The 112,754-nt window shown below is 46.5% G+C and overlaps 1 long non-coding RNA gene across 1 annotated transcript; it reads right to left on the bottom strand.

Moving 5' to 3' along the window:
- Positions 1-3,203: 3,203 nt before the first annotated feature.
- Positions 3,204-67,340, bottom strand: LOC146177252 (uncharacterized). The gene is made up of 4 exons (XR_014701014.1): positions 67,089-67,340; positions 31,286-31,383; positions 24,941-25,064; positions 3,204-3,325 (listed from the first exon to the last, which is right to left on the bottom strand). It is a non-coding gene; the product is annotated as an uncharacterized LOC146177252 (long non-coding RNA).
- Positions 67,341-112,754: the final 45,414 nt, after the last annotated feature.

Raw genomic sequence — 112,754 nt, forward strand, 5'->3', positions numbered from 1 at the left:
TCTCTGTCAGTGAAGTGATATGCTTAAACGTCTAATATATCATTTCGTCAGCTTTATTCATAATATACTGCAATTACCGCCTGTAATGCAAATTTGGCTTATGGATATGTGTCATTCTAATGACGAAAACAACAAGAACTTGTGCTCAAGTATTTAGTAACCAAGTAACTGCTTTATCAATTGTGTTACCATTGGCTGCTCACGTAGCTGAAGCTAAAGAGAGGCGCTCCAATTTCACATTAGGGAATATCGTAATCACCTTGAGAATTTTTATGCCCTGTTGTTTTATGGCTTCCAAGTGTGAAAACATACTGAACATATTTTTACATTGAATTCTGCGCAACACACACACAGGAAAAGGGATATCTGTTGTGTGTGTTTGTTTGGCGCTGCATGCCCTGTAATTTTGCGTGACAAGCAACTAGCTCAGCAGTTAACTCCTTTAGGAACATATTTTGTTGTCTGAACAGAATTTTGCACGGTCTTCGACAGCGAGACTGTTTGTTAAAACGGAAATCTGTGTAGTAGCATTAGTATTTTGTATAGTCAAAAGAAAAAGCCCGCCACAACTAAACAAATTTAAACTCTATATGAGTACTACTAAATCTTTCCCGTCTTTTTTTGCAGAGTTCTCTACATTTTTTCTACAAGGTTGCAACATTTTTTTTATTCATCTTCGCCCCTGTAGAGTTTCTTATGGCTACATTTGAAAATGCGTCGCATCATGTGGACTTATCGTGCACTTGCGAATGTTCACCGAGCAGTTCTACTTCGGCTCAGCAGTGAAAGCAGGTGGGCACTGAGATATTCGCATTGTTTTCTCACATTCTCTTACTTCTCATGATTTTGTGCAGTTCGAACGTTTTGCTCAGTGTTTCAAAGATGTGTATGCAATCAGGTATGTTTTTTGTATTTATCATCTAAATTTAAGAGTGCTTGAAGTATGTGTTGAAGTTTGAATTTAACCAAAGCATCTTAGCTGGAGCTCGAACGCAATGAGGAAGCCTAAACCATGGCGCGAGAGGGCTTGGTGTCTGGGGAATAATAAAAATAGTGCTCCATATGTTTATTCTCTGATTGTTCGTTTCATACGGGGCAGGATGAAGACGAAAAAACTTTATTCAATGAAATTAGACACACACACACAGGAGGTCCCCTTAGTAGAGAAGCCCTCTGGCAGTTACCTCAAGTTTGGCCGCTTTCCCAGTCCTAGCTGATCGGCGGGTTGCATGACCAGAAGGGCTGCCTCTTAGGGGTGGGGTTTTGAATGGGAAGAGCGAGGATGGGATGTGCACATTCCTTAAGGTAATGGTATAGATTGAATGGGGTGGCATTGCAAGTGGTGCTGTACGGTGGGAAGACCGTGTGCTGAAATATATGGGCGAGTCGCGAAGACAATGCGTCTGGAGTTGTCGCCAATACGTGCTTTCGATGTGATTGGGCCTGTGACGTGACGCGGACAAATAGTGTACACGGCTTCAGGTTTATTGATGAGCAGAGTATTGGACGGTGCTGTTATGTGTGATAGATATGTTTCGGCAGGGGTCTTATTTTCAGTGTGTATGAATATGTACGCATGTTACTGCCTGCAAGGGGCACCTCATAATTTTCGCTACACCGACTATTCGAGGCTGCTTACTTTATTCTCCAGTTAAGGGAATAACGCTTATGTACTGAACTTAGTGTTTTAAATATGATTGCCCTACTGAACCGTAAACTGTGCAAGGAAAAGTTGAAGCGGAGAGTACGAGAAATAAAAGAAAATTCCGAAGGAATATCCTAGATGCGACCAATCGCTTCCGGAACAGTACCTTTAGGAAACGTGGGCCTTCAGATGCTTTCATTAGAGCATATATTCGCAGTGGGAATGTGATTCTCAAAAATATATGTAGAACATTTTTACCGCTTACCGGAATTAAGTGTTTGTTTAGGGATAAAGTGGGGTCGATCTGTAACCCCACTGTTAAGTGAAAATAGGAAAGCTAGTGCTTTTGTGTGGATAATTTAAATCCATTTTTGCTGATCCATTTAGCAAGTTCCTTTATTGTTATATGTATTTTACTCTTATGTTGGTTCTGGAGGATGTGCAGGTTACTGCCAAGTCATCGACATAATCTGAATACATAATGAAATTTAGGATAATTTAGGTAAGAATTTATGTTTATTAAAAGGAGGCTGCTGGTTAAAATACAGTCCTGCAATACTCTGCTTCATCACTGAATTTCCATAACGTGGCGGCACCTAGCGAACTAAAATGAGCTGTCAGACAAGAAACCGCCTCTTAGCATTCTGCCCAGCACACCCACGTCCGCAAAGTTTCGCGGAACCCCGAATCTGCGTGTACTGCGTAAGCCTGCTCTACATCGAAAAACACTGCCGGACTCTACTGTTTGTGAAGGAATGTTCTTGGCTGGCTGTTCTGAAGAGAGCGGTGGTCAACTGTAGCGAATGCTTAAAAAAAATGGTATCCATGCTCAACAAGGAGCTTATGGGATTCGAGTAAACATCAGTTGAATAGTCAGAAAATTTTATAAGAATTTGTCTAGACATCTTCTGAGTATTTTGGTGTGTAACTACAATGAGAATTTAGTGGCTTACTATAAGTGAGGAATGATGCATTCTAGCCTTTATACAAGTATCCGCTAATTTTGTTGTGGTTCGTGCTTTGTTTTAAAGATTTAGAAACACTGCTGCAGTAGAATCAAATTGATGTGTTAGCCTATGGTAATGCACTTTATCTCGCGACAGGTGTAGTCTGTTTACACGTGGACAGAGCTTAATTTAGATTTTTTAGAGCAGGTAAAATATTACAAGGCTCGTCGGCATACCATTTCTAGAAAGTCTTCAAGAGGTGTACTTGTTCGTTAAGTGAGCGTGTAGTGTAATAAACTAGAAACTTCCGAACATTGTGGCACTAATATTGTGTGCTTGTACTTCAATACTTGTTTGTGTACCAATGACTATTAGTAAAGAATTATGAATTCACAGAATCCACAAATTATGTTGCCAACTTGATTTCATATTCGATTAAATGGGGATTTAGCTGTTTACGGTCGTCATACAGGCTTTGCCAGGATGAATGTGTTTTAAGATGAATGTGCCGTGCTTGGCCGCTAGCCTTTATAACGTTTATGAGATTCGTTGGCGTAAGGTGCCTGCAAACAAATTCCACAGGCTGCATTTTGCTTTTTATTATACATTCTTGTGTGCACCAAATTTTTTATTTTCTTTTACCACTCCTCATTGAGGGCTACACGAGCAGCAATACTGATGTGGGTTGAAATTGTTCTATTTAGTTCACTGCCCAATAAGGAACCGGTGAATCCTGCGAGAAAAAAATAGCAGAAGTTTATCAACGTTAAACATGGTATTCAGCGAAAGCTTCACAGCAGGGTTATGCTTGGTAGAACTTTGGTAGCGCGATTGTGTTGGTATCGGTACAACGAGCTAATCGCAGCATCATTGCCACTAGCGGTCATGGCTCGGTTAGTGTAGCTGCGATTGTTCCTCGTATTATACCCATTGATCTATGTTATCACGGGCAAGATCGTTGCATTGTGGTGCGATACCAAGGGGGTCGAATAGAATAGGTTACACTTCAAAAATTTGGATGTTTAGGGGAAATCAAGGCACATCATAATTACAGCCACAGTTTGTCCTATGGCTCCTTGAAGGAAGGGCTGGATTAACAATGGCGAGGGCCCGGTTGTAAAATTATGAGGTGGGCCCTTACAATCTCTCTCCACCCAATCGATGATCATGTCTGGGACTTTACGGGTTTTAGATTTTTCTACGCAGAATAGAGCAAATATCTTGTCGAACAATCCCTTTGCGGTTTATGAACATCTCCTGGGTTACACTTTCCCGCAGATCACGCTGACAGACTGGAATTCATACTGATCAATTCTAGAAGATGACTAGATACACAACGTCCTCCCTGAAAACTGAGTACGCGCATTCGTGAACAATAAATTTCTCCAGCGTTTTTTCTTCTTTTTGTAAAATCGATAGCGCAGCACGACTCGCTGCATTTGAGTACACAAAATATGCAGATGACTCTTGTCCTTAAACTGTTCGCAAATTCTTATCATAAATACATTACCAGTCATCTAATAGTTTTGTGGATTCAGGCAGCAAGACTAGTTGAGGCTCGCATAAGACAGTGTTTCTGCAAAAACTCAGATATTATTATTACATGCTGATTTGAAATACAGCATGAAATGTTTATCACCAGAAGTTGTCATAATGCGCGGGAGATCAATCTTTTTGGAAACGTGGCGCCTGTAGAAAATGGCATTGCTACTGAAGTGGCCGAAAATGAAAGGTTTACCATGCTCAAATAATCAGTGACATATATATATATATATATATATATATATATATATATATATATATATATATATATATATATATATATATATATATATATATATATATATATATACCTTTTATACAGAATGGCCCCATTTACACGTACAATTTATTTTCAATCTTCACATAAGTTTCTCTTTTTAAACTTATAGAGGAAAGTTTGCATGTATCAGACACTTTTGCTGCTTTCAATTTACAGAACAAGATTAAATTTTACGAGATAACATATGCAGCGCTCGCGCCACCGAGAAGCTGTTGCCGCCGTACATGGTGGTCGGAAAAAAGACCATGGATGCTTAAGCTCCATAAATAAGTGTATTATAGGACCGCGCTAAGCGGTAACCGCATGAGGCGACAGCCCCGAACGAACCGTCGCACGACGCCGCCGCCAACGCCTGTCGTTGTCGCTGGTGCATACCGCACGGAGCGACGGGGCTCAGCGACACAGAGGCGCTTTCTCTGCGTTGCTCTGTTACCGCCGCCTGGTCATTCGGTCAAGGGGAGTGCGCTCACGCCATATCCATTTCTAACACTAAAAACGAAGTGCTTTAAAGCTCTGATAAAATTTCTTGTAACGCATCGCATTTTAACCAGTCACAGCGCAGCAGTGCGCTCCTACACTGCGATGCCGGCTTGCATTGCAAGAAGTGCCTTTCTCCTGCTCCTTTCCAAAGTTAGCAGCATCTACGTATGCTAGCTTTTTTTTCTTTTGCTACCCTTCCAAGCTTTTACTGATTTGTCTCCATGCACTAATGTATACACGGATCAGATGAAGTGAGCGCTTGCAGGCACCAGGTTCATCGCCCAAATCAGACTAGAAAAACAAACTTCACACGCAAAAACAAATAAAAAAAAAACAGAACGGAGGTTGAGCACCCCAAAGCCTTCTGTGATTGGCTCCCTCGCGAGCTGCTTCCGGGCGACATGCGAACTTTTTAAAAACCCCAGAAACTGAGCATCAGTGTCGAGCGGCAATGCTTTGGCGGCCCTCAGTCCGTCGCGCGACGGCATCACGCGGCATGTCGCCGCGAATTGCCGCCTCATGCGGTTAGAGCTTTATTGACTCCTATTTGCAGACTCCCCCTGCGAATCCTCCTTGACGAGCAAGAACTTTAGGGTGAACACTTATGTCGTACTATAGCGTCTTCAAGGCGAAGATTAAGCGCCCTGCTACTGTTTTACAGATTTTCTCTTCTTGGGCTCCAAGATTACTCCTGAAGGAGATTGCAGCCATGAAATTAGGATACGCCTGCTTCTGGGAAAGCGATCCATGGCTAGCCTTGACGGCCTAGTAAAGAGCAGAGACATTACACTGCCAACCAAGATCCGTATAACTCGTAATATGGTCTTTACAGTTGTGATGTATGCATGCGAGAGTTGGACTGTGAAAAAGGCTGACCGCCGAAGAATTGACGCGTTTGAATTGTGGTGCTGGCGAAGACTCTTGAGAGCTCCTTGGACTGCCAGAAGATCAAATCAGTCGACATTGTCGACCATAAACCCTGACTGCTCATTGGAGGGTCAAATTCTAAAGTTAAAGCTCAGTTACTTTGGTCATCTGATGAGAAGATTTGATGTTGGGAAAGGTTGAGGGCCGCCGGAGAAAGGGTAGGCAGCGAACGCGATGGTTAGATGGCATTTTCGAGGCACTGCAGATGAAGTTATGTGATGTTAGAAAGATAGTGAGAGACCGGAAAGCGTGGCGTGACATGGTCCATAGGGTCACGAAGAGTCGGACACGACAGAACAACTGAAATGAACTGTTTTGCAGAAGTATTATCGGTTTGCACAAAGAAGCAGTTATAAGTTTACATATTTCACAGCCATTCAATTTCTTAAAGGCGGCTGTATTTGTTAACATGTCTGCTTTTCCATTACATCTTTATTCAAGTGAAGAGGTATTTATATTTCTGTAACTGTTTTTGAGTATTTGCAACGTTAACGATACTGGGAATCTCGCGTCTCCGCCCTCAGCAGCGGCAAATTACTGTGATGTCTGTCAGCTATAGCAGTCGTAATCTATAACTGAAAATACATTGTTCTTTTTTTCACAGCTTCCAATGTTTACGATCAAATAAAGGAAACGCACAAGTGACATCAACAGCAGTAATGGTAAAGGTATGGTGGTGTATCAGATGGTACAAGCTGACTCCCATCTGAAAGCCAGCTAGAACCTATTGATTCCACTCGATCCTAACGGACCCGCTGACGTCTAACTGGTAGGATCCCAGAATCACCTAATGACAGTTGAGTGCCTGCTGGGATCAGCTGTTTTCAACGGAGGTCAGTTAGAAAGAGCTAAAACCCTTGCATTTTTTATCAATTTGGCGAGCACAATATTTTGTACTTTGTCTGGCGGGATTGAACGTACGATCCGACGAACAGCATTTAATTGAAGCATGCGACCCTGCCGTGCATAAGCTATAATTTTAACCGAAGGAAATTATGAAGTAGGTGATCAGACTATTTTCGGGTCAAACATAAACATCGCCCATTCTTTTCCGGCTCTCGAAGGTCCCCCAAAACATAGGGCCCAGTTCCTTTGAACATTGGAGAATCCGGCCCTGCTTGAAGGTCAATGGCTCGCCCACGCTGATATTGTGTGCTGGTTGTTAGAAAAAGCACAGTATCAGTCGCATTTTTCTGCGGACACCTGAACTTCATAGCAAACGTTTGTCCGACTGCTTTTTGAATGGCAAATAAAGATCAAATTCGAGCCCACGGGAAGGCCGGCTCCACCTATCATTATGAAGCTTTCGTTTTAAAAAGTGGTCCTCACTTGCTTTTCTAAAAAAAAAACCTGCCAGTTGGCTAGGTGCAGCGTCTAACGGTATTGTGTAGTGAGGGTATCTACTTTTGAGGATTATGAACTGATTACTATGGGTAAGTGGTCGCTGCGATAAGGGTTAATACATGCCGCCTAAAATCTGGAAAATAGAGTGTGAACTTGAAATAAACCTAAAGACTCATTTTTCTTGAGCATTTGGAGAATGAGGTAGGTGTAACTGTTTCAGCAAACAAGGATTCCTCCTTGATATATAATTATCAACGACTCGCCCTGAAGTATATTTTTCCGTAAAGTCTAAGAAGTATTGTGGGCATTGAACTTCCATAATCAAGTTTGGTTACAGGTAGTTGGTATAGACATCTCTTCGAAATAAAGGATAGTAATCAAAATTCCTTGTGCTAGATAGATACATTACAACGTAAATAATTTTAGTATATGTTTGATGGGTGCGGACGCTTTTAATTCAGATTTATACTTCAGTTTCTCTCCTGACGTTACGTTCTGACCTATGATGGCAACACTGCCTGAGAGCCCTCTATCCTGCCCTTGGGTGCGGTTAAAGAATTGAAATTTTTTTAGTTTAGAATGCTTGTGTGGTAGGGACCTAGGTTCTCATCTTGTAAGCATAGCACGACAGTTGTCTATGTTATTAATAGGTGAACCTAGGTTAGTGAGCAGTCCTTGCAACTTTCAGCGTATTAAACATGCCATCTTATTTAATGTGGGCAGTGTTTATTTAGGTGTTTCTGCATGGCTCCTTGATCGGGTGCTTCGCACCTTTGTCGATCTAAGCAATTCTGCGTTACATAGATGTAGGAGGCTAGAGTGATTTGTTGTTTCTATGGCATTCTCTAATGCGCCTTCCGTTCGTTCAGCATGCGCTAGAAAATTTGTACTAGGCCCGGATGAGAAAAGGCCTTATGTCAAGTGACCGGATGGGCTGGGCAGCTAACATTGCAGATAGTGAATAGCCCTATCTGCGTCCACTTCTTTGGTACAGCGCTATGCTGGGCCACAATGTAGGTTAGTTCCTGTGTTGAAAGACGTCTGCGTGCCTAAAAGTGTAATGCTTTCTTCAAAATTAAGTGTGAAATCTTTGTTAATTCGGTCAACAGAGGGCAGTCATCTGAGTAGGTGGGCTGACTGTCCTCACATTTTGTAAAAGGATACGGTTGGGCAACGCTTTTCTACTGTAATCTGATGAGATGAACACTTAGCATAAATGAGTTGCCTAGGGACTCTGTGGTCATAACCGTACTTCGGACGGCTGAAGCCGCGTCGTGGGTAAGGGCAATGGTAGGAGAGTTGTCCTCAATTCTTACTTCTGTTTTTCACTTTCGGGTGTTGGCTCGGAATGCATTTATGACACTTTGTGCTTTGAGATCGTCAATACTTTCTTCGCTTAAGTACTTTAGGTGCTCATCACAAATGACACCAAGAAACAGAGTTTAATGATCTGTTCAGGCTAATTGAAAAGAAAACATGTCGCAGTTCTGTGACTCGCGATAGGTTTTTGTTTTTGTGTTGGTAAAACACTTTCAAAGAAGGTGTTCATTAGCTGCTCTTTCGTCTTGTAACCTTGACGTATTGTGTCAGTTGAGGGCCTTGAGACATGATACGGTAAGACGTATCCTCTATTGTTCACTATCAGTCACAGAGAAGTTTGGAAAGGTGCATTACTATTCACAAAAAGTGCTCAGAGAATTCAGTGTACTCTGGTTTTGAAGTTGTCGATTAGTTGAAATTTGAGATAAAACCAAACGAGAGGTGTGCATTTTGGTCAGTGCTGCAGCCACTCACCAGAGAGACCAACTAAGGAACGGGACAGAAACTAGAAGCAGGTACTGCCAACGCTGCTGTGCGCCCTAACTATAACCCAATATTGAGCAGCGAAGAGCGGCTAACCAAACAAGGTGTTCCCTAGGTGCTCTTATATCTATAGCAGCCAGAAGAGAGAAGAGATAGAAGTAAGAAAGAGGATGTGAAAGCGAAATATGGGCAAGGAGGCTGGGAACAGGCGACTGCTCATTTTACTGGTGGGATCGTATGGGAGGTACGTTTATGTGGAGCTTCGGATAAAAACGTTTTTGCCTCCGCCGAAGAGCCTAAAGGTCCAAACACTCAGTGACGACTAACTACCATGAACTTCCCTCCTCCAAACACGGCGATGTAGAGTTTTGTCCCTCGGTGTCCTGGGTGTCACCCGGTGCACAAGACATCCTGCTTTAGCAGATACCGCCACCTGTGAAGGCTTCTTTAGAAACTATTGGACAATATCGTAATATATATTTAATTGCGGTATCGGCATTTGTCAACTGGAAATATTATGAATGGTTTAAAGCCTCGACAAATCAATGTAGAAAATTGCGGCATCATAGCAATTGCTTCTCCATCATGCGACAACAACCACTTGCGGAATCAAGTTTTTCGGCGCTCTACTTCCACAATCTGTAGAGAGCAGAAAAAAGCTGCTTGCCATATTCTCGCAATGAATCTTGAATTTATGCATCTAATTTCTTAAATGTAGTACCCAAGATTTATTTCTCTCTATCTCCACAACGTGGGGTCTTTATTGGCTGGCTTGTTTTGATGAATGTAAGTCAGCATTGCTTTGGTTCATGCCGTAGTGTTACTAAGCAACTCATTCGGCCCCATCAATTTGTAATTAAATACTTGCCTTGTGTCATTGCATTTTTTGTATTAGCAGGCCTTGTCTGTCAAAATTTACGATTACACCAGTACCACTCTTTAGCACACTTACTAGGAAAGCATGGAACTGTATTTGCACGCTTAAAATTGATTTTGTTACAAGCTATAAATGTAAATACAGAAGACGGCTTATGAAGCTTAAACGTGGAGACTAACGAAGGGCGTTCTACTTAAGTTGCGAACCAGACAGAGGGCTATGGAACAGCAAATATTAGGGGTACAGCTAAGAGATAGGAAGCGTGCAGAGTGGGTCAGAAAAATTACTCAATTTACCGACAGTCTAGTGAAAACGAAGACGTGGACATGCGCGGGACATGCATTGGGAAGAGAGGATAAACGATGGTTGCTTAGTATACTAAATTGGATTCCAAGGGAAGGAAAACGTATCACGGGGCGGCAGAAAGCTAGATTGGCGGATGAGGTTAAGAAGTTGGGAGGGGTTAGGTGGATACAGCTAGACAGGAACGGGTTAATTGAAGGTTAATAGGTGGCCTTTCGCCCTGCAGTGGGTGTAGTCAGGCTGAGGATGATGATGATCATGATGATGATGACAACAGAACCCTGCAACACACATTTAGTACTACAAAAATTGAAACGCACTACCAATATCGCTGGAGCTCACCATGTAGAGCGCCATTTCAACAATGCCGTTCTTTTATCTGTTTTAATAAACTATGACCCCAAGAGGAATACGACTCGCAACCTCTCTACTTGGAAAAGGTCACGTCTTGTGAGAGACTAGAGAGCTAAATTATACAGTCTAGGTACTGTGTCACAGTGCTCTTCTTTATCGAATATTCTGTAAATTTGAATTCAGTGTATTGAATTGCCGATTATAATTATGAACTAAGAAATTTACCTCGATTAAATAGTTTGCAATATTATGACTGCATGTATTTCGGAGTAAATGTCACGCCTAATCACGAACCATACATGCCAATAAAATAACGAAATATTCTATAACAGCTCAGTTATATTTAAGCGATCTAGAAATGAATTTTTTTTTTTCATGCTATAATATGTTATTTTTGAAGTAGCGCTGTTCTCGTGATTGCTTATTTTAGTTACACCCAGCCTGCAAATAAGTCGGGGCACATGACAGGCGGCAAAGATAAGATAAAACTGCATCACCACGTCTCCTGACATCACACTTCTGGTGCAGAGACATAGCAGTGTTCATGCGCTTTCTTTCAATTTGGCAGATTTGTAATTTTTTTAATTTGCCGAGCACGAGCTGATAACATGCGGCGCTATGCGCATGTTATGCGTGTCTGTGCGACTAAAAGTCTGCACACGTCCTTATTTTCCTTCATACAGGGTTTTCAGCGCTCTTTTAGATGTGAATATGTTGAGTCCAATAATGATCGAAGATGCTCGGACACAACTTTGACCGGAACAGCGCGCACTAAGACAAAGACAAGAAGAGAGACACGACACACACGAGCGCTGACTTTCAACTGGTGTTTATTGTTTGGAACGAGGCATATATACACAGTTCCAACAACACAAGGAAAACAACCATCCTTCATAGATTCATAGTCAATTCATGCATGTCACACTGAACAAGGACGATAACAACATTATCATTTTCCCTTCACTAAAAATGACAATTCTTTTGAACTGATCGATAAAGAGGGGCTACTGACGCATGCGTCTTTAGACCAGGCGATGTGCGCTGCTTCGATTATTTCGCGTGTTAATTGGTCACTGTGTTTACTTAAAATTTGTGTGCTAGTGAAGTCAGGGTGGCAAGTTTTGTTTTCACAGTCTCTACAATGAATCCCGAGATGCCCTTTTACTGTGTTATGCACGTTATTATTGTGCTCCTTCAGGCGTTCATTGAGGCATCTCCCCGTCTGACCCACATACAGCTTGCCGCATGACAAGGGAATGGCATACACTACACCTTCTTCACATGACACGAATCGATTTTCATGCTTGATGTCGCAATCTCTGGGAACGAAATGAGTATTAACCATTTTGCACATCTTCCCAAGCTTATTTGGAGCAGAAAATATAACCTTAACTCGTGCTCTATTCGCTATCTTTTTTAGTCTGTGGGAGAAATGATGAATGTAAGGCACAACAGTAATTATTTCTTTTTCCTTCCGCGTCTCGGACACAAGCTTTTCACATCTAAAAGAGCACTGCAAAGCCCGCAAGAAGCAAATAAGAAATTGTGCAGACGTTCAGTCATGCGCACAGGCATTTTATTTCGCCATAAAGATACGAAACCAAGGGCGTTCATTGAGGGATATCCTATTCGGAAAAGGCAGGGTGAATGCGTTAGCCAGCCTTCCTTATTGTTAGTAGATTAAGAGATCTCGTTTCGTGACAACACGTGATGTAATTTAGTGCGTATGGTTTTTGTTTTCGTCTGTCTGGTGTTTTTTCAGTTAGTCACGATGCTCTGAAGTCGAGTTGTAACGATGTTAGTATTGACACATGTTGCAGTTTTTAGACTGTTGTACTCTGGGCACGCGTGCGGGCGACGTCAGGTCGCGTGACGTTTTTAAATTATACACGTGCTTTTTCTGAATACAAAATAGTTTTGAGGTTTTGAGGTCCGTTTGGTTTCTTCTTGTCTTACGTCCCTTCGCGCTGTTTATTTACCAAAACGAGCAAAAAGATAGCTGCAAGAATGGAAGAACGCGCAAGCACATTGCTATGTCTCGGCACCAGAAGTGCAGCGTCAGACGGCGCGGCGATGCAGTTTTATCTGATCTGTGTTGCCTGTGCTGTACACAGAAAACAAACATTGCTATGGAGGCATGAAGAAGTTAAAGGTTGAACAACATTTCCCTTTACGCTCGGCCATTGGTGATGCCACGGCAAGCGTGTATGTGAGCAGTCCAGCATTGGATCGCTTCGACTCCTGCAATCTGCGGGCACAAATGCAATGAAAACGAACGAGTGATGACCTGTTTATTAGTTTCCAACATCAAAAGGCAGTACGCCGTATACGTCGACTGCGTGTACGTTCTATTCCTCTCCTTCAAGGCACAAGCCCTTAGATAGAGAACCTTGTCGCTCTGAACCGGTGAGCTGCAATAGGTAAATCATACTCGTTTATCTGTTATGTGTTTGAAAAACACTTCTATCGGAATAGTGTATACCTACACATAAACGTAACATGTCAGCAGGGTTACGTTAAGGATATCTATTTTGATGGAGTGAAATGCCAATAAATCAAGGGAAACAGCGGAAGAATAATCAATATATTGTAAGGTAACGCGAAGGTCGGACTTGGGGAATCAGGCTTTATTGCAGACCTGAAGCCTTGGTCGCACACTGCAGCCAAACACACTCCGCGATGACGATGGGTATCTACAAGAGGGAGCAGGATGAAGATGAAGCAGCACTACGGTGGCTGCAGCACGTTCAGCCGTGTGGAAGAAGAAGCGCCACACAGTGCTCACACTATTTCGCCCGCGCAGTTGAAGCGGCCAGCCTGGCCGCAGTTAGTCCGCAGGATTGCGCCGAATAAAAGGTTTCATACGTGAAACGTGGACAACTTCAGTGCCACGGTAACGACTGTCCGGAGGAGGGTGAAGAGGAGAGACGCGATAGTTGACCGGGGAGGTTTTTGCAAGAACTGTGTAAGGACCAATGTAACGGTGCTGTAACTTGTCAGAAAGACCAGGAGTGCGTAATGGGGTCCAAAGTAACACCTCGTCGCCGGGACGGAACGAAACTTGGCGATGGGTTGCATCATAGCGGCATTTGCGGTCTTCCTGGCTGGCTTCCGTGTTGACGCGAGCAAGCCGGCGAGATTTGGCCACTCGGGAAAGGAACTGGTCAGGAAGAGAGGGCGAGGAACTGGCATGTGTAGAAAGGAAAGAGGCGTCAAGAAAGGTAGCAGGAGAACGGCCGTAAACGAGGAAAAACGGGGTGTAACCTGTGGTCCGCTGTACAGCCGTATTGTAGGCGAACGTAACAAAAGGAAGTATTACGTCCCAGTTTCGGTGGTCCTGGTCGACGTACATAGACAACATGTCAGAAAGCGTGCGGTGGAACCGCTCAGTCAACCCATTGGTCTGCGGGTGATAGCTGGAGGTCAATTTGTGATGTGTGGTTGAGGCCTCAATAACTTCGGCTACAATCGTCGACAGAAATGTCCGACCACGATCGCTGAGAAGCACTTGAGGGGCCCCATGACGCAGTACGAGCGATTCCAAAAAGAAGGTCGCGACCTCATGTGCTGAGCCATTAGGCAGGGCAGCGGTCTCAGCGTAGCGTGTTAGGTGGTCGACGGCGGTGACGATCCAGCGATTACCTCGTGCGGACAATGGAAGTGGCCCGTATAAGTCTATGCCAACAACGGCAAAAGGAGTAGCTGGGCAAGGTAGCGGCTGTAGTAGGCCAGCAGGAGGAGAAGTTGGCCGTTTGCGGCTCTGACATGGCAGACAAGAGGCGACGTATTTTGCCACACTTGAGGCGAGGCCTGGTCAGAAGAAACGGGTTTTCACGCAGTGGTAAGTTTTATGAAAGCCTAAGTGACCGGCTGTAGCATCATCGTGGAAAGCCGCCAGGATACGGGTGCGAAGCGCTTTCGGAATAACGGGGACCCAACGGGTGCCTTCAGAGCAATAAATATAACGGGACAGCACGCCGTTGTCAAGTTTGAAATTTTGGAGTTGTCTGCGCATCCTAGCGGTAGGAGGGTGAGAAGCACCGGTGAGAAGGTTGATTAGGGAAAGACAGTAGGGATCGGCTTGCTGGTGTGAAATAATGGCGTACCGATCTGGAGCAGCGGCAGGAGTAGCACAGGGGATGTTTGGAGCTCTGGACGACATTGCGACGCCGAGGGTGCACGCAGGAAGGCGCGAAGAAGCACTAGGTGGTGATTCTGGGAGCGGGCAGCGGGAAAGAGCATCGGCATCTCGATGTTTGCGACCTGATTTGAATATGACATCGAAGTGGTATTCCTGCAAACGCAGAATCCAACGGCCAAGGCGTCCAGTCAAATTTTTGAGGGTTGATAACCAGCACAGAGCGTGGTGATCGGTAACGATCGTGAAATGGCGGCCGTAGAGGTAGGGGCGGAATTTCTGAACTGCCCAAACGACGGCGAGGCACTCTTGCTCTGTGATAGTGTAGTTGCGTTCCGCTGGTGTTAGAGTTCGACTGGCAAACGCAATTACTTTTTCCCGAGAAGCGGTGTCACGTTGCAGAAGTACGGCGCCGATACCGAGGCCGCTGGCATCGGTGTGGAGAATGGTAGCAGCAGTGTCGTCGAAGTGAGCGAGAACAGGGTCCGAAGTGAGGGCATTCTTTAGGGTTTGGAAAGCTTTTTCGCATTCTTCGGACCAATTGAAAGTAGTACTGTCGGTAAGGAGGCGGTGGAGCGGTGCAGCAATGGTAGCGAAATTGCGAATGAAACGGCGAAAGTACGAAGACAGGCCAAGGAAACTGCGTAGTTCCTTAGTCCGTTGAGGGCGTGCAAAGTTCAAAACTGCAGCAAGCTTGTCAGGGTCGGGTCGAATGCCATCGCGGCTGACGAGGTGGCCCAGGATCTTGATTTCTTTCTTGGCGAAATTACACTTTTTTGTGTTCAGCTGGAGACCGGCGGATGCTAGGCACGTTAATACTTGATCAAGGCGGCATAAATGATCAGAAAAAGTCGCAGAGAAGATAACTATGTCGTCCAGGTAGCACAAGCATGTTTTCCACTTAAGTCCTCTAAGAACAGTGTCAATCATGCGCTCAAACGTAGCGGGGGCATTACAAAGTCCAAAAGGCATGACATTGAATTCGTAAAGCCCATCGGGAGTAGCGAATGCGGTTTTTTCTTTGTCGGCTTCGTGCATCGGTATCTGCCAGTAACCGGAACGCAAATCCAAAGTGGAGAAATATTCGGCGCCCTGAAGACAGTCGAGGGAGTCGTCAATTCGTGGCATAGGGTAAACGTCTTTGCGAGTGACTTTGTTAAGTGCGCGGTAATCAACGCAAAAACGCACGGAGCCATCCTTTTTTTTCACCAAGACGACCGGAGATGACCAGGGGCTAGCTGATGGCCGAATAATGTCTCGTCGGAGCATATCATTCACATTATCTTCTATGATTTTACGTTCTGATAAGGAAACACGATAAGGGCGGCGGCTAACAATAGAAGTACCTTCTGTAATAATGCGGTGCTGTGCAGAAGACGTTCGGCCCAAGGTCGGAGAAGTGACATCAAAGGAGGCTTGGTGTTTTCGAAGTAATTCCTGCAAAGCTTGGCGGTGAGTCGCAGGAAGGTCGGGATTGATGGTGCCAAAGAGAACACAGAGAGAAGCATCAGAAGAAGCTGCTGGTGAGGAAGAGGGGGCGGTAAGGGTGGTGAGGGACACCGGGTGAATGTCCAGGGCACAAGGAAAACATGTCCCTTTAGTCAGCACAATGGGCTCTGGCGAAGTGTTCGAAGCAGCGACAAGCGCTGTGCCATGCTCAAACCGAACAAGACTTGGTGGTAGCGCGATTCCACGGGTCAGATGGCGATCAGAAGGCACGATTAGCACATCTCCGTTATCAATGTCAGTAGCAGTAAGCGCAACAAGTTGTTCGCATCCAGGGGGCAACACTGAGTCAGTAGCGGCAAGTAGGCGATAACGGGGCTCGGGAGGTTCAGAAGACGGATCGCTCTCGGTCATGTAAATGACCCTGTCGCGACACGAAATGCTGGCTGATGCGGCAGACAGAAAATCCCAGCCTAAAATAATTGGGTGAGCGCAGGGTGACATCACGGCAAATTGTACATGGTGGCGGACACCATCAACAAAAACTCGCACAGTACACTTAGCAGAAGGCCGAATTATTGCACCATTAGCTCCACGGAGTTCAGGTCCATCATAAGGCGTTTTCACTTTTCGCAAGCGGGAGCACAAGTCAGTGTGTATCACAGAAACAGCGGCGCCCGTGTCAACCAAAGCCTCAACAGACAAACCTTCAACCCGCACTAAAATAATATTCCAGGGACGTTCCGGAGGATTTTTGGGATGGTCGAAGAGTGCAGTTTTCCCTCCTAAAACTGCAGTGGTCAGTTTTCCGACAAGCGGGGGGTCGTCAGAGAAGCTTGACGGAGAGGCGAGGTTGAGCGGCGAAAAGGCGAAGTAGAACGGCGTCTTGAAGGCCTGTAACCAGCAGGCGGAGCGGGGCTTTCTGGCGGGGGTGATGAACGTCGGGGATAATCAGGGAATGAACGGTGGTTAGAGCCGGAAAAGCGAGGAGGGTAGTCTGCTTCAAATGATTCGTAGCCGCGGCGTTCATTCTGGAGCCTGCGACGACAGAAGCGGGAAATATGGCCTCGGTACCCGCAGTAATAACAAACAGGGCGGGCTGGGCGCCAGTTAGGGTAGTATGTCGGCGCCGCGGCAGGTGGTGCCAATGCAGCGACATGAGCAGTGGTAGGCGCCGGTGGCGTAGGCGCTCCAACTGCAGGCGGCAAGGATGTGACCTGGGCGTACGTTGGCGCCTGACAGATGGTAGGAGCGACCGATGTTGGCGGGCAATAGGTCATTGAGGCCAGCTCTTCTTTGACAATGCTACGCAGGCCGGCACTTGAAGGATGTGGCTCAGATGCAGGGCGGCACAAATTACCTTGAGCCGAGAGCTCTTCACGAATTAATCCGCGAATAAGAGCACGGAGGTCAGCTTCGGCAGTGAAACCAAATGAAGTGGGATCAGGCTGCAGGCGTATTGACTGTAGTTCGTCAAGGCGTTATATGCTTATATATGTTGCTTATATGTTGCTTATATGACGTTATATGTTGCTTATATGACGGACAAAAACTCTGGGCGTTGCAGCGCAGCCCCTGTAATCATCTTTGAGACCGCAAGCAAAATTTTCACCTCCAGGCACTCTATAGTGCGTTGGTGCTTCTAATCATCCGAACAATTGATATCAGTTGGCACTTAAGGCATGCCCTGAAGATATGTTCTGGAGAACACAGTGGGCAGGTTGTGAGGCTGCTCGTGCGAAATTTTGTCTCAATCGATAAAAAGACCTTTAAAGTGAGCCCTGTAATATGGATAGTTTCTGTGCTGATAGTACGATTAAGCTTTGGCTCCTTTTTTTCATAGTTTAGATTCTTCACATACAGCGCGCTCAACCTTTATGTTAATGCTTTGCAAGCTATTATAAATCTGCATGACAATTATTTCTTCATAAGTGTCGTCGTTGTATTAACGTGTTAATTTGTCTTCTATCTTTGATCAGATTTCCGGAACAACAATCACCCACCGCAGACTTGAGGTGTACGCAAAGGCTGTTGCTTTTCGTATCTCTTCAAAAGTACCGCTGTATAGACAGATATCTGTCGATCGCTGAGGAGATTATTTCACATATATTTTCAGGGCCCATCCTAACAGTTTCTGCCAATAAAAGCACGCCAGAAGCGTAGCTTTTATGTTTTCTCAGGATTGGGCAGACACCGCACAACTGTGAGATCGGTTTGAATCCTAACGTTTATTTGCGGGATTTTCGGCAGCCTCCGCGACATGAATAAACTTTAGACCACATTTTCTGCATAGTATTCTCATGCTACATTATTTCTGGCCTTGGGGCAACTCTCGATGCAGGCGTGAAGCAAAGCGGTAAAAATGCCAGTTGTGTCGAAACTTTCGGAGCCCTCCGCTGCGAATCTGTCGTACCGTAGAAATGCTTTGGGACGTTATACCGTTAACGACAAAAATTTTTATTCTTTATTATATATTCGGCTCTCTCATAAAACTCGTGAATGTCTCTAAGCAAATGTAACAAAAAAATAATATTGTTACATATATGACCTGCGCGTTGCTGGATTTTGAAGAAGAGGACGATTAACAGTAGTGCCGCTAAAGGAAGACGAAGCTGAAGAAACCGTTGAGACTTGCCTGAACACTTGCTCTACTGTGCTGTGGACGCTTGCCCTTCACCTGCTGTGGTTTCTGTGCTAGCCTTCTGCCCCGTATCATCTTGGTGGAGGTGACCAAAGATCCCCGTGCGCACAGATTACCCCTTGCGCTGGCAAAACCTGGATTTGCGCAGTGGCCGTCATCTACCTGGGCTTTCAACGACGTCAACAACTACCACTATGACATCCGAGGCAGCCCCTACCACCGCGGCAACTTCTGCTCAGCCAGTCGTGCTCACAAAAATACGCCACCCTCCCATATTTAATGGCGAAGACAAGACAGACGTGGAAGATTGGCTGGATGAGTACGAGCGTTGCAGCAAGAACAACCACTGGGAAGCGATCATTATGCTGGCCAGCATCATTTTCTATTTGGAGGGAACCGCTCGCACGTGGTTCCAAAATCACAAACAAGAGCTGGTGACGTGGGCAATCTGTAAGGAAAAGCTTCAGGACCTGTTCGGGAAGCCCATTGGTCGAGCTGCCGCAGCAAAAACAGAACTTTCATCTCGCATCCAATCCTCTACGGAGTCCTACCTTGCGTATATTCAAGACGTGCTTGCGTTGTGTCGCAAGGTCAACTGCTCAATGACAGAAAATGACAAGGTAGGCCATATCCTCAAGGGATTGCGGATGATGCGTTCAACATCCTGTTCTGCATGAATTGCTCCACCGCCGACTCAGTGCTTCAAGTCTGTCGAAAATTCGAGCAGGCTAAACAACGACGCCTCGTACATCGCTTTGAGCGCCTTCCAAACACCGCAGCTACATCATCCTGCGATGATCTGGTCCCTTTGCAACAACCTTCCTATCCCATGAACATAACTTGTATCGTCCGGAGAGAACTCGAGGCCTTAGCTCCTACACCACTCATGTCTCCGCTACCCGACACCGTGGCCATGATACAGGCTGTAGTTCGCCAAGAACTTGCAAACGTCGGCCTGTCCTCCAGCCCCGTGTCGCCCACGCCACCATCCCACTCTGTTCCTGTAGTGGCTGCTGCTACTGCCAGCCCACCTTCCCCACGTCGCTACCTTAGTCGCAATCCTGCAGAGTGGTGCACCTCAGACGACAGGCCAATTTGCTTCATTTGCTGTCGCGCCGGTCACAGAGCGCGTTATTGCCGTAGCCGTGCCTTCTCCGCTCCTCGCTCCTATTACAACGCCGACCGCCGATACTCTTCCCTGTCCAACCAAAGGAGCTCTTACCAGTCTACGATGGACCAGGACATTATCTTTCTCAACAAGATGAGACTCGAAACGAAACCGTTCCCCCTGCCCGTCGCACCAGCCGATCTCCATCCCCACTGGCTCGTCGATCCCGTTCACCGGTATCTCACCGCAGCTCCTCCCCATCACACGCCGGTACCTACTCGGGAAACTAGCGAGTGCAGCGCCCTGGAGTGACGCTGCATTCCCGACCCGGACTGTCAACTCGGAACTGACCCCCACACCTAGACAAAACCTCGTTGATATTCTTGTGGACGGAGTCTCCGTTTCTGCCCTTATTGATACTGGAGCCCACATTTCTGTTCTCAGCTCCTCGCTCCGTCGACGCCTCAATAAAGTCCTCACACCTGCTTCCTCGTCTACCGTTCGTGTTGCTGATGGCAACACAACTACTGTCATTGGTATGTGTACTGCGAGAGTTACCACTGCCGACCGCCACATCCCTGTGCTATTTACAGTCCTCACCAGTTGCCTTCATGAAGTTATATTAGGACTCGACTTTTTAACAGAACACTCCGCTCTCATTGACTGTTATTCTGGACTGATTCATCTAGACCTGCCCCTCTGCCCTGACAACAAAGCTCCTGAAACTTCAACGCTCCGTCTTCGCTCCGCTACATTTAGTCGCCTACCACCAGAAGCCGCAGTGTATGTGCTGATGTCGCCTTTTCCCTCCGTTCCGGATGGCGACTACGTTGTTTGCCCCATAACTGACGTGACACTTGAGCGTAGCATCGCTCTACCTCACAATATAGTGCATGTAGCGAATAACAGCACTTGTATTCCAGTCCTTAACTTCAGCTCTTTTGTGCAAGTTCTTCCTGAGGGCATTTCTCTCGCCGAACTGACCCAATTGTCGGAGTTTATTGTGGCTGCTCTTTTACGTGACCCTATTGCCGCAGTGCCGGCGCGACCTGCACCGTTCCCACCTCAGGAGGGCCGTATATCCGGCATGGTTGCTCCTGACTTGCGCCCTGATCGTGCTAAAGCACTTACGACCCTACTGACATCGTACAGAGATATTTTTGATTTTGGTGACCGACCCTTGGGTCAAACGTCCCTCGTTACACATCGAATCGATACCGGAGACGCCAGCCCAATTCACAGACGACCTTTCCGAGTCGCCATTTCTGAACGTCGCCTCATACAAGATGAAGTCGACAAGGTGTTGGCAAGGAACATTATAGAGCCTTCCAGCAGTCCCTGGGCATCACCTGTCGTGCTTGTTAAAAAGAAGGACAATACCTGGAGGTTCTGCGTTGATTACCGACATCTCAACAAAATACAAAGAAGGACGTTTACCCACTCCCCAGGATAGATGATGCCCTTGACTGCTTGCACGGTGCCAGCTATTTTTCTTCGATTGATCTCCGTTCTGGTTATTGGCAGATCGCTGTTGACGAACGGGATCGAGAGAAGACCGCTTTCGTCACACCTGATGGCCTGTACCAATTCAAGGTGATGCCATTTGGTCTGTGTAATGGGCCCGCAACATTCGAGCGCATGATGGATTCTCTTTTGCGCGGTTTCAAATGGACGACGTGTTTATGTTATCTCGATGACGTTATTGTCTTTTCCTCGACCTTCGAGAGCCATCTCCATCGCCTTGAGGCCATTCTTCGAGTCTTCCGAAGAGCTGGCCTTCAGCTTAACTCGAAGTGTAGCTTCGGCCGACGTGAACTCAAGGTGCTCGGTCACGTGGTCGACGCACGTGGCGTTCGACCCGACCGAGACAAAATACGTGCTGTAAGAGCATTTCCTACACCCCGCTGTACCAGTGACGTGCGTAGTTTTCTAGGCCTTTGCTCCTATTTTCGGCGGTTTGTCCCAACTTTGCGGAGACTGCTCGCCCACTCACCAATCTTATGAAGAACGACGCTCCATTTTACTGGGACCAAGAACAGTCTCAAGCATTTTCTGCGCTGATTGGGTCCCTCTCCAACCCACCCATCCTGGCGCACTTCAATCCCTCAGCACCAACGGAGGTACGCACCGACGCCAGTGGTCACGGTATTGGTGCCATTCTTGCCCAACAGCAGATGGGTCGCCCTCGCGTCATTGCTTATGCCAGTCGCCTCCTTTCTGCGGCTGAGAGGAATTACTCGTTCACAGAACGTGAGTGCTTAGCCCTCGTGTGGGCCATCACAAAGTTTCGCCCTTACTTGTTTGGCCGCCGGTTCTCCGTCATCACCGACCACCACTCCTTATGTTGGCTTTCTACGCTGAAGGACCCTACTGGTCGCCTGGGGCGTTGGGCCCTCCCTCTTCAGGAATACACTTTTTCTGTCGTCCACAAGTCCGGCCGATTGCACGCTGGCGCCGACTGCCTCTCCCGCAACCCGGTAGATCCACCACCCACCAGCTAGTGTGACGATGACACATGTGTATTGGCCATCTCTGACCTTTTAAACATTCGCCATGAACAGCGCTTAGACCCCAAGCTTTGCAGTATTATCAATCGCCTCAGCGCTAATCACCTTGATGCAACCCTTGCTTTGTTCGTGCTCCACAGCAGCACCTTATACCGGCGGAATATGCGACCAGATAGCGCCGAGCTTCTGCTTGTAGTCCCCGAACACCTGCGCACCACCGTTCTACAGCAACTGCACGACGTGCCCACTGCGGGTCATCTTGGTCTATCTCGCACGTACGAAAGCGTCCGCCGCCGTTCTTTTGGCCGGGCCTCTATCGCTCTGTTCGTCGTTACGTGGCTTCTTGTGACCGGTGTCAGCGACGGAAGAAGCCATCGGTGGTGCCTGCTGATTACCTGCAGCCGATCGACATTCCAGTAGACCCGTTTTCCCGAGTTGGCCTTGATCTCATCGGGCCTTTCCCACTCTCTTCATCGGGGAATAAATGGATTGCGGTGACCACGGATTATACTACGCGCTACGCTGTCACCCGAGCGATACCTACCAGCTGTACAACTGACGTGGCTGCGTTTCTTCTCCACGACGTCATCCTTCTCCATAGTGCTCCACGCCAGCTGCTCACTGACCGTGGCCGTTGCTTTCTTGCTCGGGTAGTCGACGAAATTCTCCGGTTCTGCTCCATTAAGCACTATTTCACCACCGCTTACCATCCACAAACGAACGGCCTCACCGAACGCCTCAACCGGACGCTCACGGACATGTTGTCAATGTATGTATGGGATGATCACGGTGACTGGGATGTTACTTTGCCGTTTGTAACGTTCGTATATAATCCCTCCCGTCACGACACAATGGGCTACTCACCGTTTTATCTTCTATACGGCCGCGACCCTCCCCTTCCGTTTGAGAGCGTACTGCCTCCCACCGTAAATGCCAGCTCTTATGTTCGTGACGCCATATCTCGAGCTGACGCCGCCCGGGTTATTGCTCGCCGCCGACTAGCTTCCTACCAAAATTCCCAGAAACGCCGCCATGATGCTCGTCACCGCGACGTACACTACTCTCCGGGTTTTCTCGTCTTGCTCTGGACTCCCGCTCGTAGAGTTGGGCTGTGTGAAAAGCTCATGCCACGCAACGCAGGACCCTACCGTGTCTTACGGCCAGTCACTCCTGTCACATATGAGATCACCCCTGTGCATCCGCCGCAACAGTCCCCTATGCCACGTACCGAGATCGTTCATGTCGCCCGAATGAAGCCGTACTACACCTGCAGTAGTTCGACATAATGCGCACCGAGACTGTGCTTTTCGTGGGGGGTAATGTTACATATATGACCTGCGCGTTGCTGGATGTTGAAGAAGAGGACGATTAACAGTAGTGCCGCGAAAGGAAGACGAAGCTGAAGAAACCGTTGAGACTTGCCTGAAAACTTGCTCTACTGTGCTGTGGACGCTTGCCCTTCACCTGCTGTGGTTTCTGTGCTAGCCTTCTGCCCCGTATCAATATGCTCCATAGCAGCGAAGGTAGCAATCTACAGTAGTGCAGTTTTTGACAGTAAACAGCAAATTCAACATTCTTTTCTAAACATATTTCCCCCGTGTTGATTACATAATGGTGTTTTACAGAACACGCATCCGCATAGAAACAAAGCCTACAAAACGCATTTCTCTAGAAGTTTGTCCGGTTGCAATATTTTTGAAGATGATAAAAAAGAGGGAGAGAAAATACAACAGAAAGTCAGGAAAAGATGAAAGTGGATGATAAGAGATGGGGCTGATGTATTAACGCGGTCATCGAAGCAGTGATTTTTGTTAGCAGACAGCAAACTGCCTTCCAGCCACCTGAGGAGAAGGCGAGTGTTGCCTGCTCAAATGGGACTTCTCGTCCCAGTAGTTGGTTCTCTGCCATGAATTTAAATAGAAGATATGTGGCCATCTTCTCGCGCTGTTTATTGATTTATTCATGTAATTTTGCCTTACATGGCAAAAAAATAATAAAACTGAACTCGAGAAATGTAAGCACTGCTCTAAGAACCGCGTAATTACAGAGACAGAAGACAAAACAGAAACCCAGGTTTCACCAAGCATTCTTGCCTTGTTCTGGTGTTGCGAGTGCAAAAAAACTCTAGATAAATGACGATAAGCTCATCTCAAAGCTGAATGTCAGAATAAAAAGCAGACAACAATGAAGTAGAGCGCTTGCTTGAAAACACAAAATATGTTGTCAAAATGCAGAGCGAGCAATTTCTTTCAAATGACACCTCCACTTCGCCGTGCAAATATCTAGTATGTAAGTACCCTGCAGCCAAGTAATGCCACGCAGTAACGTCAGTACTACACTTAGGTGCAACAAAAGAAATGAAGTTGCATGAAAAATCCTCTTTTGATCAAAGCAAACCCAAACAATAGAGGTTGTACAGGATATGCCTTCATTTTAGTGACATCTGTGGTTTGTAATTAGCAGTGATCTATCTGAAGAGAAAATGCAATCACAGTAATGAAGAAGCAGTAATAGAGAGACGTACGTCTAGTCGACAATACGATCCACTGAATTAAAGCACTGTCACTGCAAGAAATGAAATTTTCGAAAAATAATTACCTTATGATACATGAGATTTCCCTGACAGGATACGCCAAGTGTGTAATTTGGCTCTCTGGTCTTTGAGAAGTGACATTTTTCAATTGGATCTGTTGCAAGTCTCATTTGTTTTGCCGTCATATTTCTGAAAAATAGATGAGAAACTTGAATTTCTGTAATGTGTGTCTACATGCAGAGCTGCAGCGGAATTCGTTGCAAATTTCATTTTCTCTAATGTTAAATGGGCGATGCGATCCTGGCCTCTATTTTTCTTAATAGATGGAAATAAAGTAGGGTAAAAACTGCAAATATAGATTCACGGTTTTTAAATTGTTGGGCTAGCTGTAACTAGTGGCAATATAGTTAAGTGACAAGCCCGCTTCTGTCAAGTATTGAGCAATGAAGCAAGAGTTTTATTTCGTACATAGGATAGGGTCAAATCTCAGAACTATTACTAACACTACGGTATGCAGCAAAGCAATGGTTGAAGTATGTCCGTCGCGCCAAGCAAGCCAATACTAGGCCTGAGATGTAGAACTACACTGAACGTAAATTTCGCTGAGCATTAATAATTTTGCAGACCATACACACACGCATACCTGGGAGGCTGCTTTGCGGACAGCTCAACCCGCCGGTCAGAAATGGCTGGTCGATTGGGCTCTAAGTGAAGCAAAAGCCCGTGAACTCCTGGACTAGTAGGGGACCACCCTGGAAGACTTTTTTTAATTAAATAAAGTTGTTTCCATCCATCCATCCACACGCATATATCAGTGGAAAATCATACAAAGCAGAGTTTGTTGCGTCTTTCGGATTGTGAACTTAGGGGCCGGGTAAACGCTGTGATGATCCGCAACGTCGTGGTGGTGGAATGAAATAGGAGCCTGTATAAGGCAATTTCTCTTAATTAGTATCATTTAGTTACTCATTGCCACCGAAGTAGTTGAGTATATGGTCAAGTGTAGTCCAATACTTAGTAAGCCATCACTGCTACCCCTAGTCCGGGAGCCAACCCTTTTGGGGAACAGCGTCGTGTTGGCTGAAATGACCAGCCACATTATAACAAAATGAAGGAAAAAGTTTGACTGTGAAGGTGCTGTAAATATGCTCTTTCGTTTACGTATTCATTACAAAGCTAAATATACATCTGTTATTGAGTTGCTGCAAAATCCGCAAATGCGACACATTTTCCTCCTTTCAGTGTAACCATAAAGCAACGGCACTGCTTTCAGTTATCACTGTGATCTTATCGTTCATAACGTTTTATAGTACAACGCGAATTAAACATATAAAAAGATGTTCGGTGGTAAATATGTTTGTGCTGGTTACATTGCCTGAGAAATCAGTCGTTCTAAATACTCTCTGTATATTTCGACAAAGGCATTATTTTTTTCAATGCAGGAGCAGTGTTTGTTCATTTACGCTGTTCTAACAGAATTCGCTAAGGTAGGACGAGACGTTCCCACGATATACTTCACAAGTATGGCTTTGTATTTAAAGGTGTTTTGTGTTGCTTGACTCATGCATACATTACTATGTTACGTCCCAAAGGTAGAATCAAATACGTTTGTTACAGCTGTAGCTGGAAGAAGGAACTGGCACTGAATATTTTTTTACTACAAAGCAAGTATAAGTGATAGTCTGACAGGAGTGTTTTATTTAATAATAGGCTTGCTTAGATGAGAAACCGTTGAATGTTAAATGGGCAACGATATTTTTTATTGTCAGGAAGAAAATATTGTCACGTGGTGGTGACACTGACATAGGCCACGAATAGGACAGGTAGCTAAACTACAGTAATTAACTTTTTATAGGGCTAACTTGCGCTCGCTAAAGAACTAAGATACTCGGCGGCGCCGATAACAACAAACGTGCACGTTGTGACTAAGAATGGCCGTTTCACTCGTCAGCGCTCAATTTAAAAGTGGTGTACAAACATCTGGACGAAAACGCAAATAGTGACTAGAGTAACCGCGAACATTGTAGAAACACAAGCGCGTGGCTGGAATCCTTCGAGATATATCTCGATTAGTCTGCAACAGCAAAGGAAACTTCACCTACAAAGGTTACTGCCTTTAGTTTCGCCTTCGGGGGTTAGGTGACCTTCTCCACACACTGTCATCATAGTGGCGGTATGGCGACGCAACGCGGCCCTTAGAATTTGTATGTCCCAAAGTATCGGTGTAGTAACTTTTCACTTAGTCCACGACGACGGATCGCCGTCCATACACACATTTTGTCGACTGGCTTGTACTCGGCGTGGCTTCGTCGTAAGATTTTTCGCCGGGTGTCTGTGCGCTGCTGATCTTTATTACGCAGACTTGCGAGTCATCGGGCTTTCTCGCACGCTGGAGACAAGCGACGACGTCGAGGTTGCCTGCTTCTGTCACGAGGACGTCATTGCTTAAGGCGAGCGACGACTACTGGCGCTTGAACACAGCAGGAGGGGAAGCGGTGTTGCCTTCCCAGTAATTGGCTAGGTCTTTCAACCCAGGGTCTCATCGCTGCTGTTCTAATAAACTGCTGGCTCTTACCGGTCCAGAAAAGCATTGTCGTCTTCTTTCAGGGCAGCGTAAACTGAAACTCGTGATAAGCAGTTTGCGTCGAAAATGCTTGCATCCAGACTTGTAGACTAAAGTCACGTCAAATTACTGAAGACATAACCTCCATCTGGCAAAGCGGCCGGGGTGGGCTTTCAAATATGCCAGCCAGTTCTAAGTTAACCAGGTTTGACCTGGGCTGTCACTCAGCCAAAGCTTCAGAGAACAGATCTGTGCATACTCACTGTATCCACTTTAGTAAAAAGCTTGTAAACCCGCAGAACAAAGCCCACAGAGAGAACAAATGATAAGATGTCAAGTGTTTACAAGTTGAGTGCCAGTCTATGAGCCCTCAAGGTCACATAACTGCCAATAAATGAAAAGCAGGCATTCAGGGCTACGTGGAGTTGAAGTCAATGTATTCTTATGAAGTCAAGATTTCCTGTCACTATACTCAATCTCACAAGCTGTCTGCTGCACCTGGCCCATTCGAGATCATATAGATTATAGTAGGTAATTGTGCTCTTAGGTGCCTCTCACCCCTTGAATTGGCCAGGGAGAAAGTAGGAGCACAATGACCTACTTGGACCCTTTGCAAAACTCAATGCGTCACCTATATTATATAGCAAAATCTTGGTGGGAGAATATTTTTGCACATCTTGGGTGCACAGTCACGTGATACATGGGTGATGTAGCCTATATGTCACATACACATATCTCCTAGATTTTTTTTTTTTTTACAGAGGCATGCTGCTTAGTCAAAAGACGCGATGCGCGGGAGTGTAGTGCACACCGATTCTGTGCGTTTGCAATTTTTTGTTTTCGTTCTGTTTCTTCCGATAGTTTGGTGGAACGGCTGGTATGCAATGCGATGCGGGATTCTGGAGTCGTGAGTCTGTTTTTTCACAGCATGTCACCGGGATGGTGCGTTTGCTTTCTGCAGTCTAAAAAAAAATGTGCAAGAGTACTTGCCGTGTGCGGGGCTGCATATATATTGAGTACCAGAGTGAGAGTTATTTGCACACACGCATGCCCATACGTGCCCATACACATGCAGTTTTGTAGTGGCGCAAAAAAAAGTAATTCTGTCAAGACAGAGCATCTTCTAAAGGGCACGTAAACTTTGACGTTTGGATTAAGCAATGGAATTATACAAGATGTTTCACATAAGGTTTGCTTTATGGGGTTTAACGCCCCAAAGCGACTCAGGCTTGTATCACATGGGGGGCTTAACTCAAGGTACAAAACCAGCCCATGTGCGGACACAGAAGCAGTCAAACCTTCGGTGCTACAAAAAAAAAGCAAGCATGCACACTGCTCTGTGCTTTGCCGAGGCAGCTCCAAGCCATCACTCACTTGAAACCGTGCTGCCTGCGTTGGCCAGCCTGCCCCTCGATTCATTCATTTTTTCCGCACTGCTAAATAAAAAAAAAAGAAAGCATGCATACTGCTGTGCGTTTAGCTCGCAGGACAGCTAGACTCCCCTCCCATTACCTCCACTCCCCCTTCCCACCCGCCACTCATTTTAAAGGACCAACATCCCAGCACCCTTGCGTCCTTCCCGCACAGACCGGGCAACCCTTTTCTCACTCTCTCCCAGTAGAATGAAAAAAAAAAGCCCATGCAGGACATGCAGGAGTGACATAGCCACGTCACTTTTGTTTCAATGAGGTTTGGGTTGCTTTGACCTGAGCAGCAGTATAGGGAGCGCTCAAGATTTGATTGCTTCTGTGCGCAGCACGTTAGAGCACAGGGCTCGATCGGCCACCCTTGTACCTTAAGTTAAACCCGTTGTGTGAAACGATAGTGCCGGAAAATTGTTGGTTCATAAGCTAAGCCACATCTTTTATGAATTTACAACTTAACTTCAAACACCAACGTTTATGTGCCCTTAGAAGATGCTCTCAGTCTTGACAGTTATTTCTTTTCTGCCACTGCAAAACAGCATGTGTGTGGCATGCGTGTGTGCAAGTAACTCATGCACTAGCCTTGCATGTTTTCATTACAATGAGGAAAACAAATGCACAATCCCTGCAGCGCACTGTGAAGAAGAACACTCTTGACTCCGTGTCCTTGCATTGCTCGAATACCACCAACGCCACTAAACCACCGGAAGAAAAAGAATGAAAGCTAAGCAAAAGATAGCAAATGCACAGAATCGGCGCTCACTCTAAATTCCCTTGCATCATGCTTTTTGACTGAGCAGCGCTTCTCTCTCAAGGAAAAAAAGAATACAAACTCCACAAGATATGTGTACGTAACACATAGGCTATGTCACTGATGTATCACATGATTGTGCACTTAAGACATGCAAAAATATCCTCCCAATTCCCTTTGGGGCAGAGGGTGCAATGCTGAATATTTCTGTATCAAACCTCATGTTATGCACGAATCTGACGAGAAGCATGCCTTCACTATTGAAAACCAGAAGGGCGGAAGTGGGGGGGGGGGGGGGGGGGTTATGAATTTTGTTACTGAGTGGAGCAGGTAATGGATGTGGTCATTGTCACAAGAAATGTCTCCTGGCAGCCACCTATTTCTGCCCCCAAAACAGGTTTGGTCGCCACAGTGAAGGGGTTTGCGCTGAGCAGAGAAGCATTGCAGAAATATTCTGCCAGAAAAACCCCATACTTCATTCATGGTCTATGATTACATATGGCATAGTGTAATCAATAACACTCCCCTGTTTTCTCTTTTCACTTTACATACAAATTATATTCGCACTCAGTTTAGCTACCAAAAAAGTGCAGGGGGGCCTTTTAGAGAGGAAATTTGTCAGAGCTGATTTATAAGAAAGCAGCCATCAACGGGTCTAGTTGAAGACAGGAAGACCAGAAAAATAACCCTCCAGAAAGGTCTTCAAGGAGTTCCAATTTGAGAAAAATTTATTCACAGTAGTTTTGCATAAATGTGTGAAATCTAGGAAAACAAAGACAAACATGCTGAAAAAAAGAAAAATTAAATAGGGACAAGAGAGGTGGCAACTGCGAAAAAGAGAGCCACCTGTAACCGTGGTCTAGACGCATGCCAGGCTGTCACTTTGGGTTTATATTATATAGGCTCATGCTCTCTTCGATTGTTCCCTCTGAAGTGCACTTTTAGTTTTCATGTAGGCCTGCTTTTAGAAAAAAACCATGCAATTTTTTTGAGAATTTTAAGCAGCAAATAATTTCAGGAGTTCCAAAGCTCCTTGAAATAGTTCCTGAAAACCAAGCGTACTCAATGATATCAAAGACCTGTGTAAACCACACTCCATGATCATCATATTGAAGGGAATGGCTTACCAGCCCAGCCTCTGGGGCCTGTGCCCAATAAAGTATGGATGCATCATGTAGAACTTATGAAATCAGCTGGTAATGACATCTGTTTCAAAACTTCTGGCTTTTCCTATCTTAAAGTAAGCTCGCATTTTCAGTAAGTAGCACTTTAGTGGATAGAATGCAGTAATTTATAATAAAAGACAGCTTCAGCTTGTCCTCAATGTCCTTTTATTACTCTAAAGCTGAACATGAGCTATGAGAGACATCAAGAAGGAGGGCTCTGGGTTAATTTCCAGAGCCCTCTTCCACAGAAGTTCTTCAAGCTATGCAGTGGCACCAAATGTGGGCAGGCAAATTTGCATTTTGCCTATATCAACAGGCCACAGGCACCATTCCACTCCGCATTCTCAAACTCAACAGCCAAATGTCATAGCCAATAAGCAACGGCAGCAAGCAAAGAAAACACTGAAGAAACCTAAATGTCAAAATAAACATGAGGGGTCACAAATGCAGTAGTGGGTTAGGCAAATAAAAAACTACACATACTGAAAGATGTCTTCAGTACTTACATCAATGTCCTGCTTCTTGCCCACCACAGCACAGCACAATTCCGGCAAAGGGTATAGAGCTTGAAGGAGCCATTGCTTACGAAGCCACATGGAACTTGCTGCAAGGTAAAAAGTACCATGACCCAAGAAATTAGTGAAAACGTAATATGGTGCAACACGTACATGCAGAGGCTTTGTGAGCAAGAAATAAAGGCACAGAGTAGGAACACCACAATTCTGTTTTTTTTCTTGAAATGATGCACGACATGCTGGTGCAGGTCACTGCATGAAATTTGCCTCTGCCTGCTAAATAATCTTAAATTATTATTTTTTTAATTCAAAATTTCACTTTGGGATTCAATTAGTTGAAGGGCGATTGCCTACAATGCCAGAGAAGAAACAATGTTGACATCACCCGAGACATACCAACAGTGAAATAAAATAACTCCTTTCACTCCATCTCGTCGCCAGCCTGGCAAAAGAGCAAGTCAGGCATCACAGTGCCCCTAGTTACAAATAAAAAAGCATTTACTTGACCTTAACTGCAAGTGCATTTTAACAGCCTATCCATAATCCACCAGTTCCCACTAGGTTCGAGATCAGACAAGCCCTCCCTTTCTTTATGCTTTACATCGAGCGAGCACCTTAATTGGTACTGCAGGGCCTAATACATGCCTGCAACTACAATACTACTTTTCTAAGAGATGTGGAACTTCATTAAAATTCATTTTATGACCGAAGTAGCAAAGATTGTATTTTATCTTGAAAGAAGCAGCAAGAAAAAACAAGGGTATGAAAGGAGACAATACGGGCACTAGCTTACAACTAATGTTTATTGAAGCACACATGAAATATATAGAGAAGACGAGCAACAACGCAAACCACTCAATCACTGATAAGCAAAAAGCAAGACATGAATCACTAAAATTTAAGAACAGTTCCCTATCTAGATAACCCAACTCACTGCATGGTAACATGATGGATGGCTCACTAACACATTCATTACCTAGTTGTAAAATATGTCTAGCTTCAATGATTTCTCAGCTGATTTGCAATGGATGACAGCCAGAATGTGCACAGCAGAAAGAAACTGAAAGCAACCAGTGCATTCTTACAATGCACAGCCAAGTTGACCTCTACCTATATCTACTCAAATGGAACCGTTCGGAAGTTGTAGTGATTCATGTTTTGCTGTCTGCTTATTGGTGACTGAGCGGTTTGCAGTGTTGCTTGGCATTATATATTTCTTATTTGCATCAATAAACATTAGTTGCGAGTTAGCATCTGCTTGCTTCTTTTCACGTCCTTGTTTTTTCGTGCTGCTACTTTCAAGATGACACCTTACCAACTCACCCAAATTACATCCTTATGATTGTATTTTAGTCAGTGAAATTTTACTTCATGTGACACTAATCAACACACATGACCACGTTTCATGGAACTTAAAGCCAATCAATGAGAGCCTCATCATAAAGCATGAAAGTTGGCTCAGATATGCAGCTCTCCATGCCAACACAGCTTGCACAGACATGATTTTCTGTGGTAAACAAAACACTGGGCTGCTGCAAGGGCGGTACAGAGCAAGCAGAGGGTGCTCTGACACTGAGAAGAAATGTGGCATTGAATCTTGCTGTACATGGAGGCAATGTTTTGGGGCTATGCAGCCGAGTCTAGGTACGAAAGAAAAGGAGAAAAGTTTCTGTCCCCTTGCCGTGAAGAGTGGTTTGCTCACTATTTGGGCTAGGAGTGTACTGGGCTGAAGTGAAGGGAGGAAGTTGGAGAGTTAATGCAAGGTCACTAGGGCTGAAGTAACCCACTCTACATGGCAAGGGGAAAGAGGTATGTTGCCTCTTCCTTTCTGCCTAACTTCAGCTGCATAGCCACAGTTATCCCCGAGTATAGTGATGAGCTACCGTGATCAAGACTTGTAGAACTGAAAACTGAAAGTAACAAAGGGGTATGGCATGATTAAAATATCTATGGTGTCCAGGTGAATAGCACGCTGCACTCCAGGGTTGCTGACTGCGCATTTACTTATTTTATATTTAAAAAAAAACAGTAGTTAGTGAACCATAAATATAATACTTCTGCTATTATCAAGATTCCACAGCTCTGTAAACTGCATGAAGAAAGTGAAACTCAATAGCTTGCACTGACAACTCACCAGGCACCCACTGGTGAAATAAAAGTGGAGCAAAATGTCATCTGCATTCACCACATTCATCATGAAGGTATTGCAGACACTAAGCATAGCTCACCATCATAGCACTTCTGATATCATATCCAAGCCATCTATAAAGCTACCTAGCTTGTTACATGAACATATCAACAGATGACTTTTCAATGGTCATATGACTGACCAAATTCTCATGAAAAAAAAAATGTTTATGACTAAATCAGCACTTTTCTCAGAGTTCACTGCATGGGAGTGAGTTCGTCAACTGCTAGTGTTTCAGAAAAAGGGGTCATCAAACTGTAAGTAACCTGAGTTGAGTTGCAAACAACAAAATTTCGGAGAGTGGTGAGGAGCAGACTTTGTGGCATTACGAAGGTCATCTACTAACGCTAACAGTAGGCAACCTTGATTTGATGACAGGGTTCAACATGCCAAAGAAACTTAGACAATGAGGGTCAGCAATAGTAGGTAGCTCTGGATAATTTTGACTATCTGCACTTCTTCAATGTGCACTGACACTGTACAGCACATGGGGACTTAGCGTTTTGCTACCACCGAAATGTAACCACCCCGGCTCAGACCGAGCCCGCGTCACCCAGCTCACTAGTCAAATGCCCTAAACACTGAAACCACCACAGTGGGGTGCAGGCAGCCTTGAAGAGGGTTACATTTGCAGGCATGTTTTGTACAAGCCAAGCTTATATAAGCTGGGTATGGCCAAGCTGCGGCTAATGAGTAGCATGAGGCTCCTTGCAAAGTGCAGATACCGACAGCTTGGCACCTGTCCACCACCCACCATTTGCAGTATTTCTGCCTCTACAGCCAGCTTCTCTGTTCTTTCTCCTTTAAGTTCCAAACCACCTATTGTTTAGAATTCTTTTGAACAATGAAACAATATGCCACCCTCATGGACATACATCTAACAGAGCTGCTCACGACTGTAACCATGCTCATTCGAGAATTTCAATATGCTTGCTTTACAAATGGGGCAGTAGAGGCATATTAACAATCGTGGCATGAGTTCTTCACTGTGACCACCAGCTTTGTTAAATGAAAAAAAAAAGTCATTATCATTTACTTTGCTCTTTGTAAAATGTTGCCTTTTTAGTCAAGAGTTCTCATTAAAGGTATGGCAGCAGTTGCGTAGGCCCATAGCTAAAGAGCTCTCTGACATATGCCCGCATTGTATTAGCTTGCTCGTATATTGAACTGAGCCTTAGCAAGCTTCGCAGTGATGCAAAGAGATGTTTGCCCATGCTAACATCTTGGCATTTCCATAATGGCGCAGATCAGTGTCTTCACTCTACTTGTGCTATGAGCATTCCTGTCATTAGCACATATTGAAAGTAAAAAGGATGACAGCAGGCAATGCGACATATGCCAGCAGAGACACGTTCACCTGCTTTTCCTCTGCACATACAGTGAATTACAATCCCAGAAGTGAAGTGGTCTGCCTGCTCCGCAAAAGAGCACCTGCATCCAGTACAGATTGTGTCCCCATTGCGTTTGGAACTCATGCCAGCGCAAGTAGGTGGTGCCCATGAACTGACAGAAGAATTGCCTGTTATTCTGTGTGCTAGCCCGGGCTTCGTCTACACGTGCCAGCTGTTTTTAAACCTGTAATAGGTCTGCATTTCTCCCGCTGCTTCTTGGGATGGCATTGACATCAACAGTTTATGCCATTCTTTCGTATAGCCGAGTGCGGGCAAGCAGGGTAAAATTTCTTTGGCACTATTCTCTAATAAAAGGAAGTCGCAGTTCACCATTTTCACTGTTTCAGAGTTCAGGAATGGCTTTAAGATCATGAATAGCACATAAAGATGATTTCCGCACAAAATCTTCTAGTCACACTCCGAGCTGAGGTCTTTAAAAAAGATTATTGCATAATACTGCTACTCTTAGACTTGCTGTCCTCAAGAGTAAGCACTAGTTCATGACAGCAATTTGCATTCATAGCAGTGGCAAGTAATAATCATCTATTATGGAGCACAGAGGGCACAGTCAGCACAGCAGAGCATGCTACTCGAAATAGAAGGTGCAGCTGAACAAATACTCAAGCAAACTTCTAGCCGCTTCTGTTGATTTCGGAAGAGCAATCCACTGCTCCAGGGACCGATCTTGGCTCAGCAATCGCTCCCCATCTGCATTGGGAAGATGGGACCTGTGTTCCGGATCTGCATTTGGAATACAGTTACTCCAAAAAGAGCAGAAAATAATGTTCTGTAAGTCATAAACCCTGTGATTGGAATTGACTATTAGTAAAGTCTTGTCATCTATCACCTCGATCTGCTCATAATTTAAGTAGCATTATAAAAGTCTGCGATTCTGCAGGAACCTCTGATATCACACCAAGAATTCAGTGCCCATAGCAGGCACAACGCGCATCTAGAGATGCCAGGTAATGTAACTCGAAAGAAATGTTATGCTAACTCTTCTTTACCTACTAAGAGAGCAAACAGTATTTCTGTCATCGAACCTTCTTTTAAACACTATTTCATGGCAATGGCAAAAGGCATTTCGAGTCAACTGGAGGTCTAACCTAGTACAGTGGCGATGAACGAGCCCCTGAGCCTGCCATGTGCCAAGGCGTAAATGCACTTCACTGCAATGTACGAGTAAACAAGTGGAAGGCTGGAAGCTTGAACAATCTGTTTCCAGTAAACAGTGACATTTGGGTGGTTAGGTTGGAATACCAAGCAAGCACTCTGCCCATAGCTTTATCTACTAGATTTCCTCTCAAAGGTATAACCAGCAAACAATGTCTGCAACTTAAGCCAGGAGTACAATCCCAGCATGTTCTGAATGTTCTGAAGACTTCGATCATCCCATTTACTTTTTAATCATGCCAGTCACCTCAACATCAAATCAAAGCAATATATGTGGCAGCTTATGGAACCCTCGCACATACAAAACACACCGAGAAATGCAAGCCAGTCAGTCTAAAGGCAGCCTATCATCAGCATATTGTTCATGGCCTTCACAGGGCCACCAAGTTTGCTCCCTGACCACCCTATGAACATGCAGTGTTTGCACCCCAAATCGGGTTACAGAAAATGTGGCGGCTCTTTAAATGAAATAGGAGCAGTGCACCAAGAAAGGCAAAAGTTCGTCCCTAGCTCCCATTATGTCAACTGAAGAATGTGCAGAGTCAGACAAGAAATATGGATTTCTGAAAACATGTATTCTGTATAGAAATATGAGTGATATCTAGGAATCTAGGTAGATAGTGGTACCAGTGCAGTAAGCAGTCTGCCCCTTGTGCATCATGAAGGGCCAATGCTCTCGAACTTCCAAACCTTTTATCATGCCAAAACATGCTCACCCGATCAATTATGAATTGTGAAAGGCTACACACTCTAAAGTGGAAACAGTTCCATGCAAAAAAAGTAAAAAGAAGCCAAATGCAGAATGTGATGTGACTGTTCAAACAATGTCTGGAAGTGCATGTGGCAACCAAGCAATTCATAAATGTGGTAGCCATTCATAATCTAGATCCAGACACAACATTAATTCCATATCAACATCTACCGTTGCTTCTACAAAACATGCATAAATTTAAACAAAAACACCACAACTGAATGATACTTTAAGCAAAGGCTTGCTTTGCTTGGAATTCTGCATGCACTCTTCATTTTGAAACTTGCATGAATTTCATATTCTCACATCTGTGATGAATCAGTGGTATACTGAGTACAGAAAAACTGCACATTTTGATTCACATTTCATATTAGAGAAGATAAAAATGGGGCATCTCAGCACTAAGATTTTTTTTCGCTTCATTTGTAAATAATTAAACAAGAAAATCAATACTATTGGTACTGTTGAATGCATAATTACCTTTACACCTTACTGACATTTCTGGACTGAAGGTCTGAGTTTGGTGTCTGTCATTTATATGCGCTTAGTAGTTTTTGGGGATTACTTCAGTCACGACCAAAGTATGAAAACGAAAATATCAAGCCCAATACAGGCAAAAAAATTCAAAATAGCTCAAAACTTTTTTTTTTCCCCTTCTGCTACCCAAGGCTCGACAATGGAGTTTAAGTACGGTTGCTGCTGAATCATACTGCCGTCGCATGTTCGCCGGCTCCATATCTCGTCATCCGCAATATTTATGGAACATAAGAATAATGATCTAGCCCTGTTGTAACGCAGGTAGGTTTTACCACTTATTCAATCCGTGTAGTTGCAACTGCACAAGCGCCGGATCTTCAACTGCAGCGCAACATAAGGCCCGGGTCGAGGCACTTGGAACTGGCCCATTCTAAATTCTTGCCGAAGGCTGAATTGCAGTAGGCGCCAGCATCGTGCACCCCGCAATGGTCTTACGAGTGATGATTTGTACGGCATATTCTACTCTGAGCGTGCAGCCCCTGGCACTAACTGTCTCTTTTCCTAGACACTGCAAACGCATTCACCCTTCCCTCGTCAAAAGCAAACTACCGTATGTTATAATGACATGCGCGTCTTGATGTTTACAAACTAGCGCTGTGTTGGCATGCATCATCAGTTCTGCGCAAAGTTTTTAGGAGAATGTACAGGGAAGATGGAAATTAACTTACCTCCGAGATGTCAAATGTATGCCGAGTGGTGGCCGCCCTCCAATAGTCCCGTCGTCAGCGTAGTGTTTGCAGTGAGAGCGCACAAAGGAAACGCACTACCTGTCGGGCACGCGAGCACACTTTTTGCACAGGTATGCACACAACCTTACCACGCTTCTGCACATCGCACGAGCTATTTTGTTGCGCTCTGTGCCTCGTATATCTCGAAATAAAGAGCCGCCAGCAGCAAGGCCCCCAACAACACACAAGAGAAAAAGGCGCGACGCCACCAACTCATAATGGCTACGGCTAGCACTTCGATCCGCTTCGGCTGCCTCGTCTGGTTTCGACTTGTTTCGGTTTCGGAAGTCGCTGACCTAACGACTTTGCTGCTCGCCGAACAGTGGCAAGCACGATGTCGGGCGTCTACGCGCTAACGCTGCATGTTTGTCGTGTATACGCGCCTGTAGTTTGTACATTCAAAAATTAGCAGTGCTAGCGAAAGACCACCGTGAGTTTCGCTTCTTTTCTCGCGATGCTGGACAAACTGCGTGCTTTGCTTGTCATGGACGTTAGGTTGACCGCGGTCTGTGGTTCGGCGAATCGGAGCTTTGGCCCAAATTCATTGCCAAGTTCCTTGCGAAAACTCCTGTTCATAAACAGTTACAGTGGCAATTGTTTGTTTGTTAATATTGAAAGACTATACGGCGTTTTACAGATCAAGTGATTTGTTTGGAAACAGAAGATGCTGAATTAATTGTGCTCGCTCATAAAAAACAGTGGGCGAGCCCAATTCGGCTCGCCCGCTGTTCCTTTATGGGCGCCACATCTATGGCTGTCAGCTCGAACTGGTCACCTGAGAGCGATAATTTCTTGTGTGATATGTGCCTCACTACTTCAGTGTTTAACTCTTAAATGGTGTCGAAATTTTTGAATGCCTGTAGCTTATAGCAAAAGCAAGGACAGTGGGGTGAAAGCCTGAACTCTCAATCAGGAAAGATATGCGATATGCAAAAATAGCTTACCGGTCACGCTTCAAGTGAAGGCAGTGTGGGGTGTTTGCACGCTCTTTACTTCAATTAAGAAACTGACCATACAAATATTTCAACTTATCTCTGTGGCCTACAGCATACAGTAAAGAAGCTAAAGCAATCAAGCTGCTCTTTCCATGCAGCATAATGATTATGCACTGCTGGTGGAAACTGCACAACATATATTCGTGGAGTTGCACATGCAGCTTTCCTCAATGCCTCTCGCGTGACGCAGCCTACAGTTACACTGAAAAATATGCCAAAAAAAATACATTTCCTTGCAATATGATGATTCAGCATATATGTGTATAGTGTGCATAGCTTCAAGATGCAACACATACTGTTGGTATCGCCTCTCATAAAGTACTAGGATTTGTGTATCTCTTCATTAGTCTAAGATCACCGATTCAATCCTTTCTTTTTTTTCTTTTTATTTGACATTGAGACGGACAACATTTGCAAGTGTCATTACGCAGCAGAAAGCTTCAATTCAGAGTAGTGCAGTTCAGCAAATTTTTGCTATAGTCTCAGGAAACTTAAAAATGGTGTATATAGGTGTAGATGTGCAAGTCAAAACTCAAAAGGCTGTAGGAGCTGTTTTGCTCAGCCTATCCTTGTGCTGAAAAAGAGTCAGGCTGGTTGGTTATAATGAGTCGATTAAGTGAACAGTGCTCTAAGATAGTAAGGGAGATAAAGAAGCAGAATTGTTGTCATCTTCTCTCCCATCCCATCTGTTAGTGCTGTTCAGTCGTTTGAGAATTGTCTTTCTGTGGTCTTTACAAGTGAATATGAGCTCGTGAAGTTTAGTACTGGAGTTGGCTTTCACATTTCTGCTATCACATTTACTTTTCCTTCTACAGATGAAACTACAAGCCAGTTCTTCATACAAACTTGTGATGCCTAATGGTGGTAATAGTGTGCAGTTATAGTGAGTTGTCTCCATTCATATGCAAAACACAATGTGAGGGAGATTTTGATCGCCAGTTTGACCGTCATCTGCTTGGCAGGCAACACATCAATGTTGTGCACACAGCCTTTGTCGTGCATCTATGGCTGCGTCCAACTTTCAGAAACGAACGGTTGAAAGAGAAGCAAATGATGCTATTAGATCTAGTTGAAGTATCTCGCTTTTGACATTGCTTTACAGTAAGCTTGATATGTCGAGTAGTTGTTGCTCAGCGTGCATGTTGTCATATAAAGATTTCTTCATAATGAATGGAAGCAAGCACTTTTCTACTAATGTTGAAAATGTGCTGCAAGCCAAGACCAAAATTGTGAAATATGAAAAAGTGTACCTGTCGCAAATAATCATGAAGTAATCATTATATGAAAGCTCTAACTTTGACCTCTTTCATATTGGAAGGACCTACACAGTCTCAACGACTAATTTTTTAGCATGCAAGCATGTACATGGCCACGTAGTTTGCATGCTCTCTTAGAGCATCTGTTCACGCACTGGCTCCATGTGCTTCTACAAGCTCGCACAAATACGTGACCAGCTCATTCTCATTCAATCTTGCACAGTGGCTGTGCGTGCTTCTGTGAGCTCGCTCATGGGCTCATTCAAACTCACAAGAACTTGTACAATCTCATGCGTTCCTGCACAGTGGCTCTACGTGCTCTCATAAATCCACGTTTAATCTACCAAGAACTCACATATTCTTATACATTCTCATTCGCTCTCACACTTTCTTGTACAGCTCACATACAATTTTTTCAGTAGGGTACCTTTCTACTTTTTCTGTCTAGGTCATCAATCATTATTTGCAGTTCATCCCCCCGAGTTGCTTAGCAAGGTAATGTCATCAGCAAATCGCAGATTACTGAGGTATTCTCCATCTACCCTTATCCCTAACTGCTCCCATTCCAAGTCTCTGAATACTTCCTCTAAACAAGCTGTGAATAGTACTGGGGAGATTGTGTCTCCTTGCCTAACACCTTTCTTTATGGGAATTTTGTTACTTTCTTTATGCAGAACTATGGTTGCTGTGCAGCCACTATATATATCTTCCAGCACTTTCACGTACGGCTCGTCTACCCCCTGATTTCGCAATGCCTGCATCACCGCCGAGGTTTCAACTGAGTCAAATGCTTTTTCGTAATCAATGAATGCCATGAATAAGGCCTGGTTATATTCCGAGCATTTTTCTATCACCTGATTGATGGTATGGATATGATCGATAGTAGAGTACCGTTTCCGAAACCCTGCTTGATCCTTCGCTTGATTGCAGTCTAAGGTTGTCCTGGTTCTATTAGTGATTACCTTAGTAAATACCTTATACGTAACAGACAGTAAGCTGATTGGTCTGTAATTTTTAAGGTCCTTAGAGTCCCCTTTCTTGTGAATGAGGGTAATGTTTGCGTTCTTCCATGGTTCCGGTACCGTTGATGACACCAGGCACTGCGTATACAGGGTGGCCAGTTTTTCTAGCACGATATCCCCCCCGTCCTTCAGCAAATCTGTAGTTATCTGATCCTCTCCAGCTGATTTCCTCCTTTTCATAGTTTCTAGTGCTTTCTTGACCTCGTCCTTCGTCACTGGTCGAACGTCTCACTGTTTTTCCCTACCGCCAATCTCATTACGGTCCTGACTACTGTGGCTACTGTAGAGATCTGTATAGAACTCCTCGGCTACTTTGACTATCTTGTCCATATTAGTGATGACGTTGCCTGCCTTGTCCCTTATCGCATACATCTGGTTTTTGCATATGCCCAATTTCTTCTTTACCGCTTTAAGGCTTCCCCCGTTTTTTACCGCATGCTCAATTTTGTCCATGTTATACTTCCTTATATCGGCCACCTTGCGCTTATTGATTAGCTTTGATATCTCGGCCAATTCGATCTGGTCTGTTGGATTGGAAGCTTTCATACTCTGGCGTTTCTTAATCAAATCTTTCGTCTCCTTAGAAAGCTTACCGGTATCCTCTCTAACTATCCTACCACCTACCTCTACCGCGCACTCAGTAATGATATTTCTGAAATTATTGTTCCTTGCCTCTAGGGTAATGTCGCCATCCTCAGTTAGAGCTGAATGCCTATTCTGTAGCGAGATCCTGAGCTCTTCTGCCCTCGCCCTCACCGCTAAATCGTTGATGGGTTTCTTTCTTACTAATCTATTGCGTTCCTTCTTCAGATTTAGGCTAATTCGGGACCTCACCATCCTGTGGTCACTGCATCGCACTTTCCCGATTACCTCTACATCCTGCACAATGGCGGGGGTTGAACACATTAAGAAGTCGATTTCATTTTTAGTCTCTCCGTTAGGACTTTTCCATGTCCATTTCCAGTTCTTCCGTTTGCTGAAGAAGGTATTCATGATTTGTAAGTTATTGCGCTCTGCAAACTCAACTAGTAATTCCTCCCTGCTATTCCTAGAACCAATTCCATAGTCATCTACTGCCTTGTCTCCTGCCTGTTTTTTCCCTACCTTGGCATTGAAGTCGCCCATTAGTACAGTATACTGCGTTTTTACTTTTCGCATTGCCGATTCTACATCTTCATAGAACCTTTCAACTGCCTGGTGATCATAACTACATGTAGGTGCATAGGCCTGTACAACCTTCAGTTTATACCGCTTATTAAGCCTAATTACGATGCCTGCAGCCCTCTTATTAATACTATAGAGTTCATCTATATTACCCGCTATATACTTATTGACAAGGAAACCTACTCCTAGTTGTCGCCTCTCCGGTAAACCTCGATAACACAGTACATGCCCATCCTGCAGTACAGTATATGCCTCATTCGGCCTCCTAACCTCAGTAAGCCCTATGACATCCCATTTCATACCTTCTAGTTCCTGCAAGAGCACTGCTAAACTATCTTCACTAGCTAGGGTTCTAGCATTAAACGTTGCCAGGGTCAGTTTCCAATGGCGGCCTGTCCAGCGGAGCCAGGCTTTCTTAGCACCCCCTGCTGCGTCACAGGTCTGACCGCCCCCGTGGTCAGTTGTTCCGCAGCGGCTGGTGACTGAGGGCCGGGGTTTTATGGAGCTTATCATACGAGGTTGTGGCCAATTACTGCACCAGGGTGGCCAACTCCTGTTCTGGTAAGGGAGTGCGTTGCCGGAGGTGTTCACCGGCAGCAGGTCGCACCCCAAACCTGTGTATGCAATTCCATCGACACGCGGATTTTTTTTTTTATAATCCGGTGGAGAATTGCGCGGCACCGGGATTTGAACCCCGGTCCTCTTGCATGCGAGGCGGATGTTCTACCGCTACGCCACCGCTGCACCGTTCCAAGAAAAATAGTGCCTTGATATACCCATGATGTGCAGTAGCTTGGCAGACCTATTGAACATGTAGCTAACGTTACTTAGCTGGAATAATCCTGTTTGAAAATTTCCTTTGGAAGCCCTACCTTGCGGCACGTTTAAAGAGTTACGTGAACCACGTTTTTCATTTTTATAAATGCCTTCAGAACTTGGATAATGAAACACGTCGAACCATTTAGTTTTCTTTTTTTTTTAATTCCGCGGTCATACTGCAGTTAGCTCTGGGATAACACTTACAAGAAGTATTTAAAGCCACTTAGGATATCAGAAACAAAGGCAATTAGACTTACTACATAGTCAGAGTGTAACACTCTCACGGCTCCCCTTCTAAGAGAGATGGATAGACTACTTGTTTCTTCTTTGTCTTAGTACAGGACTCCACTGAGAGCTCACACATGCCTTAAAACAATCATCCATTATATTCACCATTATTTACAAGGCCTTTTAGAAAAGCTTCCGTAGCGCCATAAATTGAAATCATCTCCCGAAAACTAACGATGTCTAAGGCAAAAGGACCGCAGTTTGTGTTGGAAATAAAGTTTAGAACAACTAACTTGACACAATAAACATAGCAATACCTTTCCTGTGTTATTGAAGAAGCATTTAAAGCCAGAATAATTAAAATGCGCGTTTTTAGTTTGTATGGTTGTTTTTCTTTTTTCCTGCTTACACAAAGAGACGTTGGTGTAACTTTATGCACTGTTTGCTTTTGTCTCCATACTTTGTACCTAGATAGGAATGTAATTGATAATATAGCAATGTCTGAAATGTGTATACTATTGTGAGAGCCGTATACCAAATTTTTAAGTAATAATACAACATGTATGCAAGTTATTCATAAAACATTTCTTGCGTGTATCCCAACTAGCTTCTAGCTAGGGTTCCAGATGCTGTAACATACATACCCTGTTCTGTTTGTACGAAATGAAATCAATCGATCAACAAATCAGAAGTTGTCAGACCATAATTGCGGTGTAAATTCAGGTTGTGTGTTTTACGACGAAGCTGATATGATAGATCCAGCTCGCGCAGCGATAGCAGCACTTCAAACAATTTTTTTTACTTCCAGTAACAAAACCTTAAAACACATTCTGAACTGATGGGAGAACAGTGATTTGACCAAATTTGTTATTATTTCTATTGTTACTTGAAATACAAATGTACCTGGTAAGTGGTTCTATTTCAGTGTAAATATGCACTCGTCTTAGGCCTGCTTGTCGTTTGACCTTCTTGCTCCATGCGAGATAACACGCGAAAACCGTTTTTTTCATGCTCAAACGTATGTAACACCAAGGCGGGTCTGTCGATCTGAACATCGAAAAGGGAAGCCAACCTTTTATATAGCGCGCCACCTTCCGAATTGAGGGACATTGTTCGAGCGCACGAAAAATACAAGGACAAAGGTGGAACAGACAACACAAATGGCGGCGTTCGTGTTGTCTCTTCTACCTTCGTTTACGTGCTTTTCGTGTGCTGGAACAATGTCGCATATGTGTACTAGAAACCAACTAGTACAGTTTTCTACGCTTAGTAAAAAACCTGCCGAATGTCGCGTAATATCTCATTTAACTCTACCGCTTAAAATGCAGGATACCGAGCGAGGGAAATCTGAAGCCATTGTCGAACTATAATTCTCGAGTGTCATATCAGGTCACGTGTTGTATAGTGAAGACGGCTTAAGCAGACGCAACATTTGTTTCGACAGCAGTACTTCAAAGCTTTTGTCTTGCTTCAAAAAAAAAAAAACAGACTCGAGAAATCTTCCGTAACTGAAAGGCAACCAGTCATTTATGCCCATGCGTTAACGTTTGGATATTTATTTGAATTACCCAGTCTTATTCAAATTTAAAGTGCTAAGCCCACTCGCCTGGTCGTCCCTTGTACCTCGTGCGAGACAGCACATACATATCTTTGTTTTTTTACTCAAGGATATCTGACAACCAAATATGGTCGGTTCGAACCTCAAAAGCGAAACCAGTCATGTTTATAGCATGCCTCCTGCCAAATGTCCCGTTATATCGTCTTTAGTTCCAGCCTTTAATATAGATGACAGCGAGCAAGGGAAATCGGAATTTGTAGGCTAATAATTGGCATAACGTTTCAGATCGCGTGTTATAGTGATGACGCCTTGAGAAGAAGCAACTTTTGCCTCGCTAGTAGTAGCTCAATGATTTTGTCTTGTTTCGAGGAAAATCTTGGCAGTGGTTTAGCTCCGGTTAAACTTAGGTGAGTTGCGAAAGCAACGGATGCATTCCTACGATTAGGATAGCTCAGGCTCCGCGCTGAGAAGCGGCCGGGCTCTCATCTATAGTTGGTCGATTTTGGCTGCGCGCTCCTAGTTATTTATACACCACACACACCTCTTCTCAGCACAACCAACGGAGAGAATTATGTGCAGCTAGCGCCGGCTGTGGTTATGACATAACTTCTACGGCACCGGCGGAGCACGGCCGCGACAGCAGCTCCGACACACCAGCTACTACCTCGGACGACATGCTGCTCCTCGCGCATGCGCAACTTGGCCCACACTGTGCCACGCGAAATGGCTCGACGCCTAGCGTAGAGTTGCTTCCGCAACAAAAGGGTAGAACGAGAGAAAGAAGATGGCTGGCACATTATGAAAGAGCACTTAACAAGGGTAGAGGGGGAGCCTCAGTTCGCAAGCCGAGACAACGTTTCGACCAAATGGATTTATTTCGTCCAGTTCTTTCAGAGAGCCCCAAGAACAAAAATACCTTTCGAAACACGTAGGCTGTCAATTAGCTATCCGAATTCGTTATTATTTGTATTGTAAAATGGGGGTTTATTGAGCAGATCAGCAGGACTGGGCAGATCAGCGGCGAACACAGCGACAGCGAATACAGTCAGGTCCGACACGCACAGCGATCATGATGCCACTGACTGGAATGTTCCTCGAGCACATCTTCCTCTTCACAATTACCCGCGGAACGAATAAGAGACATCCTGACAACTTACGGCGAGAGCAAGACGGCAGGGCCGTAAGAGGGTCTGGGGCACTGGACGTGCACAATCTCGCGCCCGCACAGGCGTAGATCATGAGACGGCGTAAAAGGTTCCACCACATAATTAACCGGAGAGATGCTCTCCAGAACTCGGTATGGGACATGATATTCAACAAAAAATTTTGAAGACAGTCAAGGAGCATTGGAAGGTATTCACAGCCACACAAGAGTGCCAGACGAGAAGTTCGGTGTCAAGTGTTGGTTGCCATGGTTGGAATTATGGCGGTACTGGGTGTTAGCCGTGAATGCGCGGGCAATTTGCCGACAGTCTTCCGCATGCTAGGCTGCTTGAGACGCAAAAATATACTCTGATGTGTCTGGCTGACACGGGAGTATGGTGTTGATTGTAGCAGAGGGGTGACGGCCATGGAGGAGAAAAAAGGAGAGAAGCCAGTAGTAGACTGCGTGGCGGTATTGTTAGCGTAAGTGACATACGGAAGGACGAGGTCCTAGTTTGACTGGTTGGAGGAGACGTGCATAGAGAGCATGTCGCCAAGGGTACGATTGAAACGCTCAGTGAGGCCATTAGTCGCGAGGTGATAGACGGAGGTTGTTCTATGAATAATTTTGGACTTAGTCCCCTCTCTACGCTTGTTCAGTGTTCTTTCATACCATGTAGCCATCTTCTTTCTACCGTTCAATCTGTAGCTATAAAATTCCTGATTATAATATTCATCTCAAATGTTTCTTCGCCCATTTTAAATTTAGCGCTGACGAGTGAAACGGGTCTTCTCAGTTCGACGACCATCCAGCAAATATGCTGCTATCGCTGCCGCCGAGTTGCTTAGTTCTTCGTGGGCGCAAGTCGAACTGAAAGCACTCTTGCATTTCGTGCAACACCGATAGCCCCCCCCCCCCCCCCCCCCCCCTGGTTTTAAGGGTGACCGCACGAGGATGTTAATGCGAAAGACTGTCTCTAATTGTTCCAACGCGTGGCAGCGTTCAACTCCTAGAAAGACGAACCAAGCAACAGGAATAAACAGCTATAAACTATGCGTCTGCATTACGTCATCCAGCGCACCGAAGTTGCATTCCAAGCCCTCGCTGCTACCGTTCTGTCCTCGAAAGCCACCTTTTTGCCCCCGCTAATTAAGGCTACGAACGACCCTCAGGCCCAAGGAAATGCGATGCCTGGAGGACTTCTAACAACCGACCATTCTGCTTCCATTGGGGTGAGGCTGGACACATCTTTCCTGACGGTCCGTACATGTGTGTCGGCCTGCGTGGTTTCGCTATCGACGCCTCACGAACTTCTCCTAGCGGGCGACCACGAGACATCGACGACTTCCTGACGAGGTGAGCGCACGCATTACCAAGTCGTTACCGCTTTGCGGCGCCGGGCCAGAGCTACGTGCGCGGAAGCTCCCCAGACCGCGCCGGTTAAACTAGAGAGATTAAGCTTTGGAGATAAGGTTGCTATGCGGCGAACGAACGAATATCCTCTGCCACGGACAACAAAAGACCACGATGCGGCCATTACGCAGCAGCTCTCAATGAAGCCGTCCTCAACAATCACGCTGCCAAATTTCAATGCGAAACCAGTGCTGCGCACGACGTCGTCATCGATGGGAACACGACTGGAGCCCAAGAAGACAGTACCGCTCAGGAAAGTGACAACTGTTGCCCCGGCCGTAACATGAGTACACGGCGAAGTAGAGATCGGATATCGAAGACAAAATGTATTTTAAGGACACGAATTAGTGAATTTGAAGTGGCTATCGACGGTCGCATGGTTATTGCCTTAGTTGACACCCGAGCTGACTATTAAGTAATCAGCGATGCTTTCACCCCTGCTTAAGAATGTTACGACCACTTGGGATGGCCCGCTGATTCGCACCTCTAGAGGTAACATTTACCTCATCCTTATCGTAACCTAGATGTAAAGACTTTGCATCTAATAGGACCGCACATCTACTTGTGCCTCTGAGCCTCAGAGGAAATTCTTCGGGAGCGCCACGATGGGGAGATCCAACATAAATCGTGGCCATATACGTACGTTGCACCAAATCCTGGAGAAGTACTTTGTCCCGTTTCAAGAAAAAAAAAAACAATCTAAAAACCTTCCGTCCCCTACACAATCAGTCATTTTTCCCCTTGCGTAAAAGTTTGAGTTTGTATTTGGAATACACAGTCTTATTCGAATATAATGTGGTAATCCTGCCCGGCTGGTCATCCTTTGTAGCTCGTTAGAAACAGCAAGGAAATATTATGTGGTGTACCACATCGGCCTGTTCACAAACGACCGTACCGTGTCTCTCTTTCCGAGCGCCAGGTAATTCAACGTGAAGTCGACAACATGCTGGCCGACGACATCATTGAGCCTTCAAACAGTTCCTGGGCGTCGCCTGTTGTGCTAGTCCAGAAGAAAGATGGGAGCTGGAGGTTCTGCGTCGTCGACTATCTCCACCTCAACAAGTTGACCAGAAAAGACGTCTACCCTCTTCCGCGCATCAACGATGCACTTGATTGCTTACATGGAGCCAGCTACTTTTCCTCCATCGACCTTCGCTCTGGCTACAGGCAAGTATCTGTCGATAAACGAGACCGCGAAAAAATGGCATTTATCACTCCTGACGGACCCTACCAATTTAAAATCATGCCTTTTGGCCTATTTAACGCCCCTGCAACTTTCGAACGGATGATGGACTCGTTGCTGCGTGGCTTCAAGTGGACGACTTGTCTTTGTTACTTAGACGACGTAATTGTTTTCTCGTCCGCATTTGACAGCCACCTCTTTCACCTTTCTACCATTCTCGAGCTATTCCGACGCACCGGCCTTCAACTCAACTCTAAGAAATGCAGTTTCAGCCATCGGAAAATCAAAGTTCTTGGCCACTTACTGAATGCTGCTGGTGTTCAGCCTGACCCCGATAAGATTCGTGCGGTTCGTAGTCCCCCCCCCCCCCCCCCACGTTTATCTAGTGATGTTCAGAGTCTTCTTGGCTTCTGTTCGTATTTTCGTCGATTCGTCCAGAGCTTCGCAGCCTTTGCGCGCCCTCTCCCCACCCTACTGAAAAACAATGCACCTTTATTTTGGGGCCCTGATCAAGCTGCAGCTTTCTCGAGCTTATCGCTGCTCTCACCACTCCACCTGCCGTGGCCCATTTTAACCATTCGGCCCCTACCGAACTCCGCACTGACGCCAGTGGTCACAGCATTGGAGCTATCCTTGCTCAGCGACACCACAACGGCACCAGAGTGATTGCGTATACCAGCCGCCTACTATCTAGGGCGGAACAAAATTACTCTACCACAGAGAGGAAGTGCCCATCTCTTGTTAGAGCTATTGCAAAATTCTGCCCTTAAAGGTTTGGACGACCCTTTACTGTTATCACGGACCACCATGCCTTGTGTTGGCTATCTTCACTCAAAGACCCTACTGGATGTTTGGAACGCGGGGCCTTAAGGCTGCAATGCAAGAATACACATTTTCCGTGCTTTATAAGTCTGGTCGGCTTCACCAATATGCAGACTGCGTATCCCGCCACCCTGTTGATCCTCCCACCTCTACGGCCTGTGATATGGACGCATGTGTCCTGTCGTTATTGGCCTTTCCCCACATAGCCGACGAACAGCGCTTGGACTCCGCACTCCGGTCTACCTTCAACCTTTTGATTACCGGCCAGTCTCATCTCGCCCTCGCCATGTTCGTACTGCAAGGGGACGCATTATACGGCCGCAATATGCGACCTGACTGCGCTGAGCTTTTGCTCGTCGTTCCGAAACATCTGCGCTCACCATCTTGGAACAATTTCATGATGCTCCCACCGCTGGACGTATTGGCGTATCCCGCACTTATGACAGCGTTCGCCGACGTTTTTCTGGCCGGGTCTCAACCGCTCAGTTAACCATTATTTGGCTGCATGTGAGCTGTGCCAGCGTCGGAAAAAACAATACGTATTGCCATCAGGACACCTGCAGCCAATATGCAGTTGGTGTTGATTTTGTTGGACCCTTCCCGGTCTCTGCATTGGCCAAAAAATTGATCGCCATAGCGACCGACTATGCTACGCGCTACGTCATTACCCGCGCGATCCCGACCAGCTGCGCTACAGACGTCGCTGATTTCCTCCTCCATGATGTGGAACTACAACACGGCGCCCCTAGTGACCTACTTACGGTTCGTGGTCGCTGCTTCCTCTCCAGAGTGCTTGACGAACTACTTCGTGTGTGCGCCATACCCCACAAATTTACCACCGCCTATCATCATCACACCAACGGCCTCACAGAACGACTCATCCGTGCGCTCACAGATATGTTATCATCCGGCGACCATCATGATTGGGACAATGTTCTACCCTTTGCAACATTTGCCTATAACCCTTTTCGTCATGATACCGCTGGCTACTCTCCCTTTTACCTGCTCTTTGGCCGACACCCATTACTCTCCTTTGATACATCATTTTGAGACATACTGACGCCGCCACAAGTACCTACGCTCGTGAATGCCATATCATGTGCTAATTAATGATGCTCGCCAAATTGCACGCGACAGGCTCTTTGCCTCCCAAGGCTCCCAGCAATCCCGTTATACCTGTCGCCATCGCGATGTGCACTACGTCCCAGGCTCTGTCGTTCTGCTTTGGCTCCCATCACGCCGGGTGGGCTTGTGCGAAAAACGTCTACCAAGCTACAAAGGCCCCCGCCGTATCTTGCGCCGAGTCACCGACGTCACATACGAAATCGAACCATTGAACCCGACGTCTTCTGCACCATGAGCTTCCGACATTGTGCACGTAAAACGACTCAAGCCGTATTATTCACGCCCTGCTTTGTTTACATAAACGCACCGGGACTTTGCTTCTGCGGCAAATGTTGCGGGATATCGTCTTCAGTTCCACAACCAGAGATTGAGCGCGGCAATAGCTTCATATCCTGATTGCCATAATATTTTTGATCCTGCGTTTTGCAGTGAACTCGCTTTGAGCAGCGAGTTGTGGCAAGCGTTTCAAGAGATGGGAGTTCCAATTCAACTCATTTGTCTCCTCAAGAACCTGTATGAAGGACAGGAGGCCACAGTCAGGGCTGGGCATGGTCTTACTGATTGGTTTTCGATTGAGAAAGGAGTGAGGCAAGGCTGCATACTGTCGCCCTGCCTATTTAAACTATATGCAGAGTGCATCATGAGGAAGGCCGGTCTGGACGAGTCTTCAACTGGAGTGAAGATTGCTGGAAAACGTATCAACAACCTTAGATATGCGGATGATACCACTTTAATGGCAGAAAGTGAAGTAGAACTCAAGAGACTTCTGATGCGAGTAGAAGAAGAGAGTGAGAAGTTTGAGCTTAAAGTGAACATTAAAACGACAAAGATCATGGCGTCTTGCCCTGTCAAGTCCTGGAGCATCAATGGACAAGAAGTGGAAGCTGTGACAGATTTTCTGTTCTTAGGCTCCAAGATTACCTCGAAAGGAAACTGCAGCCACGAAATTAGGAGACGCCTGCTTCTGGGAAAGAGAGCAATGGTTAGCCTTTACCGCCTAGTAAAGAGCAGAGACATTAGTCTGCCAACTAAGATCCGTATAACTCGTGCTATGGTCTTTCCATTTGTGATGTATGGATGCGAGAGTTGGACTGTGAAAAAGGCTGACCGTCGACGGATTGACGCGTTTGAATTGTGTTGCTGGCGAAGACACTTGAGAGTTCCTTGGACTGCCAGAAGATCAAATCAGTCGATATTGTCGACCATAAACCCTGACTGCTCATTGGAGGGTCAAATTCTAAAGTTAAAGCTCAGCTACTTTGGTCATCTGATGAGAAGAGAGGAGTCGCTGGAGAAAGATTTGATGTTGGGAAAGGTTGAGGCTCGCCGGAAAAGGGGTAGGCAGCGAACGCGGTGGTTAGATGGCATCCTCGAGGCACTGCAAATAAAGTTATGTGATGTTAGGAAGATAGTGAGAGACCGGAAAGCGTGGCGTGATATGGTCCATAGGGTCACGAAGACTCGGACACTACTGAACGACTAAACTGAACTGAACGTTTTGAGCAGACAGAACTATCGCCTCCACACTGCACTTTAAATATTTGTCTCGCTTCAAGGTTAAAAAGCCTCAGCAAGGCCTGAAATGATAAGCAATCTATTATTTGTCCCAATCAGTGGTTGTTTGTATTTTTGTTTGAACTACAGGTGCAAGTGGACCTCGTGAGCGGTCTTATTTTTATATAAGCCTGCCCGGTTGGTTGCCCTTTGTGGCTCATGAAAGACAGCACAATATTAGCTTTTTTTCCGTTCAGGGGTATATTCACCGAAGCAAGTCTGTTTGAGCCCTGAAAGTGAAACCAGTCTTGTTTATAACACGCCTGCCGCGTATAGTCACAGGAATCGTCTTTAACTCCACCGCTAAATTATCCAACAGAGAATAAAGGTAGTCTGAACTTGTCAGATCATAAATGTCGTGCCATTTCAGATAGCGTGCTTACGGTGAAAAGGTCCTGAGAAGACGCAATTTGCGCCTCGAGAACAGTACTTCAAAATTTTGTCTCTTCAAAGAAGAAAAAGGAAAAGCTTTCATATCTTCGGGGCAATCAATTATTTAACCAAATTCACTATCATCTGTGTCTTCTTTGGACTATCGCACAAAGAAATCAACAGGTGATTTTGAAACAAATCGTTGTTTTTCATTTCTGAGTAGATTTACTACAATGTACACACTTGGATCTCCAGTATTGTTGATTATAAGCACTAGCCACTTAGGAATGTATTGGTATATCATAATTACCGAGAGAAAGCTAACGGGAAGCTTATGACATAACACCCCGGATTTAGGTCCTTGACAGGATCCTGGACGCTCGAATTCGGGAGATCGTCAACGTATGTCAACAGCTGCAAACTTCCAAAGACTGCCTTCTTCTGATACCTTAGATCCCATTTGAAAATAGATAAATCCGAGGACTGCGACGCCAGAATGTGCATCATCGAAGTGGAGCTGAAATGGCATAAATTTCGAGAGTGCTTTGTGATAGTAGCCTTCCCCGACTCGATCGAAGATTTACAGAATAGTTGTACGCCTAGTAGCGCAAACTCCACTGAATGCTGGCATCCACAGTGACCGCCGAGAACAAGCAGCAGACTGCGGAGATTAAAATTTTTGCTATACTCTGTAGAGATTGCTATATTTTATGAATGGCTCCAGCCCGATGGATCGGCAGCGCAATAAGGACATTCGACGTCTTTGGGATATTGCGCCGATTGTTGATAAAATTCGGGAACTTCGCCTGCGCCGGTAAAGATGCGTCCGCCGCTCGAGGAATGAAGCCTTTGCAGCAACTGCCTTCAACATTAAGGTTGATGGTAAGCGCCGAATTGGCCGCCCAATGATGTGCTGGTTGACGCTGCGAAACGCGACATAATCGCCATCGGACTAGCGGCCACAACACTGGATTCTCAGAATCGCAAAGGTTGGAGCAATCTGACCAAGGCCGCCGACCTCAAACCGGGATAAGGTGCTACTATGTTATGATATGTTATTATATAACACTGTGAAATAGCCAGCTCACTCAAATCACCGCGATAGGTGAAAACGGGGATCGTTCCACCAGACTGCCCCCGTGATTGATGCCGGCTGCTTTATTTTTGTAGAAAAAAACGCTCCAGATTTCCTCTTTTTCACAGTACACTGAAGGTATATTATCGCTGTATACAGAAAGAGAAAAAAACATTTTGTACGGCTTACAGCTCCTCATTAGGAGTAATCTCACTTTGCTAAAAAAATCTAATCAAAGCATTTCTCCAGGAAATAATGATGCATAGAAGCTATTTTAGGTGAATTCTCTCCTAAATGTTGATATTTTGATTTAAATCATCTTTATTTTTGTCCTATTACCTCTTATTAAGTGAAGATTGCTTGGAGACAGAAATTATGTCAGGGGCTTTTGAATACTTATCTGAATGAGGGAGGATGCATATGAACAGGCAGTTGTATAAAAATATACAAAACAGATTAGCTAGAGCTCATACAAATATCGGAAACCACACAGCGGACGACTTAAAAGCCATCAGGGTAATCATTTCGCCACTTAAGTGAATATAAATAAATAGCTCAAGAATATATTACTAACATATGAAATGCTACAGAATTGTTTGAAAATATCACTGAGTTACGAGCACGTCTATGAATTAAGCTGAAAGCACACAAGACGCGGACCAAGTCATTAAATAGAGCCCTCAAAGACGATTATTTGCACCTCCTCACCTTCGGGTGCTTTATTTGCTCTGCTTTAGAGGTATGTTCTTTGTTTAGTGACTTCACATAAAAATGGAATCGCATCTAGACGTTGAAAATCACTACACGAAGCGTCATTTCTCTATTTTGGGTAGGATATTCAGGCTGCACTTTGAAAAAAACATCGCAAACTCGCGCATGTTGCTGGCACTAATCATAATTCCTCGACTAAAAATGTGACTCTTAGACGGATAAAAAAGACCTACGCGGTCGAAGTGTGAGATGAATGCATTTTTTTCTTTTTGTGCGCGCATGATTTGCTCGAAATGAAACACCCAGAACAAGTACTGCATTTTCATTTCTGCATGAAACCTCAGGCCACATATAGTGCAATATAAGCTGGGATCTAGAACTGTGCCTATAGTGACGTACTTATGATCATCTGGAGGAAGGGAACTCAATGTAACCTCAACGTCCTCCAACCTTCCCTCGTGAACCAAGCCGTCAAGCTCATCAATCGGAAAGGATGCGCAATGAGCAATAAAAAAAATCGACAAAGTGAGCGTTCAGTAGGAGTGGGCACAGGAACCAAAGAAGACGAACTGGAACTGTGACTGCGCTATCTGCAGACACGTGTTATCCTGCTTGACCAACCATATAATAGTACGACAGAGAAGCAATGCGATGCAACAAGATTAACGTAGGACATGAGCCGCAGAAGCAGACGCCCCGAGTCTTTCCTCTGAGGCGAGTGCGCTTCTGATTCGCTACTGCGACTGACAGCGCCGCTTATGTTTTTCATCGCTCCCGCGACCACCTCGCTCCCATTGCCGCGCGCCGAAGACGGCACACTTCTCAATTCTAGAACACTATAACAACGTCGACGGCCGCTGCTGTGTTTTAATGTGCTACGGCCTTGCACTACCGATTTGTGAAGTTCTCGCGCCTGTCCTGATGATCCACTGACCAATGTGGTTTATCACCTGCATCTGCAACGCCGAAATGGTACTCTCACTGCCATCGTCAAGTCAGCATCGCGTCTGCAGCGCTCGACCTGGAGGCGGTCCAATGCCACCAGCGAAGCCAACCTTTCGATCGTTGAAAACAACCGTTGAAATCAGCAATGCTGGTTGTGGTGGACAAACAGGGTACTGAACTATTCTGGTGATATAGACAGCAGAGCTAATACATGTTTTGTTGGGTAAAGCCTGGGGAGGGATCAGGACCTGACTGCAAAACGTCTGTAGTCACACTTGTAGATATTATGGTCACATACCTTGCAGAATGTCCAGACTTCTAGCGTACACGCCCTATAATACTGAACAGCTATCAGCAAAATGCGTAGAACTAATCAAAATTCTAATATTCGAAATATTCCAGGTGTAAGCAGTGTCCATGACTATGATACTGAATGGAGGGTGCTCGATGTTCAGTCATCAAATTGTAGAAAGGTGCAAAACAGGTCAGCATGGTGATGCCGCAGTCGTGTTCTCGTCAGCAGTAGAAACAATAGCTCAAATGACCATCCGAGCAACGCAGCATCCCCTCTCTCTTTACTCTCGTCATGAAATGTTTCACAGAAACACCGAGCGAAATTCCCATGAACTCTGCCTTTTTAATAAATGTTTCACCGCCATCCCTATTAGGCAAATGAAGACCCTGCTGAGCTTACAAGAATGCTTCGTGAAAATATGGGAAAGTCAGATAAGTAGACGGAGTAGTAATCGTTTCTGCTTTTTTAGACGGTCTTCTTCACGGAAATGTATATTTAGCTAAGGAACGCAGGTCCAAAACTTGGTGTTACCAAAATATCAGCGAGAAACAATTTTATCCTAAAACATGACACTATTTTTTGTTGGAAACCAGAATGTTTAGAAAGCCGTGTCCAAACTCTCAGAGGAACTGTTCTGTCTTGGCATTCAGGGCAATGTTAAACGGTTTGTTAGATCGCGCGGAGTTTGTGAGTGCATCATTTCAAGTGGCAATGTTAATTGGCGTCTCAAGCACAGTCCAAAAGGGCTGAGCTCCTTTATAGTTGTGGAGCACGCCGCGAAGTCCTAGTGTGTTCGGACAAGAAGTCGGATATGATGACGACTGTAGTGCCCGACAATCGCGGAGGCTATGAATGAGCTCAGCTTTAGTACCTGTCATGACCCCTATAGGACAAGGCAATCGAAGAGCGGCATTAGAGAATTCACTGAAGCGCAAGATGCCTGCTTGAAAATCGCTGTGCGACGTTCCTTTCTTTATGATCCCTTTCTGTACGGAGTTAGTCTTTTTTGTTGAGCAAAAACTTGTTGAGCAAAAACAATGTTCAGAATTACTTTTGGTAATGTGGTAGCATAGGCACGTGGTAATATGGCTTCAGAAACGAATTTAAGCAGAATGGCGAAACGCAGTACTATTCTATGCTGTTAAGAATTTGGTAGGGGAACGAGTAGGAGGAATCAACATTTATTAGGCCCGAAATAAATCGGTGGTGCATGCTGGCACCATACAGGGCGGTTCCCTATTTACAGCACCCATATGTTCCCACCAGCTCCTGGCACCTGTCCGTCAGTGCGAGCTGAGTCGATAAGGCGGGGCTTGTTAACAAGGTCTCCCATCGCTCAAGGGGATGGGGTTTGGAGGTATTGGCGGGAAGGGGAGGAGGGGAGGGTCTTGAGTTTTGTGCATTCTGACAAAACGTGCGGCAGAGTGCCCTTTTCGTTTGTGCAAAAAGGACACAGTATATTGGGCTCGGCAGGGTACATGCAGTTTATCGGTACGGGATGCGCAAGCGATCCCGTTCGCGCTCGTCGCAGGATCGTCAGTTGTTGCCTGGTTAGTTTGGGGTGCGGTTCTGGCAGTCTCCACCTTTTTTCTCGGTATATCCGGGTAATCTTCCGAAAGCTGGTAACAGGATGCGGTAGCTCTTCCGGCTCATGCTCGCGCCGAATTGACACTTCTCGGGCATGATAGTCTGCGAGTCTGCGGTGGTGTTGCCTGCTACCTGCGAGTGAGCCTGGACCTAAACGAGCGCTATGGCTCTTTCTGGAGGCTTGCACTTTGATAGAATGGCTCAAGCCGCAGAAGAGATTGTCCCCCTGCGGAAGCTTCTGTAGGCTGTTTTGAATCAATGACCACAGTGTCCACGCTTGGCTGTGCGACTACGAGGTCCACGGCTGCTTTTTCGGCAACTGCGGAGTCTGCTGTCTTTATGAACACGCTGACGATCAGTCTGTTTTTTGACGTAACCAACAGCGCTACATGGACACTGTGTTTTCGGAGCGAGGCATCTGCGTAGGGGATCCTGGGGTTCTCTTCCAGCTTGCGGGCTATGGCTTTGGCCCGCGCGGTGCGTCTCTCGTCCTCCTTCATAGAAAGTGGATTCAACAGGCGCTCGAACTCACTAGATCAGTTTATTTGAACTAACAAAATTTGCCTGGGCTGCGCGTGTCGTCTGAGAGACAGGAAAAGCGAACAATGCTGGGAAGAATTTTGGACTAGCTGTTAAAACGTGGGCAAACATAGAGTAGACACTGATTGGCAGTTTCAATGAGTGTCTATTATTTGTCAAGCAGCGATGAACGATGAAGGTTTGATAGCAACGTGCTGAGGATTTGGAGTGCAAGTAAAACGGTACATTTTCAATTTGTGTCCTAGAGATATGTCACAGATACCTTCACGTAGCACAGAAAGCGGTTCTAGAATTTTTTTTGAGTTGGAATGAAGAATCTGAGGCATAAATGCTGATAAAGTTTTATTCAATTGATGCTCTCCAGTGTAGAAACATGATTTCGCCTGCATACCGAGATCATCAGGGAGACAGAGTGAAGTAATAATTTAAACGCGGGCCGGCAAAAGAAAGTCAGCTGAGTAGAAAGAAATGCGTTGTTTTCTGTACAGCATAAGTTTGCCTGCGACCTAAAAAAATGGTAAATCGATAGGCGGCAATGTTGACAAAGAACTGCAGCTTGAGCTGTGCCAGAAGCATAGGTACGGAGAATAAATTCGTTATCAAAATTTGGTGCCCGTTATCAATAGCATGTTTCAGCGATTCTGATGCCTTTTTTGCTGTGGAGTCTGCCGCACATGGTTACTATCTGCTATGCAAGTAAGTACATCTAACGATTGGGCCTATGCGGCATAGTGAGGGATTACGTCCCGATAATACCCTACCACATCGAAGGAAGACCTAATCTTTTTAGTGGCAGGTTTAGCCACCTTTCCCAAATACTAAAAAAAAACGATTCTACTGGACGAATGTCATCCTCACATAACAGATGTCCCAAGAATATCCCGCGGCTGCTACATAGCGTACATTTCTATAGTTTTACAGCGATACCTGCTCTTTCGATGCGGCCAAACAGTACTCGGAGAACAGTCAAAAGCTCCGACTAAGTTGAGGTAGCCATTTGGACAACATCTATGTAGTGAATCAGATTAGGTGGTCATGCTAGAAAGGTTCTCATTAGGCGAGTGAAAATCGCAGAGGCAGTTTTGATCCTGAAAGGCGTGCACACAAATTGTTAGCGGCCCACTGGTAGAAAATGCTGTAGCAACTTGATGTGTCAAGTAGCGACACTTGCCAATAAAATAGCTTGTCGGAGCAGGCCTTGGCAAATATGACATTATCCTCGGATTGAACTCGCCATCGTCAACCAATATGCTGTTATTCCGACCAAAGGTTTCATAACTAACCCGAGCGGCACTTTCAATGCGGACTGTGAGCGTTTGACAACCCCAAGCTTCAAAATGTCCGCAAATACCTTTTTAACAACCTCTCGCATTGCAAATGGTCTTGGTTACTGCGCGGAGATTGATGAATTTCCCCGTTGTTAACTGCAGGTGACACGTAATCGAATTCGATTTGCCCAGCACTTTCGAAACAAAATGTCGCAATGGTCTCTCAGGTACTTCTTAAGTTTCGCTAACTGATCTCTATTAAAGCTGTAAGCCGGCTCCATAGTGAAAATTTCTGGAGGTGCACTGAAGGTTGGCACAGTGGTTTCAATATCCACCTCCTCAAACAGCATGAATCGAGAAGCTTGTAGGGCATTCACAGGGTGGCGCTCTTTGAACAGTTTTAGCATATTTATGTTGAATAACTTCTTTCCAGTGTCAACAACAGGCCAGTAAAATATTTTTTTTCCTGCCACTGACTACAAAAGTTCCTTCCCAGTGCATGACAAGCTTATGAGATTCGGGTAGGAGGGTTAGAGCTTAAACTATGACCTTCAACGTCCTTCCCGAAGTGAGCATATTATAGAACATATTTTGCGACCTCTGCATCTTCGTCAAAGATTAGTGTGCTTCCTGCAGCGCCTCTCCTAAACTCCCTCATATCAAATACATATCAGTATGTTGTTGTAACGGCGTCAGACAGTTTTCCAGGCGTTCAGAACTCTTAGAATTGTGACTGGCCCTCAGATTTGCGACATTATTGATGTTAACCCCAGGCTAGCCTTGTGTGCCTCTCTAAGCTAGAAGCAGATCAGCCAGATAACAATTCGAAGAAAATATGCTGCTGGCTAGGTGGTGAATCATACTCGGTAAAAAGACAGCGCAGTAAAGACAACCACACGAGACAACCACACAAATTAATGGTAGCGTTCTTTCCAATTTATCCTCATGTGTGGTTCTCTTTTTGTGCTCTTTTTTTACCAAGAATAATTCCAAGCCTTGGGGTGTTTCTAGTACAACTGCCGCAGCTCACTTATCAAAATATTACTAAACTGTTATACAAGCTCAATAAACATAGGATGCTTCCTAGCCGAGGTGGCACAGGTGTTAGAGCACTCGACTACTGTGCCCAAGGACGTGGGATTGAATCCCGGCCTCGGCAGCCGCTTTTCGATGAAGGCGCAAAGCTAGGCGCCCGTGTGCTGCGCGATGTCAGTGCACGTTAAAGAATCACAGGTGGTCGAAATTTATGGAGTCCTCCACTACGGCGTCTCTCATAGCCTGAGTCGCTTTGAGAACGTTAAACCCTAAAACTAAAACCATGCAAAACATAGAATGCTATGGTGTTGAACTTATATAATTCATAGCTAAGATGTCCACTTCATGCATAAGGGTAGTCGTGAAGCATGAGACCGGATCGCAAAGACCACCAGCGGAAATTTGATACGGGAGAACATCTATGGAAAACCCTCGACCACAGCGGTTCCGTCGATTGTAAGTAGGGCTACCGCATCGGGAACCACGGTAGCAAAATTCACTTACATCATGATATACCGGTTGCCTCTAGATGCGGTGGGTGTCAACGGGCCAATAATGCCTAAAGCCAGTAGCTAGAGGCGCGCAGTCTCAGACGCCGTGGTGCGGGCCAGAATGTACTACAAGTAGCTGGAACGGAGTTTCGCCTAAATGACATCCGTCACCTCTCGAGCTACTTCAGGGAGCAGGTGGGAACGTAAGTGACAAACCCGAGATGCCTACGAGGGGACGTGGTGCAGATGGAAGATGGCTTCCTCGTGCGCGAACCAGGTCTGAGGGTACTTGAGGCAGAATGTTGGCAGGCGCAGCAAGCTACCACGTCCAGGTATCATAAGGCGGAAGGTCGTCTGAGGGCGGTAGGTTGCTTGGGTCGGTCAACGCATAGGTGGGGGTTACCGCTGTAGGGAATTTACAGGGTCGCAGTGGAGCACCAGAACAAGAGGACCAGCGTGGCAGGCTTCTGGAATCGAACGGCCTATGCCGTGCTAGCGCACAGACCACACGGCGTTCAAATCTATTTTCTTCTTTCGCCGGCTGGGAACACCGATTTTAACGCCTCCGCTTTACAGCGTATATTTGCTCTACAGATCTTTCAACCGAGGTAGACACAGCGCTGTGCCCCGTGTACGCAGCCTCGGGCACTATAACCTGGCGCGCCACGATACTATTACTTTCAGTTTCGAGCCACACGGACACTATTTATCTGAAAACTTCATGTCGCACTGGCGTACTGGTAATCATCGCAGGTTGTTTTTTGCTTTTATAACGTTGTGTATTGGCTCAGGGCATAAGGAAATATGTAAAAAAATTTAAAGGAGTAATAAATGAGAGCAAAAAGGTTGGCTGTTCTAATAAAGTTCAACAGAGATCGATCATAAGGCCCTTGCGTCCAAGCAATGTACGAAGATGAGTTGTTCGGTGAAAGGCCCACTGCTGTCAGGTGCCGAATTCTTGTCGGCTTCAATGCCGGGGAAACCCACAAGTGGTGAATATCTGCCTTATGATCTTCTGACTTGCAAACAGGACATCCTAGACGTTGATATAAATATCAATATTGAGGCCATGCTCGTGTTACAGCAGGTGTGAGGGCAACCGCGACCCGGATCCTCCCTAGCGCAACTTCCTCTGCGCTGGTAAGACCGCTGGGGAGGGTTACCGCACACGGTGCGACAACAGCACGTGTGCGGCGCCGGAGGTGCTCCTTTCTTGTGAGCAGCAGAGTGGCATCATACATAACGAGGAAGCGTGTCATTGATGAAGGTAGATTTGACTGGCGGATTGCAGAATCTGCGGAGATTTGCGAACTAAACAGGTCACGTGGAACCAACTCAATTCGAATGGTTTGCGAGATGCGAGCCGCCAGACGATGTATGTTCTGGCAGATTTCTAGGCTGCGACTTACGCGTCAGAGCAGACGTATTACTTGTAGGGGTTCAGTGCGGATAACAATCTTGGCTGTAGGTAGCAAGGTTGTGAAGGACAGAGAGCTAAGCACATCTTCGACGTCAATCAGCTAAGCACAGAAATAAGAAAGAGATTCTGCAAATTGATATCTCAATGTGCTATTAAGCACCAGCTTACAAGGACAATGAATTGCAGTTGTCGTTTCACATCCATCAATGCTGGCATCTACATATACTATTATTGAGCCTTAGGGAAGCTTGGTGTCTTGCTCTGCTGTCCTTTCACGAAGGGATGATACCGCATAAGATGTTTGTGGTCTATGAATGTCAGTAGGTTTGTTTTCGCTTAGCTGAACACAATTCCATGGAAGAACTGGCGATGGCGGCGGTTATATGGTGTGCGATGCAGCTTAGGCCGGAATGCTCGCGGTGAGTGCAAAGGGGTCACCGTAAGGCTACGAGTGCATGCAGCTAGCAAAGAACCGGGTTAATTGGAGAAGTATGGGAGAGGCCTTCGCCCTGCAGCGGGTATAGTTAGGCTGATGATGATGATGATGATGATGATGATGATGATGATGATGATGATGATGATGATGATGATGAAAGGCTACGATCATCACGGCGTTGCTGTACCAGTTCATCAAATGTGTTGAGCTGAGCGTTCTCTTGTAATGTAACGACCAGTCTGATGCGGGGGAAACAAGTGATGGTTCCCATAGCCTCTCTATTTACTGCTTCTAGACGATCCCATTGAGCTCTTGTCAAGTGCTGAAACTGTGCTTTATAAATGAGGCATGGCTGCAGAACCGCTGTCACCAAATGCCGTGCGACGTGGGAGCGAGCGCCACCGGATTTAGGAGAAATACATATGTCTTATTAGGCCCAAGGTCTGCATTGCCTGCTTTTTGCCTGAGAAAGCCAGGCGGTTCTCGTTCCCGGCTGATGAACCAACAATCCCAGAATTTTTAATGTTTCACTTTCGTGAATAGAGATTCGAGATAGTTGGAGACGGATCGGCGTCGCCGCGAGTTTCTGGCTATCCCAGTTGTCAGCGACAGACGTGAACATAGCTTTGCGACAGATTTAACATAGTTGGCAGTAATAACCAAGGATGACTGCAACTCCACAGCGTTATATCATCAGCATAGAGGAAAAAATAGACTTCAGGGACGTTATGTAAGCGCCATGCAAGGGGAATGAAGGCAATGTTAAACAGCGTTGGTGACAGTCCTAAGCCCTGGGGTACACTGCGAACAGGGAAAACTGATCCGATGGAATCGCCATCAAGACGTATTGCAAATCTTCTATTTTTAATGAAGGATTTTACGGAATTGCGTACCCTAAGAGGAAAACGAAGCGTCAATACAATTCAAAATGGCGGCATGATTATTGTTATCATACGCCTTTTCGACACCCATCACTAGAATGGTACATTGCGGCTGCAGGTTGACGACAGAATTTGCGAGGTCAAAGCAGCCAATCCATCATCAGTGCCGATGGATGGACGGAAGCCAATTTGTGCAGGGTAGTAGAAACCGTGGTGTTCTAGCCACCAGAAAACGCTTGCACAATGTTGACGTTAGAGAAATCGGCCGAATGTTGCCAAAGTCTGTTGGTGGCTTCCCTTGCTTGGGATCACAATGCTGATGTCCAGGCATCGGGTACAAAGCCGTCTAGCCATGCTTTGTTAATGGCGTCCAGAAGTTGATTGAGTACTGCGTTACTCACGTTCTTGTACACTTCATATATATGTTCGATGAGCGTAATATTCCTCTCGGGTATCTATGCACGTTCTTTCCAAACGGGGCAAGAATTTATGGGGTACATACAGCATGCAGATGTCTCTTAAGTCTACATAACCTCTGCGTTGACGCGACTGTTTGATTTTTTTGTTTTGCAGCAGTCTGCTTCATGTGGACCTCGGTTACGTATGACAATCCACAGACCTGTGTCCAATCTTCTCGCAGATGAAGCATCGAGTCTTAGACTTGGAATTTGGGGCCGTGTCCATATGTTTTGTTTAATCCTTGTCAAATCGATTTTTAATAAAACCGCCAGGTTATTCTGTCGCTGAGCCTCACGCACCTGATTGGCGGCGCCGCTAATCTTATCAACTGTTCTACAGTCGCATTATCGCGAGAAAAAAAACTACACGATTGTGGTAGCTCATTACAACCTGTCCAGCCACTTTCAAATCCCGAAACATGTTTATTGTTCGCCCTCGGCCTGGCATCTCAACACAGAAGTTGAAAAACTAAACAGCCTTGTCCGTACAGTGAAGTTGTCTCGTCGTCTTTCCATGTGCTTCCTCAAAAACATATTTCTATAGTTCTCAGCTATAACGCATGCTTTGCTACGTCATAGTTCGCACAGTCCTCAGCAGGAAGTCGTCCAGACTCTAAGAGCGTCCCCGCGGTGGCCTTGAAGGTTGTGGCTCATTGCTTGTTTGACCAAATATTTCTGGCAGCAAAATGTTCTTTATGCGTGCAAATCATCCCGTCCCTCATCAAATTGTGCAGTCATGCCATGAGGGCTAGTTGGAAATGTTGGAGCAGGAACGGTACCGTTCTCACTACTTCCAAAACTAGAAAGATTTTCTCCCATTTCCACAGTCGCAGCCGGAACTGCAAATTCTCGGTTTCTCACTTCATGTTTTGAGCTTCAAGTTCCAAATACTATTTAGTGGCCTACAGTTCTGTAGTTCTGTCTACCTTCACCTTTCAGAATTCCTCCTCTACCCACTCGCGCAACTCGACTCTGCTGAATTCCATACGTTTCTCTACCACGAGCTACTCCGGACCACTCGTTTACTTTTACAATTTTCGGTGTAAGGCAAATGCTACTCGGCCAGGCTGCTCCTGCCGTGGAAACCGAAATTGTGAGGAGGTTGTTTTAACACATAGTTACCACCTTATTCAAATAGCAAGCAGAGATAAGAATGCCTTCCTGAACATACAGTGCCAAGCAGTTGAGGACAACAGCCAATTAAGGAACACAAGAGCTCTGTATAAGACAATCAAAGATATCAAATGAAGCTTCTGTGCTAAGCTGGGCGTGATAAAGGACAAACAAGGCAAGGACCTCACTGAAGCCTCAGAGATGAAGAAGAGGTGGCAGGAATACACAGAAAAACTGTACAAGTAGGACCCGAATGTGCAACCTCAACATAAGACGGCTGTGATTACTGATCTCGAGCCGGGCATCCTGAAGACTGAAGTTGAATGGGCCTTAGCCAGCCTTGCTAAGAACAAAGGTAGTGGAATTAATGGCATTCCAGCTGAGTTGCTTCAAAACCCCAACCATGATGCTATTGATATTCTGCATACATTATGTCAGAAGATTTGGACAACCCTGCAGCGGCTACAGGATTGGAGGAGGTCAGTTTACATCTCCATTACAAAGAAAGGCAGTGCCAAAGATTGTTCCAACTACCGCACGATCGCGCTTATTTCGCATGCTAGCAGGGTGATGTTGAATATCCTCCAAGGTAGGCTGCAGCAGTATGTGGATCGGGAGCTTCCGGACGCGCAAGCTGGGTTTCGCAAGGGCATAGGAACTAGAGACCAAATTGCCAACCTTCGCTGGGTCATTGAAAAAGCAAGAGTCCAGAAACCCCTCTACTTCTGCTTTATTGATTATGCGAAAGCGTTTGACTGCATAGATCACAGCAGAATGTGGCAAGCTCTCCAAGAGATGGGAGTTCCAATACACCTCATCTGTCTCCTCAGGAACCTGTATGAAGTGCAAGAGGCCACCGTCAGAACTGGACATGGTCTTGCTGATTGGTTTGCGATATATGCACAACCTATGCGATAACCTATATGCAGAGTGCATCATGAGGAAGGCCGGTCTGGACGAGTCTTCAGCTGGAGTGAAGATTGCTGGAAAACGTATCAGCAACCTTAGATATGCGGATGATACCACTTTAATGGCAGAAAGCGAAGAGGAACTCAAGAGACTTCTGATGCGCGTACAAGAAAAGAGTGAGAAGTTTGGGCTTAAACTAAACATTAAAAAGACAAAGATTATGGCGTCTTGTCCTATCAAGTCCTGCAGCATCAAAGGACAAGACGTGGAAGCGGTGACAGATTTTCTCTTCTTGGGCTCCAAGATTACCTCGGAAGGAGACTGCAGCCATGAAATTAGGAGACGCCTGCTTCTGGGAAAGAGAGCAATGGTTAGCCTTGACCGCCTAGTAAAGAGCAGATACATTAATCTCCCAACCAAGATCTGTATAACTCGTGCTATGGTCTTTCCAGTTGTGATGTATGGATGCGAGAGTTGGACTGTGAAAAAGGCTGTCCGCCGAAGAATTGACGCGTTTGAATTGTGGTGCTGGCGAAGACACTTGAGAGTTCTTTGGACTGCCAGAAGATCAAATCAGTCGATATTGTCGACCATAAACCCTGACTGCTCATTGGAGGGTCAAATTCTAAAGTTAAATTAGCTTCTTTGGTCATCAGATGAGAAGAGAGGAGTCGCTGGAGAAAGATTTGAGGTTGGGAAAGTGTGAGGGTCGCAGGCAGCGAACGCGATGGTTAGATGGCATCCTCGAGGCACTGCAGATGAAGTTATGTGATGTTACGATTATAGTGAGAGACCGGAAAGCGTGGCGTGACATGGTCCATAGGGTCACATACAGTCGGACACGACTGAACGATTGAACTGATTACCACCTTATTCGGCGGTTTCTTCAGGGGTACCAATGGAAACATACGCCCAGACTAACAGAGTTAGCAACAAGCCTTTTATATGACACACAGTCAGGGAAGACAGTGAGACTATCAACTAGGAATATGACGAATAATAAATTCTCAAAAATACCTGGGTGATATGAGACGAGATAGGAGCCAGTACAGACGCTCCTGGTCGCATGCATAGGGTAGGCGAGATATGCATGGTAGGCGATATGAGCATCGTAAGCCCTGCAAGTCACTAGACCACTTGAAGGAGCCCAGTTGAGGCGCGAGACCTTATATTGCCGTTCAATAGACAAAGCGTCAGGATTTCTTACCTTCCAGAGCCAAGCTCAGCATGCTGAACGTTTGTGCCAGCGATGAGCTGCTGTCGTCAGGAAACAGGTCGGCTACGCTCAAGTCTGGTCAACTGGGACATCAGTAGAGCCAGGGCAGGAGACAGCAGGAAGGCCCTCAAGTCTTCACAAGGCAGGTATGCCTGTGTGACATGGACCAAGGTAGACGTGTACTAGTAGCGAAGGCTTGTTAAACACCCATACGGTCCTAACATGGTAGCACATGGGCACTCCAGCAACCCTTCGAATTTCAGGGCCAACTAAATTTAGGAACGTCACATAACGTGAGGCCTAAGGACAATATTGACGCGATATAGAAAGGGCCATTTGTTGGATGCACCCTGCCGTATTTTAGAGGCCGTCCTTTTGAAGCACACGCTAACATTTGGTATTCAGTTATTCTGGAATCATGCTCCGTTAGGGCTGTGACAATAACAACTAAAAAATGAGACAGCACTGGAAGTGAGCGATCAGCCCCACTTGCAAAGGAACATGCTCCAGCTACTTACTATTGCATGACCTCCTTTGTATGCCTGGAGCTCAGTTTTGCATGCACCAAGCGCTATGAAAGAAACGAAATGCATGCCACAACTGCGCATTTAGAGCGCTGGACGCACGTTTATCAAGAAAACGAAAACGGCGGTCATAAAAAGCTAGGAAGCATCCTACCTGTTAACACTGACTAGGAAGCGACTTGCATGCAGAAAAAAACTTTTCAAACTGCATAACTTCAGAGAAGCGAGCTTACTTCCGACCATTCCCGAGAGCACGAACATAGACAGTGTGAGAGAGCGTTGAGAAACTGCTTCGTTGCCTTTTTCGCAAGCACCCAACAAGGGCTGTAAAGCCCCACCAATGCTGATTCAATATAAGAGGGAGCGCAATAAGTATGTTTCAAAAATAAAAAAAATTAAGTTTTATTTACTTAGCTTACCTCCTTATTAAACAAGGTATCAATGTAATTATTATTCTTTTACTAATGCGTACATTTCCATTGGTAGTTTTATAATTTCGTTATTTGTGCGTTTGGCCCTCCGACCTGTGCCTGCGCTGCACTCCCGCTAAACCGCTTTGTGACCAGCCTTCGCCATTAGTTTTCTTCTGAAATGCATGGTCTACAAGAACTCCACAGATTCCCGTTCCACACTACCGCTGCTGCATTGTTCCCTTCTGCTCTGGCTTTGCGCCGTTCGAGCCGCCGAACTCCTTCTCTCTTCTCCCGTTTTCGGAACATGACTTTTTCTTCTTTCCTGATAGTTTCTTCATTTTTTTTACACACACATTCTTCACAACATCCCAGCATTAGCACATTCAGTGTGGCAAAATGGCACTGTATTTGAGTTAAGAGGAAAAGGATTTCTGGCATATTGTGTCAGAAAATAACTAAAATTCTATTCTCAATGCTGTACAAAGTATTCTCCACTAATTTTCAATATATCAGTTTTTATGCGTACCTTAGCTTATTCGCAGTGTGAAGAAAACGGCATGTGAATAGATCGGTCCTACCAGGAGTCCCAACCAGCAAAGGCGTTCATTTCAAGAAGTAGCGACATAAGACATGTGGAAATTCTCACCATAAGACACATCAAATTCTTTTATTTATAACCACCATTCTAGTTTCAAGGGAATTGTCTAAAAATATACGCTTCAACTTACTTTCCAGCCTATAGACTTGGTTGCGTCACGGTAGCCACCGCTTTGCGAAATAAAAAAAACATAAAAAACAAAACATTTAAAGGGCAAGACGAGTGGTATGAGCGTCACTGAATTAATCGTTCAGAACGCCCCTTTGGAGTACACACACATTTTTTTTCTACGCATTGTTAGAACGTAGAAAAATAAAGTTTTTTTCAGCGCTTAGTCTTGACGCTGTACATATTTCGCGGATACTTCTAAAGCATTTGCAATGTACAAAAGAGTTGATCCTTCCCCAGCGGTATCAGTGGGTGTATAAAAAACATACGGAAAAAATATTTCGTAACACCGCCAGTGAGACAAAAAAAAAACGAGCTTTCTTCTTTGCTTCCAGCCTTCAATGCACAAGAGCAAGGGACACATCAGAAGTCAAAGAATCTCATTAATGTAGGCATTAGAATAAAAAGCGCAGGACAAACGTTCTGCACCTCAAAACAGAAAAAGGCATATTTCCTTTCAAACCGAGTAATATTTGCGCCGTACGCGCTGTGACCATCACGGTAAAGATATAAGTACAGAATGCCTTTCTTTCGGAAACATCGATGTTTGCAACAATGCTGTCTTTCCAAATGATTATTTCTATTGATATTGCCATCTGTATTTACGGCGCGACACTCGACGACGCACGAAATGTAAGCGAAATTTATTACCCCTTTGTTCATATAAACCGGTATCAATATATACGTATGTTTAGTACGGAGCAGTACGGCGCCCACCGCGACGAAAATGCATTTTCTGTCTGTCTATATTTATGGCTTGCCATTTATCCACGCTTTTATTGTCATCTGAATGCCGATCCACCCATTTGTCTGTCTGGGTTTCTTTAACGCTGTCTCTCCACCTCTTTTATCTACCTGAATGCATACATACCGGTTTGTCTATTGACCTGTCTCGGCCTGTCTATTTTGCTCTAGAAGTGTTCTAGAGTTGCCACTGACATCGTTCTTCATTGTCTACGTATATATATACCGTGCTTCTTCATCAGCATAGAATGAGTATTGACCATTACGGCCCGTGGGAGTTCAGAGTTGTTCTGAGTTCAAGCGCAATACCCGCTACACGCAGATAGAGAAGAATCAATTGGACAACCAATATAACCTCCATGCCACCATTGTTTAGACTCCGTTCTTAAAAGCTATGCATCAGTATGTCCTCAAAGCTGTTTGCTGACAACTTTCTGAGGATGATGTTCAAGAAATTTCAAGAAAATCTGCACAATTGGTTGGGGAGGCTATTATTGCCAAATATGGTGTGTTCTTGCAGCATGAACCTGCGTTCGAGGCTATGGCGATCTATTGCAGTAGTTCCGGATACTTCTCTAGGCATTTATGTTCGGCTATTTGGAATAAAATATTTTGAACAGCCCCTTTTGTTGCCTAGCTTTTAGCTCAATAAATCAACTCATCGAAGGATCCAAAATAACCTTGTGGTCAACAATTTCCGATAATGTTATTAGTATGCATCGTTTTTTCGACGCAGCATTTAGGATCCGGTATATCAGCGGATCAGCGTTTAATAAGTTGTTCTTTATATCGGCTGACGCCTTACAAGATGGGCGTTGCCTATGCGGTGAGATCATGTAGCTTAGAAGACATTGGCACGCACAGGCTCTATTCGTTCCGCCTAGAGTTACACAGCAATCATCATCATCATCTATCCGACTAAACCCACAGCAGTGTGAAGGCCTCTCCCATTTTCCTCCATTAACCCGGTCCTGTACTACCTGCATTCACTTCACGCCTGCGAACTTCTTAACATCATCATCATCAGTCCAACTATACCCACTGCAGAGCAAAGGCTTCTCCTTTATTCCTCCAATTAACCCGGTCGTGTGCAACCTGCATTCACCTGGCCCTTCAGAATTTCCTAATCTCCTTCACCTACCGAATTTTTACTCCCTCCCCCTGCTACGCTTTCCTTCCATTAACCGCTTAACCTCTATCCGCCTACCAAACTTTCTGCAACTCCCATGCTTTTATTAGTTTTGGAAGTGAGGCAATCGCGATAAAACACAAGCGCGCCTTTGAAAGCGCAATTGATTGTTTTACATTCGTTCTAGACACGTAATCCTGATGTCAGCTCTATTATCTCGCGCGATGCGAGGCTATTATTGCGCAATGTGACTCCACCATATTTAGAGTCACATGATGCAGCAGGCCCTGTGGCATGAATGTAGAACGTTTGTGTCATTGGCGCTCAGTGCAGCTCGCCATATATCGCTCAGTCGTCTGGCGCATCTTCGGTCAATAAAACTGGTCGCGGGTACAGTCGAGGGTTCGTGCAGAGCCCAGGTAACCGGAAGTCAGGTCATCATGCATGGCATGCAGGATACAAGAGCGGTAACTCTCGGGAACCACAAGTAGAAAATTCGTGCCGGTGCTGGACTAAGCATTTTGTACAGAAGGCCATGGCGGAGACAGAATGGGCTGGTAGCTGGGGAATCCTGCGTCGCCGCAAGCAGTGGCTCGAGGCTTATGTCGGTCTCTTGCGCAGTTCGCAGAGCCGAGGCGTCAGGAGACGCGGAAATAACGAAGGAGGTGTGGTGATCGAAGTCAGCACAGTCACATTCAGTTGTGGGAAGGGTGAGACGTGATAGGCACTCTGCATCTGCATGTTTGCGGGCACTCTTGTACGAGACAGTGAAGTCGTATTCCTGCAGACGAAGGGCCCAGCGTGCCAGACGACCAGATGGATCACAAAGGCTGACGAGCCAACAGAAGGCATTATGGTCCGTCACAACCGTGAAATGGCATCCACATAGGTAGCACCGAAACCACTGAACAGCGAAAACTACAGCAAGGCACTCTTGCTCCGTAATAAATCAAATCGTTTTTTTTTTCACCAGGTGCTTGCTGGTTAGAGCACCTGGGCTAAAAGCTGCTCGAGGCAGCTTGACGAGGCCCGGGTGACCATTACAGGAAAAATGAAAATAGAAGTAGTTACGTGTAATTACGGTCAGGTTTTCTTAGGAAATGAATTGCATACGCAAATACATGCTCGCCGGTTTCCGAACGTTGCACAAGCACAGCACCAACACCGATTCCGCTTGCATCAGTGTGAACTTCCGTCGGAGCGGAGGAGTTGAAGTGCCGTAGTATGGGATATGACGTAAGCAGAAACTTTAGCAGGTGGAAAGACACGTCACAATTTGAGGTCCAGTCGAAAGGGACGCCCTTTTGTAGAAGAGACGTCACAGGGTAAACGACGTTGGCAAACCTTGGAATGAATTTATTTATTTATTCGGTACTGTCAATCCCATCAGGGAGCGTAACAGGGAGGGCATTCAAACAGGGAGAGCATTCAATCGTGAAAAGTAGGAGCACAGCCCCAGAAAACTGCGGAGCTCCTTTTGATGCTTGGGTCTGTCAAATGCTGCAACTGCTCCAGTCTTCTGTGGATGTGCCGAAATCCAACGCGGTCGACGAGATATTTGAGTACCAGCGCTGGCGCTAACCAAAACGGCACTTTTAAGAATTCAGGATAAGGCCAGCCTGCTGCAGGCAATCTAAAACAATTGCGAGTCGCGTGTTGTGTTCAGTAAAAGTCCGGCCACAAATAACGTTGCTAAATAGCACACGCAGATTTTCCACTTCAGTGCACGCAGTACTGTGTAAATAAATCTCTCAAACGTGGCTGGCGTATTACACAGGCCGAAGGGCATCACATTGAATTCAAACAGGCTGTCCGGCGTAACAAATGCAGTTTTTTCTTTGTCAGCGGGGTCCATTGGAATCTGACAATACCCCGATCGCAAATCAACCGAAGAGAAATCAGATGCAGAGGAAAGGCAATCTGAGGCATCGTCGATGCGCGGGAGGCGATATACATCCTTTTTAGTGATGGAGTTGAGGCGGCGATAGACCATGCAGAACTTCCATATTCCGTCCTTCTTTTTTAACCAATATCACAGGAGCAGCCCGAAGACTGCAGGACTCCTGAGTTACAACCCTGTTCAACATGTCTTTAACTTGCTAGGTGATCACCTTGCGCTCTGACGGCTACATGCGGTACAGTTTTGTCGGATCGTTTCAGTAGATCCCGTGTTAATCCAGTGACGTGCCCACGACAGCGGAAAGCGTTGTAGGCCATCGGATTGCGCGAAATCAAAAACGGACAAGTGCTGGGACAAGAAGTTCTTCAACATCTGTCATTGTGAAGTGTTCAACGATGCGCTGATCGTCGGAATAAGCTTCTCGTCAGCAGTTTAGTGGCGGGGTTATCAAGGGAAGAAATAAGGAGTGTCACATAATTCGGGAGAGCTGCGCTACATGAAGCTAGTTTAGAGCCCGCTGGAAAAACAACCGGTTCTGGTGAGGAATTTATAGTCCACAGTCCGGTACGGCCCTCATTCGCGTAAACCAAACAATGCCGCGCTAATACATTTTTTTACGCACTGTAAATTAAAAGGCGCCACAGTAACCTCACAAGAGTCATTAATAGGAGGGGAGCAGGACAGCTGAACGCCAACTGCAGAATGGGGCGTTACGACGACCTCATCACAGACACACAAAAGGTGTTCATAATTTGACGTCTTTTCCAGAAGTTCACAAGGAAGAGAACCACTAACACATAGCTTCCGTTCGACAATCAGCTGTAGCGCCGTACATGCGCAGGAAGCCAATTCCTAAGATTACATCATGTGTTGATCGGTGCAGTGCAGCAAATTCCGCCGAAAGAACTGTGCCCCCCAAAGAAACTTTATCACTGCATACCCCAACCGGACGCAATAACTTTCCACTTACTCCATAAAAATGTGCAGTTTTGTCCCACACATAACTTTGTTCCTTAGAACGTTTTTAATATTTAAACTCATTACTGAGACAGTAGCACTAGTGCCAACCAACGCCATTGTAGGTGAACCATCAACAAGCACATTAACCTTGTTCTTTAACATGCGTACAGATCGAGGAATAATAGGTAGCAGCGCACATTGTCCAGCGACCTCACTTCCATTGGCCGCGCTGGCTAGTTATCCTGCGTTTGTGGCGGAGATCGGCACCGTGGTGACGGGGAACGACGCACACAAAATGACGGAGGCAGTGTCACACTACGGTCAGACGCTGGAGGCTGCGGAGCCCTTGGTTTTGAAAACGGCCATTTCGGGATGGATGTTCTGGCCTATAGCTGCGATGTGGGGCCAGACGGTTCATCGGTTAGATGCCGTCGGAGGATTCCTGGACTGTGCGCGCCGATTCCAGCAGCGGGAAGTGTGACCCGCGACACCACACCGGTACCACATGGGAATAAGACGATCAAACAGCTGCGCTTCAGTGGACTCTTGCGAGGTAGGACGCGACGAATATTGAAATGTAGATTCCGGGACGACGTAGCTTTGCCGCGATAGGCGCGGTTTACGGTTTGAGTAGGACGGAGGGTCTCTGCGCTGATAAGATAATTGCCGGTAAATCTGGTTTTGCCTTGGTCAAGGGGTGTCCAGGACTTCCCGGAAGGCGAAGTCGGTGTCATTGGCTGGTGTACAGCTGGACGTTAGTGGGCACGTACGTGCATGGGCTGGAAAAGCGTATGCTTCATTCGCGAAGCCAGGGGGCGGCTGGGCAAACAGCTCACGTTGTGAAATTTCATCCCTAACGATTTCACGATTGGCGCACAGGAGACTTGGAGATGGAGGTGCTTCGACGCTGGCCATGGTAGTGACATTTGCTAGCCGCCCAAACTTCGGTGTAATGCGGTGCGTCTGAGAGGGCCTCTATTGTCCGGCAGTGTCAAATAATTTCAGGGACCGAACTCAAGGTGTCTTTGGCAATGAGGAAGTAGTAGACGTCTTTCGAAATGCCCAAGCGTACCTTGTCTTCCTCGGTCATCCGACTGCCGACGGTCTTGCATTATTTCAGTACTGCCTCGATGTATGTGGTCCAAGTCTCACCTTCTGTATGACCTCTCTAAGCAAGTCTCTGCTCAGCCTGCTTCTGTGCAGTCAGATCGTCAAAACATTCTTTGATAGCTTCCATAAAGCCCTGTCAAATGGTCAGAGACGCTTCGTGGTTCTCGTACCCCATCAAGGTGGTCTGCGTCAAGAATACCACATTCGCTAGTTTCGCCACCGAATTTCAGCGGTTTAAGCTGCTCACACGTTAAAAATGAGTGAGCCACACATACATCTTCCCCTGCTTGACCGGCAAAAGAACGAGGCTCTCGAAGCGGTAGCGTCGCGTTTTGGCAGTGGGTGGTACATTGCCAGACGGGGACAGAATGCTTCGCGTCGATGTTAGAGACTGCTCAGTTGCCTGCTGCATTCTCACAGGAATAAGAGGAAGACCAGCGAGGTGACGGCTTCGCGAGGCTCCAGCAGTGGAGGATGCATCGTGAGGATGTTCGTACACACCATCGGCCACCGAGTTGTCACGACGGGGGTCCGACGTCGGAGTGCTGCACAGGTCGAGGGGGCAGAGAACTGAGCTGGTAAACAGCTGCGAGTCAGGCACGAGCACGAGTGTCTCGTCGTCTTTCTCAACGTCCTTTTTGCCTTTCTTCCATGTTTGTTCCATTTCTTCAGAATTGCTACAACATATATATAGAGCGAAGTGCACGCTTCATTGAAAGTAACATTTTATAGGACTCGATGTGTCGACCAGAAGCTGGCCTTCATTATATATATATATATATATATATATATATATATATATATATATATATATATATATAAATGAAGGGGAAATGAGGATGCTCGTAATTATACATGAGGACAGACGCCAACAGTCGGCGGGGCCAAGGAAAGCATCGGGGATTGTACTTTGTCTTTTTGTTTTGATTTTTACTTCGGTAATCACATAAATGAGTAATGTAATCTGTTTAGGGGAAAGATAATTAAACACGAAGTAAAAGGAAAAACAACGTGCTTTTGGTGGGAACCGAACTCACGACCTCCGAATATCGCGTCCGGTGCTCTTCCAACTGAGCTACATCAGCCACTGTACCACCTGCTACTTTCTTGGTCATAAATGTTGCCTGTACACGAATCTTGAGAGTGTTCACCAGCAACACTCTCAACCATCGCGGCGGACGTCGAACGTCCTGCGTTACCGCCAGCGTCACGTAGAACGTGAAGCGTGACGTAGAACGTGGCATACGCTTTACGTGACGCTGTCTATACAACTTTTTTGAAGAAAACACGCCGTATGGGATTGATTTGGATGCGGGCGCAAACAAAAGGGGAGGGGGGAGGGAGCAGTCAAAACCACAATTGGCAGTAAACGACTCAAGAGAGAGACGGGGATGTCCCGATAACTGTACCCATTTGCGTTGAGTGGTGGTAGTGGCGGCGCCTTTTAGTCTGGTGCAGATCAGCAAGACGACACAGGTTTTTCATAAAGCAGATAAAGCATGTAAACGGCATCCAGTAAGTAAACCAGAGGAGAACAAGGAGGGAGAGAAAAAAAAGAAAGAAGAAGAGAAGCTAAAGTGGTAGGGATTAAAACAAATATCACTGTAAACTCTGTCTTTAAAACTTTTTTGAAGAAAACACGCCACATGGGGTTGATTTGGATGCGCGCGCACGAAAAGGGGGAAAAAGGCAATCAGAAAACAGGGTGGGTGGTAAACAAATGAAAAGGGAGGCGGGGCGTCTCGATGGGTGTACACATTTGCGTTCACTGGTGGTAGTTGCGGCGCCTTTGGGCTGGTAGAGCGCAGCAACAAAACACAGGTGTACCATAAGGCAGAAAAAGAATGTAAAAGGTACCCAGTAAGTCATACGCAGGAGAACAAGGAAAAAAAAGAAAGCTAAGGCCATAAACATATCTCTGTAAACGCTGTCTACAGAACTTTCTTGAAGAAATCACGGCTTGAGAGTTTGATTAAAGTTGCTAGAACACAGTACAATTGAAGCACCACATTTACTTAAATAGGAATGTCGCTCAGGGGCGCAGCACTCAAGATGAAAACAAGTGCCAGTATACAAAACGCCACTATGGGAATTCTGAAAACTGAATTCCTTGACAGCTGCCTCCTCAAGCCTCTTTTCTTTAGGAGATTTATAGATGACATATTTCTTATATGGTGTCGCCGTGAAGAACTACTGAAGTTCATCGCTAATTTTACCAAGGTTCACAGCAGTATTTCCTTCTCTCGTTCTTACTCCGCTTCGGTAATTAGTATCCTGGATTTCACGCTTCATGTGTCGTATAACCAACTTATAGCCTCAGTGTTTAGGAAGCGAACAGATAGAAACCAGTGCATATATTTTGAATGTAGACACGTAAAGCACTGCAAGGGCATCCCATACAGCCAGACTTTAAGACTCAAGCGCATATGCTCTCGTGAGGAGGACTTCAATTTCAACTTTGAGACGCTCCGCAAAGATTTGGCCCGACAGCGCTACTCGCAGCCCATTATTGATGATGGCGTCAAAAAGTGGCATCGCAAGATCATCGTATCATCTTAAATCGCAAGATGCCTGCGAATGTGGTTACCAAACTAACCTAATCCTAACCTACGCAACATCAGCCCCAAACGTCAATACTATTGTAAAAAAACACCATAATATTCCTCTTCAAAGCGAAAAAAATGAGGAGCCCCCTTCCTGAACGGCCCCGTGTCGGGTACAGAAGATCGAAAAACATTCAAGATAAAGTGACCTTATCGAAATTAAACAATGACAAAGTCTCAGGATGTACACCGTCCAGTAAAACTCGCTGTAAGGTTTGTCCAATGAATAATACAGCCATAACGGTCCGAAGCACAGGCTTCTCTTTTTCATTCAAAATTAGTAGAGGCTTTAAATGTGACACTAGTAATGTGATCTATCTTCTTGAGTGTGGCATGTGCCATGAGCAATATATTGGGCAAACAGAAACACCTTTCCGATTCAGAATAAACAACCACTGGGCATACATTCAGTGCCAAGTCTTCCTATCTCGAGATATGTAAGCACAAAAGGGCATTCGTTTGACTCCTTCTGGGTGACGCTATTACTGTCAGGCTTCAAAACACATTATGACAGGGAAGATTGCGAGTCGTACTTAATTTGCGAATTCAATACCTTGAATGCTGAAATAATGAGAGCGCTGGCAAGCTCTCCTGCCCTTCCACGTAAATTCCAACCGATGTGATCATTGCTTCTGGTGGCTGTTTTTGTGCTTATAGTCTTCATTTTTATAAAGAGTTGTTGCTGCTTTTTATTTATTTATATATTCATTGACGCTGAGCACTGCCATCATTGCGGAGTGCAAATGTACGTTTGTATAGTGGCAACTTGTCTTGATCTTAAGCGCTGCTTCACTGAGTGAAAATTATATTTAAGTAAATGTGGGGCTTTCATTGTATTTTCTTATACCTTCAATCAATCCCTCATGCCATGTTTTCAAGAAAGTTGTATAGACAGCATTTACAGTGATATGTTCGCCTACCAATACGGGCTTAGCGTTTTGTTTTTGTTGTTCTCCTCCGTATTACTTACTGGGTGCCTTTTACATGGTTTATCTGCCTTATTGTACACCTGTGTCTTGTTGCTGCACTCCGCCAGCCCAAAGGCGCCGCAACTACCTGCACTCAAAGCAAATGTGTACACCTATCTAGACGTCCTGTCTTCTGTTTGAGTTGTCTGCCACCCACCCTGGTTGCTGATTGCTCGTTTCCCCCTTTATGTTCGTGTGCATACAAATCAATCCCATATGGCGTGTTTTCTTCAAAAACGTTATAAAGACAGCGTTGAGAGTGATATGTTTGTTTATTTCTACCACTTAATCTTCTTTTCTTTCATTTATGAAGAGGAAGAAGTGCGCGAGGAGCATTGCAGTCAGTTACATCGGGATCGCTGCTCGTGTTGGACCTTACTGTGTTCGCTGTTGATATGTGTTCGCCGCTGATCTTCCCAGTCCTGTTGATCGAACACTGCTGATCAGTTCAATAAACTCCCATCTTACATTTAGTAGAGCTGCCGGCTAAGATCTACCCTCTCGCCCTGGAACTCCGCAGCCGCACGTTACCACCTCCTACGATGTCTGAGGACGTTAACCACCAAGCCGTAAAAGTTGGCTCAGCCATCAAATGTCTCAGCTCCCTCCGCCAGCGAGACCCCGCCATCTTCAGAGGCACTGACGACCACGATGTGGAGGACTGGCTCACATCCTGTGAACGAGTGAGCGCTTACAAAAAATGGGACGCGGAAACGAAGTAAAGCAACTTGTTTTTCTATCTCACTGGCGTAGTAAACATATGGTTTCGGAACCATGAAGCGAAAATTTCATCACGCTCCATGTTCATCAAAGCGAACTTCTCTGAAGATTTCGGCCGTCCGGCTGCGAGGAAACGCCGCGCTTAACAGTGCTTTGCGTGCGTGGTCTCGGCAGGTTGGCGAGAATTTTACGAGTTATATCGAGGACGTCGTCGACTTGTGGAAGCGCGTGAACGTACAGATTTCAGAGGCCGAAAAGATCAAGCACACTGCAAGGCATCGATGACGACGCCTTTCAGATGCTGACGGCTCGAGATATCCGCACCGTTGCCGAAGTGGTCGCACTGTGTCAAAGTTATGATCAACTGCGCAAACAAAGAGCATAACTCGTGCGAAGACCATGCACTCTGAGTTGCTTGCTGGCCTGACAAATACAGCCGAACATTCAGCACTCCTGCCACAAGTCAATAGCTTCATTCGGGAAGAAGTTGCTCACAGCTCTCCCTTATATTCTGCCATGACAGACCTTCCTGACACCTAGCTCCCAGTTTGCTCCAGATTATTCAAGAACAGGTAGCTGAATCTCTTCCTCCAGCCCCTCAGTCCGTGCCTGTCGTAGCCCCTTTGACATATGCGGCTGTTGCTGCCCAACCACCCCCTACATATGCTCCGCCGCAACCTGCCTACGCTCAGCCGCCTCCTGGTCCTGCTCGAAAACCTGCGCAGTTTATTCGACAGGCTGCAAGATCTCGCAATCCCTGGCGCACAACAGATAAGCGGCCAATTTGTTACACTTACGGGCCGGGTGGACATATTTCTCGTTTGCTGAAACCGTCTCTCAGATCCGGCACCACCTACTCATGGATTTGAGTACTGATCTTCGCCGACTCAGTATTCCGCGCCTACTGGGCCTCCAGCCAGCCGTCATTTCTCCCCAGACCCCTAAGCCATGTACGACCGCCGTGAACCGTCGCCGCGACGCCGCTCTATCTCTCCGATGCGACGTCGACAGAGCGCTTCACGTCAGGAAACCTAGAGGCAGCAGTTTCTGAGGCGAGAACTGCGACCCCGTCGAACTTCCCAAGTCCTCATCTGTCGCCGGCAAACCTAATTGAAGTTTTCGTCGAGGGTGTTGCTGTCATGGCTCTAATTGACACTGGTGCTGCGATTCCGGTTATAGCCGCAAACATATGTAGCTCTTTAAAGAAAGTGAAGACGCCAATTGCGGGACTTCCTTCCCGAACGGCCAGGGCTTAGCATATCAAGCCTTTAGCAGCGTGCACCGCTCGAGTAGTTATCTAGAATTGCCTTTATACGATTGATTTCGTTGCGCTGCCAAGTTGCTCACACGGTGTAATTTTAGGCTGGGATTTCCTGTCGCGCCACGCTGCTATTATCGATTGTGCTGGACCTGAAGTCGGGTTCTCGACTTACCAGATGCTGATCTATCAAATTCTTGTGCTAAAGCCCTCACCGCCGAAGATATCGACCTTCCTCCCTGCTGTTCTGTGCTTGTTCGTGTCGCTTGTCCCTCTTTTAGCGATGACACCGTTCTCTTCACATCAGCCCATACTTTCCTGCGCCGCAATTGCCTTCCATTGTCCTACGCTGTGCTCGCTATTTCCGTTGGCCTTTCCGTATTATGGTTCTCTAACCCATTTAACTCCCCTACTGTTTTGCGCCATGGTGAATGCCTCGGCAGTATCAAGCCAATCGCATCTCTGCAGATCTCTGAGGAACCTGACGACGCGCTGCACTCTGCCGTGACTGCGCTTAGTCCCCTTGACCTGCGCCCGCTCCCCCTCTACAGACTTGTGCGGAAATACGACAAATTGATCACGATGCAATAAGGGAGGACATGGCATCATTTCCGCTAGACGAACCGACGCCGGACGTTCACCTTTTCCCAAAGTCCTCGTTGCCGAAGATACTGATCTCCCTGCGTGCTCTTTTGTTCTTGTGCCCATCGCTTGTGCTTTTTCTCGCCGTACTAATGTACTTTTCATCCCATCGCCTATCTTTATAAGCCGCTAAAATCTTCTCCTGCCGTACGCCGTACTTTCTGTGTCAGCTGGCCTCACCGCGCTCTGGATTTGTAATCCGTTTTCATTTCCCGTATCCAGGCGTCGCGGCGAACGCCTCGGCACCATCCAGCTCATTGATTCTATTCTCCCTGGTGACGCAACACCCGCTTCACAGCCTGCTGCTTTGGCTGCACTCACACCGCCTGTTCTTGCGCTGGACCAGTCTTCTGCCGACGTTTTCCTCCGCTTTACCGATGCCAGTCTTCCTGAACCTCAACGCTCTGAACTTCTCGCGCTGCTTCATCAGTTTCGTTCTTCAATCGACTCTCAGCAGCCTGCTTTGAGCCGCACATCAACTGTTGCCCACCACATTGACACCGGTTCCCATCCTCCTCTGCGTCAGCGCCCCTATCGAGTGTCGGCCACCAAGCGCCGAGTTATTGAAGGCCAAGTTCACACAATGTTACATAATGGAGTCATTGAGCCTTCTAATAGTCCGTGGTCCTCTCCTGTTGTCCTATAGTGCGGAAGAAAGACGGTTCTATTCACTTCTGCGTTGACTACCGTCGCCTAAACAAAATCACGAGGAAAGACGTCTACCCTTTTCCGCGTATAGATGATGCACTGGACTGCCTACAAGGTGCTGAACTCTTTTCTTAGCTTGATTTAAAATACGGTTACTAGAAGGTGCCCATGGCTGCGGAAGATCGCCCTAAAACCGCGTTTTTCAGCCTTGATGGCCTCTGAATTTACCGTCATGCCGTTCGGTCTCTGCAATGCTCCTGCAACATTCGAGCGTACGATAGATACAATTCTGCGTGGCCTAAAATGAACGACATCGTGATGTTCTCGCCGGACTTTGCGACCCAACTCTCTCGACTGAAGCAGATCTTGACATGTCTTGCGAACGCCGGTCTGAAGCTCAACTCGAAGAAGTGTTGTTTCGCTGCTCGTTAGCTGACCATTTTGGGCCACGTTGTGTCCAAAGATCCCGCCAAACTTCGAGCTGTGAATGCATTCCCGAAACTTACTACCATCAAGCAACTAAGGAGGATTTTGGGTTTGTGCTCATACTTTCGGCGTTTTATATGGAAGCGTCCTTTTGACCCCCAGGCGCCAACAGAAGTGCACGCAGACGCAAGTGGTGTCGGCCTCGGAGCTGTGCTTGCTCAGCGCCCCTCTTTCTTCGGTGAGTGCGTAGTCGCTTACGCCAGCCGTGCTCTCACCAAAGCCGAAGCGAACTACTCTGTAACGGAAAAGGAGTGCTTAGCCATTGTCTGGGCAATAACAAAGTTTCGCCGTTACCTCTACGGCCGTTCTTTTGACCTAGTCACGGACCATCATGTCCTATGCTGGCTTTCATCGCTCAAGGACCCATCCGGCCGCTTGGCACGGTAGGCTCTGCGTTTGCAAATTACAATATCCGCGTTATGTACTGATCTGGTCTCACACATAAAGACGCCGACGCTTTATCTCGCTTACTGCTTCCAGCCAACCTTGCCAGCCTCTCCGTCTTAGACTCCGTGGCATCTTCAATCGACGTTAGTGACATGTCTGCCAAACAACAGAAGGATCCATGGATCGCCTCTCTTATTGACTACCTTTCAAGCCAATCGGCGATTACCCCTTCACGCGCCCTTGGCCGCCAAGCTTCCACTATGAGATTCGGGATGACCTCCTTTACTGGCACAACTACAACTCAAGTGGACGGAAATGTCTCCTCGTGATTCCGCGCCATTTACGGACTCAAATATGTACAGCTTTTCATGCCGATCCACAGTGCGGAATCGCCAGAGTTTTCAAGACGTACACACGAATCCGTCTTCGTTACTACTAGAGCGGTATGTACAACTCGGTCCTCAGGTACGTTCGATCGTGCCTGACGTGCCAACGCCGCAAACCTGCCTCTCCCCATTCGGCTACTGAGTTACAGCCTCTCACATGCCCGCTTAGACGCTTCGACCGCATTGGAATTAACCTATATGGCCCTCTTTCGTACACACCTGATGGCAATCGCTGGGTCATTGTCGCCGTCGACCACCTGACGCGATACGCCGAAACCGTCGCGCTCCCAGCTGCAACAGCGCAAGATGTGGCCGGTTTCTTGTTGAAGAACTCACGGTGCTCCTCGTGAATTGCTCAGCGACGGAGGCCGTGCTTTCTTATCAGAAGTCGTTCATGCCATGCTCGATCAGTGCAAAATCATTCACCGGACTTGCACTGCTTACCACCCGCAAACGAACTGCCTTGTTGAACGATTTAATCGCACCCTCGGCGACATGCTAGCGAAGTACGTCGTATCCAACCACACGAACTGGGACATTGTCCTTCTTTATATCACCTATGCGTACAATACTGCTACGCAATCTAGGGCGGGTTTCTCTCCGTTCTTTTTGCTTTACGGTCGGCATCCATCTGCTCCCCTTGATACTGTTCTCCCCTACAATCCTGATCCGTCAGAATACACTACAGTGACAGAAGCTAAGTATGACGACCGACTCTCAGTGGCGCCAAAAATATCGCCATGACACCGATCAAAAGAATGCACCACACTATGAGCTTGGCTCACTTGTTTGGCTATGGGTTCCATCCGGTAGCCCCGGTCTCTCCGCAAAGCTGATCTCAAAGTATCACGGGCCCTACCGTGCCGTCGAGCGCACTTCACCAGTGAACTACATTGTTGAGCCGCTTAAGCCATCTTCCGATTTGCGACGCCGTGGCCGCGAGACCATACATGTGCAGCGTCTTAAGCCGTTCTACGATCCAATTGTACCTTCGTCCCCTTAGTCTCCAGGATGGCTCCTTTTTTTCGGGGGGGGGGGGGGGGGGGGCATTGTGACGAAGAAGATGAGCCCTTTTTGCTGGACGCTGGTGAAGAGGAAACAGTCTGTGGAATTGTGATCGCGCAGATCATCGTGCTGGTTTGATCATCGTGCGCTTCCTTGCCGACCTCAACGCCTTCCTCGACGTATAGATCAAACTTTCTCTTACATAAGCAATCATTTAAGATATTTTGGATGTGTCTGTGGACATCATATTATTATTTAGTTCACCACCAAAAACAAGTTTAACTGCTGACTGGCAGCAAAGAAAATCTGGCATTGCAAAATATCTAGAAATAGCCACAGAGCCCTCTGACGGTAGCATACTGCAAAAACTGTATTTAAGAACAGTGTTAGTATTCCATAATCACTCAAATATAATGTGAACTGCTGGAGCTGTTCAGGTCGCCGCTTCTTCAATAACAATGAAGCGCCGCCATCAAGGACGATTTCACGATTTAGAAAAAGGTGTCATTACCAGGGATTCTGATTATATCTCAATAATCAATAATTTTGAAATGGGTTTTACCTAGGGTTCAACAGGGAATATAGCCCCCTGTAAGCTGCACGGCGAACAGCACAGGAACACAGTCCGTCTAGGCACAAACCAGCGAGCTCGAGCAGCGCAGCGGCACTTCGTTGTTCTCTTCCTCGTGTTTCGTGACATCCGCTCTTCGTTTACTACAATTTCGCCGGGAGCGAAGAGGAGCCACCCTTGCGACCTATGGCGAGGGCAAGACGAGCGGGTCGTAGTACGTTTTGAGGCGGCTCACGTGCACAGTTTCGCGGCCGCGATGGCGCATGTCCGAAAAGGGAGTGAGTGGCTCCACGATATAATTTACAGGGAAAGTTCGGTTAACGATGCGGTAGAGGCCGTAGTATTGTTTGAAATTTCGATGAAAATCCCGGTGGGGTGCCAGGAACCCAGAGCCAAATGAGGGACCCTGTAGGGAAAACATGTGGTGTCTGATCTTTGTCGTGACTATGCTTTTGGCTGCCTTGAGATTCCGATGTTAAACTGCGAGCCAGCTGGCGACATTCCTCCGCATGCTTTGCAGCGTCAGAAAGTGGAGTCCACTCGGAGGAGTCTGTACAGTCGAGCGCGATTTGAAGGTTATCGCCTGAGCGTCGACCAGCCTAGCACTCCAGGCACCTGGCGGCCGGGTTTGGAACAGGAAAAATCATGATTTCGCACTCTTCTCTCCCTCGTTCGCTGTTCCATGCAACAACCATCACCCCCGCAACATACTCACCACCCTTTCTCTCTATTCTAAGCTTTCCATTTGTTGCGATAAAGTGTCCAATTTCAGATAATACCGAAGAATACGTCGTGCTCAGAACGATAACTTCCTGTTCGTAGAACCAAACGAAAAAAATATGAAAGTGATGTCCCAGCAGGGAGTGACGGCTACTAAAGGAACAGCAAAAAGAGTAAGGGAAGCTGGCTTGATACCTCCCTCGCCTCGGCAGAGAATTCTGGGCCATGGCGCTGTTTATGTACCCGGTCGACGCTCGCGCGATAACCTTCAAATCGCGCTCGACTGTACATGGTAATATAGTGTCCATCGTGGACGACGCCTCACGCCCATAAAGGAGGAAGAAAGGGCTTAATCCGGTGGTTGACTGCATGGCGGTGTTGTAAGTGTACGTCACGAAAGGAAGGACCCCTCAGCAGAGAAAGGTACGTTTCCGCGCCCTCTTCCGCAAAGCGATCAAAACAGAAGGAAGCAATACTCTTACAATTCTCGGAGACTTCAATGCCGCCCACCAAGAATGGGGCTACAATAGACACGACCCCAAGGGTAGGCAACTGTGGGAGGACATACATGAGCTCGGCCTCACCCTGCTGACGGACCCTAGCTGTCCGTCCAGGATGGGAAACAGCGTCAGTGCAGACACCACCCCGGACCTTACCTTAGGAAAAAACACGGGAGACGCAGTCTGGAAAAACACAGCTGAAAATTTTGGCAGCGACCACTTTGTTCTGGCTCTCACCCTCAGCAAGGGCATCCAAACGCGTCGCCTCAAAAAACCCAAAATCACTGATTGGGTCAGGTTTAGGCAAATCAGAGAAAACTGCGAATCGGGAGATAAAATCCAAAACATAGAGCAATGGGCAGAGACGCTTAAGAAACAAGTAGAGAAAGCAACCACGACCCTACGGCAGGACGATGCGCCGGTGACGGTTGACAGCAAACTCCTTCATATGTGGGAAGCAAAATGCGGCATGGAGAGGTGTCTCCGGTCACAAAGATGGAACAGGAACCTTAGGCGAAGGATAGCAAGATATAACAAAGAGATTGAAGATTACGCAGTAAAACTTTGCGAACAGAACTGGTGTAGTAGGTGTGACGAGATGGAAGGGAACATGAGCCTTTCTAATACGTGGAGCCTACTCAGACACCTACTTGATCCTGACAATTCGAAAACTCAATCGGGCATAAGACTGACGAAAGCCAGACACGCGTTCGAGGGCACGGACGGGGAACTCACGGCGAAACTAATTAACATGTACGTAGGCGACACAAAAACCTTACCCCTGCCGGATTACGAAGGACCCTTAAACGAGGCCCTAGACGCGCCGATCACGGAGGCGGAGGTTCGCGCCGAAATATTAAGCCTAAAAACAAAATCGGCTCCCGGCCCAGACGGAATCACAAACAAGGTTCTCCGAAATTTGGACGATAATTCCATCCGCGCGCTCACCAAATACATGAGAATCGTATGGGACAGAGGCCGCCTCCCACAACAGTGGAAGACGGCAAACGTAATTTTGATACCGAAGCCAGGCAAACCCCCTAAACTAGAGAACTTACGACCAATCTCTCTAACATCCTGTATAGGGAAATTGATGGAGCGGGTAGTCCAAACGCGACTAACGCGTTTCATGGAGCTTAACGACCTGTGGCCGCACGAAATGGTTGGGTTCCGGCCCGGCCTGTGCACACAGGACGTAATGCTCCGCTTGAGACACGATATCATAGAAAGCGAAACCAGGGACGCGAGGGTACTACTAGGTCTAGACCTGACAAAGGCGTTCGATAACGTAAAACACGCGGCAATTCTTTCTGGCCTCCAAGAATTGGGGGTCGGAAAGAAAACGTACGACTACGTAAAAGACTTCCTGTCGGGTAGAACGATAAAGATAAAGTTTCAGGACATTGAATCCTCCACCATCAAACTAGGAAGCAGGGATACGCCACAGGGTTCGGTGCTGTCCCCGTTCCTCTTTAATGTTGCCATGCGAAACCTCCCGGCAGAACTGAGGAAAGTGGAAAACTTGAAATTCAGCATGTACGTGGACGACGTCAACCTGTGGGTTACCCAGGGGAGTGACGCGAGCATCGAGGAGCGCTTGCAAGCGGCGGCGGACACCGTGGTGTCCTACGCGGCCGAAAGGGGCCTCTCGTGCTCTCCACAAAAATCGGAATTGTTTATCTACAACCCGAAGGCGCTCATGTGTAAACGCCAGATAAACATCAGCGTAACAGTAGACGGCCAAATAGTGCCAAACGTCGAACAAATTAGGATCTTGGGGCTGTTTCTACAAGCAGATGGGTACAACGATACAACGGTAAAGAAACTGATCGCGTACGCCACGCAAGTCACGGGTCTGTTTAGGAGAATCGCACTAAAGGGTCGGGGCCTTAAGGAACGAAGCCTCCTGAAACTAATGCAGGCTTACATCACTAGCCGCATATGTTACGCCACACCATTCCTAAACATTAGATCAGACGAAAAGCAGAGAATAGACGCACTCATCAGACGCTGCGCGAAGAGGGCTCTGGGACTACCCATCTCGACCTCGACTGAACGCCTCCTCGAAATGGGGGTGCACAACAATTGGACGGAACTAGCGGAAGCTGTGCGCATGGCGCAACTAGAAAGATTAAGCAGAACCACCACGGGCAGAACCATCCTCGGCTGGGTGGGACTGCAGTCAGATAGAGGAACAAGCCACAAAGTAGACATTCCACGAGAGTGTCGCGAATATATAATAGTGCCCCCCCCCCCTACCTAAAAACATGCACCCTACGTACAACATGGAGAGGAGACAAAAGAGTGCCGAGACGCTCGCAAAGAAAGCGGGGAAAATGAAGCCGGGGGAGGTCGCCTACGTGGACGCGGCTAGCGGGAAGTCGGGGGCGGCGGTGGCTGTGGTCGTCAACGGCCGCGGCTTGCCCGCCGCCGCCGCGTCCGTTAGAAGCCGAAATGTAGACACGGCTGAAGAAGTTGCAAATAGCGCTCGCTTGCGTTGGAACGGAAGCCAGCATAGTTATTAGTGACAGCAAAACAGCTGTCTGGAACTTTGGAAAAGGGAGGGTCTCGACGGAGGCAGCCAAAATTTTAGAGAAAGGAAAACTTGAAAGAAAGATTCGAATTATTTGGACCCCCGCGCACGAGTCCGTCCCCGGCAACGAGGCGGCGCACGAGCTAGCCCGAGCTCTCTACTTCCGGGCAGCCGTAGAGCCGCCTGATTGCGATGGGATGGACGAGAGGCTGCAAACTTATAAGGAAATTTTAGAACACTACAGACTTAGCAGAAGGTCCCTGCCACCACCGGACCGAACGCTAACTAACAAGGAGGCCGTCGCTTGGCGGCGCCTGCAAGCTGGGAATTTCCCAAGTCCCGTCTGGCTTTTCCACACGCAAGTGGAGGAAAAGGCGGACGATAAATGCGAAACCTGCGGAGAAAGGGGTACTCTTGATCACATAATCTGGCAATGCCTTGATTCCCCTGGCGCCAAGGAAAACATAAACAGTAGAGAAGCCTGGGAACTGCTACTGAGGAGCGAGTCCTCCGCCAACCAGCAGCAAGCTGTCCGCCTGGCGGCTGAAGCCGCGAAGAAACACTGTCACTTCGCCTGTCTTTAGTCGCGGAGGCCCCGGCCTCCGTCCCATAGGCCTGCGTGCCTGGGGCGGGGAGTAGGGGGCCTCCTACATCGGTGGAAAAATAAAGTTCATAACAACAACAGCGTCCCAGTTAGTCTGATCGGCGGCAACCTACATCGTGAGCATAGTACTGAGAGTGCGATTGAAGCGCTCCGGCAGCCCGTTAGATTGAGGGTGATAGGCTGTGGTGGTCCGATGTATGATGCGACATTCAGCCAGTAGAGCTTCAACGACATTGGAAAGGAAGGCTCGGCCACTGTCACTGAGCAGCTCACGCGGCGCGCCGTGGCGAAGAACAAAATGATGAAGCAAGAACAGGGCAACCTCACGGGCAGTAGCGGCAGGTAGGGCAGTGGTTTCTGCATATCGGGTGAGGTGGTCGATGCCGACGATTATCCAGCGGTTCCCAGAGACCGTGCAAAGACGTGGCCCGTAAAGATCAACGCCAATGCGATCAAAAGGACGGGCCGGGCATGGAAGGGGTTGTAAGGGGCCAGAAGCACGAGGTTTGAATGGCTTGCGGCGCTGACAGGCGATGCAGGAGCGGACATATTTGCGAATATAACCGTACATGCCGTGCCAATAGTAGCTTTGAGAAATTCTTTGAAACGTCTTAACTACACCAGGATGGGCACACTGAGGGTCGGCATGAAAAGAGCCACAAATCTCATGTCTTAAATGGCGGGGAATGACGAGAAGCCACCTTCAACCATCAGTTATATAATTGCGGCGGTAGAAAAGACCGTTTGGTAGGGCAAAGTCTGGTGCTTGACGGCGTAAAGTCCGAGAAGGCGTAGCGTTGGGAGAAGTGGACACGATGTCGATAAGAGATGCGAGCCACGGGTCTTTGCGCTGCTCCGCAGGCATATCAGCGATGGTTAGAGACGAGAGGACGGGATCAGCCGCCGCGGAGCAAGCCCGTTCGCTGGATAGGGAAGAACGAGACAGAGCGTCGGCGTCCATGTGTTTACGGCCAGAACGATGTACAACGCGAATGCCATATTCCTGAAGGCGGAGGGCCCATCGAGCCAGGCGGCCGGACAGGTCTTTAAGAGAGGACAGCCGACATAACGCGTGGTGGTCCGTGACGAAGTCAAACTGGCGACAGTACAGGTAGGGTCTGAATTTCGTTAGTGCCCACACAATTTCCACACGCTCCTTTTCCGTAACTGAGTAGTTGCATTCATGTTTAGAGAGAACATGACTCGCGTAGGCGACGACGTATTCGTGAAAGCCGTTTTTCCCTTGAGTCAAGACAGCTGCGAGGCCAACGACACTTGCATCAGTATGGACCTCGGTGGGTGCTGTCAGGTCGTAGTGGTGAAGGATTGGTGGCGATGTCAAAAGATGGCGCAATGCGGTGAACCCTTCGTCGCACTAGACCGACCGGTCACTTAACTCACTGTTTCCCCCAAGCGGCTTCGTCAGGGGTGCAATAATAGAAGCAAAGTTCCGTACGAACCGCCGAAAATACGAGCACAGACCTATGAAGCTTCGAAGTTGCTTGAGTGAGACCGGTTTAGGAAACTGCGACTGCACGCAGCTTGGTCGGATCAGGACGAACACCTTCCTTAGAGACGATTATGACACAAAATTGTCAACTGCTGGGCACCAAAGTGACACTTCCTAAGATTCAGTTGTAGGCAAGCGTCAGTAAGACAAACCAAAACTTGCCGCAAGCGCTCTAGGTGCGTAACGAAATCGATGGAAAAGACAACAATGTCGTCCAAGTAGCAGAGGCTGATGTGCCACTTGAATTTCCGCAAGGTGTTATCCATCTTCCTCTCGAATGTGGCGGGCGCATTGCACAGACCAAAGGGCATCACAATAAATTCATAAAGGCCATCCGGAGTCACAAATGCGGTCTTCTCTATGTCAAAGGCAGCCATTTGTACTTGCCATTAACCGGAACGTAAATCAAGAGACGAAAAGTACTCGGCACTGTGGAGGCAATTAAGAGCATCGTCTATACGCGGAAGGGGGTAATTGTTCTTGTAGGTAATTTTATTGAGGCGCCAGTAATCTATACAAAAGCGAAACGAGCCATCTTTCTTCTTTACTAGCACCAATGGTGAAGACCAGGGGCTTTGAGATGGACGGATCGCACCACTTTGTAGCATGTCCTAAACTTGCTCATTGATCACGCGATGCTCTGCCGCTAACACACGATAGAGGCGCTGTCGAAAAGGCATGTTAGAGCCGGTCTGAATGTGATGCGCGGCTGTGGAAGTGCGGCCGAGAGGTTTGTGGGCGGGGTAGAACGCGGAGCGAAACGTCTGTAAAAGGGCCACAAGCTGCGTCCAGTAGGTGGAAGGAAGAGCGCATGGATTGCGGTTCGGAAGAAGTCCTCTGGCAACGAATCAATCGTTGGATCGAACTGCAGAGCATCGATGTAGTTACCACGGTTGGTCTCGGAGGCATCCAGGTCAGAGAGAAGGTGGGCTGGTTCAATAGAACCGGGAGATTCCCCACGTAGCAGAGTAATCGGGCGCGGAGACGTATTGTAGATGCGTAGCTTCGTGAAGCCACCGTGAACATCGAGAACAGCAGACGGCAGCGGCAGGTGCTTGCAGTGGTTGAAGGATGCAGACGGCGTAAATAGAACACTAACGGCTGACACAGCAGGACACGAAGGAGGCACAATGGCACAAGCCTCTGGAGCTACGTCGACATCTTCAGTGACGGTGAGCTTCTGAGGACACACTGAATGGTTGTCGTCGGGCAGTACGTCGCACAGCGCAGAATATTCCACTTCAGCTCGGGCGCAATTAATCACGGCGTTATTTTTAGACAAGAAGTCCCATCCAAGGATCACGTCGTGAGAACAAGACGACAAAACTACGAATTCGACACTGTACAAAAGACATTCAATGACGACACGCGCTGTACATGCTGCTAAAGGTGCAATCCTCTCTTCGCTGGCAGTGCGAAGCGACAAACCGGTAAATGGCGTTGTAACTTCTCATAATCGTCGGCAGACACTGCAGCACCCGTATCGACCAGCGCATACACAGACAGACCATTGATAGAGATTACTATAACGTTCGTGGGCAAAATATGAGGCCTTGAGCTTTTCGCAGAGCACGCAAATCTCGCCTCATGAACCACGGAACTTAGTTTCCCCTCATCAGCAGGGGGTTGTCGCCGGCGCATTGGTGACAGTGATCTGCGACGTGGAGAAGGAGAACGATGGGTCGTATACGAAAGCTGTTCGGCGGCGTATGCAGGCGAAGAGGGAGCAGAACGAAGCAGCGCTGGGGAGTATTCTGAACACGCAGGCTCGGGCCGCGCAGCCATGCGGCGACGGCACCGACGGGCCACGTGTCCAGGGCAACCACAGTAGTAACAAATTGGGCGATTGTCCGAAGTGCGCCACGGGTTGTAATAGCGCGGAGTCGCAGGATGAAGCGGAGCCGTTTGAGGAAGCGGTGCATGGCGTAGGACAGGCTGCATTGTTGGTAACGGCTCAGGCGGTGGCCGCGCAGCCACTGCAGCATAGGTCAAAGGGGCTGGGAGAGAAGGTTGGCTATATTGTACTGGTTCTCCGACGTTATGTCACGAGAGCGACAGCAGGAGTTTCGGGGTATCGTGGGAAGTGCTTCTGCGACTTGTTCGCTGATGACTTGCTGCAACTTTGGCACCAAAGGAGAGGAAGCGTCAGGACGATGGGGAACGAGGGACAGTTGACGGGCAACTTCTCGAATGAACAGCTTGATTTGTTGCAGCTAGGGGGACTGTTCTGCGTGAGCTGTTAAAGCTGCAAGAGGCTCCTTCCATCGACGGTTTCTTTCAATGGTAACTGAACATCACGCTTTCGGGTCATCTCCTGTAGTGCAATCCACATATTTTCTACTTTCAAGGGTGTTGTTTTATTTTCATTCTTCTTTGTATGTGGTGCTTGCGCTCTACAGTTTGGTCATTTCTAATTTTGGTAGACTGATAGCCTATATTTTCTCGCAGCCTGTGACACTCCTGCGCAACTGCCTACATGGTGTGCCGAACTACATGCCTTGCATGATATACTGTCTTTGGGATCTAAACTTTCTTCACAAAACACATTCCATACTGACAGAAAACAGGTTGACGACTTTGAAAGCAGTAGTGAGAGTGGTAAAACGACACCTCGTGGAAACCCACTAACCAGTTATGGTATTGTAGACCACTTAAAAACATCCTCCCCTGGCCACCGCTGCTGCCAGAGTGTTGTCGTGAATGCGATGAGGCAGTTGTATAGTAGTTGCACCGATGTCGGCGTCAAGCGAGATGTGGTGGTGACGTCCTTTGTGCGTGGAAGTTTGCCCATTGATGACGGAGCCGAAAACAGCCTCGCTAACCTGTGCTTCCTGGTTTGCGCTGGGGTCGACTCAGGGTTTTTTAACGGTATGGCAAAATGCTTAAAAACGTTCACTCCGGCTACCGCTGCTGCCATACCAGCATGATTGTTGCAGTTGAATCAATAATAAAACATTAAAACCAGCATTGTGTTTTACATCGAAAAGCTACCGCTCGACATTGCGTAAACAATCACTTAACGACTAAATAAACCTCAGAACAGCAAAAGCTTGTCAAATACAGTGGAACTAGTCTTTTATGATTCCGCCCTAGCGATTTATATATTTCTTCACAGTACCCACAGGGTAAAACATACGTTATAGAGGGAAGGCCGAACAAAAACATTGAAGAAAGAACAAATCATAATAGCATAGAACCCAGAAGTACGATTTGAAAGAATTTGGCAAACATACCAAACTAAAAGTATGAAACATTGTATGAACTAATAAATAGAAAGAGCAAAACCTAAAGGAGCAATGATAAACAACAAAATGATAAGAAGGGCAGGTAAATGAGGCTCAGTAGAATTAGAATTAGGAGACGCCTGCTTTTGGGAAAGAAAGCCCTGGCTAGCCTTGACCACCTAGTAAAGAGCAGATACATCAGTCGGCCAACCAAGATCAGTAAACTCGTGCTATGGTCTTTACAGTTGTGATGTATGGAGGCGAGCGTTGGACTATGAGGAAGGCTGACCGCAGCAGAATTGAGGCTTTTGAATTGTGGCGTTGGCAGAGACTCTTGAGAGTTCCTTGGAGTGTCAGAAGATCAAACCAGTGGATATTGCGACCATAAACCCTCACTACTCATTGGAGGGTCAAATTCTGAAGTTAAAGCTAAGGTACTTTGGTCATCTGATGAGAAGGGAGGAGTCGCTGGATGAGAGTGAGGGTCACAGAAGAAGGGGTAAGCAGTGAACGAACGCGACCATTAGATGGCATCTTCGAGGCGCAGCAGATGAAGCTATGTGATATTGGGAGGACATTAGGAGACCGAAAAGCTTTGCGTGATATAGTCCTTTGGGTCACGAAGAGTCGGACATGACTGAACAACTAAACTGAACAGACAATTAGAATGTGAACCTCCATGACGTCATTTGGGAGCAGCTTACCGAGTCATTTACGGTATCTTTAAAAAATCCTGGGTCTTTATTATTAACTAATGATACAGCCAAATTATTCCATTCGGATGAAGGTTTTGGCAGCAACGAGTTGGCAAAAGTAACAGTTCTGCAAGACGAAATGGGAACTTCGTGTTGGTGGTCATGGCGAGCGCAGAAAAATGAAGGTGGGTGAATCCAAGATGATCGGAGTGTCACATTGTGATTATATATTTTGTGAAAGAGACAGATGCGCGCTATCTTCCTGCGGATTGCGAGAGGTTGAATGTTTATAGCTTCTTTCACACAGTGCCACACAGGTGCTTTCACCTGCTTGACACTGGCTGTACGGTTATAGTTGGCGAGTATCAAACGGACGGATTGATTTTCTATGGCTTCGAATGTTTAAGTTATTGTAGTGTGATGTGGGTCACATATCGACGAAGCGTAGTCTAAATGTGGTCGAAAAAATGATTTGTAAAGCTGCATTTTTAGCGAAGATGGTGCCAAGAAGAAGTTCCACTTCAGGTAACTTCAGGTTTGATTGGCTTGGTATGTGATGGCTTCTGTGTGTTGTTTTCCGGGCATTTTGTCAGTTATGTGAGCACCAAGGTAGCGGAACGATTTTACGGATTCCAAAGTTAAATGGTATAGTACGTATGTTGGACACAGCGTGTTAAGTGGTCAGTGGTCATAAGTGCCTCATATTATGTTTGATATTCTGTTAGTTTCTATCTCTCGGGGTTGTTCAATTTTTTTCTGTTTTTGAATGGCTTTGACTGCTTTTCTTCATTTGCTATGCTTTTTGTGAACTGTTTGTGTGAACCGAATAAAGGCGGCTACTTTCTGTATATCTTACACGTGGCGTATTTATTAAAGCAGTGAAAGTCTCATTATTGCTGTTACATAGAGTTATAAAATATTCTTTTCAGGTATGAAGGAAATTCTTAGTTGCTATTGACGTGTATACCTTAGGCAAGATTTGAAGCTCATGTAATGAATATTTTCTTAAGGTGCTGTTCTAACAGATTAGAAAAAATTAAGAATTGATATGCAGGAGCTTTTGACGCTTAACGTAATAACTAATCAGTTTCTCTGCTTCACGGAAATATTAATTGGAGTAGAATATCACTGTCTAAAGCAGAGCTTATACATGAGGTAATTTTTTTCAATTATTAAGTCTGGCTGCTTTGAATGCAAATGCACGATTTCTTGAAACGACGGGATCAAATATAGTGATGGCACACAAGTACTGTTGCGAAACAAATGTTTAACGTGTTGTATTTAGCGCCTATTTGTTGACGCTGTTCAGCAAAGGGTCAATGGAAGCTAAACAAAAAGAGGCGAAAACGTCAGACCGATATTCGGCGTTTCGACACACGGTCTCGGCTCTGTCTGTAAAGGTTGGTGCTGACTGGGCGATTATCATTCGGTGTTCCTTTCAGCAGAAACGAACGGACGAAGTAGTAGAATACGACTGATAAAATAGCGTCCTCAGGATGGCTTCTTTTGGAAATATTGGCAACCCTATCTTAAAACCTAACTAAAAAATGGCAAGATAGGGTAAAGAATACTTTGAAGTAGAGGATGAGTCAGCAGAAGGAGCAGGATCAACGTTATCAGACGAATTTAGGTTGTGACCACCAATTACAAATTGAATCAGGGATTACAGCTGCACCACAATGCCGCAGGACAGCACTCCGGAAATTGTGAATGATCAACTTTGGCTGAGCAGAATAAAAGCACAAGAAAGTGTAAAAATAGAGTGCATGGTGGTAACCTCCTAGGAACGGCGCGTGAGTTGCATCTTTAGGAAGACACTAGTCGGGAATTTAGAAGCGTAGACCGTAACAGTGAACTCGATAGTGAGTAGCAGAGATATAATATAAATGCACCTAAAATATTTTCCGTTTTATTAGGCATAGGGAACTGCATAAAAATGAGAGGCACAAGTCTTTCAAAATTCAGTCTGTATTACAATGAGCTGCAGAAGATATGTAAGGCGCATGGCTCACACTATTTCGTGGGCAAACGCCAAAGTATGAACTTTGTACCAGAAAGTGCCTCCAAATGTCAGACCCACTGGAATAAGGCTTTCACATTTTCCTGCATAGCCTAATGACGCAGTGGACAGATGTCAGTCGTGAAGGTTGATTATTATTCAATAATTGAATAGGCACATTCCTTCGGTTTAATATATTCAGCAGACATGCAAACTTATTCTGTATCCAACATGGTATATTATTAAGATAAATATATTATTCATAACCATTATTCTCGCCCTACGATACAAAACTGCCAGAGGTGATACGAGAAAATAAAACACTAGAAAGCTTGACGAAGTTCTCATCACCTGCAGGAAGCCTGAAAAGCACCTGGCATCAACTTCTCCTTGTACAAATGCACCAACTGTTAATTTAACTAACAGAGAGTTTCTTTTAAATTACAACCTAAACTACATTTAGAACACAAACTTCCTGTCATTAGATTTGCTGTGGAAGTTAAAACGCAAAGAGTTTCAATTGTTTTTATGAAATTCGTAATCTGCAATTGCAAAAACCCCCGGCGTAACCAAAACATCTCTGATCCAGGCACAAGCGGTTCCCAGCAGTTTCTCGTAAACTCTCGCCTCTCCTCTACTGGCAAGCATATTCTGAATAACTGGTTGTGTCATGTCCTTAACTTCCATAATGTAATAAAGAAGCCTAGAAAGAACTACCATGTTGAAGTGTCAACAGAACCATAGAGTTCCGCAAGCTGACAGTTCTAAAATAGTATCTTTGGGCTCTGCACTATAGCTAAGTGGTCACATTACAAATAGCGCTATGTACACACTGTGCTTGTCGATCTCAGCGCGCGATCGGCATAAAGACACAAGCTGGGCGTATCCTACCTCCCATCTTTCACCTAAGCAGAACTCTTATAGTTCTTATATAGCATTACGGACAGGGTATATAGTTGAAAGGAAGCAAATGTTGGCAACGTACAACTTTCATTACCACTTTACGCAAAAAGTTTGCAGAACACAATAAAGAATTGAATGTTGATTAACTACCTCTCTTTTACGCAATTGTAACACTGAAATTGCAGCAAAAAAGATACGGGAAACGATTGTAGCGCGTTATTATTGCTTCTTTTTGTTTTCTGTTTTCACAAATGTTTCTAGCATATCAAGCAAAAGTTAGCGCTGTACTGTTTTGCTATTTGCGCACTTCAAATCTTTCCGTCCTCTCAACGACGTTGGTTGTTATTCCTTTTTTCGGTGCGGAAAACCAAAAATAATGTGCGCATTTTCTTTGAAAATGTATATTTCCACACCTTCAGAGAGTTAGGACTCAATAGATTGTACCTAAGTTTTGTGCAGGGGAAGTACTACCCGCGTTCGCCAAAAAGTCTTGTCCTCTGAGATTAATGTCGCTTGTCCCGTGTTAGCTCTGGCGGTGGCAAGAAGGACGTGGATAGATGCGAGAAGGAGGAGCAAACCATACCATCGCCTGGTGTTATGCCACAGCGGCGCAGCCACTCTGCGAGTGCACCGCCCAAATTTTACATAAGAGTTTGCTCCGCGAAATTGTCGGGTCATATATACAGGCAGTCCAAACTACGAATTCAACCCCCACTCAATCATGCAGCACTTTGACATTGCTCTGGCTTAGTCAGGATTTGGAGAAATGCCAAATAGACAATACTGAGCTCCATATTGCCGCGAAACCTTTCAAACAGTATTTGTTGTTTATTAACAGCTGCCCGCATACAGGCTTATCACTCTGATTCTGGACTGCGTATCAGTTCCGTAATCTTTGTTTGTTAATGCTCGATGTCGCGAGTCCACCTTTATCAGTTTTGTTGCAGCGCAAGATGCACCGAGATCTGTCTCGAAGGTTCCGGCCACTCGGGTGTCTTTCCACAATGTTCCAGCCCGTGCTGGTAGCTGTTTGCGATGTTATCTAGATTGTTCTGTGCGGCCTATAAATTGAGCGTTGACGAGTGTGACGAGCATTCTTTGTCCGACGACCGACGAGCACGTTTGTTGCTATCACCGCCGCCGAGTTGCTTATAGTTCTTTTGTGGGCGCAAGTCAGCCCAATAAAGAGTTTCTTCAGTGCAATCATCGACCCTTCATTTCTGTCGTCAACCTTGTCACCTATACGTGACATCTGGTGGAGGTGCTGCCTTTGATCCTTCAAGCGAAAACCCAAGCCGTGTTCCTGTCGCCCTAGAAGACCAGCGTACAGTCGAGCGCGATTTGAAGGTAACGCGGGAGCGTCGACCAGCCTAGCACTCCAGGCACCTGGCGGCCGGTTTTGGAACAGGAAAGGCCATGATTTCGCACTCTTCTCTCCCTCGTTCGCTGTTCCATACAACAACCATCACCCCCGCGACACACTCAACGCCCTTTCTCCCTATTCTAAGCATTCCATTTGTTGCGATAAAGAGTCCAATTTCAGGTAATACCTAGAATACGTTGTGCGCACTACGATAACGTCCTGTTCGCAGAAGAAAAAAAAAAACAAAAAAGAAACTGATAGTTCAGAAGGGAGTGACGGCTGCTGAAGGAACAGCAAAAAGAGTGAGGGAAGCTGGCCTGATGCCGTCCTCGCCTCGGCAGAGAATTCTGGGCCATGGCGCTGTTCATGTTCTCGGTCGACGCTCGCGCGATAACCTTCAAATCGCGCTCGACTGTACAGGTCACCGAGCCAGCCGCCGACTTCAAGGCCTAAAACCCGAACACGGTCTGCTGCCTGACCCCCTTCGATCTCGGAAGGCATCGATGCTGACATTGACCCAGCCTACTACAGCACCGGTTGTTTTCGTCCAACCCCTTGAGCCCCCCTGCTTCCACGGACGACCGGATGAAGATGCTGGAGACTGGATGGACCTTTTCGACCGTGTGGCAGAATTCAATGGCTGGAACGACGCTGCGAAACTCAGGCAGGTCTACTTTGCTCTTCAAGGACATGCCCGAGTTTGGTTCGAAAATCATGAGGCAGCTATGACGGTTTGGGAGATTTTCAAGGAAGCGTTTTTGACTGCCTTTTCAAGCATCGTCCAAAAGGAAAGAGCCCAGGCCCTCCTTCAGTCAAGACTTCAACTTACTGACGAGCCTGTCCTGGCCTACGTTGAGGAGATGAAGAGCCTCTTTCGCCGCGCCGACCCTAACATGACTGAAGGTGAGAGAGTGAAATTTTTAATGTGAGGCGTCAAAGAATCGCTTTTTGCAAGTCTTGTCCGAAATCCGCCAAAACCCGTGGCGGAATTTGAAACGGAGGCGTCTACTATTGAAAAGACGTTGGCCACCCGGATGCACCACTACGAGCGACCACTTCAGCCGGACTGCTCAACCCACTACCCCAATGCATCTGCAAGCGGAGAGAACCTTATGGACCTCATCCGGGAGATCGTGCGAGAGGAGCTCCGCCGAATGCTACCATCACCGCAACAACCCCAGGTGGCGACGCTCGCGGACGTCGTCCGAGAAGAAGCTCAGCAGGCGCTGGGCATTCTTAAAGCGACGACTCCGACGGCTCCAGAGCATGAATCAGCAGCGATGGACTATGCAGCTGCATTATGTCGTCCTGCACCCCGACGCGACCTCCCAAGCCGACACGACCTCCCAAGCCCTCGTCGCTACCATCCTGCTTCCGAAAGCCGCGCCTTGGTCCCCGCCCGCCAAGCCTACCAACGACCCCCAAGCCCCAGAAAGTGCGACGCCTGGAGGACAGCAAACAACCGACCGCTCTGCTTCCATTGTGGTGAGGCAGGACACATCCTCCGTCACTGCCCGTACAGGCGCATCGGCCTCCGTGGTTTCGCTGTCGACGCCCCACGACCCCGTCCTGGCGAGCGACCACAGGAAATCAACGACTTCCTGTGCAGCGGAGAGCACTCGTCACCAAGGCGTCTGTCACGCTCCCCATCACCGTACAAAGCCCGATTTGCGTCGCTGGGCAGCGGTTACGTGCAAGGAATGTCTCCTAGCCCCCGTAGGGGAAACTAAAGGCAGCAACCTTTGGAGGTGAGGTTGCTCAACGGCGAAAAGACGAAGATCCTCCGCCGCCGACGACCACTAACGACGACTCTACCACTTCATCGCCGCTCCACACGACGGCATCGACGACAACACGAAAAGAATTCAAGCAGACACTGCCGCCCAGCGAATTAACAACGGTATGCCCCGGTCATGACCTGAAGAAACGACGGAGTTGAGATCGGACACTGAGGCCCACGTGCAATTCGAGGACGCGAACAAGTGACCTTGAAGTTGATATCGACGGTCGCAGAGTCACTGCCATTGTAGACACCGGAGCTGACTATTCAGTCATCAGTGGACCGTTAGCCTCCCATCTCAGGAAAGTTACAACCGCTTGGGACGGCCCGCTGATTCGCACCGCAGGTGGCAACTGATTACTCCATCGGGACGATGTACTGCAAGAATAACCGCAAATGGGCGTACTTACCCCACCAGCTTTGTGGTCTCGCAGCCGTGTTCCCGCGACGTGATTTTAGGCATGGACTGCCTAAATGAAAATAGGGCTATCATCGACCTCCGATCCAAGCTCATCAAGCTCTCTGCAGACAAAGCCATACCTGCTACAACGACTTCGACGCAACACGTCGCTCTAAACGTCCTCGACGGAGAATTGACCGTGCCGCCCCGATCAAGCGTCGCCGTCAGCGTAGGTAGCACAGACCTCGAAACCGCCGAAGGCATCGTCGAAGGAAATATCCAATTGCTCTTGGAACGAGGTATCGGCATCGCAAGAGGCATAGCAAAATTCCGGAGAGGACAAGCTCAGGTGCTGGTAACAAACTTCACTGAAGAATACTGGCATCTCAACAAGGGAACGACCATTGCTTTTTTCGACGAATTGGCGGACCTCAAAGACGTATTCGCCCTCTACGACCAACCACTGGAAGACGCACCGGACCAATTCCGTCAGCCCACATTTGACATAAACCCAGTATTCACCCACACCAGGAAAAACCAGATTCGCAGCCTTCTTCGAAACTACAGGGAGTGCTTCTCGTCATCATCGAAGGTACGACAAACACCACTGGCCAAGCACCGCATAATAACGGACGAACACGACCGACCTCTGCGCCAAAGTCCTTATCGTGTATCGCCGCGAGAACGGCAGGCCATTCGCAATCAAGTTGAGGAAATGCTGCGTGATGACGTAATCCTGCCATCGGACAGCCCCTGGGCGGCACCAGTCGTTTTGGTGAAGGAGAAAGACGGCACACTTCGCTGCTGCGTTGATTACCGCCGCTTGAATAGCATAACGAAGAAGGATGTCTACCCGCTTCCCCGCATCGACGACACTCTCGACCAGGCTCTGCAATGCAAGGTACTTCTCATCGATGAACCTGAAGAGCGGATATTGGCAAATTGAGGTCGACGAAAGAGATAGCGAGAAAACCGCATTCATCACACCGGACGGCCTTTATGAGTTCAAGATGACGCCATTCGGCCTCTGCTCCGCACCAGCCACGTTTCAACGAGTAATGGACACAGTTCTGGCAGGCCTGAAGTAGCAAATTTGTTTGGTATATTTGGACGACGTTGTTGTCTTTTTTTCAAACTTTGAAGACCACCTAAAACGACTGCAGACAATGCTGGAAGCCATCATGTCATCGGGACTAACGATAAAAGCAGAGAAGTGTCACTTCGCCTACGAAGAACTCCGGTTCCTAGTTCACATCGTTAGTAAGGACGGTATTCGCCCAGACCCGGAGAAAACAGCTGCAATCGCACAATTCCTACCGCCTGCCGACAAGAAAGCTGTGCGCCGATTCCTTGGGCTGTGCGCTTATTATCGACGATTTGTCAGAAACTTATCGCAGATCGCCGAACCGTTGACGCAGCTTAAAAAGGCTGACGTACCTTTTAAATGGGAAGCGCCGCAAGAAGAAGCCCACGAAGAACTTAAGCGCCGCCTGCAGTGCCCTCCTGTACTTGGCCACTTTGATGAAAACGCCTAGACCGAAATTCACACTGACGCGAGCAGTGTGGGCCTAGGAGCCGTTCTCGTCCAGAAGAGTGCCGGACAGGAGAAAGTAATCGCCTACGCTAGCAGGTCCCTCACAAAAGCCGAAGTCAATCACTGTACGACCGAGAAGGAGTGCCTTGCAATCATCTAGGCTACTTCTAAGTTTCGTCCATACCTATACGGCCGACCATTCAAGGTGGTAAGCTACCATCACGCGCTCTGCTGGCTGGCTAATTGAAAGATCCTTCCGGCCGCCTTACCAAATGGAGGCTACGACTTCAAGAATTTGACATGAGTGTAGTCTATAAGTCGGACCGGAAGCATTCCGACGCAGACTGCTTATCCCGCGCTCCCGTCGATGCTCCCCAGAAGAATGATGACGACGACGCCTTTTTGGGACCGGTGAGCGCCAGCAGTTTCGCAGAACAACAGCGATCAGACCCTGAGCTGAAAGCGCTAGCCGATTACTTGGAAGGAAAGACCGCTTCCCCTCCTGGTGTGTTCAGGCGAAATTTATCATCCTTCACGTTAAGCAATGGCCTCCTCGTGAAGAACTTCGCACCCAACAAGACCGCGCAGCTTCTCGTAGTGCCTAAAAACTTCGGCAGGAAATTCTGCAGGCGTTGCACGATGAGCCCACAGTAAGCCACCTAGGATTTGCGAGCACGTTGCGTCGAATCCAGGAGAAGTATTAATGGCCGCGACTGCCTGCCGTAGTTGCCCACTACGTGAAGACGTGTCGTGAGTGCCAAAGACGCAAGACGCCGCCGATCAGACCAACAGGACTACTAAACCCGATTCCGCCCCAAATCCTGCCCTTTCAGCAAATTGGGATGGATCTCCTCGGCCCCTTCTTCGTCTATGGGTAACAAGTGGATCATCGCGGCCACTGACTACCTTACCCGTTACTCCGAAGCAAGGGCACTACCAAATGGTACCGCGGCAGAAGTCGCTAAATTTTTTGTGGAACAAATTTTCTTGCGACACGGCGACCCAGAAGTACGGCAGAGTTGACGCAAGCCATCCTCGAATACAGTCACACAAGCCATCGACGAACAACTGCGTACCATCCCCAGACGAATGGCCTTACGGAGCACCTGAACAAAACGATCGCGGACATGATAGCTATGTACGTCGACGCTGAACAAAAGACCTGAGAAGCCATCTTGCCGTACGTGATCTTCGCGTATAACACGGCAGTTCAGGAGACGACCAGAGCGACCCCGTTTAAGCTTGTGTACGGCAGGGAGCCCGCGACGAGGCTCGACACAATGCTGCCGCACGTAACTAGCGAAGACAACCTTGACGTCGCCGCCTACCTGCAGCGTGCAGAGCAAGCCAGACGACTCGCACGGCTGCGTATTAAAGACCAACAGCGCACCGACAGCCGACGATACAATTTACGACGACGCCACGCAGAGTACAATCCAGGACACCAAGTGTGTGTTTGGACACCAATTCGCCGTCGCGGATTAAGTGAAAAGTTGTTGCGTCGATACTTTGGGCCATACAAAATCCTTCGCCGCGTCGGACCACTGGACTATGAAGTCATTCCCGACGGAACGTCAGCATCACAACGGCGACGCGCACGCCCAGAAATTGTACATGTACGACTGAAGCCATATTACGCGCGTTAAAGAATCTGTGGTGTTTAAACTTTGCAGTGTTTATGTTTAAGCTTCATTGTTTTGGAACATCGAGGCGATGTTTTTTTAAGGGGGGAGTAATGCGCGAAGCCTTCGAAACAGTATATGTTGTTTTTTTAACAGCCGCCGGCATACAGGCTTATCACTCTGATTCTGGACTGCGTATCAGTTCCGTAATCTTTGTTTGTTAATGCTCGATGTCGCGAGTCACACCTTTATCAGTTTTCTGTTAGCGCAAGAGGCACCGAGATCGGTCTCGAAGGTTCCGGCCACTCGGGTGTCTTTCCACAATGTTCCAGCCCGGGCTGGTAGCTGTTTGCGATGTTATCTAGATTGTTCTGTGCAGCCTTTAAATTGAGCGTTGGCGAGTGTGACGAGCATTCTTTGTCCGACGACCGACGGGAACGTTTGTTGCTATCGCCGCCGCCGAGTTGCTTAGTTCTTTTGCGGGCGCAAGTCAGCCCAATAAAGAGTTTCTTCAGTGCAATCATCGAGCCTTCATTTGTGTCGTCGACCTTGTCACCCCTTCGTGACAATATTGCAGTTGGTAGTGTGCGCCTGTATATACATTATATCCTGCTATCGGGATAATAACCCTATTATTTTTCTCGTTAAATTTAGGGTATGACTCGATCAAGGCATGAATGAATAACATACATGCCCCCATTATATCTTCCCAATATATTTATCCTTTGGACGGCGCTTTATTTCTCGGAAACACCTTGACTCTCATCTAAAAGTTCTTCGTCATATAATCCAATTGACAAAAAATCTTCATTTTGAAGTCATGCAATAAAAACGATTGGCGCTTTCCCTTTGATGTGTACAGCTAGTACTTTACATTGCATTTATAACGTTTATCGCATATTCGGTTACCCAAAGAAAAATTTCCCTAAAGCACTCGATTCTATGAAAGACTAATATAAGCCACTAGTCCGCGCAAAGCTCGAACATGGCGCAGTACTCAGGGATTTCTTTTAGGAAAACCTAATTCACTCTTTATAATGATGCAAAACTTCACTCGTTTTATTCTTTCTAGTTATTACCGAACTGCGAGCATATCTACAGTTAAATCTAACCTTAATTAGCCCTCATTAGCATTATGGCTTAAAATCTTAGATTTCAATTTTTTTACAATATATTGCCGCGAAACCTTCAAAACTGTATTTGTTGTTTTTGTAACAGCCGCCGGCATGCGGTCTCATCACCGTGATTCTGGCACGCGTATCATTTCTGTATCCCGTGTTTTTTCATGCTCGTTGTCGCGATACGATGCGTTATCATTTTCTTTGTCGCGAACGATGCGCCGAGGTCTGTCTCGAAGATTCCGATCACTTGCGTATGTTTCCACAATGTTCCAGGGTTCTACTATTAGCAGTTCGCGACGTTATCTAGATTGTTCTGAGCAGCCTTTAAATTGAGCCTTGACGAGTGTGACGGGCATTCTTTGTTCGACGATCGACGAGCACGTTTGTTGCTATCGCCGCCGCCAAGTTGCTCAGTTCTTATGTGGGCGCGTCAGCCCAATAAAGATATATTTCAGTACCATCAAGCCTATGTCTTCTTTTGGTGGCAACAGCCTTGTCACCCCTACGTGAAACCTGGTGGATGTGCGGGGTATGGAACTGAGTACCTCTCGCAGATGTCATGTAGTGGTGACAAGTACTACTACTGGCCGCGACTGCCTGCCGAAGTTGCTAACTACGTGAAGACATGTCGTGAGTGCCAACGACGCAAGACGCCGCCTATAAGACCAGTAAGACTACTAAACCCGGTTCCGCCCCCAGACCTGCCCTTTCAACAAATTGGGATGCATCTCCTTAGCCCCTTTCCAGCTTCGTCTATAGGTAACAAGTGGATCATCGTGGCCACTGACTACCTTACCCGTTACGCCGAAGCAGAAGCACTACCACATGGTACCGCGGCAGAAGTCGCCAAATTTTTTGTCGAACAAATTCTTTTGCGACACGGCGCCCCAGAAGTGCTCATCACGGACAGGGGAACGGCGTTTCCGGCAGAGTTGACGCAAGTCATTCTGGAATACAGTCATACAAGCCATCGACTAACACCTGCGCACCATCCCCAGACCAATGGCCTTACGGAGCGCCTGAGCAAAACGATCACGGACATAATCGCCATGTACATCGACGCTGAACACAAGACCTGGGACGCCGTACGTACATCGAAGTGATTTGAACTCGGTTCTTGTCTTGAAAGACGCAAGCCTGCGACTCACGCGTATATGTGTGAGCGCAAAGGATCGAGCAATCGACTGTCTGGAAATTTGTTAGGAGGTCAGAGCTCCCGAGGGATTCCTGTTGCAGCAGCGCATTATTGATATACAACGTGTGACCAGAAACCCACTGCATTATATATTTCTTGCCGCTACCTTATATGTTCGGTACTGTTCGCTGTTTTACTGAAACATTATTTATTGTCCCAGTGTGCTTTGCTATTTCCATGTTTATCAATAAGATTTCTTTCGTTCCCTGCTATGCAAATGGTTGATGTTCACGCCTATGACGTCATGATCGTTTCTACTTTCTTATCCAGGTACTTTTCAAGCAGAAGTCTTAAGTTCTGGACCTATGCAGCATTCCTTCCATATGCAGGGCTATTTTACAAGCGATCTCTCGGTTTAGTACGTACGACAGATAATTCGCTTTAATCACTTCCGATACATGTCCACGCCTTAAAACTAAACGTTCTCCATATTATTAGTCTGCAAGCCACAACAAAAACCCGAAATTGCGGCAGCTGCTTCAGGAAAGAATTCTTTTCAATTAGCTTCTTTTATTGCGCGTGCCTCGTGTAGCTCTGAATAAATATTCTTAATTTTTAATCACTCTGTTTAACATAGGGGTCTCAAACTCATATTGATATGCAGGATGCGTTGAGAAAATATGTCTCTCGCGGACCAGAAGTGGACAGTAACAAGCAAGAAAATATAGAAGCCATAATTCAAAACAATCTGTAAAACAAAAGCGAAATACTAATAAAATAAATAAAAATCAACTGTTTCGTTCCTATGAAACCACACTCCCATTCTTTGAGCAAAAAGAAAAAAGGGGAAAAAAAAAACAGAAAAAGCGGAACATCTTCGATTTTTTGTGTCCAAACGCGCCGGAGGAGCGCGTTACTTCAGGATGGCTTGGCGGAGTTACTGAAAGGATACAGCGGTTGAAAACTACTACAGTCACTTGTCCTGACAGTATATAAATGCGAATGAAAAAGAGGTCTGTTTGTCCAGCGCCTAGTTATTGAAGGTAACAAAGTTGACTGTCTTGTAATTTTAACTAATAACGCGCAACTTTGGAAAACGCGCTTACATTTCCAACATTTCGTTCGCACGTACAGCGTCCTCGCGCGCTCGAGATCGTCTCTTGGTCGCGCTCTACACTTCTGCAATGAACTTGAAAGCACGCACGCACCCACGAGCACAAGCTGCCGAGTCTTCCAAGAACTGTTGACAAGAAGCGGGGGAGGAGAGGGGGGTAGTTTCCGGTGTAGAATCGGACCTCTCGCTGCGAAAATGCGCCCCTCCGACTTCCGAAAAAAAAAATGAAAAGAGGCGCCCGTCCCACCCCGGCAGGTCGTAAAAGAGGATGAATGGGCCACACGCAAAGAAACAAAACCAAATGACAAGGACGCTGGCCCGTTTTCTCGCGGCTCTTAGCTTTGCCAGACTGTTTTGAGAAAAAGAGTATGCGATTAATAACCTGGACAATAATCATTTTCCTTCGTTTTTTTTCTTCATGTATTTGATCGTAAGACAACTTTGTTCGAAAAGAGCTCCTTCAAAAATAGTATACAAATACCACAAAACTGCATGCTGTCTTCAAAGTCGGCGTGTACGCATCTCTTCTCTCGCCCAGTCAGGAACGCTCGCCACCAACTTTCGAGCTGCGGGGGTGACACAGTTGCCCCGCGCTTCCCACCATTTCCCCCCTCTTTTCCGCCCTTCCTTCGAAACGTCCGAGCGTGAGGTCGGTTTGTTTCCTCCGGGTCTCCCTCCGTGTACGCATTTCTCTTCTCCTGCCGCGAAGTAGTGTTTTTAGAATTTGTCTCTTTGCTTGCCTGCCGCGGCCAAGGCTTGCCAGTGCCCTACGCATAATTTCTGCCCCCGTGTGCGTTTTCTCTTCTGTCCGCTTCTTTTATTTTACACAATAGCCTTGTCCTCCCTTACAATGAGAAGTTGCGTCTACTCAAGTGCCCTGCCATATAGCGGACGCATTTCAGTGCGTGATACGGGCTAAATGCGGTGTACGGGAGCTTGTGCGCCAAAATATAACTGATGTTACATCACCTACAGCTGCGCTTCGTTATAAGCAAACAGTATAATGACATGATTACACATGAAATCGCGGTCACCTTGTGGCTTGCTGTTTATAAGAACTCGGTAAATAATTTTACTAACAGCTATAAGGTTCACTAAAAATGTGAGCGACAAGTTAAACAAACAATAGCAATAATTAATGTAACAAAACATTTACACTAAATAGCATGTATCATTTTGTTCCATACTAAGCGCAAATAACATAACATCGCGAAAAACCAAAGCCAAGTAACAGGCAAATTTAAAAAAAGTAGCAGTCGTGCTCTTCATAACTTTTTTTCAATGTACCGCCTCAACAGTCGGGCCGACGCATTGCCGCACTCTTGTCATTAACCTGGCGCCGTGTCCGGCATATAGTCCGCCCAAAAAGTCGGGCCAAAGCCCGTTGCGAACTACTTGCCGAAATGGCTGGCGGATACTTCCGGGCCGACCGCTTGCCGTGGTTTACTAGCCGACTAAGTAGGCTGCCGACCATTTTCCGAACGTCGGCCACACGTAAATGGTCGGCCAAGGATGCCTGGGCGTCTTGCCGTACGTGATCTCCGCGTATAACACGGCAGTCCAGGAGGCGACCAGAGCGACCCCGTTCAAGCTTGTGTACGGCAGGGAGCCCACGATGACGCTCGGCGCAATGCTGCCAAACGTAACCAACGAGGACAACCATGGCATCGGCGCCTACCTGCAGCGTGCAGAGGAAGCCCGACGACTGGCACTTCTGCGTATTAATGACCAACTGCGCACCGACAGCCGACGATACAACTTACGACGACGCCACGCAGAGTACAACCCAGGAGACGAAGTGTGCATATGGACATCAATTCGCCGTCGCGGACGAAGTGAAAAGTTGTTGCGTCGATACTTTGGGCCGTACAAAAACATTCGCCGCGCGGACCACTGGACTATGAAGTCATTCCAGACAGAACGTCAGCATCACAAAGGCGACGCGCACGCCCAGAAATCGTACACGGTGTACGACTGAAGCCATATTGCGCGCGTTAAAGAATCTGTGGTTTTCAAACTTTGCATTGTTTATGTTTAAGTTGCTTTGTTTTGGAACATCGAGGCGATGTTTTCTTTTTTAAGGGGGGAGTAATGCCGCGAAACCTTCAAAACTGTATTTGTTGTTTTTTTAACAGCCGCCGGCATGTGGCCTTATCACTGTGATTCTGGCACGCGTGTCGTTTCTGTATCCTGTGTTTGTTTATGCTCGTTATCGCGATACGACGCGTGATCATTTTAACGCGGTAGCGTTAAGGAGCTCGTGTCGCAGAAAAGCCAGTGTCGTGGCGTCGGCGGCGTTGGCAGTGAGCGATAAATCCCGGCATGCACTTCATAAATAAAAAGCAACTTACAAAATGGGCTGGGTGTTAATCGAACCAGGGCCTCCGGAGTGTGACGCGGAGACGCTACCACTCAGCCACGAGTTTTTTTTTTCTTTATTTCCGAAGTATACATGAACAACAAATGGTCACACTTAATAAAACACTTCAGCTGTCCTTGAGCTGACGCGTGTGAGGTTAAAATTTCTTTAATTTTACCAGGTCATCCAGAACTTCTGCCCACTGTGGTGGGTCGGGGATCGCGCAGATACATTCCCGTAGATAAACAGCACTTTCAACAAAATTTTCACGTACACTGCGAATGTTAATATCTTCATGCCTTACTTGCATCCGTGTTTTCCACCAGCTGTGGAGGCCCAGAAGCATTATTAAATAATATAGTACGTCTTCGTTCTCCACCGGTAAAAACCGGATGCCATAAGGCTTTAGTGGCAGCTCTTTTTTATTTGTTCTTTGTAGCACGTCCCAATGAAATACTGCATCCTAGCAGTCTAAGAATATGTGTTCAATTGCCTCTGGCTTCTTGCAAAGCTGGCAGTTTGTCGTCCAAGGAACATAGATTCCTTTTTCGTGAAGCCAGGTTTTGACGGGTAGAGTGTTCGAGTGCAGGACGTTTTGGCAGCCGGTCGAACTGGCATCCTCTTCACTCGTTTTAAAATATCCTGCCCTGGGCCTCCATGGTAAGGCTCCCGATACAAAGGTGCCGGCAGCATGATTTCCACTAGGTCCTTATACAGCTTTTTCTTGCCAACACTGTACAAATATTCACGAGAAAAACGCACTTCTAACAACTTGTAAGAGAGAACTACCTCGCGCAAAAATCCTGTGACAGCACCACGCATGTTTTCACTTGAGGAGACAACAAATCCGGGTAACAGCCTTTGCAGCCGCACTTGCATGATTGTTCTTAAAAAGGTGCCATTTCGGTCGCGAAGAAAAAAAAAAGCGCGATACCACATGGCGCAGAAACAAATGAATCAAACCGACTCCTCCGCTTTTTAAAGAAAAAAATAAATTCGTTCGCCTCGTCTTTTCGCAGGTCGAATTCCAAAGAAAAACCGCAAACACACGATGAATTTTTTGAATGGCAGTTCGTGACGCGCATAGAACATTCATTACATACCATATCTTTGAAATCAAAAACACATTGCAGATGAACGCGCGTGAAAACATTGACAGTTGCCTTCCCTGCCATGCTTCCGCTTTCCCTCGCACTCTATTTGTTTCTTCTTTCCAGCGTAAGCTAGGATCGCGATAACATTGTAGGGGCACACCCAGATACTGCATTGGCAAGGAAGACCATTGCAATCGGGAGAAAGAAGCCGGTTCAGCATCCCATAAGCCGTGCCAAAATCTGGAGCTTTTTTCCCAGTTAACTGGCCACTCAGCCACGAGTTCGATGCTTGAAAGCAGCACAAAAGCGCTTCTAGTGAATGCGGTGTTGCCTTAGAAACGTGCCGTAGAACCCTATACTGCGGTGTATATCGGTAATTATAAGCATGTTACTTACCGATGTCGCAGTTACACGAGTAACGAAGTACGTTTCTGCTACATTTCTTCTGCGCTCGGCGCACATGCAGATCTATCTTGCGGCAAACACAGAAGAACCCCTCCTTGCAAGGTGCGGCGCTGCCCCGACAGGTGGCGCGCCACTCGCCCTTGACGCTATCGCGTTCCACTCGTGAAGGCGAAGCTTAAGCGTCCTCCAAATTTTTCTTTGTCGCGAAAGAAGCGCCGAGATCTGTCTCGAAGATTCCGATCCCTTGCGTATGTTTCCACACTGTTCCAGGATGTAGTAGTAGCAGTTTGCGACGTTATCTAGATTGTTCTGAGCAGCCTTTAAATTGAGCGTTGATGAGTGTGACGGGCATTCTTTGTTCGACGATCGATGAGCTTGTTTCTTGCTATTGCCGCCGCCAAGATTCTGAGTTCTTTTTCGGGCGCAAGTCAGCCCAATAAAGAGTTAATTTCAGTACCATCAAGCCTGTGCCTTCTTTTGATGTCAACGGCCTTGTCACCACTACGTGACAATATTTGCCATAGTTTGCTTAGTTATGATCTCAATCACCCTGCCCCTAAATTCATAACATAGATGTTGGACCATATCAATAATGTCGCTATTCCGTAATGAAAAGCAAATGTTTTATTTCAGTCGTTCCTATCACACCTATCGGTTGATCTGTTGAGTGGAGTCATCTTCCCGCTTCAATCGCTACAATATTGCTGATAACCAATGCTTCAAAGGGGCTTTAGATATAATGTATGAGTAGGATCATTTATTTTTGTACTGCTATTTATTTTGCTGTGTTTGTTTCGCTGGATGCCTTTTTATGTATTTTTAACCAGAAATTCATGAGCTAGTTAGATAATAATGTCTGACTATAAGTCATCTCTTCTTTGGAACACCGAGCATTGTTCTGCACTTTGTACTTTTTTTAACTATTCTCTGTCTAATGCCTCTGACCTTAAAGGTACACGAAGTAAATAAATTATAAACAAATAAATAAAAAAAATTAATTTATTCACACACAATAAATACGGAATGTTAGCAGGGGAATACTTACAGGTGCCAATTGCACTGAATCCAACTTCAAAAATCAGGCTGTTCGCATCCTCAACAGCAGTGCATACCGCCGAATGCTTTCCCTTCGCTGCGTCGACCAGTACGTCTTCTGTGCTATAAATTTGTGTGATTCTTTCCTAGCTATTATGTTTTTTACACTAATATACAACAAACTCCTTTATTCACAAAATACAGGTATTTAATGAATTTTAGCCTTGGGAAGTTTGCGGCTGAGAACATTTTTGGCGACCTCAAGTCTTCACTAATTATGTAAAACGATGTTCTTGTTCCGCATGCATTCCTCTCTGTAATAATTTGCCACTGACTTTAATAGTGCCGATGTCATTACCTAGGCTTAATTCCAACATGAGCTTCTTTTTTGTTCGACAAATGAACAGATTATAGATTGCTTCACTTCCTTGTAGAGTTTCTACTTTTTACAAAAAATTTCGTCATGTTATTTATTTGACTAATGTCCAATCATATTCCCTCCCTCCTATAGTTACCTGTATATACCTCCATAATGAATTCTCTGACTACGCTGTATTTTGATTGTGCACATACAGCATGCTATATAACAGTTTTTTCTTTGATCATTTATTTGTGGTTTTCCCCTGATATTTACTCCCGATTTATAAACGCTTCTGCGACAGTATCATCAACTGTTTTAATGCTTAAGGGGGATACGGAGCTAAAGGCCAACTTTTAAAAGTTTACACAAATACTATAGATTAATCTGGAATGCTTATCTTCGTCTTAGTATAATGTAATCCATATT

Source organism: Amblyomma maculatum, chromosome 10, assembly GCF_055883805.1.
Source record: "Amblyomma maculatum isolate TAMU_Amacu chromosome 10, ASM5588380v1, whole genome shotgun sequence".
Classification (NCBI taxonomy): Eukaryota; Metazoa; Arthropoda; class Arachnida; order Ixodida; family Ixodidae; genus Amblyomma; species Amblyomma maculatum.